The sequence below is a fragment of the Sinohyriopsis cumingii genome, chromosome 6 (assembly GCF_028554795.1).
Source record: "Sinohyriopsis cumingii isolate HCF-2022 chromosome 6, ASM2855479v2, whole genome shotgun sequence".
Lineage (NCBI taxonomy): Eukaryota > Metazoa > Mollusca > Bivalvia > Unionida > Unionidae > Sinohyriopsis > Sinohyriopsis cumingii.
The window spans coordinates 115473661-115607469 of NC_142966.1; the positions used below are offsets into that span (position 1 = coordinate 115473661).

At 35.5% G+C, this 133809-nt stretch overlaps 1 protein-coding gene across 16 annotated transcripts; it reads left to right on the forward strand.

The window, feature by feature from the left end:
• The first annotated feature begins 52114 nt into the window (after positions 1 to 52114).
• On the forward strand, positions 52115 to 98043 carry LOC149797783 (beta-1,3-galactosyltransferase 1-like). 16 transcript variants are annotated; one of them, XM_089962745.1, is made up of 6 exons: positions 73596 to 73912; positions 74134 to 74282; positions 75712 to 75798; positions 89889 to 90100; positions 94189 to 95819; positions 97161 to 98043. In XM_089962745.1, the coding sequence occupies exons 4-5, from the start codon at positions 90063 to 90065 to the stop codon at positions 95474 to 95476; spliced, it is 1326 nt and encodes a 441-aa protein (XP_089818871.1). In that variant the 5' UTR covers positions 73596 to 73912; positions 74134 to 74282; positions 75712 to 75798; positions 89889 to 90062; the 3' UTR covers positions 95477 to 95819; positions 97161 to 98043. The 16 variants fall into 16 exon arrangements, with proteins under 16 accessions (XP_089818880.1, XP_089818865.1, XP_089818869.1 ...); XM_089962746.1 differs by adding an exon at positions 91217 to 91509 and having other exon boundaries at positions 73599 to 73912; positions 94189 to 98043; XM_089962754.1 differs by lacking the exons at positions 73596 to 73912; positions 94189 to 95819; positions 97161 to 98043 and adding exons at positions 52115 to 52645; positions 91217 to 91505.
• The last annotated feature ends 35766 nt before the right edge of the window (positions 98044 to 133809 follow it).

The following is a 133809-nucleotide window of genomic DNA, read 5'->3' on the forward strand; positions in this document are numbered from 1 at the left end:
ATTAGCAAGATCAGAAAGTTAATAAAATATAAAATCCTGGGGCAATGCCAATTAAGTCTTCTTCCCAGTTATTCCCATTTCAGTGGACCAGATCAAGCCCGGTCCTTAAATGATCAATTGCTTAAAAATATAATGGAATCACTGATGGATCATAGGAGCTGCTTTTGGATAAAAAATAAAAATAAAATGATGACAAAATACTGATTAGGTTTGACACACGCTCCAGATATTAAAATTATCAGTCAGTTATGGTCATTCAGATAAAACACACATAACACCTCAAACATGTGAATGATGCAGTTTTATCTGACCTGACAAGAGAACATTTGAAAGTATTTTAAAATGCCCCCCCCCCCCCCGAATTACTGCCCCACAAACATCTTGGTGCAATGAGTGGGAGAGAGAGGAGATAGTGACTTAGATACCTGACTGTAGGACTGAAGGTCAAATGACAAAAAGTCAAAATTCTGATTTTTACATTTATGAAACAGGTATAGGATAAGAAGTCAGAGATTAAATTGTCACACTTATTTTTATTAACGTTATGAAAAAGAGAAGGTCATCAAGTCACAATATTACTTATGTAATTTTGAATTCTTATGCTTGAATTATGTTCATGATTTATTGGTCCTATTAGATCTAGTACTAGCAGCAGGGAGGGCGAACAGGCCAAGGTTATCCGACAAAATAAAGGCTTCAACGAAAACTTTGTTCGAAGAAGGGCTGATTTTCAAAATAAAAGTCTTCTACGAGATGTTTAATTTTTGCTCCTGCTATTATACGACCAACTATAGGTATGGCCCTCCCTGCTGCTATAGTAGTTTTATTTTTTTGTTAAAATCGCGGGGTCAGAAAATATTTTTTTGTTTTTATTTTTTTTGTTAAAATATTCTGTCTAAACCAATTCGATATCTTGTTCTAGGATCACATAAATTTACTGTCACAAATCCATAAGGAACAGATTGAGCGCGGCTGAAAAAGTTTTTAAATTCATTTATATCCATGTCGCCGCTACACCACGTTTGATGAATATTTCTTAGTGTGTGTGAATCCACGCCGTTTAAAACGACTAAAATATTACAATTGTCCCTGATTACTTTTGGTATCTGAGTATACCGCTGAGTTACATAAATAACGTCTGTATTTTTATGTGTGCCACGGGTAAATATTCTGGCAGGATTTGCTTGTTTATCCAACATTATATCGTCGTAGACAACTAAATTATTAATTGATCCATTAAGGGAATCAATCGAAGGAGCTTCTTCGATGTCTGTTATAAAATCGATAACATTATTACCGTTATTTATCAACGATGCGTTCTCATTAAACTCTTTTAGTATCTGATAGCATCGCTGATCGTCAACAGGTGGTGCAACTAAATATAACTTATCCCACTTCAACCATCTCATTATCAAATTCAACAACAACTGAGTTTTTCCACTACCAGATGGGCCTATTATTATCATTCTAATTGAATTTGGTAACGCAGCGTGGTGTTTAACCGGGGTTGATTTTTGTGTGGCTGAAAAATCAATTACATTCATGATATATCTTATAATATGGATTTATATTGTGTAAAATGTAAAACACGTACACCAGCAAAAGATCTGACTACAGTTGTTACACGCAACAATAGATCAGCCGTTACTGGTACATGTGCAACATGTGGTACAAAGAAATTTAGATTCGCTTCATCTGGTCAGAAACCAGTAAAAGTAAAAACAATAAAAAAAAAAAAAGAAAATCCACGGAGGTGACATTGCAGCAAAGTTAGCGTCGGACCCAGGATTTTTTTGGTCTAAATATCGCGGAGAAAAACATTTGCCAGGATATAATTACTGTGGACCAGGAACTCGACTTGATATTAGATTAAATGATCAGGATCAACCAAATCGCGGTGAGGATTCTATAAACGCAATCGATCGAGATTGTTTAGCTCATGATATAGCTTATCGAAGTAAAGATCTGCAACAGCGACATCTTGCTGATGTAAAATTAATTCACACACTAAATTCTATAAAAGATAAATCCGTCAAAGAGAGATTAGCTAGTTGGATAATTAATACTGCAATGAAGGGCAAATTAGTTTTAGGTGCTGGCAATTAATATCATGGAAGCAATTTATTATTCTCCGGTTGGATTTTGGCGAGGTAAACCGGCTATCAAAAAACTTGCCAAAGCTGCTCGAGTAAAACCTGCTACGGCCGCAGCGTGGTTATCTAAACAAGCTATCTGGCAAATTTATTTACCACCACCTAAACGAATTGAACACGCGCACTTTGACGTCAGTGTTCCTAATGAAGTTCATCAGGCCGATATAATGTTTTTACCACACGATACCGTTAATGATATCACTTACAAATACGTGCTAACAATAGTTGACGTCGCGAGTAGATACAAAGAAGCTGAGCCGTTAATAACTAAAACAGCTACCGAGGTCGCTAACGCATTTGAAAAAATTTATCAACGAGGACCATTAACGTGGCCAAGTTTACTTCAAGCTGATCCTGGAAGAGAATTTCTCGGTGCGGTAACTTTTTTAATGAAACAAAAAAATGTTAAAATAAGACGTGGAAAAGTTAATAGTCATAACGACCAAGCAATTGTTGAACGATTTAATCGAACACTTGCTGAGCGACTATTTGGATATCAGTACGCGATGGAATTTATTCAAAATAAGCGATCCAATGATTGGGTTACTAGATTACCAAGTGTCATAGCAGCATCAAATAATGAGCCAACGCGAGCGATATCAATGAAACCATCAATCGCGATCACAAAAAAAAAGTATACCAATAAAAAGAAAAGATTTTTCAACTCGGGCGGTTCTGGGTGATGTTATTGTTAGATATTTATATAAACCAGGTGAGGCCGAAGGTGGAAGAAAAAGAGCAACAGATCCTATTTGGAGTACAACGACACATACAATATTAACTGTGACAAGATCATCAGGCAGACCAGCAATTTATATGCTTGATTCACTCGCTCCTCAACGCGGATTTACTCGTGAAGAACTACAAATAATTCCAGCTGATACCCAATTGCCACCTCAATCACTTAGATAATCAGCTCCACGCCTGTTACATTCTAAACACGCTAAGGTAACATTTTCTCGCGTGTGACCAAGTTGGTTATTTTTTCTGTCGACGGTAAATTGTCTGGAATCATTTTACTGATACTGTCATGTCATTATACAATTGCACCCGGAACAGTGGTTGCTTTGTTTTTCTTTCAGCGACAAAATAAACTCGACATCCAAATCAAATTCATAATTATTTTTCTTATCAAATTGTTTGCAATTGAATAATTTTTTCTTATCACGTGATCGTCGGTTTCATCTTTAATAATTAATCTGTCCAAAACGATGCGTCCTAGTTGAGATATTTTTCTCACTCTTGATACAGCTAAGTAAACGAAATTAGACCATTCTATGTGATCATCAACAATCCAAACACGAGTATCAGTTATAGTTAATCCCTGCGAAGAATGAATCGTCATAGCATATCCTAGTGTCCACGAAGATTTTTCTGCGTTTAATGCGTCTTCAACGAAATTAATATCAACTGTGACAATATCATTCAATACAAGATTTTGTTTTTCTTTTCCGGGTACATCGACGTCAATATTTTGTTGTCTAGTATCAGCTGGTCGATAACATAGCGGTACTGGCATCAATGGAAACTTTTCTCGATGTAATTTAAATAAATTTTGTTGAAGCGCATCGCGAATTATTTTTCTGCTAGCAACTATTAAATCATTTGGCGTCCACGTTGATAAAAAATCTCTCATTGATGTTTCTGGGATTATTTCACGCATCACACTACACTGAGTTTTATTAAATTGTAATCGAATTAGTTTTTTAAATTCGCTTAACAGTCCATCAAGTGATCTGTAATCGGTATCGACCTCCTCGTAGTAGTCGACGAAATTTTTCAACCACTCATGAGGGCTCTCTCCGTCAGTAGGATTTGGTTGGCCGTGATCGCCACACATAATTATTGCAGCATTTTTTGCTAATAACCAATCGAGAAATACTTTTAATACTCCAACAAAAACAGTACAAATTTCATGCCAGATAATAATTTTATTTATATATTTTTCTCCCATTCGCGAACAATTCCATGCTCCACCGTTGTATTTGAAAAAACTGTGATACGTGCTAGAATTAACACCACGCTGTCTCATCTCTCGAGCTAATCGATGTGTTGGTGTTAACACGACGACGTCAGAGTTTTTAAATAATTCTATAATCCGCGTCGTTTTGCCGGATCCACCTGGTCCGTTCACGTAGACTGTTTTATGTCTCGCGACGGGATCGTACACAGACGGCGCAGTTGAGAATTCTAACACGCTATCGCAGTAGTATTTATCTTCAACTGGTACATCAGCGTTTTCACAGTAATATAAAATACTCTCATCTTTTACTCTCCAGGTGCCCCATGAGCCATCACCGGTTAATTTTTCTAACGTCGATAAATATTTTCTGTCGACGTAAAACGAATCAGTTGCTACTCTAACTGCGTCGCTGGGAAATTTATTTATCATCGACAATAAATTTATGCTCGCGTACGCTAACATTGTTGGTCTCAAGTGAGTATACTGCGGTGACTCTCCTTGGAGATAACTAACTATAGTACCTAATTTTGTTCCGTCTGATAAATAAATATTTTCTCGATTACAAAATATACCTTTCTCAGCTGTATCAGCTATTATAAAATCTAATTCGGCTTCATCCATGATTAATCGACAATGGTGTCGTTGATGATCATATGCACCACCTTGAGTAAATTTACCAATTATTTTTCTTCCAAGATCTTTTGCGTCATCGTGTTCAGTTGGCAACCAAACTGTAGTTTGTTTTCGATATGAAATAATTGCTTCGCTGACTGTCAACGACGTTAACATCGCTGAATCTAGCATGTATCGCAGCAGCACTATTGGAGCCCATCGTTGTTCTGAAAAATGTTTACCAAACCAAACATAACATATTCTATGTAATCCTGCAGCGAGTTTAAACGAAACAACACGAGCGAATCCAGTCAAAAAAACTCTGGCAACGGACCATTAATTGCTACACGAGTCATCTCGTCGGTGGGGTGACCAAATTGTGTAAAATATTTAGCGCACTCGCCCATCCCTAAAAAGCCTCCTGGATAACACGCGATCATGTCAGATGATATCATATTAGCGCAATTATAATTTGTATTCCATAATCCTCCATGGCCGTGTTCGATACAACTTTGTTGAATATCTTTAAGAAATTCACGCCGCGTTAGTTTCCATAATTTTTTTTCTCTTGCAGCGTGGGCAACAACAGATGGAATAGTAAAACAGTTAACAAGTAAATCTTTATTTACTGAATATTTTTCTGCTATCTCTGTCATCGTATCATGTAATGATTCACTTCGGTATACGTCTCCGTTGGGTCGCACAAACTGATGATATTTCTCATCGCTGAAAAATAACCAAACCGACACCGGATCTAATTTACTTATTTTATAAATAAATTCAAACATTTCTCTAGAACTTGCAGCCATAGAATTTTCTATAGCAGATAGAATTTAATAGTGCGATCTCGTGGGAAAATAGTTACCGATCTAGTCCACGCATGAGAATTGTGATCAATTATTTCAATAGGCGCTCCTTTGGATTTGTACGCAGATGAATATGAAATTTCACCCAATAACGTTTTAAGCGTTATGGGGAATTTTAATTTCGCTGATAACGTAGCGACATCACTTATTGACGCACCATCAGCAACTGATTCAGCCCAGGTATTTATTTTTTCTCGTCGTAGATCGGTTAAACCGTTTCCACGTTTTGCGTTTATAAAATGCTCTATTACTCGCTCGGCTACACAATTTATTTTCGCCGACATTTTCATTTTAGCTAGATTTTCAACGGCGGGTTTATTTAGTCGATAAATTCCATAAACAACAGCAGTAACCGGATACGCTCGTGCATAATACGGTTTATCTATACCAGTTAGTAGGCCAGGTCGAGAATTATTACTTACTATGACAGATTTTTTTCCACCAATTACAGGATCGCGTTTATCACGAGTAATCCATACGTCATTTTCATTGTAAACTATAAATTTTATTCTGAATATAAATTTATTATCACCGAGTGCACTAATTATTTTTTTTAGCTCGTGATCATTCATAGTATTATCAATACCAGTTGTTTTCCACGTTGACCACACATGAGCTGCTCCGTCGTCGTAAAACTCTTTTTTCGCACGATTTACTTCAGGTAGATCATATTCTGCGTCATCAGGATCAAATAAACTCATATTATATTTTAGACAAATATCTAAATAAATAATGAATCGATGCAAATGATTACTGATTGGTTCATTCATTTGCTGCAATAGATCATGTCGAAGTGAATTTTGTGGTATACATCTAGCTTATATCAGACGAGGTGGTGTTGGACCAACTAGATGTATCAGATGTAACGTAGGAATACGGGGGAAAACTAGAATTTGTACAAAATTCGGTGGAAAAAGATATCGAGAACTAAAAAGACACTACGACAAAAATCACCTGATAGTAATATCGCTATCAGACGCGAAGAGGATTATTTAAATAGATATTCAGACAAACTTTGATTTAGACAAATAAATAATTGTATATGAACAAAATGTTCAAGAAACATCCAATCATTGATAACTATGAAGCATCTTGCGACGGCGTTGTCAGACACTGCAAAACAAAAAAATCTGTTGGTAGCGTTAGTAAAGTTGGAAATCTTCATTTTAGAGCCGGAAAACATACAAGAAAGATTATCTTAATCATCGATTTGTATTTGAGTGTTTTCACGGACCAATAAAAGTTGGTCTAGTAATTGATCACATCGATGGAAATCCACTTAATAATTCCATAGATAATCTAAGGATGGTTACTCAAAGCGAGAATTGTAAATCAGGAAATGTTGGTGGACGCAGAGTTTCTAAAGCAGTTAAATCAATTAATATAGAGACCGGAGAGGAATTATATTTTCAATCGATGCATTCTGCTGGTAAATATTTTGATATTAAAACATCTGTTGTACGATATGTTGCAGAAGGAATATATAAATCATCTTTTTCTTATCGATTTGGCAGTTGGATCAGATTTAGTTATTATCCCTTGGTATTAGATAAATCAAATTTTTCAGAAAACAAAAAAATAATTTCACTTTTAGACAAATAATTAATATATAATGAATCAAGAAAACATCAGCGATATAATTAAATCCATTGAGGTATTAAAAATGAAAGAAATACCATTATCAGATCATTAGACGCTGACAAGATCATTACATATTTTGAAACACTAGCACAGAACAAACAAAAAGGTCGATATACTTTATCGTCCGAGTATAGATTTATAAAGAAAATTCAATCTGCGATGTATCGATCACTGGTTAACATCGATGAAACGCAGATAAAAGAGTTTACCCCGTTAGCATGTGCAGTTGAAAAGATTCGATCAGCGCTGTCTGACGAATACGAGTCTAAAAAAATAATTAATACTCGTGCGCGTCAACTGAGAAAACTGATAGAGGGTAAAAATCAATAATCTGGCCCTTCAAAGTGAGTGGCGAAACTTACAGAAAAACAATATTAAATAGGAATTGTACACTTTCGTCACACACCCGTGATGATGATAAAAAATTTACAAAAAAAAAATAAATGATTTTTTTAATTGATTTTGTCCGGTTTTTATCTATTTTTTGTGTTATTTTTTCACGTGTGCAGCTAAGATCGTATTAATAAATTTATACTTAAAGTTTCTCCACGTAGATCAAACAGATTTCCAGACTGATCAGTCAGTGAAAAATTTACTCGTGATAATAAACTATTATGACACGGAAGATAAATCGGATTACTTGGTTCCTGTATGATTAAAAACCCTGGTGCTTCTTTTGGTGAGAACGAATAAAGAACAAATCCTTGCTGAGCTTGATCTGACACCGATGCGTCCTCGTTGTAGCTGTTTTCGACGATATCACAATTGAGATTAACTGCGACGACGTTGGTTATATTTACTATTCCGGGTGAAATGTGTCTACCAGTGCCATCTGGAGCGTTATCACGCTTAAGAATATCTACTGGTAGTAATTTTTTTCCCCACGCGATGTATAATTTTAAAAATAACTCATCAACGGTGTCAATGACGGATTTTCTCAATTCATCTACATTATAACCGGTAAATTTAAAATCTGGCAACGTCGCTTCTGTTAGCGAGTATGTATCTAAATTTATTTGCTTATTAGGTAATTTTTCATCAATTACTGCCTGAATTAATTGCTGGTTAAGATATTCCATGTCGGCCGCGAGCTGATTTAATATCTCTACGTGTTTAATAATCTCGCTACATGAGCTTGATACATCAAAAATACACTCCTGAAAATACTGCCGTAGCAGCTGTAAATATTCTTTATGTTTCTGATTAATTTCTTTAAATATTTTAATAATTTCATCTACTGTATAAGAATAGTGATTTTAACTATTCCTTGTCTTTTTTGCTCATCTGTTAGTTTAATATTAAAATCCCACTGAAAATTGGAGGTATTAGTGAGTAATTTACTGTCTAATCTCATATTTTTTTACAAGAGATAAATCGTATCTATATTGTGGCCAGTAATCATGATAAGATTGCCTGTCCGTGACATAATCAGATCTTTTAAGTTCTGGTGGTGTTGGCGGTGCTACCGACGCGACCTCTGGCCAGCCTAGTACTGCTCTTATTGAACTCGCATAAATATCCACGGCATAATCTGAAAGAACCTCGATTATCGAAGTTAGTGTTGGCTCGTTTACAGATATTTTTATTCCAGGTTCCTCCCCTGTTATATTTTTTTATTCTATGTGTTAACTCATCATTAATCTGTTCAATTTGATATGTACCAATTGGTAACCCGAGTACGGTCCAATCTGGACTACCATCAGCTTTATTTTTGTTAGAAAAAACAAAAGAATTATTTGATTGTAATCCTCCAAATGATTTAGATCTGATGTTGGGCCAGCTGTAGTAGACTCGTAATTGTGCCAGCGCGATCTCGCTAATAGAAATAGCGTTTGGAAAATTAATAATAAAATCTGGCTTAGTTGAGCTCGCCGAGATCATCGTTGTTTTTTGCGGAATCGTGTTCGTCGCGATCTGTTGTAACAACTCTGTCATTATTTATATTCGTGGCTTTAATCGTTTGATCGTAAATTTTAGTCATCAGCGAGAACTCTACGTCGGATATAATACCATCATTAAGGCTCTCTGATAACAACGAAGATAATTTTGAGTACGCTGCTGTTGCTGTTTGTAATTTAGCCGTGTACTCGGTTAATTTTGCACTAGTACACGAAGATATTTGTTTTGTTATAATACTAAATACACCAGCCAGAGTAGTGGTCACAGAGACACAAACAGTAACAGTTATCGGCGCCATTGCTGTTATCGCAGATAATATTATACCAGCACCAGCAACAGCCGCGGATACTGAGTAAACAACAACATCGATGATAACCAATCGGCGCTGATATTTTTTATTTTTATATTATACGTGTCGATGATGGTCTTCAGCGACGTTTGCCATGCGCGCGCTTGATTATATCTGTACTTGGATGCACTCATTATACTTTTTGTATCCAATTAAATGATTGGAGGCGTTTCGGTGATAAATTCCATGTACCACCAGTATGGTATTGGTGATATTTTCTCGACGGGATCCAGTGTAAACACTTCTTCGACGTCTTTATTCATTTAAAGATTTAAAAAACCAAAAACTCTATCGTTTGGATGTCGCCAATCATACTTTTTAGTATTTATTCTAAATCTTATTTTGGAAAAAACGTATACTCGATACACGCCGGTGACTAGTGCAGTGTATTTAAAAGTATTAGTTTCTGGCGTCCTCGATGATGATCCTGTTGCAGTGATAAATGTTATATTATTGACCTTTGATGATGTTACCGCCGGTGAAATCTTAATAAAGTTGGTTTTATTAACAATTCCTTTAATCATTACATCAGTTCCTTTAAATAAATCAACAGCGGTTTCAATATCAGCGATTTTTTTTATTAATCTCGTCAATTTTTTTATTTATTTCAGTATTATTTGTGGTTAGATCGCTGATTCTTATTGTGGTTTTATCTATTCTATCGGTGGTATCCTCGTTGGTTTTTTTGATAGTTTCTTGAAGAGTATTATATTCGTCTCGTCTGATTATATCAGCTGTTTTAATATTACTCGTTTTTAACTTTCCATGTTGAGCTTGAAAAACAGCAACCTCGTCAGGATCTACTCCTGCTATCGATAAAAGATTATTAAGGTCATCTCGCGTCACGTATTTAGATAGATCAATATCAGCTGCAGATTTTTTTAATCGCGATAACAGAGTTCTTCCATAAATGTCAACCATTATAATAATGATTGATTTAATTTATCTGATGTGTACTAGTGAACAGTTTTATGATAAGGTTTATCAGATTTAGATATCGCCTCGAGAACATTAATTGCTTCACGGCCGCATATTGGAGGATCGGTTAACGTTTGCGTCGGTAACGTAGAATACCACGTTGGAGTATTTAATTGTGCAACATAATTTAAAAACTCTTGTGGTGGTGCTAACCCGTATGAGTCAGCGTAAACTATTTCGCGTGGATTAATAGCATAAGCAACCCAGTGTGTACCTGGTCCCGCGCTGTTATCGAGATTTATGATTCCGGTTTCATATTTGTTTGGACGCGCCGGTAGCTGATCTCGCATAAACACACCTCGGAAGAATTTTATTTTTAGTTTTTTAGCGGCGTCAATTAGATCAAAATTAGATATCGGTGAAACACTGTGTTTTTAAATTTTTCCGTACCATGGAGGTGTTCCTGGCAATCGAAGACCTTTTCCATACCATGGTGGTGTTCCTGGCAATCGAAGGCCTTTTCCTTTTTTTTTTTACTATATTTTCCACCTAACTTTTTTTCACAGCCATGCCAGATGTTGTTCCAATAGCACCTAACGCAGCAGCTTTTGCTATAGCGGGTGCGGATGCAGCCATCAACGCCGGTAACGCAGCTAGCAACGGGAAAAATCCACCTATTTTAATCATATCCTTGACGGCGCTCGCAGAGAGATCAATTTGGACTCCAATATTAGCTGATTTGGCTTTGTTAAAATGTTTTTGTTGTGTTTTAGTTATTGATAATTTATTTGGTCCACCTTGAATCTGATTATTTTTTAGTTTTAATTTTACTCCACAGACTTTTGCGGTACTCGATTGAAGTTTTTTCGTCTGACTCGGAGTCAGAGTCACACTAACATATTCATATGGCATTTTATAAATAACTCGATTGATTTAAATTTCATTTTCTCCACGGGAGCGTCGACGATTCTCATGCGACCACTAACACCCTCAAGAAGCATAGTTCTATCGCTTAGTATAACAGCAACCGCTCTAAATTGCGCAGAGCTGCGTTAAGTATTCTAGCCTTAAAATGTATATCAACGACGGACTGTTTTAATAAATCAAGATGTTCTAAAGAAAAGTAATAAATCGGATAGAATTTTTTAAAATCTAACTGTGATATCTGTAATCCGGTATCAATATTCTGATCCCGTCCCTTGTAACTTAACAGACGATGATATCCACGTGTTATTGAATTATTATTATAATCCAATGAGATTTCTTCGATTGGTTCTTGATGTCCATTTATTCGCAGCGATATCTCACTGGCATTAAAATTATCAAAGATCATATGACTTCGAGTTTGATCGTCCAATCGAGCAGTTTGTTGAAGAGCTATAAAGATATGTCTCGGTGCAGAAACACCTTGCTGCGATGCTATATGCCAGGTAAAATTACCATTAATATTACTAGGAATACTATCTGTGACCGTTGTTGACCAGGATATGACCGATTTACCACCTTGATCCATAAAAGAAAGTAGTTTTTGCTCCTCATTTATTGATGGTGTCATTGATGGCATCCACAAAGTGAGCTTAGTTAATACAACTTTACCGTCATCGCCAACACCAGCACCAGCTTCTCTCCAGATGGCATCGTTGCTATCACCTTTTCGATAAAAGACAACCGTGTGTTTGGCTCCAAAAATAACTTTTCTAAAATCTCTACAAAATCCAAAAATATGTGATAATGGAATTACACATGAAAATCTTCTACGAGGATTTGATAACATGGTTCTGCGTGTAGCAAATCCAAGATTAAAATTTTGATTAACATTTTGTAGTGTTGAAAACGCAGCACCTGGCTGAGCTATTGTTCCAGCTACTGCAGCAAACGTGGCCGCATGATCCATTTGTACCCTATTATATTGTTCGTGATCAGCGTGATCAGAATTATCTTTTGCAAACATCATGCTGAGCCCGGCTGATTTAGTATAATCATCTGAGTACCTCGCCAGGCCTATAATCGTCGTAGCAACATCGACGTTATCATTAATTGCTTCAATTTCTTTTCCATCAATCATGTAAGCAGCGCCCTTAAATAATGTCATAATGCCATTATTGACAAATCCAATTTTAAAATCATCAAAAAATGTGTTAATATTACCAACAGCAGGAGTAACTCTTATATTTTCACCAACAACCTCGATAAACGCCTCACATGGCAAAAAATATCTGGTTGTATCCTGTACCTGTAATTCAGTTCGACTATTACTGTTTGGTGTTATCGCGTCATACGAGTAATATTGATAATCTCGTATTGAATCATCTTTACTTATTGGTTCATCCATGTCAAAGGCAGCATTAGATATTCGCGAGAACATTTTATTATAAAAGATTATCTTCTAAAACGAAGACCATCTCCTGAAAACATACTAGTATTTGCTATCTCAGTTCCTTGATTTATCAGCGACGCTAGTTTTTGATTAACTGCGTTATTTATTACTTTACCAACGTCACTTGGCATGTCAGTGGTACTCGGTAATTTCACGGCTGGTTTTTTTCGTCGCACTAATTTTAATATTCTGTCTCTGACGGCGTCAAATGCTTTATTACCAGCGGCGCTAACAGCAGTGGTGGCTTTATCACGAACAAAATCCATCGCCTTCATCGACAATTGTTTAGCAATAGAACCGACTTTAGGAGATATTCGTGTAATAAAACCTTTGACTGTATCACCTAATCCATTCCCGTATGTGAATTTATACATCGGCAAACGCGCATTAACCACGCGAGCTTGCACTGGTCTACGATAACTTTCATGCACAATCATTTTATTTAATTATTTATCTTTAATCGCTGTAGTCGTCAAAGAGCTCATCAATAAAATCACGGTACACGTTAATATCATAACACCACCCGGAAATAATCTTCGACAGATATCAGTTGCCTCGTTGATTATTTCATGTGAATAATTTCCGGCTCGTTTTCCTCCAATTAAAACCTCCAACCGAGATACATCATTAACAACATTGTCGGGGCAAACAGAATTATAACCACTACCTGTAGCAGGTTTTGGTGTTGGTAAAATTCTTCGTGGTGATAATTTTGATGGTTTATATCTTTCTTTTTCTGCGTATACTTTATTCATAAAATCTTTTAAACCCGGGTCATCTAAATCAATTTCTTCTGATTTAGAAACAAAATATATTACTGGAGCCCACATAATTTCTTTTATGTCGTTAAGATACTCTTCTTTCACATAAAAAATTTCTATCTTTATAATTATATGCAGCAATTTCAATCGCTTTTTCTTCATCTTTAAAATCATTAATAGCATTTGGTTTAAACATCTTAGCATAATATTCTAATTCAGTAGGTTTTGATTCAGCTTGGACTGGACCTGATTTTTCTGATTTTTGTTCACCAATATCTAATAATGAAGTAGATTTACTCATTGTAGTTCTATATTCATCTCCTGTTTCTTCTAATAATCTTTGTCGGTCTTCTTCTTGCTGGGTTGCTTCTTGCTTAGTTACTTCTTCTAATAATATTTGTTGGTCTGCTTTTGTTTTACTCATCTTTTTTTTCTTTTGCTTTTTTCTCTTTTTCCATCTTCTTCATTTCTTTTTCTTCTCTTTTTCTTTCTTTTTCTTTTTCCTTTGTTTCTCTTTCTTTTTCTACTTGTTGCCGCTCATAATCTTCTGCTAATAATGTTCCTTGTATACATTCACGATAAACAATATCTTTTTTATCTATACGAGTAATATTTTGTCTTCCTCTAAATATTAAATTAATCCATGCATCACGAGTTTTAATTTTGGGAAAATATTCAGGTTTTAAAAATTTGTTTCTGTGTTTAAAACTCTTTCGAGCAAAAGCACCAAGTTCTCTTATTTCTACTTTATTTCCAATGGGAAATTTATTTATTACTTGTGCACCATTATCAGAAAATTTTTCCCATAGAGAAATTATTTCTGGTTCAAGTTCATCGTCATCAGGCACTTCTTCAAATTCCGCTTCAGCTTCAGCTGCAGCTGTGGATTTAGGTCTATATTTTATAGATTTAGCTTTGGATCTAAATCTTGGTCTAGGTACAGGAGCAGGTGCAGCAGCAGGTTGAGGTCTAGTTTGTTCTTCAACACTGGAAGAATACCATGTTTTCTCTCTTCAGGATCTTTAATATCTCCTAGAAGAATTTTTTCAGTAGTCTCAGTTACTGGTTTAAATAATAACTCAATTGACTCAGTAAATTGTTCTTTTGCCTCTTCAATTACTCGTATTTTTCGTTTAACTGACTCTCTCACTGGTAAATATTTTTTTATTGCTTCCAATCGCTCTCGTGCTATTCTTGTTCAAAGTGCTTCTCCAACATCCATGATTATAAAATATAATATTAATTTCAATTTATAATGAATAAATAAAAATATTTTCTAACCCCGCGATTTTAACAAAAAGATAAAACTACTATAGCAGCAGGGAGGGCCATACCTATAGTTGGTCGTATAATAGTAGGAGCAAAAATTAAACATCTCGTAGAAGCCTTTTATTTTGAAAATCAGCCCTTCCTCGAACAAAGTTTTCGTAGAAGTCTTTATTTTGTCGGATAACCTTGGTCTGTTCGCTCTCCCTGCTGCTAGTACTTGTACAATAGTACCTTTTTACCTGCTAAATATTTGTCCAAAACCACCACCTCCTGCGTACAGTGTAATTTGATAATGAGAGACAAGACATTTGCTTCTATCATGCATATCCTGTAACCTTGTTTACACGATGATTAAAGAAACCGACCATGGCGCCAATTGAACAATTCTTATCGACATCACTCCTTCCTGTAATTGTGTCATCCTCGAGTATTTGATTGTTATTTCGGTGTGTAATATTTGTATTAATGAGAATACTGAGCGCGTATCAGTACGTCAGTGTAATTATGATCACTGAGGAAAAAGTGAATGGAAGAACGAATGAAGCAGATAAAAAAGTAAATTGTTTATACTGCAGATATTGCATGTAGATAAATCCAGTAAACACATATAACAAAACAATGTTATATTTTATTGATTTATGCATCAGTTTTTTGGTTTTTTGTGATGAAATATCTATTAACAGTATCACACCATAAATATTTAAACTAATTTATCCCTTTTAGATGCATGCAGCAAAACGTGAGACTATTTATAGCTCTAACTTATTACAATTACAGAATCACCAGAGGTGGTCTCTCAATAGAGGACAATGTGTAATATATACAATTTATCAATTTGTGCATTGCGAATCTGCTTTTAAATCACACTTGGATCGTATTGTTTGTGTTAGTTACATAAGATGAATTATTAAGTAATTGAAATAAGTGTATGGTTAATATATCTGTTATCATACTAGTCAAAAGTACAATGGCTACATGCTCGGTAACCAGGTTTCGTCAGCACTTTAATCGCCGACGCTATTGCTAAGAGGAGATAACTATGTAAGAACTGTCTATGAGAGAGGTCTATAGCCACCATTTTTTAAATTTTATCAGTTATAAATTATTTATTTAAAAAGTAAATAAAGGTTTTATTCTATTCAGTTCTGTTCTGATCATACCTCTAATTACTCCATGTATTAAGCTTCACCTGACTATTCTCTGATCGACGTTTGTAGTCACGTACTTTAAAAATATATTCTAGGAATTATGTCATAGACTAACAAACATGCTACTTGATAAGGAGACGAGTCTTAGAAAATTCACTTATCCGAACACAGAGGGTAGATATGTAACTGATTTTTAGTCCGTATTTACTCGCCGTTTCTCAGTTTCAAATCGTTTTCTAAACTGTTACCTTGTGCATGCTCAACTTATCCTGCTTTTAATTTCTAGATACAAGCAAATACTAACCTTCGTAACGCTATTAGGTTAGATGCATGTACTCATAATTATATAACAAAATATACACGGAGCGCTAGCTTATTTGATGAGTTTATATAATATTTTAGCTCAGCTACTGCTAAGGAGAAATTTGATGAAATATTAGGCAATCTGTATGGTATAAAACATAAATCACTATATTACTCCCTAATCGCTTACGTAATTCTTTAAAGTTATTTCTTGGGTAGCGTGTCCATTTATTAGTAACTCCAAGTCTATGAGCCCCATGTTAATACCAAACGTTTGAGTACGGACCACTCTTCGCTAGACATTTCATGCAAAGAGGACGGACAGGAATTTAATCGGTGTCGAAATTTATATTGTAAATTATGCTCTTTACAAGAGGAAGTCGACGCGCCAAGTGCTTTCTGTATTACTCAATACAGACTTCGTGTTTTAAACAGCACAATAAATAGCTGTAATGAACATAGATCGATTTACACGCTTGCAAACGCAATGCTATATAATACTAGCGGCTTCTAAATAAAAATCTTTCTGTATCTGTTAGTTAATTTGAATTGTTTTTGAAATTGTTGATACAACGCGTGACTCATTCTCTAAAGTAGGTAATGGTGATGATGGTAGTGACGTTTACAATAAAAATCAGAGATGTGAGCTAGAGATTCTGTTGACCGTCATGTGGCCTAAATGGTTGGAGCGTCCGCCTCGAATGCGGGAAGTAGGGGGTTCGAGTCCCGGCCGAATCATAAAGACAAAATGGTAGGAGCAGTTGCCTCGCTTGGTGCTCAACATTAAGATCTTAGTGTTAGGACTGGTCAGCCTGGTGTCAGGATAATGTGGCTGGGTGGGATTTGTATTAGGAATGCTTGTTCATTTATTTAACAAGAACATATATTCTTCTGGTGGATTACCTACATATATTCTGTAGGCCTGTCCACTGCTGGTGAACAAATTAAAAAAGCATTGGGGATTGCATACATCACTGAAATCAAGTTGGGTACTTACTCCTTATTCCCAGTTCAAAAAGGAATAATTAACCCTGTTACCGATTTGGTAACGAATTCTCTACCACGTACTTATCCCAGACTCCCAATCGGATAAATAGGAGTGTTCTTATTGGTACCAGCTAGCGGGACACACCGAGGACCGATTATATTAAAATCTTCTAAGACGCGATTCCTTACTTTAGCATTTTCATCCGAGCTTCTCTCTGACCGTTTCTACTTAAGGATCAGTTAAAACAGTAGGATCGCTTTAGACAAAACTCAACAATCCGAAAATAGGTATATTATCGGATCCATAGCATTGTTTTCAGAGACATTACGTCTTCAGTTTGAATTTAGATTTCAAACCTTCTCTGAAAGTTTTAGTTACGCATATGCTCCTACTGTATGAAAAGGCAAAATAACAATTTTGTAGTTGATTTAATGAAATAGTGAGCTGCAAATATTGTGCATGGAAAGATTATCTCTTAAGTCCACACACATATATATATATATATATATATATATATATATATATATATATATATATATATATATATATATATATATATATATATATATATATATATATATATTTTTTTTTTTAGGCGCCTCGAGTGTCCGATTGGTCTAAAGCGTTACGGATCACTGCCATCTCACCTCTGTGTCTGCGTGAGGTCGAGTCTCAGGCTCGGCTAAAGATGGTACGTGAGAAAGCCTGCCAGTAGATTCTTGTGGGTCATGGGTTCTTCCCGGGGTTTTCCAGGGTTCTTCCTCCACCAATCATACTGGCAGCCATGTATAGCCTATCTTGTGCTGAAAAATGGCGTTAAACCCTACAAAAACAACTACAACAATATATTACTGATACTATCGATATAGAAAACACCGATACGATGTCAACATGCCAGACGGATTGAAATCACAATCTGTTAAGTATGGGTTCAGTATTTAGAAAATTGTGAGATCAACTCCTGTATGGTAGTTCCGATTTAGGAATATATTCCAACAGCAGTAAAGTTAAGGCACAATTCGTCGAACCGATTTGAAGAAAAGGGAATTATTCATATCGTGAGAGGGTACAACACAGGTCAAATGAGGATTAATCCTTTCGTCCATACATGGGCCCTAATATCCCCTCTTTAAAGGACTTTGACATGGATGTTTTCAAGAAGAACGAAACTCATTGAGAGGAATCTGAGAAATAGGTAGGTATTAGTAGATGATGTATAAACTTGACTGATTCTATCGACAATGTGCACAAACTGAACCCATACTTAACAGATTGTGATTTCAATCCGTCTGGCATGTCATAACGTGAGATTTGCTCCTACGGTGGGGAAGGTTTAGAGACAATTTGCCAATCAGATTTCGAGAATAAGGGCAAAATATACTCAGGCATCATTGGATCAATGAGGATTTAATAATACGTCCATTCGAACATCTTTCTTTATAATTTTTATCTTTACCCCCCCAAAAAAAAAATCCAAGCGGAATTCGCACAAAAGCGCAATTCATAGACACCAGTATAAAAGTGGTATAATGTGTTTTGTGTTTTAACTCTATGGTTTTAAGCTAATTAACAGAAAAGAGCTAAAACCAACAAGTTTAGTAAATTCAACAAATAATTCATTTTCCTAGAATACAAAGTGAAAATATTTAATAAAAACTACAGTATTGTGAATTAAAACCCAACTTGTCCAAGTCGTTGTATCACTTGTCTAACGTATAGAGCACTCCGAATGAATTCCAGTGGTTAATCTAACGAATTCTAATCTTCAATGTGCTGATGTACCAAAAGCATGGAATAGTTTGATGTGCTATCAGTCTTGATATATCACAATGATATAATCCAGAATGTCCAAGAATGAATTCATAATAATCCGAAAACAGTGATTTAGTCCAACAGTATTAATAAGCATTTTGTAATTCCAATGAATAGTTTAAGTAAATAAATTATCTCAGATTTTAATGAACACAACTAAATGGCTAATTCCACTATACATATTAAGATATGAATGAAAAATTGTGATATACAGAGCCTATATAAAGAAATATAAGAGACAATTAGAGGGGACAAAAGTTCATTTGCAGAACATTATAAGTTGTAAACAAGGTTAGGTCATTTACTTACGTTTGAGTAAAGAACATGACACATATCAGGAAGACTAACAATTTCCAAGGGGAAAACCAATGTCCTGACTACAGATCCAAGTAAACATTTTTAACTACAAGTAACTATTATCTTCAAATATATTCTACAATCACAGACAAATTTAGTTATGTAATATGGTGTTTACTAGATGAACCTAACATTTAAATCCAAGGCCAAACGGCAAACATACAACATATATATAAATAACACCTCCCAACATAAAGAAAAAGTAAAAATATGCAACAAAGCTTCCATTTACAAATTTGTCAAAAATACATATGCTACTATAAAATCTCAAATTACACAGGAACATGTCTTATGAATGACAAAAACTATATGCAAAATGAAGCAATATCAAATTCTGTATATGTGAAAATGCATTTGCAATCAGATCATGTTTTCCTTGATGTGCCCAATGTCCATATTATATTCATGTAACCTCGTACTTCACAACCATATGTTAATTTTTAATTTTGTGAATGAAATGGTGATAACTGAATACGATAATCGGAGAAGGAGCTCTGCTGATATATACTTCAAAGTGTTGCAAGGCTAACACGAAAGCCAAAGTTTCATTGACCATTTTTCATCGGACAGCATGATTACAACAAAATAAACTTGTACTTGTGTGACGTCAGTTTTGCTTATAGTCTTCTAAGACAAGCTGGAGATTCCATGATCATATTCCTGTTCAACAACGAGTGATTGTCGTTTGTTAACAGAATAAGTAGTTAAAAGATGACCACTATAATCAATGCATCTCAACTAATCAAAACCAGAAGCAGAAGCGACTTCATAAAAAAATGGCCATTAAATGCGTCAGCTAAATCAATAATTTACTGATCAATATAATTATCAAGAGCTCTTTTTTTGCCAAAGCGGTAATAATTGCACAAGTTGGTTAGCCAGTCATATCAGGTCATTGCATATCAACAGATGAATACTCTCAATGGTCAAAGATTCATCGCTCCGACTGTCACATGTTCTGAGATTAAGACGCATGACACATTTACACAATATTAAGGATCAATTACAATGCCTCACTATAATTCTTGAAAAAGAAACAATTTCATTTTTTTTTAAATCTCAATAAAGCAAAGGTACCTGAGAATTGTAGCCTCTGAGAATCTCTTGCGTCCCTTAATAATTTAATAGGAATTGGATTGGTGATGGTGGTGTCTTCTTGTCAGTTCCAATTAATATAATTTCAATTGCATTTATATTTCTTCTCTCTGCATCTGTATTTCAGTGCCTTCTTTTTCTCTCTTTGCGTTTGCATCTCATCTCTTTCTCTTTCTTATTTCTTCATGTGCATTTCTATATTTATTTCGCTATATCCACTTTCTGATTTGGATTTAGAACATATTTTTGAAGCTGAAGCTGTCCGAACCCTATTTCCATTTATTTCAATTCTTCTAATTTCATTTCAGAGACTTACTATAATTTCATTTTCACCAAATACTAATACAGGTAGACCAGGAATTTTCAATGGAAAACCAATGTTTTGAACTCATATCCAAGTAAACATGTTTACGTGTATCTCAAAGTCTAGTCTACACTCATGGACAAAAGTTAGCTATGTAATAGAGTGCTTACAAAATGACCCTTTCAATCTACAATCTTGGACAAAACATAAATTCACAATATAGATGTAGATAACAATTGATTCAATGAAAATTGTGCAGACATTCAACCGCTTGTTTAAAGATTTTGAAATCAATCCTCTATAACAGTTGCTAGTCAAAGAACTATTTCAAGAGAATAAAAAGTTGACAGAAAATTCGTCAGGCTGGGTACGATAAACAACCATCTAATGATATCGTTGGTATAACAAAGCCCAAAAGGGAGCTAACCTCCTACATTCAAATACTGACCTTAAAATCCCTAATAAACTTAAAGATCGTTTTCTTTGATGTTCTTTTTCTAGGGCAAGCTCCGACACCAAATGCATGTATCGATGAAATTTGTCAAGATAAATCAGATAATCAGCGAAATAGGAGATTTAATATGGATATCAGAAATATTAAACTATTACAGCGAGGACCGATTATAAGTTTGCAACACGTGAACCCCTACTTAGAAAATCATGATTCTTGCTTCTGTTTGATAGTTGCCAGACGGAGATCTCGTCCAAGAGTAGCAAAACTGCAGGAAAAATTAATCCAGTCGACTAGAATAAAGAAATATTGGACTGAATGAATATATTGTAGCTATAACACAGGCTGTAAGTTGATTAAACCTTATGTCTACATATTGGCTCCGTATTAATTTCTTAAAAGAATTTGACATGGACCCTTCCAGATTTATCTCTAGCGATATTTTCACCCCACCCGCCCAGAAAAAGAAGTCTTGACAAAATTCGCCTGGAGGAATCAGACTAATATAACCGCCCTTATATGCAATGCATAATGGACCAGTTCCATCAAATTTGGACCAACTGAACTACTTAGAGGAGTTTGATTTCAAATTGTCCTTGAAAGTTTATGATTAATAATACTCCTACAGTCGAAAAATTAACAGAAAATTCATCGACCCTATTTTGAGAAATAGGGGTAAATTATGGGATCGGCTCTAAGAGCTGGAAATATTTAAAGACAATTCATCGAGCCAACTTCAGGATATAGGAATCTAAATATACAGCAGGTTTAGCAAACCTCATTAGAGGATTACTTCTTAACCCATGCAATTACCCTTCAATACCCTCCTGACATGGATCGATCTTTGATATTATATTTTGTACCTAGGGATATGCCAGAACCTCAAAAGAAGTACTGACGAAATTCGTCGAGAGGAATTAGAGTTGTAGGAGTGTCCTCTTTCGTACTGCCTACGCAAATAACAATCATATCAGCAAATATTAGTAAATGAACATTTACTTTGAGGATTTTTGTTTCAACTCCTTTTCCATAGTTTTCAATTAGGGATAAGTTCCAACAGCTGGGGAAAAAATTAGAGAAAATTCGTTGAGCTGATTTAGAGAAATAGGGAGTAAAGTATATGCCACGTACAACAAAGACCATAAAGAGATTAGGTGTTAAGTCCAAATAATTAACCTTCAATCCCTGCTTAAGAATTTCACATGGATTGTTAACTGATATGTTGTTTCTTGTTATATGTTCAACCTACAAAAGAAGCATTGACGAAAGTCGTGGAGAAATGCAGACAAAAAGGAGGGTCCTTACGGATAGTGGCAAGAAAGGTTTCGCAAACTTTTTAATAATTGAACCACAACTTTTAGCACTTTTATTTTAACTCTTATCTGACAGTTCATGGTTACAGATCAGTTCCAAAATTAGCAGACGTACGGGGAAAATACATCATGTCAAATTCAAGAAATAGGATCGAACTATTTGGGGCACGTGCAGATACAAGCATTAGTCCATACGTTAGCATGCAAGGAACACTATAAGTTAAAACTGAAATCCTTTGATAAATGTGTCAATATGTTAAAATGAGAAGAACACTATGAAAAAATGGGAAATTTTATGTTAACTGTGCCTGTTGGTTTAACGTGGGAATGGTATAATCGGCTCAAATGTGTTTTCAGAAACAGAGGGCAAGGGTAATGTTAAAACTTTCTTCTACAATTAAAACATACATCACATATACAATCCAACACTCTCTATTTAATTACTATCCAAGCACAACCCTACCATCCAACGAAAAGGGTAGGAAGTATTGATATATATACTTTCACACAAACACACAACATGCCATCACCCAAGAGGGGGTAGGATGTTAAAGAATTGTGATGAAATATAGACATACACACTTTCAATCACATACATATAAACATGATATCACACACGCTGGTAGGAATTATTTATAAACACACTACTATACCTTTAAGTACACAATGACATCATCACACAGATAAGAGGAGGGGTGAATGGGTGTAAAAGCAGTTTGTCAACGCTATACAGAAATTAGTTCATGTACAGACAAAACACACAGCACAACATGTTTTGGCAATTAGGATTAGTATCTTTTATTTCTAGGCATCTGGATGGCCCTGAAATGGGACGTTTGTTTACTACTACTGTCTTAGCAGTAGTTCCAACTTCCAGGTTGGGCTCCGCAACCACATATTTTTTGACTATGAGGTATTGGGGGAGACTGCAAGCCTAAAACTGGGCTCTTTGGTCCTCCTTTCCGCAGTCTTTCCTGTGCTTCTCCTTCTGTAGCATCTTGTCAGGATGACCCAACCGGCGACATTTTCATGAATTTTATCCAATAAAAATGTCAATCTCTCAAGCCCACTCTATATTCTCTTGCTATCATTTCCATCTGCTTTTCCGTCATCCTTCTCACTCTTTTCTTTCGTCCACCCCGCCTTGATGCTCGCTGTTTCCTCATGTATCAGCTCTCTGATAAATTCGTTTTCATTTCGTAAAAAGTTTATTGGCTTCTACAGACGCATCTTGTTGGGGTAATATTCCGATCCTTCAATCCGGTTTAGGATGTGCTCCACTCTCTTCATGAAGCTGATGGTCTCCATTAGTTTGCCCACTTTGCAATGCCGGTCTGGCATTCTGCTTCTTCATGTTGTCGGTCCATTGTCTTTTCTTGTCTCATATTTTAGCCGGGTGCAGCTACTCGGCCATATGAGACTGGTTAATCTACGCAAGGCGTGCTAATTAATTTCTCGTCGGTGGGTAACTTTTCTGTATCCATTAACACTCTACTTTATGCACCGTATATCTTTACAACGTTTAATCAGCATGTCCTGAAGAGGCCATCGAATGGCCAGGCCCATTGTCACGGGATGGCTTCCTACGAAAAATGAAAATAAAAGGTCAATAACGTCAAACTGAAGCCTCTAACTAAAACAGAGAGTTTCTCTAATTGGATTGTTTATTTTTTTTGTTGCTTCATTTTTGTCGTTTGTGTTTTTTCCCAAAATTGATATAATGTTTTTGTTTACCCACCGTGACACTCATTTGTGGTTGCACTCTCTCTTCTGCTATAAATGTATGAGTAAGTAAATCAATATTATATCAATAATGGAATCTTACACTAGCAGATTAGCTGGAGAAAGATTAGAAGGATCAGAAGATATCTTCCCGTTCGTGATGATCTTCAACGAAAACTGCAAGAACAAGAAGCACAAGTTGAATATACAGAAGATAAAGAACAATGTTTTAAACGTTTTACAAAGGTTACTAAATGCGTTGCAGATGCTACAGAGGGTCTTCTTCCGGCATTAAAACAAACTGCTAAGCAAACTGAAAAGGTAACAAGAAGAACCAATCAGACAAAAATAATTTTAAGAGATCTTCCAGACGAAATAGTTTCTGCTCAACCTCCACCTGTTACTCAAGTACAAATCTAAGAAGAAGAACTTGAAGGTGCTGTTGGTGAAGAACCAAAATCCAAAACGAAAAGTAAGAAAAGAAAGATTTTAAAAAAATTGTTTATTAGATTTACCCAAGGAGCTATTGATAAAGTAGAATGATATCAAAATCAGCATATTTAGCTGCATTTGTCGCTGCGGGTTATAGTAAGATAGATAAATATTCAAAACCTGAATATGCGCATAAACCGGTGCCAAAATAAACCTGGTACAAGTAGATATATCGAATAAATCAAGGAGGTGATCAAGTTAGAGATGATGATATTAATTATACTGCATATAGAGATGAAAAGATAATTATTTTTCAAATATACATAAATATGTTAAATCTAAAAGACGAAAAAAAAACTATTTGAAGATCAATCTCCTCAGCAACAATTAGATGAACCTAGAAGTAAATTTAAAATTAGGGGTTTGCAAGCTATCGCGAGTGTGAGATATGAACAACTAGTAGATATTGCTGCAAATTATGACACAATGGGAAAATATCTAAGAAAGAAACATGCGAAATCTTGGACAAAAGACGTTTGGATTGAAAATGTATATCTCGTCAATTCGAATCAAAGTTCTATCATTGATGATGTGGATATGTTAAGATTTAAGGATGATGTAAGGCAACAAGAAGAACCTGAACCTGAATCACAAATTGTAACTGAAGCTGAACTACAACAACAAGATCTAGAACAAGAACGAGGAAAAAGACGACACAAAGAACAACAATATGATGGACTTAAAAAAAGTTTACACCTGAGGGTTTTGATGCTATTAAAAAAGCGAGAACTTATGCTCCACTAGATGATATTGTTATAAATTATGAACAATGAGATAATTATATAAAACCTGAATATAGATCTTTGACAAAATAAGATCAGCTTAAAATGTATATTTCGCCAATACTGGTATTAATCCTGTTAATGAACAGGGTAAAGGGAAACAACATTTTAAAATGTTTTAAGATAAAGTAATATAAAGAAGAAAACAATTACAATTCCAAGAAGAAGAACCTACAACAGAAGATGTAATTGATGAAACTTATGAAAACTATTTTGGCTCAGAAAAGGTTTAGAAATTTGTCCTGACAGTGACTTTGCCGATGTTAATCGATTAGAAATATTGATCGGAAGAAAACGTGCATGAAATAATTCTCCAGAAATTATTAATGAAATATCTTATATTTGCCGAAGATTATTTACAGGCGGTGTTATGGATCGTAATGTTTATCATTCTCTCATTAATGAAATTATCGATGATTGTTACAGCGATTGAAATGTACTCAATTTATTCATCAAATTGTATTTAAAACAATGATTGTACACAATGCTCAACGTGGGTATGTAATAGTTAGGGTAGTAAATTCGCAATTATCAACATAAAAAGCGATTTACGAAGATAGACCTGGTGATGTCGCTATGGTTTTATTCAGAAGGATGGCTTCAAAAGCAGTACCGATTGCAAAACATTTAGGGATGACAGCTATTGAAGCTGTTCGAGATAATGCATTAAGTTATGTTGGTAATCTTGCTGGTAAAGCACATTTTCATCAGTCAAAGAAAGATATGCTCGATTATAATCATGATAAAAATGTTTAAGTGTATATCCGATACAGCATTTGATATGGACGCACCAATTCTTAAAGATGAATCTATACGCGATTATCAATATTATTCTTATGACTCACGAATACCAGATCAATGTGGTCGAATAGAACTACTCGTTTAAGATAAAAGCATATATTTTGTATCTGCTAAATCGATTATCGAAGTAGAAGGAGATCTTGTAAAAGCAGATGATACACTGTATGGAGGTGATGATAAAGTTGGTATTGTTAGCAATGGTATTATTGCGTTGTTTGACAGCGCTACGTGTTTGATTGACGGAAGAAATATTGAAACAATTCAAAAAGATGTTGATGTTGCTACAATTATATTAAATTTAGGTAGGTTTTCAGATGATTATTCAAAATCAGCTGGACCGTCATTGATGTTTGACAAAGGTAATTCTGATCATCCTGAACACAAAAACGTGACAATAAATAGAGCTGGAACTGAAGTTGCATTGATGAACGAAAAGTATACCTTACGATTTGCTGTACGTAGATCAATGTTGGAAATAATCATAGAAGATGTTCATGTGCAATTCCATTATCTCATATCTTTGGCGGTTGTAAAGATGTCAGAAAAGTTATCTTTGGGGCTAAACATACAGTTGTATTTGTAAGAAAGGCTACTGATAATGATGCAATCTGGCATGAAGTAGGAGGTAATGAAGGTAAAGTAATATTAATAAAACTTTCAATGTGGATGCCAATAATGACTCCATCAATTGCTGAAGAAGAAAAGTTAATTAGTTCTATGAATTCAGGCAGAACATCATTGTTATCATGGTTTACAATGGCTACATATATAATTCAAAGTAATGTTAATGGGCTATTTACATGTCAAATAGCATCACAACAAGGAGTATCTGCACCAAGGCATTGTTTTATTGCTTTACAAAGTGCTGATCGAGCAAATGCACAAGTACATAGTCATATGCCATTTCACAAACTTGGAGTTAGTGAAGTTTCTTTAAGGATAAATGGACACCATGAACCATCTAGAGATATATTGTTAAATTTTGATCTGAATCATGTAACACGTGCGTATCATCGTTTAATGACGTTTATGGGACGTGATCAATATATAGATACTGGTTTGCAAATATCACAGTTATATTTTATAAAATTTTATTCATTCTGTTATTTTTCACTAGAACATATATATTTCTTTAAACAATCCGTCGTTGATATTCACTTTCGAGCTCGTGTGAATAAAGGAGCTATTCCTAATTATAGAGGAACCGGTTATACTCAGTGATAAATCAATGATACTCGAAGGCACTGGTGGACGAATGAAAGTTATTGACGCACCAATAGAAAACATGTAAACCGCTTTACAATTTTAAATAACATATTACTTATAAAATTGTCATATAATTATGTTAGTGTTAGTCTGATTCATGGTCAGATACAAAATATTCAAACATCAGCAAATACAAACTGTGGATTAAAAATATCACTAAGAAAAAAAAAACTCAAAGGCGGTCAGAATAAATTGTCATTAAGTGAACGTCAATTCAGAGACTTCAATAACACCAAACATTCAAATTCCGGTGTTAGACTTACTCTTTCAGCTGATTCAGTTAAAAACTATTAAAACCGGTGGAATGCTTCCATTTCTGGCAGCTATACCAGCTTTATTAGCCGATGCCGCTCCAGCTGTTGCAAAAGTAGCTGCACTTGTTGCTGCTGGAGCTGCTGGTGGATTAGCGGCAAAGAAAATAATAGCAAGAAAAGGATTTTTAAAAAAGGGAAGAGGCCTACGACTTCCCGGAACTCCTCATCGATACGGAAAAGGACTGAGACTTCCAGGAACACTTCGTTAAACTTTCCAATCTAAAAATTTGATTTTCTTGATGCTGATAAAAAATAAATTTAAATTTTTTAGAGGTGTTTTTATGCGTGATCAATTTCCAAAACAGCCGTACAATGTTGAAACTGGTATTATTAATCTCGATAATAGTTATGGTCCAGGTACTAATTGGGTGGCATACGCGATTGATCCACGTGAAATTATTTATTTTGATTTGTATGGGTTGCCTCCACCAAAAGAATTTATAAATTACGTAAACACAATAAAAACTCTAATTTGGTATTAACATTACCAATACAAACAATAACTGATCCGCCTATATGTGGCCATGATTCTGTATTCGACTCTATGTCATCATCAACATTACCACCTCATAAAGTCGTGCACTATTATACAAGTGGACGCGTCGTTTTAAACAGATCTTAAAGTTTAACGGTTGATATTTAAGGAAGATCTTCCTCTACCCCCCGAACCCACCCCCACGGAATAACTCATGAGAATGTCAGTCAACAGATTAGTGATGATATATCTGAATTATTAAATCTTGCAAATGTAGATCCCAACGAAGTGGTTATATTTCAAGAAAAGCAAGGAAAATTAAAAACAATCAGTCTTTCATTGAAAGATATTATCGTTAAAATTAATGGAGTAAGTGAAAATAGCCTAGGTGTGTTTGATAGTAATGTAACAATTAAACCCGGTGTTAATATGTCAACGATATTAGATAATATTCGTGGTCGAGTACAAAAATCCGGTGATATAATAACTGGTTCTTTCAATATGTCTAATAATAAAATGACTGATCTTGCAGAACCAGAATCAGACAATGACGCTGTAACGAAGAAATACATCCTTCCAATGATTAACTCGTTTATTTCAGTTAATAATGAAATGACCTCATTTAGAACTGATTATTCTAATCATGCACAATTGTAAATGCGTTTTCGTAGAAACACAAATAGATTCATTAATGAATTTTCTGAACGTCCACCAGCCATCAATATTAGGCTCTCTGACATAATTTTATAGGCTCTCAGTATTGCTACAATATTTGCAGCCTCTACTACAATTACTCTGGATCTGTTATTGATGTTGGAGCAAAACGACGAGGAAACATTTAATGTGGAACACGAAGAAAAAAGCCGACTTGATTTACTATTAGTGTCTTGAATTAGTAGCTGAGTAATTTTTGATCCGACGGAAATTCTAATTGAAAGTATTCGTAATGCTAAGAAAGAATTTCGCGACGAGGATGCATCTCATGTGTGGTCAACATTCAAAATTATATGCATCAGCGAAGTCATCGATGCTACAATGAACGACGAACGAGCGGCGACGATTGTTAATTATCTTGACAATCAAATATTTTTTTTTCAGAGTAAAGTTTAATAAGGAATTAGACGATACTTGGATTATCAGTGATAAACATGACCCTGTGCTTCATAAGGAAAAAATCGCCGTATTAAATAAAACTTCCAAACCAAGAATGTTGACTGGTATTGACAAACCGTGCTATGAAATAGCATATCTGGTAACCGCGGTTATTATTTCAAAATATCCGCTGAATGATAAACCCAGCGTTCATGATCTAAAATCGATGAAATTGTCAAGGATAAATTGTGTAGCCGAACGAGTATCGGAACATTTTACAATTTTGACTCGTGGAATTGGTTGAACGGATAAAAGACGTAAAATAATAAATGATTGAGCAGAAATAGTTAAAGATACCGACAACGATAATATCAAAGAGGTCGCTGAGCTAGGAAAGAAATTCAAATTTCCAATAAAGGTAAAAACGCGAACCGGAGCGATATTTTTACGAATCAAAGCATAAATCGAAAGCAGCTTTGATTGAAATTATTGATCATAATGCGCATGCGTGGACTAATGCAGTAACAATATTTCTATGAAATCGAATTATTACATTTTACCAAGGACATATATTCGATTTTATTAACGAAATAAGTAAGAATGATCCTGTATCAGTATGGTTATTTCAGAGTTCCGATGGTGGAAACTATGATCAGTTTTGTACGACCTAATGGAGATATTCATCGCACAAAATCTCTCCAAGAAGAAATGAAAGATATTGCGTCAAAATATACCCATGACGATGTCATGTATAAAAATTTGCTTAGCAATTGTTTCACGATTCCATAAGTCGCGGCTCATTTTGCTAGAGAGAAACATTCATGGAAGCCTACGCGGTTTGATTTTTCCAATTAAATAATATCGGGTTTAGTCGAATATGGACTAGTGGATTATGGAATACCAAATACGATAATGAGGATGTTATCTCGGTTGATATGGTTATATGTTATCCAGAAAGTATTCTTGGAACGGGAGAGTGTTTTAAGTATTTTAAGCGATTTGGACCTCCAACACGCGAGATGACCAGAGTATCGGTAAACGGACCATACCAGATTTTTACCTCACTGGATTCACTTGTATCAAGTCATTTAAGTTTGCTGAAGATTTTTCTCTGATTTGTTTTGTCTGGTTTGAAACACATTTTTCAGAAAACAATGTGGGCGCGAACAGTATTATTACAATATATACTCCATGTAACATTACCGATATCTTTGGTTGTAAGTGAAGCAATTATATCATATAGTTCACAGAAACAAGTTTAGTTACCACAACAAAAGAAATATTCTCAGGATGAAAATCCTGATAAGACTGATTTTGAGAATAAAATCGCAAAAGATCTTGGCAGAAAAATAATCAGTAAATTCACCCAAGGAGGATCATATGATCATAAACGACATTGTACAAGAATAATTACAGATGATGCTGAACTCAATTTTATAAATGCTGATACAACGAATAGAAACACATAAGTGGAAGTAATGCTAATTTATCAGACGGAACTAAATTAGGTACAATTTTGTGAGTTATACTGATGGTGAGTCACCGCAGTTTACTCATTTAAAATCTTCAATGCTCGCGTATGTTTCGATAAATCTATTATCGATGAAAAATATAGTTTCTGAGTTTGCTGTCAGAGTCGCTACGGATTCATTTTATGTCAATAAAGAATACATGATTGCTAGAACAACCACATCGGCACTTACGCATTGTGGGGTGAATGAGAATAAAACAAGAAAATATACTTAATTATTCTGAATCCGCCGACTTTGAAATTAAGGATATTTATTACCCAACAAATCAAATATTAAAATTCTCATCTGCTCCATCGGTATATGATCATGTGACCAGAAATAATACTGTTTATTTTAATGGGCGATGACATAGTAAGAAAATAGTTAGTTATAAACAACGTGACAAACAAAAATAAGTGCTACTTTGATCTAGGTGTTAAATTGATCATGACACTGAAACAACAGCAAAATAATCATTGTGCGTGCTATAACACGGTAATGTTGTGGCAATATTCAAATAATAATCCAAGACAATTTACCGTAGACAGAATCAATAATAGTCTTGGTCACACACGCGAAAATGTGATGATGACCTGTCTTGCATGTAATCGACGTCGAGGTGCTAGTTTACAAAAGTGAATGTGTCTTCAGGAATTACTTGTAATTGTTCACGTACAAATCCACGTTGAGGAGCAGGTGAATCTAATCTGAAGATTGTATGTCTACCCGTAGATCTTACCACGCTAGAAACTGTATGTGTCGTCACACTCCAAATAGGATCAGTCATTCTTATTTTACCACCTTCAAGTTCACCAAGTCCATATAAATATCTTACAGCAACATTACCTAGTACTGATTGTTTTGAAATGTCATGTCGTTGTATTGGTTTATGCTATTTGTAATTGCATTAATGGGTCTCATAGAAATTGCAGTAGCAATTTCATTATTTAACGCAGCTACCACACTTGATAATCTTGCAACCCATCTCATATCTTTCTGAATTATTTTCTTTGCATATTGATATCGAAATAACCTCTCAGCAAGTGTTCGATTAAATCATTCAACAATTGCCTGATCGCGATGTCCTCGTCTAATTTTGACATTATGTGTTTTCATCAGAGAAGATACTGCACCAAGAAATTCCTTTCCAGGATCAACCTGTAGTAAATGTAGGCATCGCAAGGGTTCTCGTTGATAAATTCGTTTAAACGCAGATACAACTTCAGTTGCTGTTTTAGTTGATAGTGATACTGCTTCTTTATATCTACTTGCAACGTCAACGACAGTTAATGCGTATTTGTACGTACGTGATTGACGTCCACCAATTTTAATAGTATCGTGTGGTAGAAATAAAATATATGCTTGATGAACTTCATTAGGAGTGCTGACATTAAATGTGCATGCTGAATTTGTTTTAGGTGGTGGTAGTTAAAATTTGCCAGATTGCCTGTCGTGCTAACCAATTTGCAGCAACCTAATGTGTAACGTTCGCTGCATCAGTGAGTTTAGCAGTCGCTGCTCTACCCCTCTAATGTCCTCTTAGGCTGTAATAAATAAATTCAATTTTTTTAATTAAAAAATCGGTTGATTAATTACTGGCTCTTAATACTAGTTTACTTTTCATCGCGGATCTTATCAACCACTTAGCTAATGATTCTCTGAAAAAATTATTTTTTATGGAATTTAACGAGTGAATCAACTTCATATCTGCAATATGTCGTTGTTTTAGATCCTTATTATTATAAGCTACATCATGAACAAGATATGCTTGATCAATAGCATTTATTGGATACCCTCCAGGTCTTGGTTGATCTCGCTCGTCAAGTCGGATATCAAGTCGGGTACCAGAACCACAATAATTATATCATGGAAGATGTTATTTTTCCTGAGTATTTAGCCCATGGAGTTCCTGGTAATTTTCCTAATGAAGTAGCGATATCACCACCTGTCTTCATACGAGACGAAATAAATTTATATTTATTTGTACCACATTTCACACACTTTCCTGTAAGTGAACGCTTTATATTTTATGCTGTTATTATTGTTGTTAATCCGCTTGTGGGGGTGGATGCTCTGCATCAAACACAATATAAATCCATATTATTTATTATATTTGTATAACATGGATGCCGTCGATTTCTCAGCGACACGAAAGCAAGAGTCAGTCAAGCATCATCAAGGGCTACCAAATTATATCAGAGCAATTATCATAGATCCTTCTGGGTCTGGAAAAAACGCAATTATTATTTAATCTGATAATGAGATGGCTCAAATGGAATAAGTTGTATTTAGTAGCTCCGTCAGTTGATGATCAGAGATGTTACTATGTGCTTAAATATTTTAATGAAAGTGCAAAATTTTTGGACGAGGATGGTAATGATATTATTAATTTTATTACCGATATTAATAAAGCCCCAACTGTAGATGACCTCAATAGATTTATTAATAATCTCGTAGTATACGATGATGTAATGCTGGACAAACAGTCAAATCCAGCTAGAATATTTTTTAGAGGAAGACACAAAAACACCAATGTGATTTATGTTATTCAGCGATATACACAAATACCTAAAGGAATTAGAGATAACTGCAACATTTTAGTCGTTTTTAATGGAGTCATTACACACACTCTGCGATATATTCATCAGACTTGGTGTAGTAGGGACATGTACATACTTAAGTTAAAAAACTTTTTGTTCAAATCACAATCTACTTCACACGGATTTATCACGATAAATTTACATGATCCTCGATCACGATATCGTGTGGGTATTGAGAAAATCTTTGGTTGCGAGACGGATATAATAATGATTTAATTACTCACACGTTTACAGCATCAGAGAGGGTGCGACCACAAATGAGTGTCACGGTGGGTAAACAAAACACACATAAATTATGAAAAACTTGAACGACAAAGAAAGAGTAACGAAATAAACTAACCCAATTAGAGAAACTCTCGGTTTTGGGTAGAGGGTTCGGTTTGACATTATTGACTTTTTCTTTACATTTTTCGTTGAAAACTTGATTTTTTTAAATTGGACCTTCCAGCAAGTGGTCTATTCACACTCTCTGCTGCTGATAGTTTGCCTAACACAATCCCTATTTTCACTGAGCATGGCCATTGATCTCCCTACTGTCCATGTATGTTATGTGTAAGCTTTAATGTTATATCTGCCTTTGTATTGTCAAACCATTTTGTTGTTGTTGAATGGTTTATTTCCCTAACAAATCATATGGTACTGGTATATATAAAAACTCAATATACGCATACGTCTTTGCGATTGGTTTAATTCTTCAACGTATGCACATGTATATCCGGTCACTCTGAGCGTGTGGTCATATTTTAATTTTTAATTTTGAAAAAAGTCGCATTTGTTAATGTGTGTGCAAAAAATTTAAAAAATAACTAGTAAAATAAACATGTCTCTGTCTTGTTTTATCACAATTGCGCTCCATTGCCTATCGCTAGTGTCACCAAAGAGAAATGTTTCACCAAAATTGTGTAAAAGTAAAAAATTTGAAAGTAGAAAGTACTTAGTTTCCCTGAAAGAGATATGTTGTATTGATGTTCCTAATATATTTCTGTTCTGTATGTCCATGGTTCCATGTATGCAGTTTTCTTGTACTCCCTCATAGGCCTTCCTGCCTCGCTTAGATCCACCTATTATTGTGCTACGAGAGCTATGCTTCTTACATCCCGCAATACACGGGATCCTGTCCCGGTCTTGTTTCTTTTCGTGTCTAGCGAGATGTTAAAGGGAAAGAATGTTAGTCTTCTACATAGGAGAAAAAAAGTCATCGGTATGTTAATAATTCGTTTCTAGATCTAGATTTTGCTCGAAAATATAAGGAAAAGTTTAAAGCTAAACAGAACTCCCCCTTATTTTTCAGTGATAGCAAATGACGTATAATGATATATTTATATTGATCAGAACTAGATAAAAGTCAATTTAAAACAATTTGAAACGATGTTTTATTTCTATCTATTCCTATATATTTCCTGTAACCCAAATATTACGTATACTTCCATTTTTGTTTGCCATGGTCTGTCTACCCACAGCAAGGAAAGAACAGCCTCTACGTGAAATTGCTTTATAAAAGGGGTTTTCAATTTGATTTAGATTACAATCAAGAAGCATGAAATAGGTTTCTTGTTAGGCACTACCCTGGGGGGGGGGGGACATACCCATAAGATCATGTCTCATTTCTATCTACAAGACTATACTTTCAGTTCTCACTCTATGTTCTATAGTGGTCACTTGACCACATTAAACACCAGTATTTATTGCACGTGGATAAAAGCATCAGGCGATGAGCCCAAGTGTGCGGATCAAATACCCACTGGTTACTCCATCAAGTCGTTCCCCCGTAATTCTCGCGGAGGTGGAATTGTTGTCATCACAAAGAACTCTATGTTTAAACGTCTTAACCACACCACAACATTCAATTTCGACCACACATCGTTTGAACTAGTCCAAGCCACACTCACACTGGAGCAAAGGTCAGTCCGTTTTGTTCTACCTATACCGCCCTCCTCCTAGTAGAAAAAGCAAGTTGGCTGACTCTCTCTTTTTGGAGCAGTTTCCGAATCTCCTGGACTATGGAAATTCGATAGGTGGCAACCTGGTTATTCTTGGAGATTTCAACTTTCACTTTGACTGTCACAGAAACCCAAATGCATCAACACTCATAGATTCCATTAATGTTTTCAACCTCAAACAGTCAGTTAACAAACCCACCCATAAACATGGTCACCTTTTAGACTGGATTCTTCATAGACCTGATGATAACATTCTACGGTCCTCCCTGGTATCCCATGATCTTGCATCAGATCATCTCTGCACTAGATGCCATCTTGACGTATCAGTCTCTTTACCCTCCGCCTTTATCTGCTACTAAGAGAAACATCCGTATGATAAATAGAACCAAACTGATACACGACATCCAAGCGAACCTAACAACTTGCTTACCTCCTACAGCAGAACAACTCGATAACTACCTGCGTTCATTGCTTGACAAACATGCACCAGCTACAAAGTGCTGAGTATCAATTCAAACGTGTTCTCCATGGTATAGCAGTGTTAGGGACCAGCTTCGCACTGCTAAACGAGACCGCCGTAAAGCTGAGAGGCTTTGGCTTTCCACCAAACTCACTATTCATAAGCAAATCTATGAAGCCGCTAAGAAGAATGTCACACGTATAGTCCATGCAGCGAAATCAGCCCACTACACTACTAAGATCGTGGAAAGTTCCAGCTGCAAAGAGCTTTTCGAGATTACTAACAAGCTAATGTCAGGGAACAAATCTACATCACTTCCAACTACCTTCTCTCCAGTCGACCTTCCGGACATGTTTGCAAATTTCTTCCGAGACAAAGTACAAACCATTAGGGATAAGCTTGACATCACAATTTCAATTGGCTTGTCGTCACCATACAGTTGGGGTACAGAATTTGAGCGGCAATCATTAGCAGCATTTAAACCTGTCTCTATGGATTTCGTACGTACAATCCTGATGAAGAGTGCACGAAAGTCATGTGAACTTGATCCAATTCCAACATCACTGCTGTTAGAGTGCTTAGATCCAGTATTGCCTTCACTAACTGATGTTATTAATACCTCTCTCTCATCCGGGGAATTCCCATCATTTTTCAAATCTGCCATTGTAAAGCCTCTGCTGAACAAAAAAAAAAAAACACTAGACCATAACGATTTAAAGAACAACCGCCCAGTTTCTAATCTCCCATTTATATCAAAAATCTTAGAAAAGGTTGTTCTATCCCAGCTTGTATCTCATCTAAATTCATACAGTCTTTTTAGCAATGTACAATCTGCATATTGCCCTTGCCACAGTACTGAAACTACTCTTCTAAAAGTAGTTAATGACATTCTCTCTGCGTTGGATAGCGGAAAGTTTACAGTCCTCACCCTCCTTGATTTGTCTGCAGCATTTGACACAATATACCATGATATATTACTTCACCGTCTCCAGCATGTATTTGACATTCATGATATAGCCTTACTGTGATTCAAGTCCTACTTGGTCAACAGGACACAAATTGTGTCTACAAATGGAATACACTCCAGCCCAGTTGATCTATGTTGTCGTGTTCCACAGGGGTCTGTTCTTGGACTTGTTCTCTTCATTCTGCACACTCATTCGCTCAAGTGTCATAGATCATCATCCAGTGTCTCACCAAATGTTCGCTGATGACAAATATACAAATATAGCCACCATCCAAGGTGTAGAGAGGTGCATTTCTGATGTGAAATCATGGATGACATGTAACAAGCTGCAGATGAATGATGATAAAACTGAGGTCATTGTGATCACAACACAAAGACTTTCTCATTCACATCCTTTACCTAAAACAATAAATATCAGCAACACCAAATTAAATTCACACAATCAGTACGAAACCTAGGTGTTACTCTGGACAGTACTCTCACATTACACCAACATGTCATGAACATATGCAAGGCTGCATATCTTGAGCTGAGACGCATCATTTCGCAAATATCTTTCAGTTGATGCCACTAAAACACTTGTGTGTTCATTAGTAATTTCAAGACTGAACTATTGTAACTCATTTATGTCTGATTCATCTCAATATCTACTCCAGAAACATCAAAAAGTTCAAAACACAGCTGCTCGGATCATACTTAGAGTACCACGATCAGAGCACACCTCCCAACTGCTCTGTACCTTGCACTGGCTATCAATTCGATCCAGAATCAAACACAAAATTTGTTCTCTGTGCTACGTTTCACTGTCGGACTCTAGTCCAACATACCTATCCAATCTCACCCATGTGTACACACCAGCAAGATACTTACGCTTCTCTTCTGACAATCGTATACTCATTATTCCCACTATGAAAACAGTCATATGGACAGCGTTCTTTTGCATACCAAGGCCGAGCAACGTGGACTGAATTGCCCACTGAACTTAGACACAAAGACACAGTGATCACATTCAAGAAAGCTCTCAAAACTCATTTCGACTGCAAGAACAAACTTAAAGACCTAATAATGCTTCCTACCTTAAATATTCTCCGAATGTTTGTTTTTTTAATCTTTTCTAATTTCATGGTGTTTGTTTTTGTAATCAAATCATTATATGTTTTTTTATGTTATAGGTGTTGTCAAATAATGTAAAGCGCTTAGAGCTTCTAAAGATTAGGCGCTATACAAAGTCCTCATTATTATTATTATTATTATTATTATCAATAAAATCTATAACCTTATTCTCATTATTTCTATTCGTCATTTTATCAAGGTATAACATTGCTTTCTCGCTATTATTCCCCTTCTTTTATTTTTTGTTTTATAAGTTCCGTTTCTCGTCTATTGTTTTACAGATTAATATTACACGCTTCTTTGTAAATTCACTTTGCTTACACAAAGGACATTTTGGTATAATTCTTACGATGTAACGACGCATTGCCACCTCACCGGTGAGCCACAAGTCGCGTAAATAGTTTAGTAACATTTTCTGTTTTTTGGTTGATTTTATAGAAGACCAAGTATTCCAAGCCAATTTACAATTTGCATCTCTATTCATTTCTTGTACTTTGAACAATAATCCTTTAATGAAGTCTTACTTATTAAACCAGGTCTCCTTGTCTCTTGGAACTGTTCATATTTTTGTTTATCCCTCTAATAATAAATAACATTGCGTATATATTGTAACTTCATGGAACAATCAGTTACTTATATTAGACTATTAGTTCCATAAATAGTCGGTTTATATTTTAAGATAAAACCAAACCAATATACCTAAAGGGCTTGCCATGCATACTTTGGTTGTTTGTTTAGATTTCTGATACAATTAATAACATTAGCTATCTTTACATGTTTTAGTGATAGTAGATTTACCTCACCCCTCTTTTTTATTCTTTTACTTGGCTCAGTACATACATTCTCATCAAATTATTCATCGTTTTCAACATCGATCTGATTGCTTTAAAAAAACGGCGACTGTTCAAAGTCAGGTGACTCAGATGAAGGACAGGTCCGTGTGATGCAGCGTTTTCGAAAAACAACGATTTGTTTCTCCTGTCAACTTACCTGTTTGTATACATTATCTATCTGTTTAATGCACATATGTAATGTCATCCACGATTTCCTGTTAACCACACATGTCACTTGCAAATTTGAAACATGAATGTCCTTAATGCAACGGGGTTTCTGAGCCTTGTAAATTACAAATTGTTTCAGTTTCTCACCTGTAGCACTGTATACAAAACATGGCTGCTTTGAGTGAAGACAAATGACAGTAATGGGTACTTATATACATGTACTAGTTCTATACATAAACCTTTTAAATATGAGTTGATACTGATTTGTGGGAATGATTGATGTCACCTGTAAATTAAAATCTGCAATTATCCTGCATGCGAATCGTTCCGAAACGCACCTGCGTACAGTTTAGATACTTACCATTTTTTCTTAACAGTCAAATATAGCGGGAAATTCAAAAGGAGCATAGGGTTGTGTACGTGGATTTACAAGTCATCAAGCACAAGATTTGATCCGGAAATATTATGTAAATATCGCCTAAAGAACTATTTAACCGACAGGAACTCACAAGTTTCAAGAAATACCGTTAAGCATATAAAATGTGTCTGCAAATATTTGCATATTTTAATAAATAGTTGAGATCAGCCTTCTCAAACATCAGATTGTATCATTATAGGTGTGGGGCTAATTTATCGGCCTAACATGCACCGTATGCAATGATTGTTCTCTATTGAAAATTATTTGAGCGAACCTTACTTGTAGAATACTGCTTAATCAGTCTATGTCTGCAAAGAACCAAAGGCGAGGTCACATGCCGGGTTAATAAAGCCCTGATATTTAGTAAGAAAGATAAGGGAACGATGTTCAATTAATCATGTATACAAATGAATTGCACCAATCACAATTATATAATAAGCAGATAAACATAGCCTTTCTTAAATGGCTTACATACAAGCATTTAGTTGTATATACATATAATTAGCCTTTAAAGCTGACTCATTTTAGCAACAGGGGACGCCGCTAGAGGACACTGGCGATCAAGATTAACGTTTTCTCAAAATGTCAACCTCATTACACTCGGTACTTTGTCCGCTTTAATATGTAAAAAGCCGACATTATTACATCCGAATGTATTAATGGCTGAAAGGTCAAATATCTATATTTAGCGTATATGACATTGGGCCATTTCTACAACTTATTCAGCCGAAAAAAGCGAAAAACGAATTTTTCAAAACGCTGATAAACTAAATAAACGAACATATATGCTCACCCACGCCTACTTTTTAAATATTTGTACAACTTTTGTTGTGCAATATATTTTCGAGGTTAGAGACTCACCGACTCAGTGATACTAGACGTATTGATAATATGTATGTGATTGTGATCACTGAGTTATTATCAATGTCAGGTCATCTGTTCTACGTACGGTTCTTATCTAGAGACACTGGTATTAAAATTAAAATGTTCATGTTTAGTAGGGACGAAAAAGAGGTAAAAGTTCAACTATTTTTCAGAATTTTGAAGAATGAAAACAAATTCATTTAAAATTATCATGCCATTTTTTGTGAATGTCAGTATGAACATTGTCATCATAAGCCAAGGAATAGAGAATCGATCTGTAGTATTTCTCCATTTTAACAAATACATAATCATAAATATTTCTTGAGAACTAACTCAGTGCAGTTTCTTCTCTATCTCTGATACCACAATTGTCTTTACTTCATCAACTATGTAATATTTCTCAAAACAATGGTCAGAATATTTTGAAAATATCGCAAAGTTAGGACATAAAAAATTTAATGTAGCACCATCCTAAGCTGACACTATAGAAATCCTGACTTACTGTAAAGAAAACTTAGTGGAAAACCTTCTGTCATTGATTTTATTTGATAGATATGAAAACTGACCAAATATATCTTATAACTAAATTCTAAAATAGCGATTGTTATTTACTAAATTGTGATTTCAGATAAATGTATATATGTACAAGAACACTGTAATTAATATGCACTATTGGTTTTAAGAGTAACATACAATTTCAACTTGGTATGACTCATGATTATGCTATTGCATGCAAGACTGTTAGGGGGCGTGTGATAAAAAGGTATATAAAGTCTTCAGAACTACCTGGAACATAGAAAAAGTAAATTTATTCTTGAAGCTGAATGTTCATAACACATTTATATATAACCATATGTAAAAAATATGCAACTTTCAGCATGAAGTAACATGAGGTCAAGAATTTTCAAAAAGTGACCAAAGATCAATATTAAAAATGGTGGACGGTACATGTGTTTGAATGCTTCCTGTGAATTTATTTGAAAAGATATCATAAAGATGGGCTCATTTTTGAAATCTGTACAATCAAATTAAGCAGAAAGTATTTCATTTTAAAAGCAACATATAATTTCATCTTATGTATGACTCAAAAATATAGTATTTCATGCAAAAATGTTGGGGGGGGGGGGTTGATAAAAAGGCACATGGGAACTTCTGAATTACCTGGAACATATAAAAAAGTCAATTTAATCTTAAAGCTGAATGTTCACAAAACATTTCTATATAAAATGTATGTAAGAAATATGCAAATTTCAACTTGAAATAACATGAGGTCAAGAATTTTCAAAAATTGCCAAAGACCAATATTAAAAATTGTGGACGGTACATGTGTTTGAATGCTTCCTGTGAATTTATTTCAAAAGATATAATAAAGATGGGTTTATTTTTTAAATCTGCACACTCAAATTATGCAGAAAACATTCCATTTGTATATATTCTATAATTATGAAAAAAATCATCCCCTGTTGATACTCATTTTGTATTATGTAAAGACTATGTAGCCCATTGTCATCCCTTATCATTGTCGGTGAGCTTGTCAAGTGTTGTTTTAACCACGCGTCAAGTAGTTTATTATCTGGGTAACCGACCAGACCACTACAACACTACAATACCTGTTAACCGTAATTCATCTGTTCCTGCGTGTGTCATGACTTTAGTAGCTAATGTATTTCTAAATTCAACTGAATTTCGGTTTTAAGGGATCCAAACATGTGTTGGTGTTCAAAGTTGAAGGATTTCGGTTTACTGGGGAAAATGATAATATTGAAAATATTGCTTTATGTCCCTTGTACCGGTCATCATTTCTCCCTGAGTATTTTTGGCAATAGTTCTTATGGTTGGTCTTCTTTCGAGCCTTACTCTAAAGCATTAATGTTTATTTTAGGAGTTTTGCACGTCAAATGGTTCATGGTTCGGATATGTATGTAGTCATATCTGCCTGGATGTTGTTAATTTTAAGTTCTCTTTAGAGGTCATGGATCCCCCCCCCACCGGTAGGGCCTCTAGCATCTCTTAATGAATGATAGCCCCGGTAGGGTGCGACAGGTAATGGAATGAAAATGATAGAGCTTGGTAGTTTATTCAGTCTACTTTCTTTAATAATCTTGGTTCGGCCGAAGAGTATGCCTGGCATCCATAATCGATTTTCGAACGAATTAATGTCCGATATAATGTGAGACGTGTGTCCAGATTCGCCCCTGTCCCTAATCGGTTCTCTTCAGGTTCCTCAAGAGGTTAAGGTCCTGTCCACATCTTCTCACTCCCTCAGCTATGTGAATGTTCCATGTAAGATGCTCATAAAATAGCATCCCCCGACATTTGGAAATTTTGTCAGATTTAATTCAAATATTAACTAGGTATATTCTTTGTGGATTTTTACGGATTTTTTTTCGGGGGGGGGGGGTAAACAGTACTCAGGTTGTTTTGAAAGACTAAAATCCCATCTATCTGCCAATAGACAAATCCTATCTAGTAATGACTGCAGCTCGCCCACCACAGATGTAATTGATGGATTACCCGCTTTTCAGATTCCGCTGTACTTGAAAAATTGTGATAGTCCAGATGGGATTGATCTATTATATTAGACATAGTGGGACTAAGTAAAACGTCCTATATGGACCCATTTTCGAACCTGTCTAATTCTCATAATTGGTCGCAAAGTTTGATTTTGAATTTTCCGACGGTTGGGAAATTTGCTATCCATTTAACGTCTATTTAATGCTTGACTCCAAGCGTACAACTTGATCTATGGTGGATCTTTTGTTAATATTGAAAGTAGGATAACGTTATCTAAAATAGTGATACTAAACAATGGGTGCCGTACCAGAATATAAAAAGAAACAAGCCATTATCAGCTACTGATTTAACTATATACTCTCTGAAAATCGCACAAATTGGCGACTGGGAAGTTGATCAATCGACTACGCTAGGAAGTGACCACTTTGCAATATTTTTCACTCTGCATATCTCAATGCAAATTATCCCAAAATGGCTATATGATAAAACGGACTGGAAGACATTTCGCTCTCTGTCCGAATGAATGGGCGGCGACCAACTTCGAGACGACAATATTAAACAATTCAACCATGATATTATCGGTGCTGTCATCCACGGCTGAACGGTGCATATCCAAATAAGAGGGTGAGGAGTCAAACAGTCATTACTTGGTAGAATCACGCTTGTGAAAAGCCATAAAGAAACAATGAAAGGACCTAAATAGATTTAGGCTCACTTACGAAGCACAAGACCTCATTGCTTATAAAGACAAAATTGTTTTTCGAAAAAATGTCATTCCCACCGTCAAACAAAAATAATAGAAGGACTTCTTCTCGTCGTTAGATTTCAAATCTAACTCTGAACATTTATCTCCACAAATGTAAAAAAATTAGGGGGAAACATCTTCGCAACCACGATAGTCCTCGGTTAAATAGCAAATAAAGAAAAAGCAGACAAAATAGCACCTCATTGTGCCTCATGATTCCAACCATTTCACCACAATCCCAAATCACCGGAACAGGATGGAGTAAGACTACCCCCATGTGTTCTAAACGTCAATCAATGAATGGAGAAATGTGCTTAGCAGGAACAAAGTACACCTCCCCCGTGGAGAGCTCACTATTCTCTAAGATCTACATAAATCTTTCAGAATAAGAAAAACGAAACGGTGATTTTGGATTTTGGATCTGGTGAATGCGATCTGGAGATCGGGAGAAATTCCAACTAGTTTGAGACATACATTTGTAACCCCTACCCCGAAGCCCGGAGAAATGTAAGTTCGTACAGACCCATCTCCCTTATCAATCATATATGTAGTATAATGGGGACTGTGATTGCTCATGTAACCTAGTATAATGTCTTTGTTTCCATTATTCATGTTATGAATTGGTGTTCCGGAGCTCTAATCTTGTAGAGGTCGTGCGCCCTCAAAGACTCACCTGAGATGGCTTAGTTGACGAATGTCACCAGTCCGTCTCCTTATTTTTCATGGGGTCTATATATTAGATAGCATTTTGAGAATCCTGGGATTCTCCTTTAGGCAGTTTAATTTGCTCTTATTGGAGTTTCGGATTGTTATGATTAATTCCCCTGCAATTTTATTGTAGGACACGAATCATGCTTTTCTATAACATTTCTGATTGTTGGAGTTAACCAACGGTTTTTGCTTTAAGTAGTCTTTACATTGCTTGATTCCGCGGGCATGAATCGTATCTCAGTCAGAATCTTATTAGGGTACATATGGTGTCGACGGGTATTTGCTTGTCTGCTTAGCGTTTAAAAACCTGGTCGATTATATCCCGGGTGAACTCGGATAGTTGAGTTGTTGAGATAGTTTTACCTAGTATTTGTATAATTTTAGGCTCTGAAGTAGTTTGAATGTTGTCAGCGTGTTTTTTTGTGTGTGTCATTTTTCGGTATGTTCATTGTTGTTTTAGGTTTTAGGGTACTGTCTCCGAGTGAAAGCTACTTTTGTTCTGTGGAGTAAATGTTTTTTGTTTTCCCTCTTGGTCTCTAGTTTTGCTTGGTTCTGTTGTTTGTTTGAGGTCTTTATCTTCACCGGATGTAGATGTGATCCTGGAATGAAGAGTTTTACTATTGATTTCCTTGTTTCTAGTTGTAAAGTATGAAACAGTACGTTGTTCAATGTACTTTATTACGTCTTTCCCTAATCGTGAAAGGACATTCATCTGATTTTTGGTGATAAAGGCTCCTACAGTTTGTTTATTTTTGCCCCACATAGTCGTATTTCTCTGCATGTGATCCCCGGATCTGTCACATTTGCATTTGAAATTGCATCCGGAGCAAAAGCGTCTACATTCTTTACATTTTTTTTGCAAAAGCCTAGCTTTACTTTTATATTCAAAAATTCTGTGGCGAATGTGGCCTTGTTCAGGCTGGACCAGTATTACTGCAGCTGACTTTTCCCTGTTTTGTTTTGGAAACGGTTTGAGTATTCTATTTCAATCCTATTTTCTAAAATCTTTAATTATTGTAGGGTGTCAATTTCCGTTCTTATATTGATAACTTTTGTAATAACTAATTTGGGTCTTACTGTTCGTATAGTTGGGTTTGGTGTGAATGTGGAATTATGTCGAGTGACAGTCACTAGGTACGATCCAGTTTTTATATATTTCAACATATCTGACTACCTGCTTGGCGGGGGCAACTAACAACAATGTAGTTTTTCCTTGTATGAATAATTTGGAAGTTCCCTCCCTGGGCTTTAAAAAGCTTTTTAGTGATGCTTCTGTTGCTGATTGCGTTAAAAGTTGTTTCCTTATTTGCTTTGAAAATAACTTACTCGTTAGGGTGAAATTTATTTTGAGTTGCATTATGGTTGGCTGGTCTTTCTGGCTACTTTGATTATTATTGTTTGTAATCTCTTGGTTGCTACCTAGATTATTGGTGGTCAAGCAAAATTATCAAAGAATAACCCATGTCAAATCTTTTTAGAAGTGGACAGTAGGGTACATATATGGTTTTAGGAGGTAATCTCCTCACGGGTTTTGCTGTAAATACTTATAGTCCCTTTTTCTCAAAATCGGCTCGACCAATTTTCTTGAAAGTTTTCCTACTGTTGGAGCAGATCTCTGATTAGAAAATTTTATGGCGGTGTTGAAATCAATTTATTTTAAGTACGGGTTCAGTTGCTGCAAAATATTGATATAATCAATCGACAATGTACCCGTTTTTCATACCTGTAACCGTAAGCTGTCCCTTATTTCGCTGATTCAGCTCGATTAAGTTTTGTCAGTACTTCTTCTGTATGATGGATATGATGAAAAGCTCTGAAAGGAGAATCAATGATAAAATTATTCGGGACGGTGTTTTGCTTTAATTGTGGACGTAAGATTCAATCCACTAACGGGTTTTGTTGTGGCTTCCATATAGTTTGCAAAATGGACTCGACGAATATTCCCTAAACGTTTCCTACTGTTCGAGCAGATACCCATCGAGAAACCGTCAAAGATGGATTGAAAGTATTTTTTTCCCCTACAAAAGAAGTTTAGTTGGTGCCAGTTGTCGATAGAATCGGTCCAACATGCGCTTTCTTTACATACCCGCCCGCCACCAGTAACGATCCTGCCATTTCTCCGATTTCTTTCAACTAATTTCGTCAAGACTTCTTTTGTTGGTGGCAAATATACCTAGAGGTAAAATCTCAAAGATGGGTCGATGCCAAAATCCTTTACGTATCATCCAAATGTGGACTTAAGATTTAATCTCCTCGTGGAGTTTCTTACAGCTGCCATATTTTATATACCCATTTCGGGCATTGGTTCAATGTATTTTCTCTAACTTTTCCAACCAAAGGAACAAATCCCTAACTAGAAACTTCAAAAGAGGGATTCAGATGAAAATACTTAAAGCAAATTTTCATGTCATTGAAAATTAAAATACAATCGTTCCTCTCTATATCCAACTTTATATAGTCGATACCAGTACGAACTCTTCAAGTTCTCCGTTTGGGTTAGACTAATTGCTTCGTATCAGTTTAGTACGGGGTCTGCGTGCATCACTAGCTATACATGTCCCGAGACCTATCTACTACTTGTGAATGTGCATTTACAAATGTTAGTGTTGGTTGTATACATTTGCTCTTTTGGCTAATCCAGTAATTGGATATGTACATAAAAAGATATAAATATGGATTGTGTACATCTACCCTTATGGCATAAACGGTCATGGGATATGAATATGTACACGATTCCACTGTGGATTGTATACATTTTCCTTTTCGTTAAAAACACCACTAGGTTATGTACATTTAAAAGATTCCATTGTAGATTGTATCCAGATTCCATTTTGGCTTATCCGCTCCTGGGATATGTACATGATAAAATTCTAGTGTAGACTACAAAATTCTAGTGTTGATCGTTTACGTCTGCATTTTGGGCCTATCCATTACTCCTTTATGAATACTCATGCATAAATGATGTTTGCTTTGTTTTGAATGTTACCTGTTGGGACTTGTATGGAAACGCAGATCAATAACATCATAAAAGACATGATTTATTATTACATATCGTGTGTCTAGCATTGTTATCCGATGATCTGATTTGTCTAAAATAAAACAATACATATTGAAAGGTTGTACTTCCGCTTAGAGTATTGATTTTGTTATAAATATGCACTTCTCGAAAGTATCACTGGGCGTGTAGGTAACAGAAGAAAATAAAGCAAAGATCCTTAGAAATGAAGGGGGGGGGGAATATAAAGAGAAATATTTGTCTGCCTTAATTGTTCAACGGTAACTGTACTACGTACCATACCATATCGTGCTGGGCTGAATCATAAATACGCCATAGTTTCATACTGCCAATATCTTTACTGCACCTGAACAGTAGTCTAAAGAAAATAATTATACGTTCAGTGCTCAAAACACACCTGTTTACAGCTTTCATTGACATTCAGGATAAGCACTGCGTATCTGGGAGGTATTTTGGTTCTCGGTATACACTTTCAAATCTTGAAATTCAGCATCGTCGTAAAAAGGAATATTTCTTAAATGAGCGAATTGTAAATTCACAACTTAAAATGGTTTTATATGCCTATACAAAAATGCTATTTGTCGGTGGGATGATGAACATATGACCTTGAGAATTTCACTCCCTACTACGATTTCTGTTATATGGCATCTCTGTGAATGTGACGTGAGCACGATCCTTAGGGTCACGCGAAAGACTAGTAATATAAAATGGAAGAAATGGTATACTATGATCGTTGAAGATAGTCCAGAAACTAAACTGAATAAAGATAGACATGGATTGACGTTTTATTCTTATTGTGACAATGTGTTTTGATAATTCATGTTACAGGTTATTCCCTCAGAACTAATTATTAAATCACGGTGAGTAACAAGCCATTATCTTCACCCCAACGTAACAGCAGGCAGAACGAGGTTAGTATAACGAATACGAGAATGAATTAAATACCTTATACTCTCACACTCATTCACTACTTATTTATAACTCAATAACGTACTTTTTCGTTTTCCATTCTTCTTTATATGTTGCTCCTTTTCCAGGCTTTTAATAACGAAAAGTCTTTCACTTCATCGATACTGTCATCAGTTTATATTGGAAACAACAAGAAAGTGGTATATGACGCCCCAAAAATGTTCTACCAAGAGTTTTAAAGAACAAATCTGAAGAGAAACTTTATCTGCATTAAAAGTATACAGTGCAATTTATTGCGACAAAATATGGATATGGTACACATTAAATGATTTACTAAGGACTGAAATACGGATACAAATCCAGGAATTATCTAAATTATATATGCTTTAATAATAACACATTTTAATTTCGGTTTACACACGGCATATGTATGATAAACGTAAATTAACTACTAAATGGCAGTCTTTAGGTTTGTTGTGTCTTTCATCATTTGCAAAAATTGATAACGAACTGAGAAATATGGTTGATTTTCCTAGCATGATCTTAATGAAATATCCCTTATTCTAACACAAGCCATACAATTTTTGTTAATACGCAAATGCCGAGTCATGCTAAAGACGTTTACAAAATTGTACTGGTATCTGTCTCGCTTGGCGCTCAGCATTAAGAGGTTAGTGTTAGGACTGGTCGGCCTGGTGTCAGGATGATGTGACTGGGTGGGACATGATGCCCCTACGCTGGACATCATTATAAACTGCCACACTGCAGACATCGTAGCAGTATGACTCAAATTGTTAAAGCTTCGTTAAAATTCCAGAACACAAACTTCTATTGAACATTTCTCGTATCAATAATTCCATTTATTAAACAAGTGGAAAATACTATCTGGGAAAGTGAGTTTCACGATTTTCAAGCCAAAATGTAAGCATCGAATAATGAAGCTAACATTGTATTATTACTTACAATGCATTCTATTGACTTGTCATATAGCTAATTGGCATTTTAATACATGTGCTGACTTCATCTCTTGTTAGTTTCTAACGCAGTGTTTTGCAATCAATCTTATCATAGCCTTGCTACCGTCAAAGCACAATACAAGTTTTCACGACTATTTCCCACTTTCAATAACTGAGCGAAGAACACAATACACTGTAATATAATGAGTGGTTGGATGTTTTTTCTTCTGAAAACCAAGTTGATTTTCAACTATTTTGTTTCCTTATTTTTAACCCATTTTCGCAAACTTTCATTCGAAATACTCGAATGAATTTCTACGAATACATTATATAATGTTATTTCCCCATAATTATAAGCACCGGCAATACTATCCGTCATATGAGTATATACAATCATATAATTATTGAAATACTACTGAATATTGAATTACAGAGAAATAATAAAATGCAGAAATGCAGAAAGTTTCATTACCAACTGAAAGTGACACATTTTTATGCCCTTTAACTTGCATGCTCTCTGTTGGAGGAACCCTAGCTACATGACCCGTATGACATGTAATATAAATTCAAACATTTTCTCAAACATTTATAACGGAAAATTGCAAGGTATCGGGGTGTCATATCCCACTTAGCCAGCGGTAAATAAGGCTTCTCTGTCATCTTGGCTTTTTGGCTTAGAGGCTCTTCCTTTTCTATCAAATCTCGCCTGCTTCAGCTACATTTTTGTCTCTCAAATTTAGAGCTTGAACTGACTTGTGGGACGTCTCGGAGAGAGACGAGATGATCCTTGTCCTCAATATGCCTTTAAATGCTCTTTTGTGTAGCCGTTAGAGTGCGTGTATGGTTCATTCAATCTGCGAATCGTAAACATTTCTTCTGTAAAGTAAAGAGGTCAGAATGGTATTTTCAATGCTGCATGTCTGAAATTCTTTGTCATGGTGCAATCTACGCTCTTTGCGGATATCAAGTTCAGTCGTTTCCTTGATTTTAAATTTTTTTTTTGACAGTGAATTTTTCCATGAGCGTAAAAAAGTGCTTACAATAAAAGTAGTTCCTAACACACGCTCAAACGATACTATTTTTAGATACACGTATCATGCAATATTAAGTAGTGCAGTATGGATGCATACTGCACAACCCTGATAATATACATTTAATGAAGGAAGAGATGAGCATATACTTTTAAAAAATTTGGATACTAACGTCTTGCAAACGTACACATAATTTATATTTTATTTCTCAAGCTGGGTGCGAGAGTTTCCTGTTTAAGGATCATGTTTTATCATCAAATTTGCAAATGCAAAAAATGTTCTCTTAATTTATACCCTTTTGGATATTAGTTACATTATATATATATATATATATATATATATATATATATATATATATATATATATATATATACACATAGACACATAGACACAAACACACACAGACAGACACACAAACATACACACACACACACACACACACACACACACATATATATATATATATATATATATATATATATATATATATATATATATATATATATATATATATATATATATATATATATATATATATATATATATATATATATTTCAGCCATTATTTCTAAATAACGTTTTACTACCCTGTAACCCTGAAGTAAGCATTTATTTAAACCAAAATCTAATAACAAAATATTCTCTCTCTCTTATATATATATATATATATATATATATATATATATATATATATATATATATATATATATATATATATATATATATATATATATATATATATATATATATGACACCAATGATGGCGGAAATGAGCATTAGCCATCCGTTGAAGTTACAAAGCAAGCATACACTTGTGCGTTCTGCTGTATATTTTGTTTGCATGTGAGTTGATAATTAACATAGCGACTATTCTCCATCCGCTTGTAGTAAGGCGCTGAACACCATGTCAGGTCTGCCAAACAAGTCAGACAGGAGGACAATATAGCCCAGCCCACCGCGAACAAATGAGTTGTGGCGAATCTAATCAATTTACTGCTGAGTTTTATCATAATAGATTTTAAACATACTGAGTCTTAGTTATGCCTTTCTTTCTACTTCCCACCATCAACTGTTTTAAGTTACGCTAAAATAAGTCACTGAGATTGTAGAAAATTGTAAATATTAATCTGCTTCTGTTAGCATGTCTCTCTCGTCAACACAACTGACCGCCCGTGTGGCCTAATTGGTTATAGCGTCCTCCTCAGATGCGGGATGTCGCGGGTTCGAACCCCAGTCGAGTCATGGTACTAGCATATGCCTCGCTTTGCCCTCAGCATTAAGATGATAGTGTTAAGAACGGTCGGTCTGGGGTCAGGATAATTTGGCTGGGTGGTACATGATGCTACATGTATGCGGCATGATGCCCCTGCGCTAGACATCACTATAAACTGCCACACTACAGACATGGTAGCGATATGAATGTGAAATTGTTAAAGCTTCGTTAAAAATCCAAATGACACATTTACTCGTCAACACACCGATACTACTATAAAAATACACCTCAGATACAAAGACTAAAAATAACCATATATTACACCTGCGACTAGAATTGAGCATAGTCTCACCTTACACCATGTGTAAACCTAGTAAGATGTCACGTGTCTGTGTACCATACTGTGTATGATGCAATATTCACCTGTCGCTGTATATACATGTATTCTGCTGTTATATATGATTAGGGACATCTAAGTATGTATCTGATATAATTAACATATTTTCCTTTAAGCTTGTAACATGCAAACACCCACATACCTATGTTCACATATCTAACATTTGATTTGATCAAATCCGTCCATGACTACATATAAGGTACAAAAGAGTGTCTAGTTTCGACAACTTAAGATTGACAATTTACACAAGTACAGATATTTCAAAGTCAAAACACTACAGGATCTATTATTTCAGCAGTTGTCAGTTCATACACACACAAAGAAGATATACATTTGGTAAGTTTCGAATGTTTCGTTGGATAAAGAACATGATGGAAAAATCCCTACATTGAAAGACATGACCCCCCCCCCACCAAAAAAAAAAAATACCGAAGAAAAACGCCACCACACCGTCTTCATCTCAGCTACAGGTGCTGCTACATCGACCACAGCAACGCATTTCTGGCATAATAAATCATGGTAGCTAGCGATCAATGCGGTTCTTCTTCGATAACATGTTATTTAAGTGATCAAGCACAATTAAATGGAGCCAATAATCCATACTTGACGATGTGGAAAGGTAGGAATGGACGCTTTATTCAAGGTAACAAAGCAATATTACGGTTAGCGCTCCATGCTTGGCTGTTTTGTTTGCGACGTCGTGCACGCAGATGAGATTTTGCTGTTTATTTTGTGTTTACCCGGAATCTAAATTAGGTAAATATTGAAACTCACTCTGTCTCTATCTTTCCCCATGTCTGTCTTTCTCTGCCTCCGCACACACACACACATACACACACACTGAAAGATAGGTTCGTGGTATCTTTGCCAATGATTATTATTATGCAATTGAGCTCCTGTTGCTTCACCTGTCTTGTACTGAAATTCTCACATAACAATGTTGTGATCCTTTATATTTATTTATCAAATCACCTCAAAGCTGGTTCAAAACGAAGGATTTCATCTACATTAGTAGATTGCAATTAATTGCGAATACAAAGATATAATTCCTCTGGTATTGCGGTGCGTATTGGAGAACTGGTATTCTTTCAATTTCTATTTTGGATGAAAGTAAAAATGAATGCAAGCGTAAACGGATATTTTTTGTCGTCCATTAAAGGTGAAACTAACGGGTTCGCAGAATAATCAACAAGAGTCTTATTCAAAGTCACGTGACAATGCACTGCAAAGGTCAAGGTGGTGAAGCTCAGCTGGAAGGTTGAACTCTGTCATAGCCCACTCCGTAATGTTAGAACGCGTTGCGAAATAGAATGCCAGGTTGATCGTGTATTATAAATAGCCTCCTTGCGATATTTCGGTAGCACTGCAAAGTATGCGCTGTATTTTTCAAAGAGGATACAAATAATATTTCTGCGCATTTTTGTGTGTTCTTCCCGTGAATATCTACCGATCATGAGGTAACTGCCTTTTTGTAGAATGGGTGATTTTACTGATGGTTAAAGAGAAGTCAACAATATGTTACAGCATTGAAACGTCGTGGTTATTTTCTTATAGGTGTATGGTCATTTTGGATTGTACATTGAAGTACCATGTATAGGTCTTAGTGACCACTGTCCTGTATCAGTTATTAAAACTTTATATTGCAACACTATATATTACAGAGTGTAACACTTCTAGTGCTATAGCAAAGAGCAAACAAATTGTTTTTACAGAATTCAATAAAACAACAACAACAATTTAAAAAAACAACCATAAACCCCAGTACGAACCAAATTTTGAATTCCAATTATTCAAAATTCACACGCTCTCAGAATAATTTTCAAAAAGCATTGGTAATAAGAAATCTCCTGACCTAGAAGTAATTGGTGTACAATTTTTACAAACTGGTGCTGACCGCAACTGTCAAAGCATTGTCTTCATTACAAGCTATGCTATAGAAACTGGCTATTTTCCAGACCAATGGCAATCTGCTAAAGTCATTCATATCTTCGAAAAAGGGAAATGAGACATAGATGTCAAATTATAGGTCGATTTCTGTTCTTCCCATGCATTTAAAACTACTCGAATAACGCATATACCCGTTTGTATTCTTTTCATATCTAGATATAGTTTGTTATCCAACAAATAACAAATAACCAGGATTTACAAATTCCACTGTTGTAAAACAGCTTGTCAAAATATCACCAATTCGTGACATGGGGGAGATATGTAAAGTAAATCTTACCGTGAATTACTGTTAGGTTTTAGAAAAAAATGTTTTACCTGACTAGTCACGATATTCTGCTATGTAAATTAATATACTATGGATGTTTAAATTTAATACTAATTCCTCTTCTTAGCTCAGATTTAAACATTAGATATAAAACCATCTGTTTCACTTGCAATTTAAGTCGTCCGTTCACTGTTACTGTAGGAGTTCCTGTAGGGTCTACTTTAGGTCGCTTTTCTTTTTACTGTTTATGAATGACCTCCCCTTCTTAGTATCTTACCGTACTTAGATATTAACATATGCTGATGTCACGGCTGTCTTATCTACAAATACACGTTTTAATGAAATTGAAAGTAAGCTTAACTTTAATTTGTCAAACTTTACACTGTCTTGTGCAAACAAGTGCATCAATTTTTAAATAGTTTTCTAACTGGCAGAATGAATTTTCAATATACCGTGACGTGTTAAGTTAGAACACGTCACGTCCGAAATCTTGAAGGCGTCATTGTTGAAAACACTCTGTCACGGAAAGAAGAAAAAAATAGGAACTCTGCATGTTGCAAAATTGCCTTGAAGATATTTAGTTTGTAAAGAATTTTTCGGTTGTTTTTTTAACCTCAAAATCAAGAATAAATTTATAATAATTGTTTGAAGTTACCGCAAGTTGTTTTTGCTCCAGTAATCGGGGCCATTGTTTATCTGTTTAAATACATCTAGCGCCAGAACAAGAGCGTGGCTAGAAACATATGAGATCAAAATTTTTTCAACGCAATGAAGCTTTATTTGAAAATCTCCAATGGTCACCTGTTAAAAACAGAGTGAATCCGTCCACTTGTAGAAAGCGGAAAAATATAAGACACCAGATTATCTGAACACTAAGTTCTGTCTTTCAGTTTATGATCGAATCAGACACTTTTCTAATAAAAATCACCTAAATATCCAAAAGCACAAGACCAACATTTTTAAAAGTAGTTTTCCACGCAGTGGAGCTTTCATATGGTATATCTTACCTAATGATATTAAATTATGTGATATAGCTACTGATTTTAAGCATAAATTTAAAATATCGTAATAAACCTAACTATACTGTTATATGCTTTATTATTATTATGTTTATGTTTATTATTATTATTATTATTAAGTTGTTTATTATTATTATTATCATTATTATTATTATTATTATTATTATTAGTAGTAGTAGTAGTAGTAGTAGTAGAAGTAGTAGTAGTAGTAGTAATAGTAGTATTACAAAAGTATGTTCAGTACGACTAAATTACTTTAGGGTCTGTTGCAAACTGTTTTTAGTAAAACTGGGACAACTTGAACCTTAATAATTAAGGAGTAGTTGCAACTAATATTAAATTCATCTGCAAAATCAGAAGTCGAATGAGAAAGGCACCTGACATTTAAAAAATGCCCCATCTACATTTAGTGAACATTTGCCCTATCTTCTTTGTTTACATAATTAATTAACATTACGTGGATTTTGCACATATTGTTAAGTTCAGGCGAACTTTCATGCAACTGATATGGAAACATCGATCAATGAACATCGAATTATGTGGCCTAAATCTGCAGATCAAATGTTAAATTTACCGATATAATAATCTAAAACTTGCATAAAAACGAATTTTTAAAAAATCAATAAGAACACATATATTTTAGGCAGGACAAAAACATTCATTTTAACTGTAAACATGGTAGGCAGAAACGAAAAGACGGAGTCTTCACCGCATCAGATATTGGTGTTACCCGTATTAGAACGACCAACAATTATGCACGACTTGAAGAAAATAAAGCCCAGATCTTTTGAGAAAACAACATAATATAAACTTTATTCGCATTCAACTGTACATTTATAAATTACAGTTTTGTACCGTTTGATATTGTAGGCAGTCTAAAGTACAAAGGTATGAGAATGGGATCCCCATGTACTTCCCTACAAGACTATAATATCAAACAGCATTAAAGATGAAATGGTCATTTATTTATTATATAAGGTAATTTGTTGAAAATATAATGTATTTTAATTGATTTTATAAACATATTCACCTTTTCGTAGGCAATATATATCTCCCCAACTCTCTAAAATTCATCCAAAAGTATCCATCTTTTGACCATACTGCACAGATTATGAGAATTATTTCGACTTCTATTACTTGGAGAAACTTCATATTTCTAAAACACAAATTGAAGCAGAATCAGCTAGAATAGCAATCACGTTTATTCCGGACTCTTATGCAAATGTATATTTTCAAATAATCTGTATGAAATAAAACGATGTACATAATCCATACTGACTTATGTGTTGTCGCGTCTTTATCAAAATCCATTTGTAGAATAGCAACCAACACCGTTTAAATGGCAATAAAGTTCATAATAAAATTAAAATAATAATTGCTAATCACTCTAAGTGTATTTTATGAATGCGTCCCTCTCAAAAGCCACCTCTTTAATATTTACATATATTTAAGTCATTGAGAACGGATTTCTCTAGCTGCATGTATGTCTTATGGCCCAAACGATTGGAATGGATCATATCAAAAGCCATCTCTTTAATATTTACATATATTTAAGAGCAGCAGGGAAGTTGAACAGACCATTGTTTCCAACCAAAATAAACCTTCCTACGAAAACTTTCTCCGTAGAAGCCTCAGAATCCAAAAATAAAGCCTTCCACGGGAATCAATTTTCATGCATTCCAGACCCAATGCATCAGGTGGGTATACCAAGTGTGTCATAAAATATACCACCGGACAAGAATAAAATTTCCTCATCAAGGGAAGTTTAACAGACCATTTTTTCCAAGCAAAATAAACGCTCCTACGAGAACTTTATCCGTAGAAGGCCCAGAATTCAAAAATAAAGCCTTCCACGAGAGCTAATTTTCGCGCATTCCAGACTTGGTGCATCAGGTGGTCACGCCGGGTGTGTCGTAAAGTATAGCATCCTAGACAGGAAATAAATTATGCGGGAATATTATTTTGGTTATTATTTTTTGTTGCAACGTGGGCTGCTTTGGTCCATTTTACGTCACATTAAAACAACATAATTAAAAATAATATGAGTCCGAGAACTAGTACAGTTGGAGAGCCGCATTCTGCCAGAATAGCGCGAGAACAATTAGCAGCAGTAAGGAAACTTATCCCAGCAAAAGAATTATTCAAGAAAAATGTACGTGAATACGAAGACGCGGAGCAGGGATTTACCGAATTATCGTCGAAATTGTTAAAGCCAGTTACCGAATCAACCGAGCGAGTCTTACTTGGTGATGTGAAAGATTCGGATATCAGGAAACGCGGAATTCTTCCCGTGTTGAGAGACATTGAGGAACATACTCGATTAATGCCAGATCAGCTGGAACAAATTCACCAAGCACAAGCACAAGCGCGGCGAGAACGGTTGCAGCAAGCACAAGCACAAGCACAAGCGCAGCAAGAACAATTACGGCAAGAAGAAGAGATAAAAGAAGAAAAAAAAAGAAGAAGAAAAAAGGAAGAAGAAGAAAAAGAAAAAAAAGATCATCTCGAGAAATTGGTTGAAAATTTTACCACTGAAGGTTGGTCCACGATGATAGACAAATTTAAAGAAAATGACAGCATTGAGAAACTTGGAGAATTTGCGGAAGATTCTTTCGCCAATAGAGGAATAAATTATTTAACGGAGGAGGGACTAAACAGAATTCCTTCACGAGAAAAATGGTATAAAGTGATATATCGGGCTAGATTTGGATTACCCCAGGCCAGGTTGGACGATCCGAATTTTGTTCGATTTCAGGAATTTGCATATAACAGAAAGGATAAAAAGGAAAAATCTTCAAGGAAACTACAAGAAATTCAATCACATGAAGAAATAACAACATCCGAGGTTGAAAAACCTAAATTTCGTATTAGTAATTATTTTACCGAGGATGCTCTTAAATTACTCGAAAACGAGGGTAAATTAGTCGATATTGCCGCATTAGAGTATGATGAAAGGGATAAATATCTAAAAACAAGACTTCACGGAAAACCTATTGAAAAATCAAAATGGATCGATTGGGTATATTTTGCCCACAAAGATCCCCCATACACGTACGATCGTAAATATCTTGAGTTTGTAGAAAAAGTAAAACAAAGAGAAGAAAAAGAAAAAGAACCAGAAGAGGAAGAGGAAGATATACTATCGTCGTTACATGGGCAAATGTTTCCGAAACCAAAAACAGGAAGCGGATATACCATTTGCCCTGACAGCGTTGTCAACGACGTATCTCGCCTCGAAATATTAATCGGGGGAAAACGAGCTGGAAATAATTCTTCTGAAATAATCAACGAAGCCTCAGATATATGCCAGCGATTATTTCGCGGCGGTGTTATTAATTCCTACATTTACAAAGAACTCGTTGACGAACTCATCGATTAAAACAATCACATTTAGATAACAATGATCGTTCACAAGCATCAGCGCAGACCTAGACAGGTCCGCGTAGCTAACTCTCGATTGCCCGTATACAAATATATTCACGGTAATGGATTAGGTGACATTGTTAAAAGTTTCGTCACAAGGATAGTCCCTAAAATTGGACCCACAACTAAGCAAATTGCATCAAAAGCAATAGGAAAGATTGGCGAAACTGTTATTTCTGGCGTTGGTAATTTGGCCAGCAAAGGCTTCGATGTCGTCAAAAGTAAAATATCAAATTTAATGCGTAAAAAAAAACAACCTGTTGTCAAATTACCCAGCACCAGCGAAATGCCCGCTGATGTCAGTAAAGCTATAAACGACGCAGCAAATAAAAAAATAAATGACCTAGCACAGGAAGTTGCAAACACAAGTTTCGCAAACAAAAAAATAAATGACCTAGCGAAGGAAGTTGCAAACACAAGTTTTGTATCGGGTAGCGGTCTTCGTTTTAGATGAAATTCTTAATAATAAATGTTCGCACAAGTGTCAAACGAAGTATTCGACATGGACGAACCTGTAGGTAGAGACACATCCGTGCGTGATTTCCAGTATTTCTCGTACGACACAGTGACACCAAATGCGACTAATCGCGTTTAAATTCAAGTTCACGATACGACAAGATATTTTCTTCCGTCTGAGGCATATATCGAATTTGCTGGTAAAATTGCGAAAAACGATGGTACCGCCTATGACGCAGGCTCTAAAGTTGGATTCGTTAACAACGGAATCATGGCATTATTCAAGAGCGCCACTTACATGATCGATGGAAGAGAAATTGAATCAATCACGGGCAACGTTGATATAGCAACGACGATAATAGGCCTAGCCAGATACTCGGATGATTTTACCAGATCAGCTGGTCCTAGCATGATGTTCGCCAAAGATAACTCAGATACCGCTGACCATATCCAGTATGAAACCAGAAGACCGAAGAAACATACCGCCGGCGCCGATGATGCCGATACCGAAAGTGTGATGATAAAAGCAAATACCAATTACAATCTTGGATTTGCCACGCGAAAATCCATGTTGACTGACGATAATCTAATATTCTCCTGTGCAATTCCGCTATCTCACATTTTTGGATTTTGCAGGCATTTCAGGAAGGTTATCTATGGAGCGAAACATACAATTTCCTTCGTTCGAGACGACACAGGCAATGACAGAGCTATTTGGCGAACAGGAGGCGATCCAGGTAAGGTGTTCCTAACCAAATTTACTTTGTGGATGCCAGCGATAGTCCCATCGATAATTGAGGAAGAAAAATTATTGTCATTTATGAATCAGGGTGGTAAGTCTGTTATGTCCTGGCTAACAACTACAACCGACTCTATCGACGTTGATATCAACGGAATATTTACCTGGCGAATTGCATCACAACAAGGTGTCTCTGCGCCTAGACATATCTTTGTTGCTCTTCATGCCGCAAATAGATACGATCAAACGCACAGTCACATGATATTCGACAAATTCGAAGCAACAAATGTATCGTTGAGGATAAACGGGCAACAAGAACCATCCGAGGAAATATCGATTGATTTTGCCAACAATTTCACCGCCCGCGCATATCATCGCCTGTTGTGTTTTATGGGTCGCGATCAAAATATCGATACTGGATTACAAATATCACAATTGGATTTTAATAAATTTTATCCTATCTACTATTTTTCCCTGGAACATCTCGATTTGGTAAAACAATCCGTCGTTGATATCCATTTTAAGGCCAAAATTAACACAGGTGGACCAGCCAGAGCAATCGCGGTAATTCTCAGTGATAGAACAATGATCCTGGAAGGCATCAGCGGTAGAATGAGAGTCATCGACGCACCTGTCGAGAAAATGTAACAAAAATCTAGATTTTCTAAATTTAGATTAAAACGATATTAATATGCCATACGAACACGTCAGCGTAACTCTGACCCCGGGTCAGATGAAAAACTCCAATCAGCGATAGCTAAGCGATGCGGTGTGAAATTAACCCTGAAAAATGATCAAATTCAGGGCGGACCTAACAAACTATCGCTAACTAAGAATCAACTTGGACGCTTTACCAAAGCCAAATCAGCAAATTCCGGCGTTCATGTGAATCTTAGTCCAGGTGCCGTCAAAGATATGGTCAAAACAGGCGGATTTTTCCCTCTACTAGCTGCCATTCCCGGATTATTAGCCGCAATTGCTCCGTCGATAGCAACCGGTCTAGCATCAAGCGCGGCTGGATACGCAGGTAAAAAACTACTAGAAAAAATAGGAGGGCGATACGGTAAAAAAAAGGTAAGCGGCCTTTATCTAAGACGCCCCCCATACGGATCCGGCCTAAGATTAGCACGCCCTATTCAAATTTAGATTTATTCAGCGAAGCAAAAAATAAAAAAATAAAATTTTTCAGAGGCGTATTTATGCGGGATTAACTACCAGAAAAGCCAAATTCCACCGAGACAGGAATAATAAATCTCGATTCAAATACCGGCCCTGGCACGCACTGGGTCGCCTACGCGATTAATCCTCGCGAAGTTGTTTACTTTGACTCGTACGGACTAGCTCCACCAAAAGAATTTATCAATTACGTGTCAAAGTTGAATATTCCAATTTGGTACTCGACACTTCCGACGCAGACGTTAATGGATCCACCAATATGCGGTCCTGAATCAATTAACGTTCTCGACGCAATTTCAAAATCATCCAGTCCGTATCATAGAATCGTATTTGAATACGCCGCAGATAAGTATCATGGTTGATATTTACGAAAGATTCCTCTACAGGAAGAAGGAAGTAGCTGACGTCGATCTATCAAAGTTCGCCACGAGGGATGATATTAATAATCTTTTGTCGCTGTCAGAAGTAGATCCTGACGAAGTTGCCATTTTTCAGAACAAAGAAGGAAGATTACAAACAAGCAACGTGAAAATAACCGATATAATCAAGCGGGACGAATATAACGATCGCATTAATCAATTTACTCGCCTGTCAGAATCGGTATCAACATCCATCGCTGATATCGCCGATCTTGTAGCAAAGTTACCCCTGAAGGCTGATATCGCAGATGTGGAACAAAGAGATAGCGAGCTATCAGCAACGTTGCTTCTGAAGGCCGATAAAGCATTACACGACGATCTTCAGGACAGAGTGACAAAAAGACTTAACAGGCTAAATAACGATCTTAAAAAACTCGACGATACCTTAGCTAAATTTAGTAAAAAAATTGAGGAAGATATAAAAACATCCGACGATAATTCATCCTCCGCGCACGAACTAGCAAAGAAAAAAACCGATCAAGCATTGCACGATGATCTCAGCGAAAAGGTAGGAAAAATCAGCAAAGATATTACTAACATTTTCGCCGACATTATCGAGATAAAAACCGTAATGAGTCAGAAAAGCGATAAAACATCGTACCATTATCTTGACGAGAAAACAAGAAAAATCAACGAGGATATTATCAAAATCAACGAGGAAATTTCCACGATACGTGATATGGCGCGTGAAAAGGTCGATGTATCGTTGTACGACGGAGAAATTCGAGATTTAAGCGCGAAGCTTCTCGACGCAACCACAAAAATTAACGATATTAGCACAAAAATATCGTCAGTGAATCTTGAAAAATTAGCGCGTATTATTATACCACCGGATGTAGAAACAAAAAATCTTAATTGTCATGTACCATTTGTGGTACAAGCACGAAATAAAACATGGACACCCGAGAATGATAAATTTGACTTCATTGCGCCAATTACTGGTTTATATCGAGCATATTTTATCTCCAAGATAAAATTCAAGGTAACAGCCTACCATCATAAAATTCATGAATTTTATCCTGGATTTTTTATTATTTCGATGAGTGAAAATACCCTAGAATGGTTCGTACTAGAACCACCAGATAGATCCGTGACGGAACCAACTGAATATCATGCAATTTTCGAATATTTATCCGGATGGAATCCAATTGGTTAGATAGATTAACTAATAAATGACCGCATCGGACTACCGATACAATCAGGCGCGTTCATGGCAGGATTCGTTAAAAAAACTCCTCGACGAATATCAAACAAAAATAAAAAAATATCAGCGCAGATTAGTTGCCATCGATGTTGCTGTGTACGCGGTAAGCGCAATAATTGCCGGCTCAGGTATAATCTTATCCGCGGTAATAACAATCGCGCCGATCGTAGCAACGATAATAATATCATCAACAACAACAATCGCGGGTGTTCTCAATATTATCGCAAAAAAAATATCCTCATGCACGAGTGAAAAATTATTCCTGTACACGAGCAAACTATCCCAGGTCAACGAGGCGTATTCGAAATTATCATCGTTGCTTTCTGAAAGTCTCAACGACGGAGTTATATCCGATCTCGAATTTTCCATGATGATAAATATCTACTCTGAGATTGAACGAATGAATATCAATAATGTCGGAACTAGCTCAAATCGTGACAAACACAACACCGCCGATAACAACGCTGATATCGGCAAGCTCAACCAGGCCAGAATTTACTATCGATTTTCCAATACCAATTAGCGTCAAGGAAATTGCGCTGTCACAGTTACGTGTCTATAACAGCTGGCCCAATATTAGATCGAAATCATTCGGTAGATTATCATCGAACAATTCGCTTGTTTTTGCCAATAAAAACCGTCCCGATGGAACTCCCGATTGGATCGTCGTTGGCATACCAACAGGCAGTTACGAAATTGAGCAAATCGATAAGGAATTTACCAGTAGAATATCAAATATAACCGGCGATGATAAGCCAGGAATAAAAATATCCGCGCACGAACCAACGCTGTCATCGATAATCGAAGTAAAATCGCCATATGTCGTCGATATTTACCAGTCATCGATTAGGACAGTTCTAGGTTGGCCCGAAATCGCACCTCTGGCAAAACCAGAAAAATCTGATTTTATTATTCCAGGTTGGCACGAAGAAGCTCCTCCAGAGCTACCGGAGCCAAAAAAATCTGATTTTATTACCGATGAAGGATGGTACGGAACTATCAGACACAAGCCTCTAATCCACAGTGCCATTAATCTCATGAACAGCTACAAATTTAACCTGGTAATGTTCGCTTTTACTTTCAGGGACAAAAGAATTCTCTCGTGGTTGCCTCTTCCCAAAATTTCCCCCGGTGTGGAAATCTTCGACGCTACCAACATTAACAGGATAATAGCCCCCATAGACGGTATCTTGATAAGAAGAACCATCGACGAATTTAATCAAGAACATAAATTACAATTAAATTTACTGCGGGAATCCTTTCATGAATGTATCTTAAATAAATCAGGCTCATGCAGCGAAATTATCGAACGCGTGAAGATTTTAAATCAACTTGCAAGTGATATTGAATATTATCACGGTATGTTCATTCGGGCGATAATTGATGATATATCAATTGCCGATTACGTTCTTCCTATTAGCAGCTTCAAGTTGATCAGAAATTCAGGAGAAAAACAAAAATTCATGACAGTATTCGGATTAACCGAGGAAACGCTACCAAATTTCAAATTTCCTGATTATGACGTTGATGAAATGAGAAAATCCGTCACTGATACCATCGATGATTTATTTCCGAAATTACATGCCGCGTGGACTAAAAAAATACAATCAGAATCAATTCTCAAACACAATAATGATCCAACCGGGCAGGGACGACATATCTCGCCGGGTATCGTTAATATAACGGAGGTTATCGCGATTAATCTTCACGCGGATGTCGTCGAAGGTAGCTACAACGTAGATTCATCTACGTCAGAACAGGCACAGCAGGGATTTATCTTATATTCGTTTTCACCTAGCGCCTCTCCGGGATATTTGATAATAAAAGAGCCAGTGAATCCGTTTTATCTGCGATGTCATAATCGATTATTGTCGAGGATAAATTTCAAACTGACGGATCAGAATGGAAATTTACTTGATATACGCGGGGAAATACTTAGTATAAATTTACTGGTGAGATCGTGATCTGTCCACCAGAGAAAAATAACAAAAAAAAAAAATAAATAAAAATCGAGGAAAAATAATATTTTTTTACAAAATACGCGATTTTGACTACCAACTACCCCGTCAAAAATAAGAAAAAATTGATATTTATTTCACAAAATACAAGAAAAACGCACAAATTACTTGATTTTGACGGGGTAGTTGGTAGTCAAAATGAAGAAAATTTAACTTTGTCAAATTATTTTTATTTTTCATAATAAATATTTATTTATTAAGAATATTATTTTTACTGAAGATTTATTTTTTTTTTACTAAAATCAAAGAAAAACACACAAATTACTTGTTTTTGACGGGGTAGTTGGTAGTCAAAATCAAAGAAAAACACACAAATTACTTAATTTTGACGGGGTAGTTGGTAGTCAAAATGAAGAAAATTGAACAATTTCGTTGTTATTTAGCAAAAAAAATAAATCTTCAGTAAAAATAATATTCTTAATAAATAAAATTTATTTGTGAAAAATAAAAATAATTTGACAAAGTTGGAAATTACTGATTTTGACGGGGTAGTTGGTAGTCAAAATGAAGAAAAATGTACATTTTTCTTGTATTTTGTAAAATAAAATATCAATTTTTCTTGTTTCTGACGGGGTAGTTGGTAGTCAAAATCAAGAAAATTGAGTAATTTCGTTATTTTTAAGAATCTTGAGAATCTTCGATTCTAATTCTAATTTTTACTTTCATCTACTAGCTTTTTTAGCTGCCTGACGCGCGAACTAGTAATTTTTCTTGATTCATATTCGTCGGATAAACTCGATCTAACTTTTTCTACCAGCGTCGATAATTTAACAAAATCCTCGATTTGATCATCGCTGACAGACGCAAGCGATTGATACATCGCAATTTGGATTTTCTTTATGAATTTGTATTCGGATGGCAGCGTGTATCTATATTCGAGTTTTCCTTGGACGATAGTTTCAAATTCGGACCGGATTTTATCTGCGTCCAAATCAGAAGGCAAATTTATATTTTTATTTTTCAAATCCTCGATGGCTTCGATGATGTTGTTTACGTTTTCCTTGTTCATTATACAAATTTGTAGTATTTAATTAAATTTAGAAAATCTTGAGATTTTTAATCTGATATTATCGGAATATAACAAAATTCGATCCACACGCCGAATTTGTAGGAAAATGCTGCGTTGGTTATTTTTTCTGTTACACACCGTACCGAGGCAGAATTAATACTAAAATACCTTGCAGCGGCCCTCATCGATGTGAACACAATTTCTTCGTGTGTTTCTTTGTTTATCGATTTGACTGCCTTAGCTGGTCGTCCGCCGCCGGGATTACCGGATTTGATATTTTCACTTTGTGTCACCACTCGAAGATTGGATAGTTGGTTGTTAAGTTTATTTCCGTCAATGTGGTCAATAACAAGGCCAATTTTGATTGGTCCGTGAAAACACTCGTATACGAACCTGTGACTGAGATAACCTATACGTCTTCCTTTTTTACCTTCGCCAAAGGTACACATCAAATAACCCGAATTACAAACATTACCAATATGTTTCTTTGTTCTAATATTCCTAACGATACCATCGGACGACGCCTCGTATCCAATAATCGTGGGATGAGTTTTAAACTCGTGTGTCATTGTTGATTTGAGAATAGTTGATTCCAGAATCGCTGATTTTTGATTCATATAGAAATATCTATTTGTCTAAATCGTTATTTGCTCTGAATCGATTAATATAATCTTCTTCGCATGTTATCACGGACGAGAATTTTTTTTCATAATATCGCCGCAATTCCCGATAATTTTTTCCTCCACACGCTAGACACAATCGAGTTTTCCCTCGCGTGCCAACTTGACAAACTAGGCATCGTTGTGGTCCTTTACTACCACGCCGAATCGCATGTATATGAGCGCCGCAGTAATCGCCTCTGCAAGATTTGTCACAGAAATTTGTTGAACCGATTAATAGCCATTTGCATTGATTCATATTATTTAAACATTTGTCTAAAATATAATCAATGGATGCATTTGATCTTGATGAGGCAGAATATATTATTCCTGAGGTTGACCGAGCCAAGAAAGAATTTTTCGACGATGGAGCAGTTCACACTTGGTCGACCTGGAAAACAAATTCCATCGATGCCACGATGAATTTGGAGCGAGCTAAGAAAATAATCGAGCATATAAAGATCGAACACCCCGAAGAGCGATTTATCTTTGGAATAAAATTTATCGCTCAAATGCCTGACTATACTTGGATTATTCGCGATAAACGAGATCCAGTGCGTGGCGGTAAGAAAAATGTTATTCTCGATAAAAATTCCAAACCAGGATTGTTATTAGGAATCGATGGCCCTTATTATGCTAGATCGTATCCATCTAGGGCTGTTGTTTATGGAATTTATCGGCTAAATAACAATCCGGATATAAAAAACCTACCTGCGATGAAAGAATCACCGATGATAAATTGCGTGGCTGAGCGCGTAATCGAACACATGAAAAACGCTCGACGTGGATCTGGTTTGACACAATTGAGGTTGGATAAAATTAACGCGTGGGCTAGGACCGTCGCTGATGGTGCATCGGTGGACGACGTGGCTGCGTTGAGTAAAAAACTAAAATTTCCTATCACGGTGAAAACGTTATCGGGGGAAACATTATACTCGTCGCCGTATAGATCCCGAGGAGCGCCAATCGAGATTATCGATCATAACTCCCATGCGTGGTCGCATTCGGTAATGATATTTCCGCGGGATCGTATAGTTAAATTTTATCCTGTGGACATCGCGAATTTCGCGGATGCTGCGGAGAATAATAATTCCGATGACATGTTCAGATTTATCAAAAAATTAAACGCATCTGATCCAATATCGATATGGTTATTCTCGAGCCAGGAAAGATACGATCAATTTATCCTGCCATGTGGCGACATTTACAGGAACGAAATATTACACGAATCGATGAAAAAACTCGCGGTGAAATATTCATCGAATCCCGATCAATTACTAACGAATTGCTTCACAATTTCGTCTGTGGCCGCTCATGCCGCTAGAGAGAAAAACTCATGGAAGCCTACAAGGAACGAATATCTTGCTGATATTCAACTTAGCTGTATCGAATATGGCCATGGCGGACTGTGGAATACCAGGTACGATTTCGAGGATATGATTTCCGTTGACATGAGCGCGTGTTATCCTGGAAGTTTTCTCGGATATGGCGATTGTGCAGATTATTTTGCTAAATTCGGCCATCCTACCAGCGAGATGACAAGGGTAGCAATTAACGGACCGTTGCCTAATTTTGTCATGACAGGATTCGCTTGTGTCACGTCGTTTGAATTTGCTGAAAATTTGCATAAAATTTGCTATATTTGGTTTGGCAGGCATTTCTCCCAGCGTCGTTGGGTCCCTACGGTGTTATTGAGATATATGCTAGATTCATCGATGTTAGTGTCGTTGACGGTGAGTGAGGCAATTATATCGTATAGGAAACAGACCGATGTGTGGTTGCCGACGGACTGTGATAACGCGAAAGATATCGGAAGAAAGATAATCGGTAAATTTACTCAGGGTGGATCCGTTGATCATAAACATCGACACGCTAGATTGTTTATCAATGACGCTGAGATGGATTTTATAATCGCCGATACGGTATCACGAGGAATATTTTGTAACAGAGAGAATATTATCATTGATTGAGCAAAGTTAGGTACCGTGATTAGTTATCTTGATGGAGAATCAGCGCAGTATACGCATTTGCGATCATCAATGCTCGCCTATGTGAGTATAAATTTGCTATCGATGATAAACAAATTTTCTGATATCGCAGTAAGGGTTGCGACGGATTCGTTCTATTTCGATAAAAAATACCAATGTAGACTGGAAAATTTAATCACCGACGGTAGCTCATGGGGAACTTGGAGAATAAAAAACGAAGATATTTTAGATTATTGCGAAGACGCCGATGTTGAAGATTGCGATGAATTTCACCGAGGTAGATTTGGAGAATCTTCGATTCTAGATTTTTCCAAAGCCGCATCTGCGTTCGACCCAATTTCACGCAGTAAATTCGTTTACCTAAATGGACCCGGCGGCAGCGGTAAAACAACGCGAGTAATAAATTTATTTGCGAACTCCGATATGATCGTGTTGACTCCGACACATAGATTAGCACGAGAAATAAAGCAGCGTGGCGTTAATTCTTGCACGTACCATAGCTATTTCAAGTACAGCGGTGGATCATGGGACTCGGTGCGTATGGGCGATAAATATATCAACAAGATCATAATATTCGATGAGATTTGCACGGTGAATTTAAATATATTAAAATCGTTCCTGTCTTGGCTGGGGGGGGGGGGGGGGAATACCGCCGTGATAATGTGCGGTGATCATGGCCAACCTAATCCGATTGATGGTGAATCGCCTCACGAGTGGCTTAGAAGCTTCGTTGATTATTACGAGGAAATCGACGCTGATCATAGATCGACGGATATTTTGTTGACCGAGTTTAAAAAATTGATTCGATTACAACCGAATAAGATTCAATGTGAATAATCGATGAAACTCCGATGAGCGATTTTCTAAATTTGTGGCGTCCTGATCATTTGATCGTCGCTAGCAGGAAAATTATTCGTGATATTATTCAGGAAATGTTATTCAAGCTGCATTGTGAGAAATTTCCAACGCTGCAGGTACCATTATGTTATAGGCCCGCTAATACTCGACGACAAAATATTAATGTTACTTTACCGTGCGGAGAAGAAAGGAACTTGGTCTTGAATGATATTATCTTTGTTGATATTAATCTCGTCAATGATGCGTTGAGTGCAGAAAAATCGCCATGGAAATTAGGTTTCGCAACAACGATACACTCGTCGCAAGGATTGACTGTCGATGGTCAAGTTTGGATCGTCGATGATAGAATCTCCTGGTCAAATCTAGTGTATTTGGCCGTGTCGAGAGTAAGAAAACTATCTCAGCTAGGACGAATTCGAGTAAACTACATTAGTGACGCTGGCGGTAGTTGAGTATCTTCGGGGACTATTTGTAATTCTTCTTTGGTAAATTCGCGTTGTGGCGCTAACGAATCTAGAATATAAATTGCCGGTCTTCCTGATGATCTTGTTACGGCGGATATTTTATGCGTTGTGACACTCCAGGTTGGGTCGGTTGCTCTTTTTCTTCCTCCCTCGGCTTCACCTTCCTTATACAAATACCTGACTGTGACGCTACCTAGTACAGGCTGAATTGTGGAATCTCGCTTTAGTGGTATATTCGATTTTGTAATTGCAATTGCAGGCTTCATTGATATTGTTCGAGTCGTCTCGTTATTTAACGCGCTGATTACATGAGGCAATCTTGATACCCAATCGTGAGATCGATTATCCTGAATAAATTCACGCGCGTATTGGTATCCGAATAATCGTTCTACGAGTGTTTTATTAAATCTTTCAACGATAGCTTGATTGCGATGAACACCTACAATACCGCGACGGATTTTAACGTTGTTCTTTTTCATTAATGAAGTAACCGCGCCAAGAAATTCTCGACCTGGATCAACCTGGAGAAGATTTGGCCATGTTAATGGGGATCGGGAATAAATTTCGTTAAATGCCTTAGCAATTTCCGTTGCTGTTTTATTCGATAATTGTTCTGCTTCCTTATACCTGCTGGCGATATCGACTATGGTCAGGACGTATTTATATGTGACTCCGTTAACGGTATCGTGAGGAAGAAACATTAGATCCGCCTGATGGACCTCATTGGGGACACTGACGGTGAAACTCGCGTATGGTATTTTTTTAGGTGGAGGGAGGTATATTTGCCAAATTGCCTGTTTTGATAACCACGATTCAGCGATGGATTGTTTTACCGATGCGGCTTTGGCGAGTTTGGCGATCGCTGATTTTCCTCGCCAAAATCCTCGCGGAGAATAATATATATCTTCCATTATTATTTACCAGCGCCGAATACTAATTTGCCTTTCATCGCGCCTTTAATTAGCCAGGATGCTAATTTCTCTTTGAAATTTTTATTAGGAATTGCGTTTAGTGCGTGAATTAGCTTGATATCAGCAAGATGCCTTTGTTGTAAATCTCCGCTGCGATATGCGAGATCATGATCATAACAAGCTCCATCAATGGCGTTTATCGGATTTTCACCTTGTTTTGGTTGTTTATTATTATCAAGTCTGATATCGAGTCTCGTTCCAGGTCCGCAATAATTATATCCTGGTAGATGCTTCTCTCCGGGATATTTCGCCCAGGGTAACCCAGGTAGATTTGTCAAGGAGGCTGCGATATCTCCTCCGGTTCTTCTAGTTTTTTTTTTACAAATCTGAACTTGCGTGTCTTACAAACTTCGCACTCTCCTGCGATTGCATTTCTGTTGTTACGTGTAACAATTTCGTTTGGATTTATCGTAGCTGTGTGCGTGCGACACTTAACACAATATAGATCCATGTATTTTATTAACATGAATGTAATTGATTTTTCTGCCACGAAGCGACGCGAACAAGTGAAACATCATGCTGCATTACCAAATTCGATTAGAATGATAATCATTGGTCCATCAGGATCGGGCAAGACGCAATTATTGCTAAATTTGATTATGCGATGGCTGAAATGGGATAAATTATATTTGGTTGCACCATCCGTCGATGATCAGCGTTGTTACCAAGTGCTAAAGGAATTTAGTGACAATACCGACGAAGGTACGATCGAATTCATCACGGATATCAACGAAGCTCCATCCGTAGATAATTTGGACGGTGACACTAATAATCTTGTTGTGTTCGACGATGTTATGCTGGAAAAGCAAACTAACCCGGCCAGAATATTCTCGCGTGGCAGACACAAGAACACCGATGTTATTTACGTGACACAGAGATATACGCAGATTCCAAAGGTGATCAGAGACAATTGCAATATTTTATCTGTGTTCAATGGCGTAGACACGCACACGTTGAGAAATATCCATCAGACCTGGTGCAACGGTGACATGGATATGAATAAATTTAAAAATTTGTTTAGCCGCGCTCAGTCAACGCCGCATGGTTTCATCACGATAAATCTGCATGATCCACGAAGTCGGTATCGTATCGGTCTTGATCAAATTTATTCATGAAAATGCAGCCCACGTTGCAACAAAAAATAATAACCAAAATAATATTCCCGCATAATTTATTTCCTGTCTCGGATGCTATACTTTACGACACACCCGGCGTGACCACCTGATGCACCAAGTCTGGAATGCGCGAAAATTAGCTCTCGTGGAAGGCTTTATTTTTGAATTCTGGGCCTTCTACGGATAAAGTTCTCGTAGGAGCGTTTATTTTGCTTGGAAAAAATGGTCTATTAAACTTCCCTTGATGAGGAAATTTTATTCTTGTCCGGTGGTATATTTTATGACACACTTGGTATACCCACCTGATGCATTGGGTCTGGAATGCATGAAAATTGATTCCCGTGGAAGGCTTTATTTTTGGATTCTGAGGCTTCTACGGAGAAAGTTTTCGTAGGAAGGTTTATTTTGGTTGGAAACAATGGTCTGTTCAACTTCCCTGCTGCTATTTAAGTCATTGAGAACGGATTTCTCCAGCTCCATGTATGTCTTATGGATCGAACGATTGGGATGGATCATCTCAAAAGCCATCTCTTTAATATTTACATATATTTAAGTCATTGAGAACGGATTTCTCCAGCTCCATGTATATCTTATGGATCGAACGATTGGGATTGATCATCTCAAAAGCCATCTCTTTAATATTTACATATATTTAAGTCATTGAGAACGGATTTCTCCAGCTTCATGTATGTCTTATGGATCAAACGATTGGGATGGATCATCTCAAAAGCCATCTCTTTAATATTTACATATATTTAAGTCATTGAGAACGGATTTCTCCAGCTCCATGTATGTCTTATGGATCAAACGATTGGGATGGAAAATCTCAAAAGCCATCTCTTTAATATTTACATATATTTAAGTCATTGAGAACGGATTTCTCCAGCTCCATGTATGTCTTATGGATCAAACGATTGGGATGGATCATCTTAAAAGCCATCTCTTTAATATTTGCATATATTTAAGTCATTGAGAACGGATTTCTCCAGGTGCATGTATATCTTATGGCTCAAACGATTGGGATGGATCATCTCAATATCTTTCTCATAATCATAACAAGTACATAAGAAATGTTCATCACTGTTGAAACCTTTTGAAATACTTGTCCGAAGAACAGAACTATTAAATAAATGGTGGAGATTTTCTGCTGAAAACCGAACTAATTTTCAACGATTATTTCACAAATTTTAGCTGATGTTCATAACCTTTCACACAGAATATTAAATACAATTTAGCTAAAGCATTACTGAATGGGTGTGACTATACAAATCAACACTATCAGTACTACCTTTAATTACCAATTTGGAATACCTTTTCGCTAATACATTACTTATGGGAGTGAATTTATAATTATCAACACATATCAACAGCAATGTATGTACGAGCTTATACTATTTAATGTTATATTAATATTAAATATAATATTACAGGTTTAATAATGTGCATATTGAATGCATGCTACATATGAAAACATCTTGAAGTTATGATTATTTCCCAATTTATATAACCAAAACCAGCAAGGTATCGCTTTCCAAAGCATTTAACGGAGATTTGCATTGTAGCCATTGATATCTCTGTATCCAAATTTTGGTTAAATATATTGAAGTTTTTCTAAATTTTGTTAACATCTTTCATATCATGCAACTGTTCAGTATTATTACCGTATGCATTTTAAATGGTCGAAACTATACGATGCGTCAACTCAATTAATGTTTAACTTTTCTTATGAATAATATTTATCGTTTATTGCCAAAAATAAAAATCCAGGTTTGCTCGTAGGTGTGACTGAGATATCTTCTAATTAATTATTCATTTATCATTTTCTTTAGTTTCATGTTTATGTATTGGGTTTGTTTTCGCTGTACCTTATTCCCGTCAGGACATACTTCATACAGCCGACGTTAGTCGAGACACTTACTTAAAATCCCTTGAGCGTTAGACGTGATAGTTGTTAGTATGTAGCGGTTCACTGATTACTAAAAAAATAGCACGCTTCTCAAGGGCGAATACCTACCTTAATTGTACAGGTATTTGTATTGGATAAAAACACAATTCGTATTGCACAACAGCTTAACATGTTTCAAGGTCTCGATTATATTCAGGACACACACAATATTACATAACAGTCTTTACGTTGGCCAAATTAGCATTCCACTTACTGAGCTTAAAAATCGATATCAACATAAAAAAGGAAAGTTTTTGTCTCACGATTCGTAAGGCGATAGACGGATAAATTCATCATTTTAGAAGAAATATATACCAAGAGACAATTTGTAGACGGAACTATCAAACGGTAAGCGGTGTAAATTAATATTCCTTGTACATTTTCTAGCATGTATTTTTTTTCCATATCTGAATAGACCATCTCTCGGTTTTGTCAGTTTAGTCACGTAAATCGTAAGAAAAACAAAGATGACATATCGGCGAAAGAAGCTACAAATGTAACTTATTAAGTTTTATTAGTAAGTTGTTAATTGTATGAAAATATACATGTGGTCAATTTTTCATTCATAGGAGGCGTTCACATATCTCAACACATTTATACCATGTATGACACAGATCAGATTTCTGCATATTCGTAATGGAGCAAACATGCGACAAGCCGCTCCAGTTTAAACGTGCTTGATATGGTATTCGAAAATTTAAAGAGAACTTTGAAGCAGGTTAGTATAAGTATTACTTTAATCAATCAGCTACTTAATTAACACATTAATTAGTTAATAATTACTAAAGTAATTATCACAATATGACTTCACTTTTACCCTCATTTGAGATCTAGCAATGAAGTCAACAGTCCAGCATACACTCCTCATGTCAGATATCTCTGTTTCAAGCTTGATATAGCTTGAACCTGTATTACAGCCTATCTACCTCACTACCTAGCTAGACATCTACCCACCTACGGACGCAATATACAGTACTTCAATAAGTTGAAATATAGAAATGAGAGTAATTTGGAAAGCTGTTTTAACCCTAATTGTTTTAATTTTTAACTTAAGGAACAATTAAAGTTTTACTTTACTGGAACAAAATATTATTCACTTAATGGATTTTTGTCCTAATTAAAGTGAAATTATTTTTCACTCAAGTTTTTCTCAAATAGTTGTTTTTTTTAAGGAAATAGTTATTTAGTTTATTTACTTTAACAAAATTTCTGATAAACCTCTAACATAGTGGGTTCTTCTGAATGACAAAAGCCTCTACTAAGCGTCATTTATGACCATATATCATGAAAATGTGTAACTTATTATTTGGGAATCATTTTAGAGTGTTAGCCATTATATAATGCATCGAATTAATTAGTTCGGAGTTCCAGCGGATGGATAGGTGGACAGGAGTAATTCCTGACAAGACTCATGTCATGGTTTCTGGTTGCGGTTTTCAAATTGCATTTCGATCGGGCATACTACATTCAACTTAAAGGAAGCGGAGAAGAAAAACATATTGCACATGTTAGTGGGTTCATAAGTAGTAAATTATTTATTTTACTGTATTTCAATAGCTTTCTTTTAAAATTGTTTGCTATTTCTGACATTAACAATAACAGCAACACTAATAATAATAATAATATTAATTCTTCTTCTTCTTATTATTATTATTGATATGAAGCTTTGCAACTGTAATTTATTGCTTGTTTAAATGCATTACATTATGTAATGTGTACAAGAACCAGTTAGCTTTTCATCCAGATAAAATGAGCCTTGATACTACTACTACTTCTATTACCACTACTACTACTGTTGCTACGATTACTACTATTTCTACTACTAATCGTTTCTTAACGTGGATAACAAGTCTGGTCACGAAGAACCCATCTGCCATGTGATCCTCAATTTCTGTGACAGGTTATGTTATACAAAAGTCACTTAAGCACACCTAGATATGCTCGCACACGTCCTAACAGATTTAAAATTAATTAATATACGTAACTAGAGTGGTCAACAGGTACATGTAAGAACGACACCCTCGACATAGCTATAAACGTTTCAGCATCTCAGAAGTCGTATATACATACATAGAGTAAAATATGCACATAATTTTAAACACGATGATATAATTCTGTAATGGTACGCTTTTAATATATCATTCCAGCAAGTCAAAAATAGTTTCTATAATGAGGTTTTAAACGAAGGAAGGGAATTTGAATTACGGATCCTCAGGGGTCGGAATTCTCAAAAGGTAGGTGTTAATACAGTAAATGAGCTTTCGAAATATTTAGTTTTCGACCAATGAATCTGGAGTTCGTTGTTAGTTGTTCACCGGAGATTGCATTCAATATCTGAGAATCTTAATTCGGTTAGGCTAGGAATATAATGTGGAGAAATCATAGTGTAGTTATTGTAAACGTGAGTGCAAAAGATTTAAGGGAGTCATACAATGAAGTTTCGTAATTGTTCGGGTGGCCAGTTTCTGGAGTTTATCAAGTCTGGATAGACTTTAATTGTATATTTCGCCAAATGGTATAGCCGTGGCCTATCAATGGTAGTATGAATCACAAAAATGAAAGTTCAAGAGACTGGGAGGTAGACTTTGATAGTGCTTTTAAGAGATTTATTCTTCTGACCACCATTATATCTGTGATAGATATAGATATTCCAGGTGAGGTGTCAATCAGTGTAGATACCAGGAAGTCTGAAAATGTACCAGAAATATAAAAATCAACATTTCTGCAAATTACGTTTGAGATGTGAATGCATAATAAAACAGTGAACCAAGCATGACATGTATAACTACTATTAATGGAGAAATTTTACATGGATAGATTTAAAGAACGTACAGAATCCGTGAAAAACAGATGTCCATATAATGTACTATGTAAATAAATATAACATTTATAAAGCAAAAGCTGACACTAATGTAGTCAAAAGTAGGATTTCATCACTAAATATAACTATTTTCTTAAGTTTAGGAAAAGACATTCTGTCAAATGGACGGATCAATCGATCACTATCTTTTTCTAGGAACCATAAAATAATTTTTCCAGGTCTCAAACAAATCTTGAATACTATCTCACAAAGGCTATTGGTAATACGAATAGGCGTAACAGCATGAGTGTGTGTAGTATAGCCGAATATCACGCATAGTACCGAGTAAATGAAAACGTATAAGTTATCAACATAACATAGTGCCATTTAAATATTCAGGGGCAATCTCCTTTGCGGAAAATATATTCATTTAAGCTAAACTAGGCAATTTGTTACACGAAGACTAAGCAAGATGCAACAAGCGTTACATTTTTAATATGTCGTGGGTCTTGCGTACAATGCAAGCGCGTGGCAAACAGCAAGATGCCATGTAATGAGGGTTGTCAAATTAATCTTCTAGTCAACCCGGTCTCTTGACTGACAGTCATATACAAGCATGTATGCAACCCAGTGGCTTTCAAACTTTCCATATTGAAAGTACAGTTGTACTTGGTACTGATAATAACGAAGAGAATTGAGAACTTCGAAACATTTATGAAATATATACCATAAATTACTTAATTACTTGTTTACATTTTACTTTTATATGCGGGAGGTCGTGGGTTCGATCCCCGGTCGAGACTTACAAAAATGGTACTAACAGTTGCCTCACTTGGCGTTCAGCATTAAGAGTTTAGTGTTAGGACTGGTCAGCCTGGTTTCAGGATAATGTAACTGGATGGGACATCATGCTACATGTCTGCGGCATGATGCCCCAGTGCTAGACAACACTATAAACTGCCACATTGCAGACATCGTAGCGATATGACTGAAAAATTGTTAAAGCTACTTTAAAAATCAAAATCACATCACATCACATCACATCTTTATATCGGTTCTTTTACCACAAGCAGTTCTCTAAATATTCATCCGCCAAAGTTTATATGTCATCATTAGTCCTTATATATATATATATATATATATATATATATATATATATATATATATATATATATATATATATATATATATATATATATATATATAGTTTTCTACAGTTAATCCTGCGGTGTGTCGAATGAGACACGTATAAGGAAAGAGTTGACACCTTTTGCACAGTTAGTTATATACATATTAGCTACAATTTTCTGTACTTGTGGTAAGTAGTTATATTGTTTTGTGAATTACATTTGAAAACTGGGCTAATTAATTTTAACGTTATAAAGTGTAGTCATTTGCAAGGACGTGGAGTACATAAACAAACAAGTATACAAGGAGGCAGTTTAATGAGGCTGGCCATCTACATAAAGGGAAATACAAGACCAAAAGTCTTACGTTTTGTTTCTTTGGCCTCAAAACTCATTGCTAGGAAAGTGATTTGAGAGTTAAACTCAAGACTCAATAACTAAAAAAGTATGGAAAACTGAATTACAGATTGTGCTAGAATATATATAGAGAGGTACAGCATGCAAAAAAAGACATATAAAATATTCCAGAATGTTCATTTTGGCGATTATCATAATGTTTAGAGCTAAAAACTTGTGTTCTTCTTCTTCTTCTTCTTCTTATTATTATTATGGCTAATACAGACCTTCCGACTTTGTTTTATGAACTAATGTCAATAGTGTTTAAGACTAATTAGAATCCATTTATTTGCAAAACAAAATGTGTGGAGAAACGCCCATGTTCAATTTCTCCAAGCGTTTTCTAAAATATCTAATCAACATCATGTTATAACTAAATGGATTATTCATGAGTGTCAGTGGCATTTCATTTTCACTACATTTAAAGTCCATATTGCATTACACTGCATTAAATTCTGTAGCCAATTAATTTTAATTAGAAGTTATTCTTTCACACACACAAACACACTCTCTCTCTCTCTCTCTCTCTCTCTCTCTCTCTCACACACACACACACACACACTGCTAAATGTTGCAGTAAACTTTATTGAAATAAATGGGACATAACTATTACCATATGTTTTAGCTATTTTCTAACAGGGAACAATCAACCACCTGTCGTTACCAATTACCCTTCGTATCAAAATTACCAATACGTGAGCATTTTCCTTCCCTGTATACCAATTAGATGGTTCCATACAGTCGAAGGTAATTTTATTAGTCATATCTATCTGCAGTCCAATTAATGAACAATTCATTTTTCTTGTAAATTTTGTGATGTCGAATTTTAAATTAAAATTGACTGAAAGCGCCATAGGTAATAATGTCGACGTATGTCAAGTAATCATAATAATAATAATAATAATAATAATATATATATATATATATATATATATATATATATATATATATATATATATATATATATATATATATATATATATATATATATATATATATATATATATATATGCTATTACTATTAAATAATAAATAATACTGTAGTAAGTGCGCCCGTCTCGAATGCGGGAGGTCATGGGTTCGATCATCGATCGAGTCATACCAAAGACTTACAAAAATAATACTAACCTCTGTCTCACTTGGCTCTCAGCATTAAGAGGTTATTGTTAGGACTGGTAGGCCTGCTGTCAGGATAATGTGACTGGGTAGGACAGCATTCTACATGTCTGCGGCATGATGTCCCAGTGCTAGACATCACTATAAACTGTCGCACTGCAGACATCTTAGCGATATGACTGAAATTTTTTTAAAGCTACGTTAAAAATCCAAATCACACACACACACACACACACACACACACACACACACACACATTAAATAATACTATAAATGTTACCACTGTAAGGCTTGAGTAAGATATTTTACACTCCCCTCCCCCGAGAAAACAACCCCCATAAAACCATACACCAAAACAAACCAGATACTCGTGTAAGATATACATCCACCCACTATAGGAACAATAAAAGAAATGCACATCTGACTAAACCTGAAGTGTATGCATTGAAAACCCCTGAAGGTGCCTCAGTTTCATATATGTCATGACTCTGCTAAGTAAACAAAGATATAATGTTACCAAAAGCTATTTTGTTGGCGTGTCGGGTTATAATAGGATAAAGTGTTAATAAATGGCATAGTGACGACTGTTTTCTTATTAAAGTTAAAATTAGAAAAGAAATACAAGGATGTCGAAATCTATCAGCCCGCTAAGGTGTTATATTTGTTATTTAAGACCTTCAAGGAAAAGAAGTTTTGATAGAACTTTCTTTACTGTTGTAAGCTCACGTAATAGGTTAAGACATCATGAGAGTTTATTGTCACCACAATTTACTATGGGTAGTCAGTTTCAATTTGATGCTAGAGAAGCCCATACTTCTCATCAATCCTTTCACGTCTCATCTGCTATGCACAGGAGGAAAATGCTGTAAAGTTTCTATATTTGACCCCGTATCTCAGGCAATATTACGCACACATTATCGAATCATCACGAGGATAGCTGTCCAAAAAAGTAGGCTGTTGTGGCTTTCGATCACAACATAGTGTCAATTGTGCTCTTGAGTATTTCTCAGGTATATATTTTGTTAGATCATGAATCCAGGGGTGTCTGACCAATTTGACCAAAGGAGTGTCTTACTATTTATGTAGCCTCCCCCCAATTATCTTTCCTTTCTCCAGCAAAGTGTCTTTTGCGACATATTCCCTGCTTGTGTCAACTGCAGCTTATTGATTGCTATCTAGCAATGCTGTTTTAATTGGTATCATGGTCCAGTTACACTTTAATTGAACCAAGGCATAAATTGACATGGACAAATTCCAAAATCCATTCAGCGCATAGAGCCGAAGGTAACCGACCAGTTTGAAAAGTCTCATTTTAAAGAGACACCACTTTCCATTGGAGGACATATATAACCTATATCATTTGAAATGTAAATGTTTTAGTAACAAGACAATGAAAGTTGTGGCAATGTTATGTTGCTAGTGACCACATTATCGGTATTTCATAATTGATAAAGACATAAACGCTGAACTATAACAACACTAATTCAATTTGTTTTTGCCGAAAATGCCAAGTAACATATATGGGACGCAGCTGTGACTGGCTAATAGAATCTACATGGTGTGGTTTGCACCAAGATAAGGAACTCCCAGTCAAGGGGTTACATTATTTGTCCCCACCCCCAGGAGGCTTTCTATAGGTGGGAACAAAATTGCTTTCCAATTTTCTCATATTGCATTTATAGATATGCGGTATAATTTAAAGTGCATAGAAAGAGTTTTGTGTCAAACCTTGTTTCAGCAAATCTCAAATGAGCTGTCTGATATTGCTAAAATCATACAAAAATGCTAAGCAGCTGTGTATATTTTGCAGGCAGCAACTTCTTCCTAATTGGTAAGTTTCCTTATGCAATGCAAATTTTCCAAAATTTGAAATGAGCAGACACATTAGGAAGAATTTGACCTGCATTTGACATATATGAGAGGAACTATCTGCTCACTCATGGCAGATGGTCAACGTCATTACGCCCGCTTTACCCATGTATTTGCTGCTTCTATAAAATAATCAAGTGATCGACAAACATATGCAGGTGTTGATATTTATGTAGGATAACGTCTCAGCACATAATAAATTCTCTGTCGAAGCATATCCAACGCTGAAAACGACCATTATTACAAGGAGCAAAGGGCAATAGCTTTTATTGGCTTCATCCTCCAAAAGAGCGTGAATACTAGGTGGCAGATCTCCAGTTGCAGTACTTCAGAATTAACCGAGGCATTCGAGTCGCGGTATTGGCAACATGGGAAAAATATCAGCATGAAAACCATTTAGTCCAAATAATCTACAAAAATGAAGCAGACATCACATATATTATCCTTATTGAACTGGAACGTTTCCCCTCTATTGAGAACAGCGTAGTTGCAAGCAGTCGCCCTAACAGAGTTGATACGTCAATATGTGCAAATATGCAAACTCCCTTTGCTTACGAATCTTTATTTCGATTCGGAAGATCGTTTGAAACTACAGCCATGTGGTATTGGAACACAAGTGGAGACCCTGCCTCTTTCGCGTTTTTATGAGGGTTCCATTCGGAATATTTAACAATCAGAACAAGTTAATATGTTTAAATGGAAATGTGATGAGCTCATATATCTGACACCTACATATGATTCTGAAAGAGAGAAGTTTAAATAGTCAGTGAAACAGTAAGAAGTAGTCACTACATGAATGCTTTCTATAATATATCCACTTCGCTGTCAGTCAGAAGGCAGTTTTGATTTTATGCGATGACATGGATATCCTTGAACCTTTTATTGCATTTTTTCAGCAAAGGCGAACTCGCAGAACCAACATTTGTGCACGCTGACTACCACTGTATAAAAATTAATTGATGGATGTTGAGTCCGAAAAAAAAAATGGTGGAAAGTTTGAAAGCACATTCTGCATGAGTATTCCAGCCGTAAAACGTTAACAAACCTCGACACCACTAGTGCATTTTGCAAAATTGGCTAACCTACAACATGTAAAAAACAAACGCAGCATGCAGATCAAGTTAGCGCCGTACATTGACTCCTATACTTCATGCAGTAATTCCTGTCAAACAAATAATAGCCACGTAGCTGCATGTATGTGGCTTAAAAACATCGGACTTTATGTTGAATCATGAACTTTGATGACTACTGCAATAAACACAAAAGCACATCATTACCCCATATGGTCTCATTCAAGCTGAATTTCCACGGCTTCAGGTGAGCCGTACGGTACACTAACCACATGGGCTCGACCATCTCTTTCATGTTTAGTTCGCAGTAGAAGGGTTTTAGCAAACAACGATAGACTTAAAGTAAATAGTTTAGAAAGTAAAAGTATCATTCACTACAGAAGGTCATATATCCGATACTCATGTACTGCTCTGACTGTGTTTAAAGTAGCAAACGATTCGAGTAAGTATGAATCACTTTCCCACTTTCAATTTTAGGCAATTCTATAAAATAAAATCCAATCAATTAAAGAAAAACAATTTACTTACACTATAGATATTAATATATTTTTTATAACCTCCAGAGAATGACTAATAAGGTTTAGAAGCGTCGAGTTAGATTCAAATTTAGGCAATACCATACAATTACGAAATACAATGAAATGGAATACGTTTATGTGTGTGTATGCGTATGATTTGGATTTTTATCGTAGCTTTAAAAATTTTGCAGTCATATCGCTACGATGTCTGCACACTGGCAGTTTATAGGGATCTCTAGCATTGGAGCTTCATGCCCCAGACATGTAGCATAATGTCCCACCCAGTAACATTATCCTGACACCAGGCCGACCAGTCCTAACACTAACCTCTTAATGCTGAGCGTCTAGCGAGGCAGTTGTTAATATCATTTGTATTAAGCCTTTGGTATGACTCGGCTGGGGTTCGAACCCACGACCTCCTGCTTCCGAAACTGATGCTCTAACGGCCCAAAATGTCATTGCTTCTAGTTTTGTTGGCGTACTACACCTGCCATTCGGTGCTGTTGACATGCTTGTACTGCAGTCGTAATACTTATAATGTGAGATTGATTTTGAAACTATCAGCATGTTATCATTGCAATGACACTAATAACAATCTGCATATTACGTACGTGAAAGATATTACCACACATTCCTAATTTAATCAACTAGAACATGCATATGCAAGAAATTGCATTTCAAATTGTTCTCAATTGGCTACTATGTAAACGGCAGAAAACAATGTCTAGTTTAATTCTTGAGCTATCTCGAACTATTGATATTAATTTTATATTGGATGAAGAGTATCCACGAGTCAGATTAAGTAAATATATGGGCTAATGTAACATTTTACTCAAAACAATATATAAATTGTGTAAAAATGCAGAATTTGTTCATTGGAATTTGCTTTTAACACTCAAACAATCGCTCAGAAGTATCTGATATAAACAAATCTTGATTTTCTAAGCTCGCGATGCTATCATCTGATAGATTACTACCATTGCTACCATCGGATAGATTACTACCATGCTACCATCTGATGGATTACTACCATGCTACCATGCGATAGATTACTACCATTGCTACCATCCGATAGATTACTACCATTGCTACCATAGGATAGATTACTAACATGCTACCATCTGATGGATTACTACCATGCTACCATCCGATAGATTACTACCATGCTACCATCGGATGGATTACTACCATTGCTACCATCGGATAGATTACTACCATTGCTACCATCGGATAGATTACTAACATTTCTACCTTCGGATAGAAAACTACCAATGCTACCATTGGATAGATTACTACCATTGCTACCATCCGATAGATAACTATCATTGCTACCATCCGATAGATAACTATCATTGCTACCATCGGATAGATTACTACCATTGCTACCATCGGATAGATAACTACCATTGCTACCATCCGATAGATAACTATCATTGCTACCATCGGATAGATTACTACCATTGCTACCATCGGATAGCTAACTACCATTGCTACCGTCGGATAGATTACTACCATGCTACCATCGGATAGATTATTAACATTTCTACCATCCGATAGATAACTACCATTGCTACCGTCGGATAGATTACTACCATTGCTTCCATCGGATAGATTACTACCATTGCTACCATCTGATAGGTTACTTTTTATTGTCAGTGCAAAATCGCAGTAACTATCGTCGGTATGTGTCCAAATGTGAAAACATATTTTAAGCTTTAGCTTCTAAAGGAGTCTGTCCTTAACACAGATAAAATGTCCATGACCACAACTGCCTGTTCACTTAGATGATACTTTTAGATATAGCTAGGTTGTGATTTGTTCTAAAGTGGAGAGTATTCCATTCATCTGCCCAGGTGCCAGCAACATCCATAAAATGAATCATAACAGAAATCGATGATGGACAATATTAATTCTTGAACTTTCACGAAAATGCACCTCGGCATTCATAAATAGTAAGTACATCAAGTGGCTTACAGCTATCTACTCCTCATACTTCAATGATGTTTATAGATTTTATGTTTACAAACTCTCATCAAAAAGGAAAGGAATACATTATACAGAGTGATTTTGAAGAGTACATATTATGAATTTTTTTAGGATTGAGTGATGAATGGCAATGTCATGAAAAGATGCTAAGCGGCACGATCTAAATATTATCCGAGACAACACCTTCGCTGCTGCTATCAATTAAAATAAAATTATAGGAAATAATGCCACCAGTGCAAGAATCTTTCACAGCTAGATTAGCCCGAGAACGACTAGAAGCAATTAAGAAATATATTCCACTGTGAGATTCTGTTAGAGAAAAACTACAAGCGAGACAAGAATCCCAAGCTGAATTTGCAGAAAGTACAGAAGAGTTATTTAGACCTGTTACAAAAGTTACGGAGAGAGTCGCAACGGCTACTGAAGGTCTTCTTCCATCAGTAAGACAAACTGCTGAGCACACTGAAAAACTAGCAAGAAGAACTAAACAAACAAAAAAGATTTAACGAGATCTTCCAACTGAGATAACTGCCGCACAACCTCCACCCGTCGGTGAAGAAATACTTGAAGGTATTGGCAAAGTTCGTACTGAAATAGCCGATGTGAAAAAAAGATCTTGCATCTAAACCTAAAAAAGAAAATGCTGAACTGATTGAAAGATTTAGGGAGGGTATTATCGAAGAAATTAAAAATACTAAAGAAGAAGAATTACCTAAAAAAAATATTAGAAAATATATTTAGAAAATTTGATATTTTAATCCCCGGTCATGAAAATGTAAGTGATGATAATCTCATTAAATGGATATGTCGCATATAGTACAACAAAAACAAGCCAGAGATCATGATTTAAAATATAGAGCACTTCATGACAAAGTACAGCGACTTTATGATATGACCATGAAACAACTTTAACAAAAACGATCTTCTTCACCTCAGCAAGCCCTTTCATATGAACTTCCTTCACCGCAGCAACATATAGAACGACAATAATCTCTTTCACAAATTCCTCCACAACAGAAAAAATATCACAATCTTCTAGAAAAAAGGAAGAAATTTACGATGCACCTGACACCAGCCCTACTGGTAGCGGTTTTACTACAGGAAGTGGTTTTATTGCCTGTACTAGCAATATTCTCGATGACGTGCAACGACTAGAAGTTCTCATAGGAGGAAAACGAGCCGGTAATAATTCATCGGAAATAATCACTGAAACAGCTGATATTTGTCGACGATTATTTCAAGGTGGTATCAAAGACATCGATATTTGTCGGGAACTTATTGATGAAATCGCGGACGGCTACTACAGCGAATAAACGAATAAATAACAAAGAAAATATGAACGATTTTCTACCAGTGTGGATACCAAATGATTTAATAGTGGCAAGTAGAAAGATAGTTCGTGATACACTTCAACAGCGGTTATTTCACTTGTATAAAAAAAAATTCAGATCTACGTGTACCATTGTGTTATTGACCAGCAGATACACGACGACAGAATATTGACGTTGATATACTAGGACAGACTGAGAAACAGAATCTCGTATTAACTGATGTTGTTTTGGTTCCTGTCAATGTTGTTGAGGATGCTCTGAGCGCGGATAAGACTCCATGGACACTGGAATACGCGATGACAGTTCACTCATCTCAAGGGTTAACCATCTCTGATAATCGAGTCTGGATTGTCGATGATCGCGTCGAATGGGCAAACTTAATTTAATGTCTCGAATCAGAAGAATATCTCAGCTGCAGAGAATTGTCATGGACGCTACAGAAGCCATCAATGATATTATTATCAGCGATATAGTAAGAAACAAATTAGCTGGTTATAAGCAATGTGACAACAACAAAAAACGCGACTTTGATCTAGATGTTGAATTTATCATGACGTTGAGACAACAGCAGAATACTCACTGTGCGAGCTGTAATTGTATAATGTTGTGGCAGTACCCGAGTAATAATCCAAAACAATTTACCGTACACGTGAAAATGTGATGCTAACCTGTCTTGAATGTAATCGGCGCAGAGGTGCTAGTTAAGTGATCGCGGTGGTAATTGTGCGTCTTCAGGAATTACTTGTAATTGTTCACGTGTAAATCCAACTTGAGGAACAGTTGAATCTAGTTTGTAGATTGCAGGTCTACCCGCGGATCTTACCACGCTGGAAATTGTATGTGTCGTAATAATCCAGATAGGATCAGTCGCTCTTTTTTTTTACCACCTCCTAGTTCACCTGGTTTATATAAATATCTTACAGTCACATTATCCAATATTGGTTGTTTTGATAAATCACGTCGTTGTACGGGTATATGTTTTATTTTGTGATCGCGCTAATAGGTTTCATGTTGGTTGTTCGAGTAATTTCATTATTTAATGCAGCTATCACACTTGGTAATCTTGCAACCCACTCGAGATATATTTTGTCTTGAATTATTTTCTTCGCATACCGATATCCAAATAACCGCTCAAAAAGCGTTCGATTAAATCGTTCAACAGTTGCCTGATCATGTTGAATTGCAGTATTGTCCTCGTCGTACTTTTGACGTTTTGTTGCTTCATTAACGATGATACTGCGCCCTGAAATTCTTTGTCAGGATCAACCTGTAGCAGCTGTGGCCATCGTAGACCAACACGTCGATACATTCGTTCAAACGCAGAAGCTACTTCAGTTGCTGATATTGTTTATAACGCCTCTGCTTCTTTATATCTACTTGAAACATCAACGACAGTTAACGAGTATTTATATGTTAATCGACGTCTTCCAATTTTGATAGTATCGTGTGGTAAAAACAAAATATCAGCCTGATGAACTTCATTTGGCACGTTGACATCAAAATGTGCGTACTGAATTGTTTTAGGTGGTGGTAGGTAAATTTGTCATATTGCATGTCTGCTAACCATTTTTCAGCAGTAGAACGTTCGACATCTGCTGCTTTAGCGAGTTTACTAATCGCTGCGCTACCTTTCCAATATCCTCTTGGGCTGTAATAAATGGACTCCATTATAATAATAATCGTTTGATTAATTACCAGCTCCTAACATAAGCTTACTTTTCATCGTAGATCTCACCAACCAATTATCTAATGATTCTTTAAAAGATTTATTTTTTATGGAATTTAACGCCTGATTTAATTTTACATCTGCAATTTGTCTATCTTTTAGGTTTTTACTTGTATAAACTACATCACAAGCGTGACACGTTTTATCAATGGCATTTACTGGATACTCGCCAGACCTTGGCTGCTCTAGCTTATCAAGTCGGATACCAGGACCACAACAATTATATCCTGGAAGGTGTTTTTCTCCTGTGTATTGAGCCCATGGTGTTCCTGGTAGTTTTGCTCACCTCCTCTTTTTATATTGTTTGGATCAGAAATAAATTACAATATTTTTGTACCACATCGTTCACACTTACCTGTAACTGCTGATCTGTTGTTGAAGTAGTTGTTAGTCCACCTGTGGGAGTATTCAGCATTATTATTATATTTCTACATCATGGATGTAATTGATTTTTCGGCAACAAAATAAGCGAGAACCGTTTAAACATCATCCAGCATTACCAAATTCTATCCGGATGATCATACTTGGGCCATCTGGAAGTGAGAAAACATAAATATTACTTAATCTGATAATGAGGTGGTTGAAATGGGATAAGTAATATTTAGTAGCTCCGTCTGTGGATGATCAGCAATGCTACGAAGTACTTAAAGACTTGAATGAAAACACAAGATTGTTGGATGAAAACGGTGATGATGTTATTGAATTTATTACTGATATTAATGAAGCGCCATCAGTAGATGATATTGATGGATTTATTAATAATTTACTTGTATACGACGATGTAATGCTGGATAAGCAATCAAATCCTGCTAGAATATTTTCACGCGGTAGACGTAAAACACAAACGTAATTTATGTAACCCAGCGGTATACACAAATACCAAAAGTGATCAGATAACTGCAGTATTTTAGCTGTATTTAACGTAGTTGATACACATACTTTGAGAAATATTCCTTAGACTTGGTGCAGTGGAGATATGGACATAATTAAGTTTAGACATTTATTTAGTCAGGCTCAGTCAACCCTGCATGGATTTATAACAATACACTTACATGACCCACGATCGCGTTATCGTATAGGTCCGGATAAAATGTTTGGACAGTAGCAACAGCGAGAATGTTATCTCGGCACCCCAGTCACCGCCGTGATATTTTTTAGTGCGATTTTCAAGAATTTTTTTTTTGTGATTTGAGAGTGAGTCAGTTAGAGTTTTTGCGATTTTCAAAGGAAGGCTTATTTTGCGATTTGACAGATAAGTCAGTTAGAGGCTGTTCACCGTCTCTGCTGCTAATGTATAAGTGTTACATCAAACATAAATACGTGGACAGGATAGAAGCAAGTTTTACATGACCCATATATACTTAAGACTTCCAATCTACCTTATTCCTTATCGTCGCATTGATTGTTCTCTGTAAATTATGCTTCCTTTGTTTAATAAAACCCACCTCCTGTGGTGTTTTATTGCACAGATTAAAGTCCAAAATTAAGCACGTGTTATTGCTACTGTATCCGCTAATATCAAAACTGTCCTTTTCATTTTACAGCATTTGTTTATTAAGATATATTTTCCATAATTCTATTGCGCAAGATTATGTAAAATATCCATTGCCATTCGACAGGAGCATGATGATAATCTTGCGAAGCTGTATTTGACAAGAATTTTAAAGAACTTGGAAGCAACATTCTCTCACTTCTTAATACGTGCAACCTTTATGTGAATATAATTCTTCTGCTCAGTTATATTCTGGCGAACTTGAAAACAGACTATAGTAAATCGAATAACATTTCATGATATGACACAAATCAGAACTATGGAAATATCTGAACAATGAAACCATTCTATCCTATAATACGGATAGGAAAGGAAGACAATTTTATAATCACGTACCTGTAGAGCTGCAGAGATTGCTGCGTAAAATGAACCGCTCACTGACAAAACTTTTCAGGTTGAAAAGTTACAATTGTATATTGAGTCTATATGTATCGGTACAATCAATGTCTAGTGTGTTCTTGCACTTTGCTCCATCAGTATAGAGTGAACCGAACTCACAATTTTGAAGTAATGTACAACAAAAAAAAGACACTCAGGTCACGATGTACGCAAAAACGAAACCCGAGTACACTTTATTGCAGATATAATACGTAAACAATAAATACACACAATTCCGTTGACAGCTTTACTGTCATGAAGTTAATACTTTCCTTCGTTTGGAAATTAGCGTTGTCTAACTTGCCAAACTGTTGGAATATTTGATAATTAGAAGCGCAAAAAGCAATGAGAGAATTTTAGAAGTTCATTCGATTTATTGGTATTATACATGTTTTTCTTGGTTTCATAAATGATATCTGCTCATAATATCTGGAAGGAAAATATTGTCTTTTCAGGACAAATCCCCAGTGACTATACTTAAGGGAAGAACACTGCAAGAGAAATCCTCACTCCACTGATTGCGAAAGCAGGAAAAGCACAAAGTATATAACCCATGAATCACTGAAGACAACAGGAATCGGACTGAATGCAACTCGCAGATTTATTTAGTTTCTATATGTTAGCCAACCATGACAGAAAAAAAATCAAACTTGTTCCATGTTATCAGGTATTACGTTTAGTCAGGACATTGTTTTTCTCCTTTTAATTGAATATTGTTTTAAAATTCACTCTTCTCTTGTGGAAGATTGTGCCTGAAAACTTAGCTCTGGAACACATGGATAAGAAAACGGAAAACAGATTTCATTTTCAATCGTCGTGTAGAAGACTACGCAGTAATCGATCACTTGGATTGAACAATACGGAGAAATTGAGTTAATGTTTTGGCATTAATACATATAACGTTTCTGTAATTGATACAGATGCTATAATTCCAATTTTGGATTCCATTTTATTGTTTACGTATCCGTATCCGTTAAAGAAGGTGTAATGTTGTCTTGTATACGGGTATGTTTATCTTGTCGCTTAGCAAAATGTGTATATTACACTTTAGTATTATCTTGCACGCTTTTCGTATTTCTGGTAACGTATACGCTTAACAAAGGGTCTAAAACATACAACAACATATCGACTAGTGACCTTCAGTTACAGAGAAAGCAGTTTCTTGTTTCCCTGGATATAGCTACCACAACCATCTTCCCAGACAAAGATAAGATTGGAATTTACACAAGGGAAAATATTAAGTCCTTCACAAAATTATTGTTAACAAATGGAGATATTTGTGCTGAGAAACATATTGATATCATAATTTATATACAAAGTCATTGGATCAATATTGAGAGGCGACGTTCACTTAGGGAGACTTGGATTGGTGTTAAGTCGATTCCAGACATTATCATCAAATCTGTTTTTATTCTTGGAAAACCAATTGATAGGGCAGATCAAGTAAAAATCAACAACGAAAATCTCATTCACAGGGATATTGTACAAGGAGATTTTATAGAAAGCTTTCAGAATCTGACACTGAAAAGCATCATAGCCTTAGAATGGATATACACATATTGTCGACAAGCCGAGTTTGTCTTAAAGGCCGACGATGATATTTTTGTCGATATATTCAAAGTGGTAAACATGTTATTGCCACAGTTAAAGAGCAAAAGTAGAAATATTGTTTGTAGTGTCAAGGAAGACAACACAAGTCCTATAGTTAGGGACAATGGGAGTAAATGGTATATTCCTGAGCATATATTTCCTAAACGTACTCATCTCCCACGTTTTTGTACAGGTTACTTCGTCGTCATGACATCTGACCTTATCCCGGAACTAGCACATGCATCGGTAGGAGCTCTATACATCCCGGTGGATGATGTTTATTTATTTGGAGTCCTCGCGCAAACGTTGTCAAATGTTACTTACACTGATATCTCCACAAGTATGACTATCTATGACAATGTTGCACTTGATGTCTTCTCTAAAGGCAAAGAATCACATTTGATAGCTGGGGGTGCAGGCAAAGATGACTATATGGCAAAGATGTGGATGGAAGTACTTTTAGCTCGACATAAAGAAAAACATTAGGTATTACTTTTAGCGAGACAAATCCCTTTTCGGTTAGATTAACAGAGACAAACAAGCTGTGCATAATCAAGTGGGGTTAACTTTACCTTAGTGTCAGATATACTGATGCAGATCGATATTTTGACTGGTTGCAAAATTTATTTAAGCGATGATGCACAGGCATGATCAATTTTGAACGCACCATCTAATTGTTTTCTCCGCAATTAGACAAAAGTGTAATTTTCCTTAGCATCAGGTTATAGGGGGAAGAATGTATTTATTATGACATCTAAGGTTAAGACGGCATATAGTGGATTGTGCTGTCGGATGTGTTAGGGAAACATTCGCTCATGTGCTAAATTGCTAGTTTTAGTCCTTTACAAGCTACCCCCCTTGTTCCCCGACCCCCTCAAGAACAAATCAAACACCGCCCAAAATAAACAAGCAACCAGTCGAACAGGATACCTGGGGTTTGTTTCAGTGGTAAGGGAACTCAGTTTTATTGCTTCACAATCCTTTTATTAAAAAGTGTAAAACGATTTTGTTAAAGTTACAATGGATAATTGGCGGAGAAGAAATTGTGAAGCAAAGAAAGCAAAACTGATCATATTTCTTCTACTATATGCTTGTCATTTTCATTTTCCTAATTATTGTTCTCTCCATTTGATTATATATATATATATATATATATATATATATATATATATATATATATATATATATATATATATATATATATATATATATATATATATATATATTCTTTCAGTGTTTACATTTGTAGTGTTATTTAATGTGTGTGTGTGTGTGTGTGTGAGAGAGAGATTTGGATTGTTAACATAGCTTTAACAATTTTTCAGTCATATCGCTATGATGTCTGCAGTGTGACAGTTTTTTTTGATGTCTAATAAAGGGACTTCATGCTGCAGACATGTAGCATGATGTCCCACCCAGTTACATTATCCTGACAACAGGCCGACCTGTCCGAACACTAACCTCACCTTTTCATCGCAAAACATGGAGATACATATTTATTTTCCATATACTTTTAAGAAAAGTATCTATTTTAAAACAATTAAAACTCAAGGAGCACTTTCCGGTTTCGATGTTTGAGAACTGGTGATTTCACAAAATAGCATACTTTGACTAACAATGTCTCGTAATTAGTTATATGTTCTTTAAATACTTAGTGACTGAGTCCGTCGATTTTAACAGAAAAATTAAAAGGTTTGGTGCATCTTATGAATATACGAAAACTCAACGAAGTATTTAAAACCTTCAAATTCAATATTGTCTTGTTGTTTTCTATTTAAGTTTGGAATATTTTTGCATGGAGACTAAATTTACGTTTTGGTCCCTGACTAACTCTTATTAAAATCAATTAAAAAAAAACTATATTACCATCAAGACACTAGACCACTTCGGTGGCCAAGTGGTTAGAGCTTCCGCCTCGAATGCAGGAGGTCACGGGTTCGAACCCCGGCTGAATCATACCAAAGACTTACAAAAATGGTGCTAACAGCTCCCTCGCTTGGCGCTCAGCATTAAGAGGTTAGTGTTAGGTCTGGTCGGCCTAGTGTCAGCATAATGTGACTGTGTGGGGCTTCATGCTACATATCTGCGATGTGATGCCCCAGTGTTAGGCATCACTATAAACTTCTACACTGCAGACATCGTAGCGATATGACTGACGTTTTTTAAAGCTACGTTAAAAAATCCAAATCACACACACACACCTTGCTTTTTCAGTTACATTAATAATTCTTATTATTTATGGTCGTGATGGATTTAATTAATAGATTTTGATTAATGAATAATATAGTTATCAATAAATGAATAAATCAATTATCCAGTTAATCAGTGTAGACGCGTCTTCGTTCCGTTGGTTCGTTGCTTGCAATGTAATACCTAGAGGACCTTGCTGTAACGATAGGTTAAGCCACATAGGATTGCCTCCAAAGACCATCCACCATACCTCTCGACTTGGCGGGTATGCCCTTATATAATGGATCAAAGACGTTAAAATAGCATAGCTGATACACTTGATTATCAACCTAGTAATTAACTTTCCTCTTAACACACAGTCAATAGAGATTTCTATGACAGAAAACAAGGTGTATATAAGTTACTCAAAGAAAGAATGAAATAACTTTTTATTTCTCTTACTGTATTGTCTGGCTCATTGGATTATCGTTGGGTTTTTTTGATTGTCTTCTCTAAAGCTGACCTTCTTTGATGCATGTATACAATATTAATTTACTAATATTTAACCATCATATAATGTAATTATGAACTACCCGGCTCAACTGGTCTGTAATGGCGTTTTTGTTGGACACGTATTGGCCGATTCGACTAACATATCGATGCAGCAGCAATTCCTAGCATTATGTTGGTTTAGTTTTGTCCTATCATGCCATACTTAGTCAATTTCAGTCGATAAATACCAAAATCTATCCCTGGTACAATACATGTAGAATAGTTCCAAATGCATGCTACTAAAGGATGATGGTATAAAGAAGACAAAAACATGTGTGTTGAGGGGTGGGGTGGGGAATGCAACAGAGAAACAAACTTAACTTGGACTTTTCATGTGGTTTATATTCCCCCCTCTGTCCGCCTATGTTTCCACTGCTTCAATATTTATATTATTATAGCCGACGACGCCAGTGCACTGTAATTGAATTTTTATTTCTTTTCAAGGTCAGAAATAAGGCATGATATTGAAATGACGTTTATTCCGGTGAGCCGTTTCCGTCGAATATGCTGTGTGATTCTAGTAGCTGTTGGCATGTTTACTACAGTGAATATTTTGAAAGATGTGTTTCGCAGTTCCCGTACAGCTCCTAATTGCCTAAACATTGACGTAATCGAAAGTCATGCCCAATGCAAGTATATTAAGAAAGAGGAGGACGGAAGTGCCAATGTAGCTTTTCATGTTTCAGGTACGCCTCCCATAGCTAAGTTCTTCCGGGACAAGGTCGTTGAAATAAATTATACCGCCATTCATCATTTGATGCAAACGAGCACAACACAGTGGAAGGTACTTCCCAGCACAAAAACAATAACAACTACAGGAAAATTGGACAGTAAACCAGAAGTTAAAATTACATATCCATTAACAGCATCGGGTTCCCCATATGTGTTGAATAATGACAAGATTTGTACAGAAGTCCATAACCTTACGTTCATTATAATGGTTCATACGGCAACGGATCACTTTTACAGAAGATCTGTAGTACGTGAGACTTGGGCTAATAAGGACTTACTGAGGAACTATAGCATGAGAGTTTTATTCCTTCTAGGAAGACCACAAGATAAAAAAGTTCAAGCGACCATAGAACATGAAAGTTCTTTGCACAAGGATATTGTGCAAGGAAACTTTTTGGATACATATCACAATTTGACTCATAAGGGTGTTTTGGGATATAGATGGATTTCAGAGTTCTGTCCTCAGGCCAAGTTTGTAGTTAAAGTAGATGACGATGTATTTGTAAATGTATTCAAACTTCTATTGGATATGTCCAAAAGCTATAATGCAGACAAAAGAAAAATTCGATGCTACGTTAGGATGAATGGAACAAGTCCAATACAAAGAAAGACCGGTAAATGGAAAGTTGATGATTGGGAATTTATAAACATGACACACTTTCCAGTCACTTATTGCAATGGTTTTTTTGTCCTCATGACAACTGACATTATTAAAGAGCTATACGAAGCTTCCAAAAAGACTCCATTTTTCTGGGTGGACGATGTATATATATTCGGATTGTTACCCGCAAAAGTGGGATCGATAACATTTGAGAGTGTTCAGGGACTGAATTTGAATCAGAAACAAGCTCTTGAATGCTTCCAGAAAGGTGAACCTTGTGATTATTTGGCAGCAACGGCGGTAGATAAGGGCAACATGGAGGCGCTTTGGTATGGCGCCATACAGCAGTACAAGAGTCTAGTGGAAGCGTATGCAAAACCAGAATTACTTAGCGTATAGTAAAAGTACTAAAATTAGTCTTACTGTAGACCGATAAATCAGCCCATCACCCGTGAGGATATTGATTTTCTGGTTAGAGGCTGATATCACCTATTTATTAAAAGCTGCAATTATCTGCATGCAAATTTTGGCTGCACACATCGGTGTACATGTTATACACTTACCGGTATTTCTCGCGTTAGTGCAGCTATCGTCGGCTGAAGGATTCTTTTGGTGACATGTAGATTATATTTCCTGAGCAAATCATACGTTTGGTGACTTGTAAATTGACCTGGAATAGCACAGCCATCTGTACTGTGGCCATTTTGAATTTTGCGCTTGATATCGCTATTACCAATTGCCGGTAAGTGTCTAACGTGTAATAGAATATTCATTAGTGAAATGGTTATATAAGTATATTTTTTTACAGGTATATACGGTCCAGTCTACTTTTGTGGCTTAAAAATCTATCGAATAATTTTTCTTTAATTTAATTAATTGATAAAGGTTATACCTGAACTTTGTTGTTCCGATTTCTATGAATTTTGCCTAGGAAACTTAGAAGACAAGGGCGGGTCAATATGACAAATTATATATATATATATATATATATATATATATATATATATATATATATATATATATATATATATATATATATATATATATATATATATCAACCAATTTAATAAATACTTTCAGGCATTTACAATTATTTCTACCTTACAAAGTGCCGTTATTGGTGATCGTGTGTAGTTTGGCTTGTTAAATTAAGTAAACATATTTTAATGTAGAAAAGGTTGTCAGATGTGTATCCTACTCTGTATGAAGTCTGTAGCTTTAATAATTTTAAATTTTCGTTTTTATTCTAGTCTCATCAACTTGTCAAATTTCCCCTTAAACATTTTTCTAAATTATCAGTTTTGTTTGTAAAGAAATGGTCACTGTTTTTATGGCTTACTACAAAACTGAATGGGGTTTAAATATATATTATTGCCAGAATTACAGCATAGGGTGGTGGTGTCTGGTTACAATTTACCACATATTAGCAACTGCTCTACCCTAAATACACAAGTAGGTACATGACATGTGGTAAGGACTAACAGTACGCATATATATACTAAAGCGTGGGTCAGAAATATTATGCATTGATACAAATGAATATCAAAAATTTCATTGTAATTGAAAAGGTAATACAAAGTAAGTGTAAAACAATTAATTTAAAGTGGAGAACTGGGTAGAAATGGAAGTGGGGGGCTTATAAAGGAGTTTCGTGTCGGGTACAGTTGGCAGATCATGCAAAACTAAATGCGAAGATATCCGGATGACATTCGAAGAAATCAGCATCTTCAGAACTACTTTGAATTCAAAGGAAGCTGGAGTAACTACATTTTAAAGAGAAATTGGCTTTTCTGAAAGTGACATCACACATTATTTCCCACTTATTTCAAACTTTGCTAAGATACTGTCAGTTCTTCAGAAAGTTCACTCGTGTTTTTCTGCTGCTAAATGCAACATACAAGACCAAACAGCGTCTGCCTTTTGTAATTGTTATTTCTGTCAGACAATAAACAGAGGTTTAGGAGCGTCGAATTCATTCCTTTATAAATGAGCATTACATATTATGGCTTAGAAAAGAGTTTAAAATTTGTACATGCACTCACAAATTTAAAATTTTCAACAATTCCACCTCCTTTATCTCCAGATAGTACGCATGCTCAACGAATCACTACCAGCTACATACACCCTATTACATTGTTCACTGGCTGGCAGGGTATGCTTATGAGAAGTGCCTTTCAAGAGAGAGGGCTAGAGGACCCACTGCTAATAGATTGCTGTAGTAGAGTTTGTGCCATTTTTCAGCAAACGATAGGCTTTACATGGCGGCCAGTATCAATGGTGGTGGACGAACCTATGAAAACCCCGGAAAGAACCACCGAACCACGAGAAACTACTGGCAAGCTTTCTCACATACCAACATTGGCTGAATCCGAGACTCAAACCCACGCAGACAGAGGTGAGGTGGCACTGATCCGTAGCGGAGAACGCGTTAGACCATTCGGCCACTCCGGGGCCCCCACTGCTAATAGAGGCGAACCCGTTCATTATACGAACTACTTTCTAGTTATATGCATATGGTATAGGTCTTTTTATTATTAATATTCGTGTGTTGCGTTATCTGATAGAAAATAAAAATAAAAACTTTGTAACATTATCACGTATTATGCAGAGACAAAAGATTTATAATTTGCATCCATTTTCTGTTCAAGTCATCTTATTTACTTTTTTAAATGATATGGTCTTCCGTGTAGAATAAATTAATTTAACAGTCTTTAGGAAATAGTCTATATCTTATATACTCAGTTATCTCTTGATCTGTATCTTAAATAGTTTGCAATGACTAAGACAAAAATTGAAACGTCTTTTGCATATATTTATCAATTACACTGGCAACAGCTTCTGGAAGACTAAAGATCTATATTGTTTGAAGTTATTTTATTCCCCAGGAAGAAAAGGTTTGCGTGAAATTACTTTCTAATTAAAGTTGTGAAACTGTTTAAGGAAATAAAAAGCAACAAAATGTAAAACGTCTTCTGTTTAGGTTTATCAATTCCACTGGCAAAAGGTACTGAAAGACTAAAGGTCGGTATTGTTTGAAGTTCTTTTATTCTTCAAGAATAATAGGTTTGTGTGAAATTACGTTCTAATTAAACTTGTGAAATTGTTTCGGAAAATACCCCCAATATATTTATGTTTATTAAGATTATATAGGCTAGAAACATAATATATCTAAGCTATTAAAACTGCGTCCCCGTTTACGCGGTAAATATTCATACTGTTTTGCTGTCGACTTGAGCACTTTACTTCCTAATTACTCACCGACGATGGCATCAAAAAGAGCTAACATGATTTAAATCATTTATGTAAAGACAGACAAATCTATACGATATATTTTATATTTTAACACAGAGCAATATCGATATACATGTTTATTAATGGGTAGTCCAATATTCATAACACATTTCGCCAAATTAGATCGGGAACACAAGAAAACTTAATAAAAAGTTTCCTGCAGAGTATATACATGGAATTTACGATGGGCACGAAATTCTAGGAATTCAACTGTGCTTGTATATTTTATCTCCTATTTAACTCTGAGCCATGCACATTTGGATAAGAAATACACTGGAAAATATCAAAATAAATTTTACTTCATTCAAATGTAGTTAAAGCATAATAAAGAATAGTCTACATGGTAACGAAAGCATAATACCATTTCTTTCCTACATTTAACCGTATTAGAGGTAAATCCGACAAGTTAAGATTGAGCCAGTAGGAAATACAAAGAAGTTTTGTAAGTGCTAGTACATGGCACAAGTCACGATGCCGAAAATACAAATTTTCATACTCATATTTAGTGTTTCTATATGTATCATGTGCATACTAGCTGAAATATAAATAATGTGAAACAAAACTATCAGATACATTTTGTTTCACTCAGAGGTAAATTATCAATATTTCTCATTCTTTCCTCGTTTAGTCCGTACCTTTTTATATTCTCTCTCTCTCTCTCTCTCTCTCTCTCTCTCTCTCTCTCTCTGCTTCGTTACTTATATCTTTCTTCCTTCTTGCTAGCTTCATTTCTTCTGGCCGTAAGTCCCTTGTTTTCCCCTATTTTTAAGGACGCGATGATAACAGTCGTCAATTTTTCTCTAATCAATCAATGACCACAAATACACAAATTTAAATTCACAACTGACTTCATTAAGCGAAAGCAGAACATTAATACTATTACATGCAAAAGGTCTCTTTTAGTGAACGAATGAAATAAACTATAATAATTTTCCTCTAATTAACGCATGACCACCTATATCACAACTACACATTTACATCGCAGCTTCACAATTTCCTGCCTACCTCACAACTGCATTGTTTCACCTTATAACATTTCCGTAACGAAGCGCCGATATTTAACTACCATAAAATACAAATCATAACTCGTGCATCAAATACTAGGAACTATTTTTCCTACGCTACCTTAAGTCAGTCATATTATGATTTGAAGCGTCTTTTCTCCTGTAACTCTACACCATATTTACCATCATAGTATGAACAAAAGGCGTATCTAGATAAAGGGACAGTCCCTCTCAATCATTCCATTGTAGATTTACCAGTCTCTGTCATGGCGTAACACAGTCAATCCACGCAACAAAAGTTTAATAGGGCGACAGGAACACTTATGCGGCTCTGACCTGTGCTCACTAAAACTAAACCATGCCAGCATACAAAATAAACTTTTTGGTGTGTTTCATATTGAAGAGATTTTTATCATGCATTGGCTTATTAATGTAGGGGATTGCATTAAAGTGACAAATTTTAGTACACCAAAGTTAAAAATGTGTTATTTTGAAGGACATTTTACATTTTTAACCGTAGTCTTGCCAACAAAATTATTTTAACTGAAGATTGGCATGCAGATCTTTTTTCACTTTAGAAAAAGGGACACATTCTCTGAATTTTTACACAACTCTGACAGTTCAGCTTCTTCAAACTCCTGGACGTACATTTTTACTTATATATAAAACCAACATTATATAAAAATTCAACATGATAATGTTAATTAAGTTAGTATGGATGGGAACTAGGTGACTGAGATGAGGTTACTGTAGTGTTTTGATTGAATTGATTTCTATTTAGAATCAAAATACGTAAGAGCTTAACGTTGTTTTTTCTGAGTTCATCGTGGTATAAACTGTCAGTTGCCGACTCACACGGCAAATAACGCCCGAAGGGCGTTATGTAAGTTGTGTGAGTCGGCAGATGACAGTTTATACCACGATGAGCTCAGAAAAAAACAACGTTAAACTCTTATAATTGAAATTTTAATTATTTGTTATGTTATTTTGTTTGCATCATTAAAAAACAGAAATCTTATCTGAGTGTAGTAATACATGTTTGTGGTTTTCTGTTACGTAGCTATTTATAGCACTTGGGATGTGCAGTTTGATCGCAATAAGGTCATCATAATACCAATCCTTCAACCAATGGAAGCCAAATTTTTTCAATTATTTTTGTTTGTTTGTTAGAATGTTGTTTTTCTTTAATGCTTACTTCATGTCTGCCTCAACTGGCATTGTTTATCTTATGCTGTATACTTGACTCTATTTATAGAAGTGGAAAAGTAGTTCTCCTTACAGTTCATACAGAAATGAACGCAAGTCCTTTTGATCACGTGGTAACATTCTGACCAATGGAAATGTTACTTTCCTGTACCAGCTACTGCCATTGCAATTATGTGAGAGTTTAACGTTGTTTTTTCTGAGTTCATCGTGGTATAAACTGTCAGTTGCCGACTCACACAGCAAATAACACCCGAAGGGCGTTATGTAAGCTGTATGAGTCGGCAACTGACAGTTTATACCACAATGAACTCAGAAAAACAACGTTAAACTCTTATAATTGAAATTTTAATTATTTGTTATGTTATTTTGTTTGCATCATTAAAAAACAGAAATCTTAATTGAGCGTAGTAATACATGTTTTTGGTTTTTCTGTTACGTAGCTATTTATAGCACTTGGGATGTCCAGCTTGATCGCAAAAAGGTCATCATAATACCAGTCCTTCAACCAATGGAAGCCACATTTTTTCAATTATTTTTTGTTTGTTTGTTAGAATTTTGTTTTTCTTTAATGCTTACTTCATGTCTGCATTACCTGGCGGTGTTTATCTTATGCTGTACATGTGACTCTATTTATAGAAGTGGAAAAGTAGTTCTCCTTACAGTTCATACAGAAATGAACGCAATTTGTTTTGATCACGTGGTAACATTCTGACCAATGGAAATGTTACTTTCCTGTACCAGCTACTGGCATTGCAATTATATACTTATTGAATATCCCCAATTTGATTGTGTAATTTCTAACACTGTGTATATGTGTGTGTTCCCGTTCTGATGGTAAAGATTCTCGTACAGTGTTTCTTGGAAATCTACTATAAATGAGAAATGACATGTATTTTGCAAATGCATGGTAAAATGTATCTTTTTCGCTCACGATGTGTTGAAATAAAAATGTCCCCGTTTAGATGGTAAGTCACATGTCCCGTTTTGTAGGTGTTACAAGAATGTGTGTGTTAGTGTGTGTGTGTGTGTGTGTGTCTGTGTTGAATATATATATGTGTGTATATATATATATATATATATATATATATATATATATATATATATATATATATATATATATATATATATCTCACGCACAGTATGGACAAAGGGAGATAATTCCATGAATCAACCATTAAGGTTAGTTACAGAGTTATGTCCAATTTTTGTCGGCGCTCCTTGGTAGAACTATATAAGAGTAATGGGAGGCAAATGGGAGAAAAAAGACGATGAAAGATTCTAAATATGAAACCTATTAGCCCTAATAAATGTTTGTATAAAAATATTTCACCGCAATCTTTGAGAGTTCAAGGTCGCCTGAAGAAAACTTCATCTTTGACAGTGAAACCACATTATATTCAAATTAGCAGAGACCCTCAAGACATATCAGATAATGTTTGAATGTACTGTAATATAAACAAAAGCCAAGTCTGTCTGTATATCTCTGTCTGTCTCTCTCTCTGAACGTATTAGAAGAAGACAGTGGAGAAAATGCCGAAACTAACACATTAACACTAGATCTGCCCAAGTTTCTCTCTCTCTCTCTCTCTCTCTCTCATATATATATTGTTTGAATGTATTGTAACTATAAGCAAAAGCATTGTCTGTCTATCAATCTTACTCTCAACGTACTGGAAGAAAACCGCGGGAAAAATGCCAAAAGTAACACAATAACACTAGATCTGACTTTCTCTCTCTCTCTCTCTCTACATACATACATACATACTTGCACGCTTGGCTCCTTCATTCATTTCGTTTTCAAATAGGAGTATATATATATATATATATATATATATATATATATATATATATATATATATATATATATATATATATATTGCCAGTTATTTTGATTAGATTATCAGCCTAAATTTGTGATAATTCCAGTTACATTGAGGGATTTAACACTTAAGCATAAAAATTTTAAATTAAAGTATGTATATACAGGAAAAATGACACTGTGCAAAATCATCGGAGGTCCAGTCTTTCTTTACAACGCTGTCCAAGTTGTAAATAAGTTGATGTTTAATGTTTGGCATTTGTAGCAATAACAAGCTAAGGACCAGCCCGAATCTTCTTCTCCGTTTATTGATGCTTAAAGTTACCACTCTGTCATCTTAAAATAAGTAACAAAATGAAGCAAAACCAACAAGTTTTGTAAAACTTAACATAAAATTTAATTCTATAAGTTATACAAATGAAAATTTAAGAGGGATTATGAATTAAATTAAAAATTATCGTAAAAAATCACACGTCCATGCAAAGATTGTTCTGAATAAATTTCAGGTCCTGAATGTGATGCTGTTCCAGTATCCTTGAATTTGCTTAAAAGAGAACAGCATTGATGTATCACAATGACCTTGTCCAGAACTACTTTGAACGAATTACAGTAACCCTAGAATCGTATTTAGTCTAAACAGTAATATGAGCGCTTTGTAATTCCAATAAATAATTTAAATAAACGATTCCCCTGTAGCTTAATCTAAACACATCATTAAATACACCTGCAGACTGGTATAGAAACAAGAACAGTACTAGAAAATTTGAACGAACCAATGTTCTCTTCTTCCCCTTTTATGCATCCCCACGACTTTACGTCACAATAACCCCACGTGACCTATGTCGAACACAAACCACCTGACTTATATCACCATGCAGCCCATCTGATTTAATCATCCAGAGGGAAGCAACTCCAAACTGTTCAAAGGTTCATTGTCTAGAACTCAAACCCCAATCAACAACCTGTTTATATCTCATTATCTAGAATATAGAATATACAGTAAAGGACCAAAAGTAAAAAATATCACACAGATATACATAACATTAACAAAGAAAGCTTATTAAAAATAGTTGATATTCTTGCCAGTCGTACGATTGCAACGATTGATGAGTACAATATTTTCTTTTTGATGGTGACTTTTCTATTGTCCTCCATACCTACCTGCTTAGACTTTCTTAATTATTTACGCGCCTTCCCAAGCGCATAAGCTTTCGTGATAAAAATTATTTTAGCGCATTATGTAGAATAAAAGGGACGAATGCATATATTCAGAGTACACAAACCGCTCGATTTCATGTTCACGCGGTAAAATGTATATTCTACTTTAAAAAAAGCGAATTGATTTCCAATATCAATCCAAAATTCAAATGCATCTTATCTAAGGTATTACAATGTTTCCGCAAGTTTTAAACTTTATTTCATTCTCGTCCCCATTGTTTCTCGTTTTGTTATCATCCTTGCCACTTATCTTCAATTCTTTCATACCCTCCTTTCCTTTCTCCTAGTCGACCATGTTTCTGCTAATTTTACAACTTTCCAGTATTATTGTGCGCTATTTATTTGGATTACAAGGTAGTTAAACTATATTAGCATCAGATAGTTCCTGATTAGTAGTACTCACGCTATTGAAAAGTCGATACGTACCTGACAGTATTAAAAACAAACATATTTCATCAGGCATCAGAAAATGCGCTTTCATAATTCGTAATCTGCTAAAGGGCTACACGCCAACACTTCAGAGTAAAACTAGGAAAACACGAATTGTAGCAATTAACAAGTATGCACAGAAACTTTGCAAAAGCTGTCAGTCGAATGATACAGGCACACACAGCCACATTGCTCATTCTGCACTATACATATTCTTGAATGATTGCTTTCAAATAGAATTCGAACTGCCTAAGGTATTTTGAGATAATCGTACATTTAGTTAAGATGAAAATTTCGTCATTTCGCCTAAAAGACATAGGACATTAACGTGCGTCTCGAAGGTAAAATATGCCAAATAATCTCCTTAAAGCGTTATAAAACATCATTATACAATACATACATTTACGTAGTGCAATCTCATACTTCTATCCTTTATGACAGTGGCGGGCATAACGAGAAAGGTCACGTGTCTCACCGTATCGAATGTTAAATTTACGTGCTTACGAAACAACAAGACAGTGATGGACAATGTCACAGATATAATATCTTACCACACGAGAGCGCACAATTTTAGAGCCAGCTTTTGTGTATGCAATGCATTGTGCCTGTCATACAATTTACAGTTTATCCCAGTGCACTGATTATCAAAATATATTAAGCTTTTCAGTGTTATTGGTGTATGTGGTTTCCAGCACAATACATGTTTTGGTTGGTAAGAGCCCGCTGAAAGATATTTTGCCTTACACGCTTTTTTGTTCGTTTAGGTATCCGGCCGTAGAGAGGACAGTTTCCTGTGTTGTTTACCACAGTAGGAGCCTATACTGTATTGCAACTGGATAACTGTTATGTTTATTTATGACAAAGGTTTAACCCAGACTGTTTCTTTTTACAAAGGAATGCTTTTACTGTTTACCATTGCTACACAGAGTGATTCTATATACCTTGGGGCTACATGGAAATGTGAGGATAAATATATTGTTATTAAATATAAAAATGGTACTAGGAACTGCCTCGCTTGGCGCTAGGGTCTAAGAGGTTAGTGTTAGGATTGGTCGGCCTGGTGCCAGGATAATATGAGCGGGTGGAACATGATGCCAAATGTAAGCAGCATGATACTCCAGTACTAGACACAGCTATGAACTGCCACACTGCAGACATCATCGTGATATGACTGAAATTGTTAAAGCTACGTTAAATTACCCCAAACACAAGCAGTTATATCAGTACAATATCTTTGTGTCCTTACATTCTGAGTTCTATCTTGTTTGATTGTTTACTTAGTAAAGTGTTAAAATATTTTAGATATCTATGCATTGATATGCCTCATTCTATGGTGTTGTGTACTCGATTGCGTGGTCGACCTGCATACAAAGTTGATTATTCAGTTTTAAAAAGAGAATTAACATCTTTTAAATTTTGGACCGTAAATACTTTCAATGTCTGTCATTATCCTCTCTTATGTTAACTTATGTTTTCCGTTGCCGGTTGCTTTTCACGGAGGTGTATTTTAATTTTATATATGTTCATTAATAAGGTCCTACATCATGTATATATTATGTCTATCGACATACAGCCTAGCCCATTATTTTAAGACAAACAACCGAAAGGCAACGTTAGTGGAACGCATGAAAAGTATTTACTCTTAACGTATATACGTAATTGATTCGTATTGAAAATGCAGGCAGTGTAGGGAAATGTCAAAATATTTTGTTTCATGCAAAATAGTATTGGGTTATTAAGATAGGACATGAGATAATAAATCAATATATTATAGGTGATGATCCAAAACCTTTGTCAAAACAGATATTCGCACACGTTTACTGTTAAAGAACAATGTAGACACAAGTATCAGTTATTAAAACGAATGCTGACAAGTATATATTGTATATCTAGATGAGAATGATCTAAAACATAAGATGAAAATGTACAGTGCATGCATTGTACATGTTCGATGCTCCATGTACATGAGATAATACCTTGAGATAATTAAGGCAATTAACATGTACACCAATGTATATTTTCGCAGTAAGTCTTTTATGAAGATTCATGTAAGAGACCAAATGACATATCCTACTTGTCTATGTTATTAAGGATACACGTTCGTTTACAATGTTTAAAAAAATATAACCAGAGACATTAAATCACAGAATTGTCTGTTTTATGCAAACATTGCTGTTTTTGATTCATGTAAAACTTTTGTATACTTTTGAGAACTAAACATCAAAGTCCTGTGAAACACAGTACAGGATAAACATTGTACGAGAACTCCAGAAAAGTTTCTTAAAAACATGTAAAGGTCTACAGAATCTATATGTCCTATTTGTAAGCATGGAAAATTTCACTTTTTCGTTACTTCTAGGGTGCGAAGATCATTGTCAAGAATGAGATTTCTCTGTTTATTCAGTATCACATAAGAGAAGAGAAGAGAAGAGAAGAGAAGAGAAGAGAAGAGAAGAGAAGAGATTGGAAACTATAGAGGGATATATAACAACCATTTACTTCTTTTTCATTGATGTTTAATGAAGACAGTCAATAACATCCACTGCATAAAGATAAGAAGAACAAATATATTTTCTCATATATAGAAATTTGTCATCAAAGTTTGGTTTTAATGAGTGTTTTAATAGAGTGACATAGATAACCTTTAGAAAATCCCTTTCTGTGAAAAGGTAGTCTGCCCCTACTTTGCTTATTGAACCAGAGGGATAGAAGAGACCACAATGCACTCCACTAGAATAAAGGAGTTGCACTTGTGCATTGTTTTAAGATGTGTATTACTTATTTGCGACTGAGAAAACTAACACATAAACTCTACTCTTTTTGGAAAGGCCCGATCAGGTTGAAATTTATCAAATCATTAAATCCCACAAAATCTTGTTTAAAAGTCACAAATTGTATTCATATAACACCAGTGATGCATTCTATTTGAAATTATATAAAGTTATATGAGTTAAAGATCGCTCCGGTGGCCTAAGTGGTTAGAGCGTTCGCCTCGGATAAGAAGGTCGCGGGTTCGAACCACTTTCTAAGTGACACCAAAGACTTATAAAAAAATGGTACTAGCATCTGCCTCGCTTGGCGCTCAGTCTTAAGAGTCTAGTGTTAGTGCTGGTCGGCTTAGGATAATTTGACAGGGTAGGAAATGATGCTACATGTCTGCGGCATGATGCCTCGGTGCTAGACATCATTATAAACTGCCAAACTGCATACATCGTAGCGATATGACTGAAACATTGTTAAAAGCTACGTTCGAAATTGTCTGTAGTGGTTCTAACATGTTGGAGTCCATATTGCTTCATAGATTTTGTGTTAAGTGTTTGTATTGTATATATAAATTTGTATATATAAATTTTCTGCACTGACGAAGAGCTTACTTAGCCCGAAAAGAAAAGGAGAGGACCAATGCAGTCTACCAAGGCATCCAGAACGCGAACACTGCCTCTATACGTGTAGGCGCTGGCTTTGTCATTGTTGGTACTCAGCTGGTGAATGAAGTCGCTGCCGTGTTTGAGAAGTGATTTTTTGTCTTTCGACTTCGGGCTCCGAAATGGCCAATTACCATTCGACCAGTTCGGACTTTCAGAACGCCTTACCCGTGATAATGGCAGGGTGATCCAGAGCACCGACATCTGGTCGAGCAACACCATCGGAGGTCAATATCTTGAGTTCAACTTCTTGACTCACGTGGCGATTTCACACATGATCAGGCGGCAGTTGATGCGTAAAGAGACCACCAGAGCGTTGCGCCATCGCAGGATAGTGTCAAAGAAGACAGAAGATACATGGAACATCAACTTAGAAACCATCAAGGTAATAGCCAGGCTCTTTGAGGTTGCGGTACAACAATTATGGGAGTAGTTTTGGTAAAACTCGATAGCCACGCTTTGTGCGCTCGCTAAAACTTTCGATGAAGCCATCTTCAATTTTTGCCTTACGAATGCGCCTTCTTTTAGGCGTCCGGCATAAGGTAATGACCTCTACTAAGCTCGCTTATGTACGACGCCATGCCGACATCAGCGTGTGTCTCATAATACAAAAATGCAGTGTCATTGACGTTTATTTCAGCTAGCATACCTCATGAACAGACGTTATGCTAGTGCTAAGACGGCGACTCCTGGGGTCCAGGATGACTACTTAACTGCAATTGTGTCTCCTTGACCTCTATTATTTGTATGTGAATAATTACGCCATCTTGTTTTGGGCGACGATATTACGCTTGAACAGCCAATCAATCCTGCAAGAATATTTTAGGACAACACAAAAGCACTATTGTTATCTAATTAACACAACGATACTCACACGTGACTAAAGCGATCATTGACAACTGTCATATGTTGATGATACTTCGAGATATTGACGCGAAAATGGTCATGCGAATTTCATTGGACTTGGTGTGACCCCGATTTCTCGTGGGATAAATCTAGTGATATTTTTTGCTAAGATCATGAAGGATCCGAATCGTTTTCTCTCGATTGATTTGACAGATGGACACCGTAAATATATTGTGAGGTTGTAGACACGAACTGTGTCTCAAGTAATAATAATAATAATAATAATAATAATCATATACAATGGCGCTTTCTGCTAGTGATGTCAGGAAAGTGCACGGAAGAGACGCTATAAATTTGCTCCTGAACACCGGGAACTGATTCGCAGTGTTACAGGAGGTCGCAAAGATGTCAAATATATATCAGGGTATAAACAAACTGCATAATAATATCTCGTGCGATCTCTGAATAAACGTTTGCACCGCTGATTAAACCAACAAAGAAAATTACGGAATGTGCCGAGAATATTAAAATGCCACCATAGCGTCTTGGTACGTTTGGTAGCGCTAACAGAAACAGAATGCATTAAGAGCACAAAAAGAGCCATTACATAGACTATTGCCACCACCATCATTGTATCAGTCAATGATGCAAAGATCAGATCAACCGTTTAATAAATCCGGTCGGCAAGGCCAAACTTTAAAAAACCTAAATATTCCGGTATTTCTATACACCACAACTTCAACACTTAGTGACCGAAGAACCCGCACAGGATGTAAAGAACTTACTGGTCAACTGCGTATTAAAGAAACGTATGAGACAAGCTTCTGGTAAGCTGATTGATTTTTCTATTCAAATACTTACTATGGCTCCAGCTGGAGAAATTGCCCAAGCAAATGAAGCCATACAAGATATTGGGTATGAAATTCACAAGACAAAACAGGTTATAGCACGTGAACACCTCCACAAATAAAATAGGCAGAAGTGGTAGCTACACCCGAACTTGACTAGGCACAGGAATACGTGGAACAAGTTTATGCACAACAGCGATAACAACTACTTTAATATGATCCTGAATAATGTGCGCATGGGGTAGAACAAATAGAACGAAAAGTAAGAACATAGACGTAGCAGGTAGCAGCTGGAAATGAATTGGTCCGGTAGAAACATTATTGATACTACTTTTACACTGAATTTCCCTACAACTTTACAAACGAACATCAATAATACGATAGAGGAAAACAAGATAAAATTGAAAAACTTCAACGATGCAATAGTTTAATGAAAGACCAACTATGAAAACTATACAAATTCGATGGCTTATCAGCTCCTATCCCCGCGTCGCGTATTTGTCAATAGGCAAATACTAAAGGTGATGATATTTCTGAATTTTGCTCCCCTTGACCACTGAGTATATATATATATATATATATATATATATATATATATATATATATATATATATATATATATATATATATATATATATATATATATATATATATATATATATATATATATATATATATATATACATATATATATATATATACATATATATATATACATATACATATACATATATATATATATATATATATATATATATATATATATATATATATATATATATATATATATATATATATATATATATATATATATATGTTTGTATGGTCAAGATTTCCAAGTTAGGATCCAGTGACATCTTGCTCAACTTGCCGAGTAGATAACAACACGGGTCTTAATTTTTCTACACACATTCTCTAGGCAATTGCTATTTTACACATCTGGTCTTAATAGCAGAATGGTCTTGATACTAAGTATGTCTATGAATAGTTATACAAAACAACATAAGTTTAAATAACAAATACGCTGCTGTTTCTTTAAAATCTAAAATAAAGATGAACGATGTAGTTTCGATTTCTATAAATTCGGCCGAAGAAACCAACTTGGCAGGGGTTAGTAAAATGAAGAACAAAGTATAATGCTTGTGTTTCTTAGTTTTTGCTCATTATGGATTATTATGTGTAATCCGATTTGTCTACTTGATTAGTATAAACTGTATAATGTTTAAAAGGTTGTCAGATGTGTAGCTTACTCTGTATGAAATATGTGACTATACTGATTTCAGTTTCGGTTTATATTATCATCTCAACCACTTGCACAATTTCCTTTTAATATTTCTCCAAATTAATCATTATTATATGATCATTTTTGTTTTCGTGAACTTTACATTGTCAGAATCGTGCAATATTTTATGATATTGTAGACGATCATATTGCACTCACGTGCACGACACGTGTGCCCAGTAGCGTATTAGGAACTACTTTGTAAACAAATCATGCACACTCATGTAGTATATACTTTACGGATTGGTCGCTTAAATTTGTTTCTGAAGGAGCTAAAGCAGATGTTTCGTGGACTGTCACATACCAGCTGCTTTGCAATATTCCGTGTTCACACTTATGATACAATGTTTCGGATTTAGGCTAGCGATAGACGCCAGACAAGTCATATATTTTCTGGGTCCCTACAAATAACATGCAAGTGACAAGGCATAAACTGTCCTCTTTTACTGGGAATAAGAATGGCAACAATATGCTTCCAATTTTGCATCTTGAATTTCCTCAAAATGTACTTTCTTAAATCTGCACATCCGAATTAGATGAGCATATCATGGGAAGAATATCCTCCCGATAAACTCGTTCATATTTTCCCATATGAATCCAGTAACCTATAAATATTTGTTTGTGATGAAATTGGTACTATTTGTGTTGCTAAATAAAAGATTAAATGCGGAGATATGTCGATTTCGTTCCAGCAAATCAACACCAGAGCTACTATGAATTCAAAGCAAACTGGAGACGATTACATTGTGAAGAAAAATTTAATTTCCTGAAAATGATATCATACATAATTTTACCACTGCATTCCAGTTTTGCCAAGATACTATCGATTTACAATGGAGAATACATTCTTGTTTTTCTTCTGCTAGTTACAACAGTAATTAGTGTCTGATTTATATAATTGTTATTGCTTTCAAACAATGGAAAGGGACCGTACGAATGGGGAGCGCGGAATTCATTACTGTACAAATGACCAAAATATAATAGATTAAAAGAACTTGGTTCAAAACACAGTTTAAACTTTGTAATAACGTGTATACAATATTTAGAGCCTTGCAACCATCTTCACCTGTCACTAGATAAAGTACATTCCCAATGAATCACTGCCACCAAAACCCCTAATGATCTGGTGGTTACCTCAGAGGGTGTTCTCATGAGAAGTACTTTTCAAGTCAGTATGCTATTGGACCTGCTGCTCACCTAAAGATGAATGAATTTAATTATTATTCTTCTAGAACTCGTATTCATATTTTGAGTTATCTCAGTAAGAAACAGTATGAAAAAAATACAAACAAGCAATCGAACAAAAACAAACAGCGACACTGCAAACGTGTATCTTTATAACATTTCTCACAGCTTGTTTTATTCCTTACAACCGTATAAGCTTTCTATATGACATGGAAAAATAAATATTAATTAGGCTAGGAACATTATTTAATGAGCAATATGTATAAGGTTGTAAAATGAAACCACTTTCTTTGGAATTCCAAAAGTGTGTACGCCTAAATTACTTTATTTTTGGCCAAACCATCTGTGCCGTTTGATTTTGTCTTCCTGGAATAGGGATATTTTCTATATTGAAGCATGTGAACTTTACTAAAACATCACAAAAAGAAAATTCAATCATCTTTTTTGATTTTCTTTCCAATTCTATATCTTATAGAAACATGATCTGTTGTTAAAGTCTGGAGAAAATATGCTGTTCTTGCTAGTGATATTGGTATTAAAGGGTAATAAAAGGCAGATGAAGCAGTTAAATCTTCCCCGAAGTCACCACTTATTAATGTGATATAACACATACTGACTTCAAACATTATATACCTCACAATATATCACTATATATGGAACGAAAACTATAGAAACAAGATTTTGTACATCAAGCACATCACTGAGGACTGGTTTCCTCATACGGGGCAAATCGCCGAGATGAGGTGTTATTGTGCCAGTCAAGTAGAGAACATGCACCAGACCCATGCAGAATGGCAAGCCTCGACCAGAATGCAGACCTTGCCAGTATCCACTGTAAGTGCAAATCATCGTTATCGAGTGTATCTACTTTCACCAAGTGAAATATCATATTTATTATTTTAACTTAATTGGGAAGTTTTTTGACGATAAACCATGAGTGACAAACATTAACTTTGGAAAGGAACATAAATGAACATTTTACTCTATATTTTAAGGATTTATATTTGCTATGGATACATTTTATTTTAGATACCTTTTACGGCTGTTTGACGTATGAATCTTTAATATTTTATCTTGTACATGGTTACGTTTTGGAAAAGTCTACCTTAATTGTTTTCTGCATTTCTTTATCTCTAAAGTTTCTATTTCTTTAACATGACTTTAAATTGCTTGTTTGTTAGGTAATATATGAAATTAGTCACCTCGTCATAGAATGAATGGTCATGACACTTACAGCAGATAATACAAACATCCTAGACTTTAATCATATATTGTCCATTCTGACTAGTACGTTTGGTTCCTTCATAAGATGTATGAGGCATCTCTCTTAATCTCTTGTTCTTAAAAAGGGGGCAACATATTGTTTCAAATTACATACCGATTTCACTACTAAGCTGCTTAAGCAAAACATTTAAAAATGTCTCTTTAAGCACTTGTACAATTATCTTACACCCAGCAAACTAATTAGTTATCTTCCATCTGGTTTTACTCCGAAAGATTCGTCTCCTCTATGTGATGAGTACAACAGCTTCGGTAAGGCTACTGAAAAATGTTTAAAATGTATAGTACAATTCTGAATTATTAGTAATGCCTTCTACAATGTGTGGTATAACTTTAAATGAACCTTGTCCTCGCATATACATACCAATGAAAGAACTACAAAAGTATGGAAAGGTTAAATATACTGCAAGGTATGGGATTTAAACTTGATATTAAGTTATTAGAACTTCTGCATTTCACCTTTATAAGTCCTCCTTTATATTATGGGGATATTATATGGCATACCGGCACCCAGTATGACATAGACTAAGTAGAGGAAAAATACAAGCCGAACCAGGTATCTTTTGGATCAACAAGATCTACATCATATGCTAGAATTGCCGATGAGACATGATTGGAAAAGGCTTTCAACAAGGCGCTGCAAATATAAAATGATAACGTTTATAAATATATACCATGATATGGCTCCAAGATACACGCGAACTTTGCTTCCGCCAAGTGTGCATAAGGTAAGCAACATACTTGGGGATGAAACAAAATCCTTCAAATGCCATTGGCCAGGGCAAATCTCCCTTCGCTAGGAAAATCTATAACAAAGTTAATTTTTACCAAAGTTTGTTGCTGAAGGGAAACTTCTCCCGATGGAAGGTCGAAACAACCCTGTGTTGCAAACTTTTAAATCATTCCTAAATATGAATCAATAAAAAGATTCAATTTATTACAATCAGGTCGAAAGAATAACACATATTATGCAGACAAGACACCGGCGTAGTTGTAGTTTATTAAAGACGATATTTTCAAGAACCATCTGTAACCTAGTAATAGATGTTTATGCGGTGAGCCAGAAACCACAAAGCATTTTCTCTTAGACTGTAAAAAATATGTTACTATCAGAAACAGAACAGAACTATTGCTCCATATCACAGATATAACTTTGTTATTAACGGGTTAATTCTCTTGCATCGGTTGAGGTCAACAAGGAGATAATGCAGTCCGTAAGTACATATTTACATATAAAGGATTACCTTGATAATTAATGATGTCTCCCCGTTAAGCTGTTATGTCTCCTAATAAACTTATACCGCCCAAGCTAAATATAAAAAGACCTTTATCTCCCTTTCCCAACTTCACAAGTGTTAACATTCTTAATTGTTTAAATGTGTTCTTTTTTTCTCCTCTTTTATTAATTACACGCATTCAGTAACATGCAAACACATGCTACTTATTGTCTGAGATAATTATGATTGTCTACAACCAAAATGCTTCCGAAATAAATGTAGTCAAACTTGACTAATTCTGGGTCACTGAGAACTAAAATATGCTTATAATTGTTGATTGGCTCTAGTTTTAAAGATGTGATGCTAGGTCAGTATATACGACCCTTTACCTGGTAATGGCGGAGATCCAGTGAGATATAAAAGGCAGGGATCTCAATTTAAACCAGAAATGACTAAAATACATCTTTGACTGGATTTGAACAGTTTAGGCAAAACAGTGAATCTGAAGCTGGTATTGCATCACGGTATTCATAGAAATCACGGAAGATGCAATCATAACTAAGCTTACATCACTTTGCTGAACCAGTTGCCTAATATCAGTTCTAGAAATCATATAGTGTCGTGCTCTTTTATGTCACTGTTTGATTTTGCAAAAGGACACATTTCTGTTTAGCCAAAGTGAGCAGAGATGCTTCGTACTTGTGTGAACAATGCAGAGAACTTCTGCTATGTTTGTGATGAAGTGATTTTTTTTATCACAAAAGCGAAGTATAGCCACAATGGTTAAGAAAGACTATCACCTTTATTTTGGCTGTAAAATTGGAGATCAGGACAAGATGAGGCCCTTACACATATGCTGAAACACTTGTGCAACAAATCGTTGCCAGTGGTTGAAGAGGAAACTGAAATAGATGTCTCTTGCAGTGTCAATGATTTGGAGAGAGCCAACAGATCATATCAGCAATTGTTACTTCTGCACGTGACCTCCAGTTGGGAACGGTGTGTCAAAGATGAAAAGATGGACTGTGTATTATCTAAACTTTACATTAGCTATACTCCCAGTAACCCACGGAGAAGGACTGTCAGTTCCTGGTACACCTTAATTGTTCTCACTTGCGTCAGACGAGGAAGAGGAAGAGGATGAATCCTCTAGTCCTGAACCATCAATTTCACATGACCCATATTTTCTCCTATACTCCTCCTCTGAACCACGCCTCATAACACAAGGGGAACTGAATGACCTTGTCCGGAATTTGGAACTATCTATAAGTAAGGCAGAGTTGTTGGGCTCCAGACTACAGCAGTGGAATCTCCAGGCAGGTGATGTTAGGGTTTCCATGTTCCGTGACCATCCATATTTCTTGATGGAAGGTGTTCTTGTATCCCGCAACAACATCGACTGCGTGATGGCAGCTTTCAACATCGTTCATGATCCAGATGAGTGGAGACTGTTCAATGTTTCATCAAAAACGAGTTTTAAATCTGTTTTACTGCATAATAGCAATGTTTTGCTATCGATTTCAGTTGATCATGGAGTCTATATGAAGGAAACCTACGAAAACATGAAACAACCTCTGAGATACATACTCTATTACCAGCATGACCGGCAGCTTTGTGGCGATTTGAAGGTTCTTGCTCTCTTGCTTGGTCTGTAGACTAGACACACAGAGTAATGATGTTTGCTCGCCGAATGGGATCCTCGTGCGAGAGATTCACACTTCATCAAGGGAACTTGGCAACTCCAACATTCATTGGAGTCTGGGAGGAAAAGTGTTCAGCATCCACTTGTTGAATCAAGGAAGATGTTCTTACCACCCTTGTACATCAAGTTGGATCTGAGTCTGATGAAGAAATGTTTCAAAGCAAAAGCACAAGCAACTTTCAAGTACCTCCGTGGAAAGTTTCCGAGGTTAAGTGAAGGTAAGATAAAGGAATGTGTCTTTGTTGGTCCTCAGATTCGTGAACGTCTTAGAGATGATACGTGGCAAGGAAAATACGGCAAGGAAATGCTTCCAGTTAGTGGCAACACATGTTCTCAGAAACAGCATACAAAAGCTTTGGTTGCAACACGTCACTAAAGATACATATTTTGCACTCTCATCTAGATTTGTTTCCACCGAACTGCATTACAGTGAACGACAAGCACGGCGAGAGATTTCACCAGGACATTACAACAATGGAGAAACGCTATCAGGGTAACTGTAGCCCATCAGTGCTTGCAGACTAATGCTGGACACCGACAAGAGATGATCCATGTAGTAACTAGAAGAGACAAGCCAAGAAGCGCCAAGTAGACACTGAATAAGGACTAAACTATGAACTTGTACATTACATAATATATTTTTTAATTTTGTTTCATAATAAATTTTATTTATATAACCCTTTCGCTATTTTTTTTTAAAAAAAGTTTTACATAAACAGGCAGGTGAAATATTATCATGTAAAGCAACCATAAACACAAGAAAAGACATAAACTACAAGTTATGATCAAAATTTTACTATGTATACAATATACATAGACATAAAATGTGAAACACTTACTTGGAAACAGCAGCCAATCAGTTGTTTTAATTGGCATATTTGAATTTTGCACATTGAAATCCATTATAAATAGAACAGTTTATCTCTAATCCGACGACTTCTAAAAATGATAGACCAGTGTTATTTTATTGTATTTACCATTTTGTTACTTTGATACCTTATTATCATGTGTCAGTGTTTTTAATATTATGACTTCATTCTTCAAATCAGCCAGATTATAGCAATATATATATCAAAGACTAAAATAATTGAACGTCCTAGAAGAAGTAAAAAATGTAAACGGTTAAAATTACTGGGGCAAGCAAGTTTTAAGGAAAGTGTGAACATAGAAATAGGGGAAAAAGGCATATTCAAAAATTGGGATGCCGCGGCGAGTTGCGAACTCGCGATCTCTTGTTTGGCATCGGGAAAACACATAAAGACAAATGTTGGTGTTTGTCTCCATCTCCATTGTTGTAATGTTTGTCAGAGAGAGAGAGAGAGAGAGAGAGAGAGAGAGAGAGACTCTTATCCCTGTTGCTCATTCCGCGATCTCTCTTGTTCAATTTGATGTTGAATTTACGATGAAAATTTTGGTAAATAAATATGCTTTAAACCAACTCAGATACGTAGCGTGATTTGTATCAAGCTTTTGACTTAATTCATAGTACAGTCAGCACATTGTAAGCGTTAGATGTGTGTGCCAATCAGTGTTGCTTGAGAATGTACATGGATACACCCCAATAATTATTTACACTCGATAGAATCAGTCTAGAGTCTAGGTGTGATGTTTTGCTGAAGGTAGCATTTAAAACTTTGGACAACTACCATTGGTCAATATTGTGAAACAAAGTACACTAGGTCAAACTTCTTAATGATTAAATTATTATTCTAAATCAAAAGTATGAAATTAATTGTTGAACTAGATTTATCTTTATTACTTGTGAACTAACTGTATGCATCCCATATGACATTTAAAAATCGGAAAGTACCTTCCTGCAAACGAATGGTGTGGCAGCATTCGATTGTTTAGTGAAATAAAGCAATGCAGTATTTGTTGTGGATGACTTAAATGGTGGGACAAGTCTTCTTGTGTTAAAGTGTATGTACAATACAAGTCATATTTACCTGGATAACATATTCATTGTCAGAAGTAGTTAGATTGAGTTCTACCGCTAGCGAAAGTGAGGTGTGTGGGAAAATATTTAGTTTCCTGTGATCAAATGGGAAAATGTTAGTCAAGGATACCCAAATGAAACTATTTTCATTTACAAGCCTCCATGCAGGCAATAACTTTATTAATGGATGGATGACAGACAATATTCTATATAGTACATATTTTACTGTTCCCTGACCAGTAAAGCTGAAAATGTGGGAGAAATATATAATAGGTATTTTTAAATTAGAAATTACATATTGTTAATCAAGTTATGTTTACTATTCACAAGATTATTCATAAGCCACAAGTTTTAAAGTGTTTTATTTATTTAAGATAATGTATTTTATAAGCGAAACATGACATATAATTAAATAGATTATATAGTCAAAATCTGTCATAACAGTCTCCTTTTTTCAGCGTCACAACATCCATTCTTATTTCCCCTCAATAATTTTCCTCGGCTAAACCAAACAGTGGTTTAACCCTGTCGTAAGCGGTCATTTGAGCGTATAATAATAATAATAATAATAATAATGACTTTGTATAGCCCCTAATCTTTAGAAGCTCTAAGCGCTTTACATTAGACAACACATATAAGATAAAACACATATAATGATATGATTACAAAAACAAACACTATGAAATTAGAAGAGATAAAAAACATGCTGAGAATATTTAAGGTAGGAAACATTATTAGGTCTTTAATTTTGTTCTGTATAAACTGTGACTGTTTCAGGTATGTAAATTAAACACTTCTTTTGTCTGATGAGCAAAGACATTTAGATGACGACATATCATGTGAATCGATGTTTTCTTCCGTGATACAACCAAGTCCACATATATTATCAAAGGTGAAGTTTGCTCTTGGGGAAAACTATCTCAGTGAAAGAACTACCTTTGCCTTATGTGCCAATATGAATGGTATATATCATTAGGTTTTATTCTAAATTGATTTTCGTCGTTTTTCAGTATTAATAGGATGCAGCTGTTAATTGTTATTTTAAGATTTTCAATTAAAGCTATCTGAAATGACAAGAAAACAAAATTCGAGTAGAGGTACATTGCACGTATGATATCCCCGCAGGAAGCTTCTTTTCATTCCCTTACTATCAAAGGTCTCTCACAAAATCCCACTGTGTTTTAATGTCGGCGAGTTTGAGCAAATGCTAAACCCATTAATTGTTTGAAGTGTTAGCACCTGTTTTCGTAATAATTATACCAGCTGGCCTAACAAAAGGTTAGTCCTGTGTTTCACAGTCACGGGTAATTATGCATGTGAATTAAAATAACTGCTAAAGATTGATGAAAAATTCGAAACTTATGACACGGACAAGAGAGACAGCGACGATTTAATACATGATGGATCAAAATGACGACACAGTAATATTGCATGGCAGGTATGTTTTCTGTCTTCCGGTATCTGCCTCACACCAACCACCATGTGTACCCTATCATGCGCTGAAAAATGGCGTTAAAATCAAACATTTGCGTTTTTGATGTATACCACCTACACCAGATACTTGCATCATGACAGCATACTACTACTGCTGAAAATAATACATGCCAAGACATACTGCTATTACTACTACTACCACTACTACTGCTACTGCTGCTAATGATAGTTGGTGCATAGTACATCCGTTTGTCATAAACAAAGTCTAGAGCTGAACCTTCTTTCAGCGGTCACATGTACCAAAAATAAACTGACGTTTTCCAAATATATGACCGTTGTTTTCAGGTTTTACTATTTTTAAATTCAAAATTTGTTTATCACATCTGACTTTAATTCCTAATATATATACTCCTTGGTAAGCCATGGAGCATTCTATAATTAATTATGAGGATAAACGATAATATTCGATTTTATTGAAATATATCCTCAAGGCATATACTTACAAAGGAAACAGAAATCAGAGTATCACGTTTAAAACCCAACCATTCTTCTAGCCAAACCATACTAAGAGCAACAAATGTTTACCGATTTATAGATATTTACTGCATAGACTAAGGGAGTTCATTTTATTAAATAATCATTGACACCTAATGCAATCATCACATAGTTACTTCCAGTATTCATAGTGTTTTGTTGATTTTTGACGAAGCTTTAACAAGTTCAGCCATATCACTACGATGTCTGCAGTGAAGCAATTGATAGTGATGTCTAGCACTGTGACATGATGCCGCATGATGTATCACCCAGTCACATGGACATTGAACACAATTAATTTTACTACATGTTCTCTAAATTTGTTTCTCAGTACTGACCTTTCCATTGTGTGACAATCAATGCAAATCATACGTTAATCTAAAATACCTTCAAAGATGACTTCACGGTGAATTTCTCGTCAAAGGTTGAGCTGCTCTTTTTTGAGATGCTGGACTGTCAACATAGCAGCATGTAAACAGAACACAGATTTCACTTCCAAATCATCACCAAGGCCTTATTACTCACTGTGCACTGTCGCCGAAATACACACAGTCAACAACACCCTGAGCTCATATTCTCAAGAATAAACAATTACCTTTAAATCCCTACCAAAAAAGCATAAATAAAACTTTTCTATCACCACCACAATGAGAGAGGGGAAAATGTTCTAAAAATAGACTAGAACTACGGGTACTGAACTGGAAGTATTAATTGTGACCCGATTCCACATTATCCTGACAGCAAGGCCGACCAGACCTAACACTAACCTCCTAATGCTGAGGTCTCACTGCATAATATATATGCTGAATTTCCATCCGACAATGAAATATTGCAGGAAAATGAGAATATTAAAACAATGAAGACGCAAAATAAAAATAAACTAATGATTTTTTGTAGAAAGCATGCATGTGAAATTTTGACTGCCGCAATCAGGTTAATTCCTGATACAACTGGTGGCTTTTATACTGAACTAACACTGCCACCAGCCCCATAATTTTACATTCATTTTTGACAGCAAAGAGCTATTTTGAATAGTTTCCTGTGACAATGTAGATAAAAGAATCAGTATGTGCATTATGCATGAATACAGTTCACTAGTACCGCTGCGGTGACCTAGTACTTAGAGCGTCCGCCTAGGATGTGGGAGGTCGTGGGTTCGATCCCCGCCCGAGTCATACCAAAGACTTACAAAAATGGTACTAACAGCTGCCTCGCTTGGTAATCAGCATTAAGAGGTTAGTGTTAGGACTAGTCGGCTTGGTGTCAGGATAATGTGACTGGGTGGGACATCATGCTACATGTCCGGGACATGATGCCCAGTGCTAGACATCACTATAAACTGTCACACTGCAGACATCGTAGCGATATGACTGAAAAATTGTTAAAGCTAAGTTAAAAATCCAAATCACACACACACACATATGACCAGTGTCTATCCTCTATGTTTGCCCGTCACAATATTGAGGACTCCATATGGTGTAAAGCAGTGCTGTCCAACCCTTTTGACACCATGGGCCACTGAAAAATGCTTGTATTGGGACCACAGCAGAAAACTGAAAAGCAACGACTATATAGCTGCTCGAGCTCTAGCCGGCCATTTAAATCAGCCCGCGGGCCGCAGGTTGGACAGCACTGGTGTAGAGGTAAAGTATACGAATACTTCCAGCTATCACTAAATCATAAATTCACTGTTCGAATCTCCGAGAGAGCGTAATTTTTATCTGTAGTTCTGATATTTTTGTTCCTATTCACAATCATCATATTGATAAGTTGATTTTTAACATTTTTGGGTTTCTATTTTTATTCACATTGATTAAATCAATATAAGTTACACTTATGATTTATACATGAAAGATGTTTTTTACAAAGAAAGTAGGGCACTAGGCTTACAGATATATTATTGAATACTGAACGCTCATAAATGCATTGGCATACAGGCGCAAGGAAATTAGCGTGAAATATAACCGAAGCGAAAAGACTACCCAACACGAGGCAATTAAAATAGTTTAATATATTTAAAGTTGATCTAAATCATTATTCTTCTTTAATCAACATTACTACCTACCATAAATCTCTCTCTCTCTCTCTCTCTCTCTCTCTCTCTCTCTCTCTCTCTCAGTTTGGTCGGTTTGACTTAACATTTACCATCATACTTCATAGGTCCAGAGACATTGTGGTATACCACAAGTGAAAATCCCCGGTTCTCGTCTTTTCGTGGATATTCGCCATTATCTTGATACGATGGTCAACAATGAGAGAGAGAGAGAGGGCGATGTCCTTTGGATATTTTCATATTTAGTTAATAATAATCGATTTTTATAACCTTATAATAGGTTTAAGAAACAAGAACAACATCAACAAAGCCTTAAATATATTACGTACGCGTGCCCCGTAACCAAGACGTTTACATTTCTGTGCCGACCGGAAATTGCAACTTTGTATCATTGATTATATAAACACTTTAGATAGTCCCAGGGGAAGTGTAAGCATACCGTTATAAGGAACGATATTGTAGGTTACTTAGTGCAATTTCAGTTTCAATGTTTTTTTATCCAGCCAAATTTCCTTTTCTCTCCCTCCAGATTTCTACATGGTTTGCTCCTTGTGCATGAGAGTGGAGGGGGAAACGGTAGAATAAAGGATTGCGATTAATTTGTGTACCATGCTAATTCATTTAGAAAACGGTGATTACTTTTTACTTTTTATCGCTATTTTCATACCTCACTAATGATTAATGAGTGGAAATTCATAATTGATCTATATGAATAGACCCAACAACACACAGTTCCAAGAATGTTTATGTATGTGTGTTATTGCGCCATGGGCGGATCACAATTTGATATACCAATAGTACTGGTATATCTAATTGCTTTATACCAACACTTTAAAAGCCATGCTAATTTTAGCATCTATCCAAAGATATTAATTAGCTTAAAATTAACGCTGAAAGCAACTGGTATTCAGATACTGCTATTTCAGCTGGCTGCTGATATTTGTCATTATCATTACACTGTTCCCTGATGAGGATTAGTATAAATCTTTGCTCATGAACATTCATATGTGTGCTTGTATGTAGGTGTGTGTGTGTGTGTGTGTGTGTGTGTGTGTATGTGTTTATGTGTGTGTATGTGTTGTGTGTGTGTGTGTGTGTGTGTGTGTGAGAGAGAGAGAGAGAGAGAGAGAGAGAGAGAGAAAGAGATAGAGAGAGAGAGAGAGAAGCAATACGAATGGCCATATCTAGAAATATCTAACCTTTGGGTGCATCATTCACATATGTGCCAGTGTTCGGTTTCCGGATATGTAATGTTATATACCTGCCGTCTTCATTCTTCGAAATTAAGATGTCTATGAATGTTGTTTATATGCTCGTTGGTTTATTTTATTTGTTTTTTTTATATTTTTTTGTTATTTTTTTTAAATCAAAAACGATTAGGATGGTTTTCCATACCCACTACACCTTTTCAAATCAAATTATAAAAGAAAATTTCGATTGCGAGTCTCGACACCGGTAGAAAGTCTCCTTATACTTGAGTAAACAAACACTTTTAAGAAGTCTCAGTGATCCTGGACTGTGTGTTCGTACGTACGTTTTTAAACCGAAACGTTGAATCTTGTGAAAACATTTAGTTTGCTGAAGTTAAAGACTTATTCTTGTAAGATTGCAAGATCGGAAGATATTATCAGTCCACTTTAACGCAACATATTTGATAACCTTTTACGTCAGAATCAAAGAATAAACAGAAAAACTAAAAATAACTAGTTCCTGTATTTGAATGGACATTTAAGTTGTGCATCGTAAACTTTGCATAGAATTTTGTAAGCTAACGTACATCTTGAGCAGGGCGGGAGGAGGTGGGAGTGGGGGCTCTGGTAAAAATCTGAAAACCTTCAGTCAACACATTTTCTTTAAATCAACACTTTTTAAAATAAGCTCCGCTAAAGTAAACACTGATTAAATTATACGAATGATTATTGGTGGTGATGGGGTGGTGGCTTGTAGGGGTTAAGATGAATATAGGTAAATAGGTAGGTAAATAGGTAGAGGAAAAGCTTTAAGCTGAGCTGTGGATGGGAACTGTACATACGTCAGTAGGAACTAGGTATGGGGTCATTAGGTAATGCAACCATAAAAACTATGTGTGTGTGTGTGTGTGTGTGTGTGTGTGTGTGTGTGTGAGAGAGAGAGAGAGAGAGAGAGAGAGGAGGCTAAAAATATCCAGTCAAGACAAACTCATCATTTTTAATAACACTACTTTTCTGTAAAACAAAAAATATGTAAATGAAGCGAACGATTCTGGCTAGCAGGTAATAATAAGTAATGGGTTGACTCTTGACTTAAAAAGATGTCATGTAAACTGATGGACAGGCAGTCTCGGTACTCTGGAAAACTTTCAACCACGCAGTGTACATATTCATTATGTTCTGCCGCTATCCTTCAAGTCCATCCAGTTTGTGTATGTGTATAGATGAATATAAAATGAATGATAGATTTTGTACATTTATCACATCATTCCATTGAACACTGATTATTAAATTATGTTGGGAGAGTGTCTCGTGGTTAAACGTAAATTGATAAAATTAAGCACATCTGCGTTATGTATCTCTCTTAATGGACAGTCCATATGGATTGTTAGAAATGACAGGACCTATTGTACCATCATGCTTCACATAAATTAATATACATTAATTTAATAGGTTACAACTATAAAACAGTGAATAAAAGAAATTAGGTTAGTTAGGAACCGTTTGGTAATATAGTACGAATGTCTCTGCTAGAGAAACAATTGGTCTAGCTTTCATTTACCAGGAAAGCCTTACAAGAATAGCACTCGTTACAAATTTATTGTGTCAGACCACAGTCAAGAGGTTCGTCGGCGCATACGTATAAAATGATGTTTGCAGTATAATCCTTATCCTTACGTTTCTCTCAGCTATCTTACTTTGCTTCATGTCAGGCGTCCGATTGCAATGAGAGACGAGTAAAAGCATTTCTTGTTAATTGGTGACCCCTCTGCTTACCTGTTGACATCCATATTTTGCCTGTTTACATACATTCTTACTTATTTACGTGATCTTCCTCCCCCGCGCTTAAACTGTTTAGATAAATAAATCTTTCTGTGCATCATATTGCATTATAAATAACAATGGGCAGAATTAACAAGATGAGTGCACAGATCTAGACAACACGAAGAAATCAGTTTCATGTTCTTCTGTGATCCAAATATCATCGACACTCTCGTTCTTTCTTTCCATGTCTGTCTGTCTGCCTCTATCACACGAATTCTAATAATGGAATACCAATCCAAATGAAAATATTATCACAATTCATTTCATCAAATATACATGTATTCGGATGATCAGAGTATTTCCTCAAAGTTTAAACTTTAATTCTTTCTCTATCCTTGTGCTCCACCTTTTGGTATTATCGTAGCCACTTAAAGTTGATTCTTTCATCAGTGTTCTTTCCTATCTCTTACTTGTCATCCATTTCTCTTATTCTTATTAGTTAGCTTTCCCGTACTATATTGAGCAATTTATTTGGATTACGCAGACAAATAAATTTGGATTACAAGGCAGTAAAAATATACTAGCGGTAGAAAGTTCATGATAAGTATCATTGATATTATCGAAACGTTGGTCACTATGTTACAGGATTGAGAGCAAACATCCATATTAAATTAGAATCAGAAAAGGATTTATAGTAAGTATTAATCTGCCTAAGAAGTACATGCAAACATTACATAAGGAAAAACACATCAGCACATCAATCTAAGGGCATTGACATGTGTCTGGAATTTAAATTGACAGGTATACTCTCCTTAAATTGTTATACAACTAGTTATTTATCTTTTTGAGACCGTGTCAAGCATATTACATAGTGCAGTCAGTCACATACTTCTATCTTTTACGACAGTGGCAGGCATAACGGGAAAAGGCTACGTCTTTCACCGCATGGAATGTTACAGTTACTCGCTTTAGAAACAACAAATAGAGATGGACAAGTCACAAATATAACATTTTACCACACGAGAGAGTACATGGTTTAAAACCCTCTTTTGTGTATGCAATGCGTAGTACCTGTCATACTAATTTCTGTTGTTGTCATGGTTTATTGATTAACAAAAAATCAGTTAACTTCACGATGTAGAAACCTATACTGGTATTGTCCTTTGATAATTGTTATGTTGATTTATAACAATGACTTAAACCCGTCTGTCATGATTCAAACGAGTAATTTTAGTGTTTCCATTGCTACACAAAGTGAGTAATTACATATATCTAGGGGAGACATTCAGATGTGTGGATGAATATGATGATATATTAGTACTGGAAAATCTAAAGAATAACAAAAACAGGTTAGTATCATGACTACTTCAATGAATCAATGACTCACGTAATTCGTTATACTTATTCATTCTAATTCAATTACTTATTGCTAACCCACTAGTTAATTTTATGTCTTCGACAAATTTGCACATGTTTTATTTCAATTTGTTTATCACAGGATGCACCAAAATTTATTTTTAGCATGTACGTATCTATTCTAAGTTTTTACAGGAAATGTTGTACAAAGTCATAGAACCCAGTTACTGTCCCTTGCTACTTACCATGGCAAAGGGAGATAATCTGGTTATAAATTATATTATTATTGAATGAATGTTAGTTATGTACACAGGAATTATGCACCCCAAATATTGCAAAGCATTATGTTAAGCCACGAATCCGAGACAACGTCGGTTGATTGTTCTTATATTCAATATAGAGCTTTATTCAGCGCCTCATTAATAAGGCACCAGTTCTACAATGTATGATGATGACTCCCTTGACAGCAGATAAATATTATGTAGCCAACAAAGGGTACAACACTCGAGACAAAAACAAATTCTACCATTTTGGAAACATTTTATATATAATATACATAAGACAAACTGCTGATATATGTTTGAATTCACAAGTAGTCTACATTACTATATGTACTCTGTCTAGTCTGGAGCTCTGTCTAGTCTGGAGCATGAAGCACAACAAATCTTACATTTTCGCAAAGTGATACAATACATATCAAGGAAGATTGCTACATGGAAGCTATCAAAATGCACACATATCGTACACATAAAACTTCATAATGAAACTGAAGGTCCTAGTTATAAAAGATACATAATATTTTAAGTTAAAGTGTAAGATCTTCTCCTGCTGTATATACTCAAACATTGAAACAATTGCCTCTTAATTTACAAAGCAAGTTTAGAATGGGTTTCTGTGATAAAGATGTATAGTTCTTCACCAATGCCTTAAAAGGTAAAATCATGTTTACGTTAATTTCACTCTGATTATTTATACTGTGCATCAAATACAGAAAAGAAATTCAAGATTCTTGAATAAACAAACAATGAACACAATTATCGCAATTTAAATTTTTAAATATCACTTCAGTTGTGATGATTAATTATGTAACCATTAATTATCTAACCTAGATTACTCGAATTCGCACATACATACATATACACACACACTTATTGATACGTAACTGTCATTAGGGTGACATAATGACATTAGGTTGTACTGTGAAACTGAAACACATGTATTTGAATCCATTAGAATAATTTTTCATTCCTATTATCATGATAAACTTTTCATGGGTCAAGGAACACGTTTTAATTTAAACCAAAACACATACTTGTCGTCTTAATACTACGTCGCCATGGTGCAAAGAAACAAATGTGACAGCCAAAATCACGGTGTCTATTTGGACCTAAATGAAAACGATGACCATCTGACGGACAGCATGGCCACCTTGGCTTCCAACTTTAAAAAATCATGTATAGCTACTCCTCCTGAATGTAGTATTGTATTTTAATGGAATTTCTACCACACATACACAAAAAAAACCCATAATGCTATATAGTCGATCTTGAATGAAAACAGTTCCTATCTTGCATCCAATATAGATGGCATGGTAGCTATCTTGAAAATATTGTTATTTCTGAAGAACATTAGGCGCCGTTGGAACACTAAGCAGTCAGATAAAAAGAAGAAACTGCCTAGGTTTTAGTACTATAAATTATTTTCGGCCAGTTCATCGCCATTTATTTTCTATGGCTTCTTGTTTTCTGTTTTATTCGCCAAAACCAGTATAAAATCCAAACTTATCAAACTTTGAAATGTTTGGTTTTAAAATATCAATAAAAAGTATATAAATATTTAAACATTTGCAAAGCAAGGTTCATTAAAGGTTGCTAACGAATGGTAAATCTCTATTCTAGATTCTTATACAATTCTGTTGAAAATTGAAACCAGATTAGCATTTTGCAGAATATGTATACCCAGAATGCAAACGTTGCAGTTTTTAAAGGTTAAAAACTGGTACAAATGTTTATAATTGTTCCTATTATCATAAGATATAATCAAGATATGTATATATCGGTTTAAAAATGCTTATCGAATGACTTTCGTTTCCGTTTAGTTGTATTTGTTTATTCGTGCTTATAATGTTTGCTAGAAAATACATACGCTTAGAAATTAAAAAGTTATTAAACAAATTTAAACATTACTATAATTGCCATCTATCTAGTTATGTACCAAATTTATTTTCGATGCAATTATACTCAAAATATTTATTTGCATTATTTTTGTATAATCATGATTACAGCCAAATGAACATGACGAGAATCAAGATGTCCCCGCTGTAATAGAAATGGGGGATAGGGTCTTAAAAGCCTCAAGTGTTACAAAATGTGAAGAAAATGGAATGTAGCTATTATGGCCTGAAAGTCTAATCAAATCATCAATATACAAAAAATATATGCCACACAAATTTCATGGTTCTGTGCGCATTACTAAACTCTACAAGATATGTCATTACGCCAGAATGTAGAAGTGACTTCGACATGGTAAGGAATCTAATTTTGTGGAAGCAAGTGGTGTGAAACCATTCTACTTTGTTGCTGTATTTTCTGCTTTTCAAATATAACACGAACGTTTAAATGCATTACGAAAGAGGGTGAACAGTTAATATCATGTAAGCCTTATAAGGGGGGGGGGGTGTGTGATACAATCTAACAAGCGTATCTTCTCTACTTAGAGACCTCTTTTATGATTATGCCACTGGACTATTATCCAGCATTTAGCATATCTTGTCTTTTAAAAGGGGTTCGTTATTTATATATAGCTTTACCTTTTCAAACAAAAATAAACTTGCCAAACACAATATGGTGGTATTGTTTAACCTTAGTGTCCAATCGTTACTAGTATTCATCGTAGATTGAACTCATACATATATATAGTTTAAAATGTTATTTAAAATGATCCCCATAGAGTAATTTTGGGACAATGCCCTCATAGTACAGTCTGTTAAAAGGTATTGGCTGAAATTGTTCTTTATTTATTAAAACATTTTAACAAACTTTTGTTGAATGTTTAGCAAAGGCAAAGCTTAACGGATCACTTTTCGTGCACTTTGTATTATTTACTTCAGAAAAGTAATTTATCCTGCATTCAAAAAATATCTTGTCTTTTAATTACGGTCGATTGTTTTCTATATAACGTTATTCAGTTTGAAATAAAATAAAACTTGCCAAATATAATATTAGTCGAGAACATTGGTGTGTGTTCATATAGAACTCAAAGAGATATTGTTTTAAATATGATTAAAATAATCCCCTACATATAGCGATTTTGCTCATATAGCTTTGTCTTTTAAGATGTGTCGAGTGAAATTGTTCTTTTCTTTCCTAAAACTTTAAAGTTATTTTTGTTGAATGTTTAGAGAGAAAACAAAAAGCTTGAATAATTCCCCCCCTCCCTTGTTACTTTCTTTTTTACTCCATCAATGTATCACATTTGAATGTCTAATTTGGAAAGAATAGATTCTTTTCAAAATTGTAACATGACGTACGGTCTTCAAAAGTCAAGGAGTAAATATAGCAAGATTTACATTTAAGCAAAATAACCAAAACAAATAATATTGTGTTCCATTCAAATCTCATACGCTTTTCTTTGTGCATAAAGTTTTATAGTTTGAGATACAAGTAGGCAGACGATCTTCCTCAAGAACGAAGGATCTACAAATGGAGTCTCATATATATATATATATATATATATATATATATATATATATATATATATATATATATATATATATATATATATATATATATCCTTCAAGAATTTAAATTACACATATTTACACACATATTTACAAGCCGATTAGGACACTCACGTAGAATGTGAGATGTGCCAAATGTGGATTAAATTAGGTCACGGACTTCAGGCTATCTTACTTTTCAAGCATTTGCTGGGTATTTAATTAATACAATTATTATACAATTTCCACAACCATTCCATCAATTTTCCTTCCCCATATCCATTTGAAAGTATGAGCTTTTGACTGGCATAAAATCCAAAGTCAATAAAATTCGGGCCTGTTCTTAAACTGTAAAAAAATACCTCTTCTCAGGAATCGTTTTTAATAGTTGGAAAACACCATATGTATCGAGTCATTGTATTATTTGTTTCGTATTATCTGCAGTGCGTTATTGGTTTACACAAATACCTAATTTCCAAAGTGTCTGGTACTTGACAAAAAGCTTTATGAACAGACGCCCCTCTCCTCTCTCTCTCTCTCGCAAGACATAATCTTATTTTAATCACTTTGTGCAAAAATAATCCGATACATTTTTCCTTCAATCTGAGAGATTAAAAGTCTGTTGGCAATTTTTTAACGTTATGTAAATAGTAGATGAGATTTATCACCATTTGAAACATGGGATAAATGACAGGTCTGACAACATTTTGAAATTTGATGGAAATTTCGATATGTTGAACTCTCGCTTATGGGATTGATACAATTAGTAGCGCTTTCAGGTATGCATTATTCGTACAGAAATCAATTATACCCGTACAAGACCTGTGTTCTTACTACAATTGTATTGATTCTTGCGTATTAAAGTAATATAGTGTTATATATGTATATGTATTTGCATGCTCCGGTGGCTTAGTGGTTAGAGCGTCCGCCTCGGATGCAGGAGGTCGTGGGTTCGGTCCTTGGTAGATTCATACCAAAGACTTATAAAAATGGTACTAACAGCTGCATCGCTTGGCGCTCAGCATTAAGATGTTAGTGTTAGGACTAGTCAGCCTGGTAACAGGATAATGTGACTGGGTGGGACATCCTACATGTCTTCGGCATGATGCCCCAGTGCTAGACAGCACAATAAACTGTCACACTGCAGACATCGTAGCGATATGACTGCAAAATTATTAAAGCTACTCTGAATCATTTCATCTATGAATTTGAGATTTCTCTGTTTTGTCCAGTAACACAAAGAAAGTGGATATATAACAACCAATAATTCAATTTTTCGGATGTTTTATGACGATAGTCTAAGACATACATTGCATAACGATGGACAGGACATAAGTGTACATTTATATAGAAACTGAAATTACAATTTGGTTTTAAGGTGTATTTGGATACAGCAGCAGTGAGAACTATTAAAACATACATTTCAAAGCAAATGATGTCTCCTCTTACAGGTCTTCGCTCTAGGGTAAAAATTAGTTGTTCGACCCAAAACGTGACCAAATTCATTACCAGTGACCCATCGTGCATTTAAACCAATCCGTAGGTTAACATCTGAGTCAGTTAAACCCTATACAATCAAGCGGTCGATTTTTCAAGCCTTGCTAACCTTAGCTTCAATAGGATGAAGGTTGATGAATACTGAAGTCGTTTAGAACTATTTGAACTTGTTACGTGTTAGGCTCTCATAAACAGTAGCAAGAAAAAAGTGAAGACAACAGGCTTTGTAACATTTTACAAATAATTTATTTTCCTTTAAACAACTAGGTAAAAATGGAAACAAACTTATGGTTTTATGAATCAAATCTAAAAATAATCCAAGAATAATCCAAGAATTAAAAATGAGAAGTCCTAGTAATATAATGTCCTAACGAATTTGAGTTCGAGTCCCGACGAAATTCTAAAGGGAAGGCGATGACGTATCCTATAGTCAGTGTAGTAAGGATTTGTCTACAGTTTTTTGTTGATCCACATAAAATAATATTCCGGTGTTTGAATTCCGAATAAAATTTCAATAAATGTCTTTGTCCAAGAATTCTGTATAAGCACTTAAATATTCGCAGGGAAAAGAATTTATAATTCCATAAAATAGAAATTCAACTCAAACTGGTCACAACAAAACAAACACATTGAAGTCTAAGTGTTTTAAAAGCTCGACTGATTAAATTCTCTATAGGAAAAGGTTATACACATTTTTAAGACGCAAAACAGATTCCCGTATGAGGGTCACGTGATCACTTTTCTAAAACAAGATAGAAGCTTTACATCATGTACTCCAAGTACAGCTCGATTTCACTCTATAAATCCCACAATAAAAAAAAGTTGTTTACTCCAACTCTTAGTAATTCTTAATCAAGGTCAGGAACCAGGTCAACATTAAGATACAAAGTTCTAATATTAGGTATTTACGAAACAACAGTCAGGTCAAACTAATTTCTGGAAAATGTCAAATTCTAGTAAATAGAATTACATTAAAATAGCATGTAATGGAACAATAAAAAAAATTAAAACTAACAAACAAACAATTAAATTAAATCAGATATAAATTATTTCAAATATACATAACAAACTATTCTCTTGAACGAAACGAACGTATCTATTGTACAAAATCGAATAAGGAGACATCGCAACCGCCATCGCGAAAATGTATTCTTGTGTGCAATATTTTCTTATTAATTTATGCCATACTACAAAAGACGAATGATGCTACCCTTGGAAGTTGCATGTGCACATATTTGTTCCGCTGAGAAAAAAGGTTGACTGCAAAAGACGTTAAAATGGAGGTCAACCTGAAATCGCAGTCATCTGATTGTTCGTCGATTGACGTCCGTATCACTAAAGCCACGAGATTCCATGCTATATTATAGTGTCAATATGGGCCGCCAAATATGCGACATACTATTGAAAATGGTCTATAATTACGCAGACAAACAGATCTATCGTATATTGTGAAAATGGGTAAATCGTCGACCATTATAACTACTAGGGTCGACGTCATACATTGTAAGACTAAGAAGAAATGATCATTACATTACGAGTTCAAAATATCTCAGAGGTGCAGCCAGAAATATCGTTTAGTATCGTGTCTGAGTGTGTGTGAGTCAGTAGGAGCGTAAGGAAAAGGGTCAATGACCTTCTCCGGCGGAGATCTGCGTTTTAAGTCTTCCAGTTCATAATTTTAACCATTTAACTATATTGCAACATTAATCTAGATTTCGATTGTTTTGCGTTCAGTTTTAAGGGTGTATCCTCTCTCCTCCGATCCATCCCTGACATTACATCGAGCCAATTATACTTATCTATCGTTCTACAACCCAAATCGAGGCAACCCGATGCACACGTTGTTATAGACAATGGCAACATAAGCCTAAGGACGGCATGCACAAAATAGTTCCAGTTTAACCCGCGAAGTGGTAAAATAAACAATTTGATATAAGAGCCAAATATCTCTAGCATCTTTGTTTACTGCATCAGACATTGCCAGTCCGATTAAAATCATATATCCACTATTATACATGAAGATCTGACAGAGACCGCTCATTGTCCTGGTAACTTATCTAATTACCATAATTGCAATTTGATGAAACAATTAGTTGAGATGAAGTCTTATATCCTCGCGTTTGGAAAAAAGAGCAATGTGGATGAAGAGCATCAATGTGTACCGAACGATCTGATCGACTTTCTTTCATTTTATTGTTGAAAGGTGCATTTCCATTGGTTATTTCAAAGGGCAGAAGTACATGACCCTTAATCGGTCGTCGTCAGATCTTCACATATCATAGAGGAGATCTGATTTTCGTTAGATTATAAGTCGTCGAGGATAAATCTCTCTCTCTCTCTCTCTCTGTCTCTTTCTCATACACACATACTCGACGCACTGTCAATCAGTACTATTAGTTTGATTTCATATTGCCCTAAACATAAACTCGAACGTTGTATGGCCGGGGTCTTGTTACACCTCGCTGTTGTTGTCGATGACGATTCGTTTTGTTATCTTG

What these genes read in the sequence shown, in the direction of transcription:
- LOC149797783 (XM_089962739.1), top strand. Translation starts at nt 90,063, where the DNA reads ATGACAGAAAAAAAATCAAACTTGTTCCATGTTATCAG. An exon ending in AACTTGTTCCATGTTATCAG is followed by an intron (nt 90,101 to 94,188) that starts GTATTACGTTTA and finishes TTTCTTTTCAAG; the next exon opens with GTCAGAAATAAGGCATGATA.